Raw genomic sequence first — 144,179 nt, forward strand, 5'->3', positions numbered from 1 at the left:
CATAGTCACAAAACTATGTACTGAAACAGTAATACTAATTATTACTTATTTTTAATTGATTGATTTATTGAGCTAAATATTTTATCTAGGAACATGAAATTCATTCTGTTTGTCAGCATGAAATTATTGGTAGGAACTTCGAAAACCAAATACCACTTTAAAATTATGCTGTTTATTGATTAATTATTATTACTGTATTATTTATTAAATATGTTCAAATTTCAAAGAACACACTCTAATAACTTTTGTTTAATGAATGTTGGCAGCTTCTTCGTAGGCAAATGATGCTGCCAACATAACAGTTTGAAAGTAACTGTCGGTTGTAGTATTTGTCAGTACCGAAATTCGAAACAAAGTTGGCAAAAGAAACTTCAACCTGGTAACTAGAAAATCGCTAGAATTCACTAGCATATATAGTAATATGGGGAAAATGGTTAGGTTTACTCATCAAGGATAATGTAAGAAGAAAGAATCCCAGAATCCTTTAGAAATCGAAGAAGAGTGATGAAAAAAGTGATATTACAAAGAAAAGAATAAGAAATCTTGTCATGTGTTTTGCGTTGTTTTATTTTTTTAGTGTGTTGTTACATGCGAAAAATTGAGGGTCGACTGTGCGCATTATTTTGTGAGTTGTGTTGATAATTAGTGTGTGTTTTGATGGGTATAATTCTCATAAGTGAGCTCGAGAGCTGAAGACTTGGCTGCCAGAGATCGTAACTAGTACGCTCCCACAGCAGTACTTCCAATCATACTTGTACAGTTTCTCAATTTACCTCGACTTAAATTGTCTCTGTGTTATTTATCATATTTCTTATATACCTCATTGTTGTGTGTTGTCCCATGTTGGATGTATATACAGTGTAATCTGTTGATAGTTGTAGTACTATACATATCTGTGTGATGTCTGAGTCACACAACTTACGAATTTCTAACAGTTAATCGTGTACAGACTCCTTTTGATGCCTTCAAGAAACGGATTTCATGCACATAATACATGTATACAGTGATATGAAAAACAGTCCAGAACTTTGTGTAACATACTCTTGAGTAATATGTTGAGTCCTTCATAGATGTCTCTGTAAGGACAACATTGGTGTAAAGCATAACTATCCCAAATCAGTGTGCAAAAATTATTTTGTAAACAGTGTGAGAATGTTTAAAGCATAACTATATTTTTTAATGGACACTTTTTAATAGATGAGATTTTTAAATGAATTACTTTAATTGTGTTCCAAATGTAGTTAAGCAATTTCTTTGCCTTCAAAGGGACAATTGTTTTAAGGATGCATCTCAAAATAGAGAACTGCAAGGCTGCCTGGGAATTGTTGCTTTACTATTGTTTTTTTTTTTGTTAATATCATATAGGCTAGGTAACTCACGTGCTATTGTGGAAAAAGTATACTGTGTGTTTTTCTGGGTATAGGACATTGCCGCAAGAAACCTATGTATAAAAACAATGAAGAAATAACTTAATCAGTTTAGAAATTGGCAGACTTTGACAATCTGTAAAAAAGGAGAACATCGGACTTTGACATAGGAACCAGCGTATAGGTAATTAAGTATGGACACTTCGCGTCGGTACCTTTGATGTAGCCGGACTGATTCCAATGAACTTCAAGCCAGCTAGAGCGTGAGATTCTGCCTTTCTCCCTAGAGTTGGCGCTGACATCACACCAGCTAGCAGTTGACACAGCGGAAATATAACATATAATTAATACATCTAGGTACATTATGTACTCAAATAAAATAAATTGGATCCATAAAATAATAAATCCGTCATTAACTGTAATGTGTAGACTCTAGAGTTCCTTTATAATGAGAGTTGAGACGTTGACCCCAACAACAATTAAAATATGTAATGATTTGATAGCGCTGAAAATGGAAAAACAAAACTCTTACGAGAAGTAAAACCATATACCTATATTATATTATATACAAATATTAAACGAATTTGATACATAATTTTATAATGTATTATATTATTTTATAATATAATTTATTTTATCTGAAATATAAAAAAAAATTATTATTACAACTAGTTTGCCACTGAGAAATAAGGAAAAGCTGTTAACTTGAATTTATTTGAAGCAAAGCGTTACTGGATTATGCAATAAGGTAGGCGATGTTTGGATCCTGTGTCTCAATTCTGTACTCAATTATTATCTTAGCCTATGCTCGATTACACTAACCTCTAGCGCTTGAAAGTGGAACTATACGCCGGCGCACAGAGAAACAAAACACTGGAAAATTCGCTCAGTGTCCATTCTTTATAATCCCTATTCACTGTAGCAACCATAAATAATGATGTTCTCTTGTTTTAAAAATTTCTAAACATGGTCCATTGATTAAGTTATTTCTTCATTGTTTTTATATAGGCTTATAGGTTTCTTATAGAAACACTAAATCCCTATGTGTTATACCCAGAAGAATACGATGTATACGTATAAAATCTGCTGTATGAATTTAAGTTTTCTGGCCTCTCCTCATCTTCAATAGAACTCGTAGGTACTCTTCTCCAGCCAGAGAATGTCATACATCTTGATGTCTTCTAGATTTATTATTTAGTATTATTTTGAAAGAATGTCATTAAATTCTTAAAATATGTGTATAGCAACACTAGTCTTCTATCTGATTTTCTTTTATCTCCCAATTCTATCTATTTCTTGCATAAGTTGTATCTTAGCATGAGACACAAAATCCTCACACCTGCTAACTTTTTTATTTTATACTTTTGATTCAGAGTCCACTTACCACTTGCATAAAATTGTGTTTTTATATAATAAAATTATATACACGCTGTGTTCAATTCTTAATGGGAGCTTCTAATACTTGTATCTGTATATCTACGAGGTTATCATCATGAAACGAATTTCATCCTCAAGGCATAGCTGAACGATGTAGGCCATGTCTGTTGTTGGCATTGGGTATTGTTCTTTTGTTTTGTCAACAAATGAATGCATCCATATATTAAAAACAAGAAATAAATGTCATCCATGTTATTGTTACAACCGAACTTCGTTTTTTTACTTTCTTCAGGGCGAAATGAATGTTACCGTACAACAGAGCATTACAAATTTAATTGAAACTTACTCCAGCACAGCTGTTTTAGTTGGAGGTCAGTATTGTTGTGATGTTGATCATTGTCTGAATGAATTTCTGGCCAACTGGCCACAATTTCAACAACTTCCTCAACGAAATCTTCTTAGAATTTTTAACAGGTAAATTTTAATATTTTATTGTTCGTGTGACAAACTAATACATGTCTTTAAAACTGACTAGTTCTTAAAAAAAAATACTAAGTGCGAAACTCAGATATTCTGAAGTACACAAATTATTATTAAATCAGTAAAATTGTCTTCTTTTGGTTAGGCTTATCAAACAAACGAATGACGACTTGAATGTGAAATCAAGTGCTGGAAGCTCCTATTGAAAATTGTACATGGGGTGTAGCCTATATAAATATATACATACGAGTAGGGATTTCTAAATCGAGAGAATTATCTTGGCTCTATCACTGTTAGTTCACATAGCAGAGGATGATTTCAGAGGGTATTCTAATGTATTTTTCTGGATTTAACGGGATGTTTAGCTTGAAGACAGTGCTTTCCTCTCATTAGTAAGCAATTACGTAGTTTTTGTTGTCGAGGAATTTCTTATGAGCATTTTTTACTTCCTTATTTATAGTATTTTATGGGCGTTATTCCTTAAAAAGGAAAATCCTGTATGGTACAAATATTTTTTTGGCTGCTGCAAAATGTAAAGGGAGTCATATTGATTGATCTTTCATTTGCATAGATTGTCAGCCATTGAATTTAATATATTTACTGGTGTGATAAAAATGCACAAAAAATTGTTGCATTGTAATGAAATACAGTTTCACTGAAGGATTGAAGCACGTAATAATTTTTTAGTGCCAAAAAGAATGATTTTGTGGATTGGTTGTTTTTGCATGCCGTATTTTGCTTCATTAACAGTGAAGTGACAGGTCAGGGTTTCGGCCTTGCAGACCTCTGAGCTGGGGACATTTCATTGAGAGTGTGAGCTGCTCACGTAATGAATCTATTAAGAGCATCACGCCCTGAGGGCAATAAAATATGACAACAACAAGCAGTCTAACCAAGATTGACGTTTATCACTTCAGTTATGTGGATTAGCTCATGCTGTCAGAGTTACTTAGTTATTTGCAATAAACTTATCAACGAAAGACTTGATGTTTCTCTTGTTTTGTGAGGGCATATTGAAGACAGCTGTTGTCTGAGTTAACCTATTCCGTCCAGTTCTACATGCCAAGAATCACAGAGAATCCAGAAAATCTCTTGAAAACAGATGTGCTTTATCAAGGACACGACGAGTCATACCAAAGTGTATTATTTAAGTGTGTTTATATTGTATGTCTGTGTGCATGTGCGACATCATGTATGAAAGCAAATAAAAGATTTAATCACCAAATTAGTTGATTTTATTGCTGTACTGAGAAATTACCGTAATGCTTTACTGGGCTTCCTCAATGATATGGCAAAGATATTGGTAGAATATCCTCTCCCAAATTGATGTCTGATTTAATAATAATAATAAGTAAAAATGCGCTCGAAAGAGCATTGATAATACACATTATTGTTTTATCAAGTCGTTCAACGACCCCGTCCATCTTCTACACTGTTTGAAGTGATATCTGCCGCACTTTTGTCCACATAACTTGCATTCACACGAGTCACTCGGTTGGTGGAACTTCACTGTCTTGCACAATTTATGGTGGAAACCGTGCGTGGCCAAACCTATAATAGCATGTCTTTGTGGTTGGTTGCTGCTGGTCCACTCCCTGTTCGTCATGGCATCTGTTGCGAAGAATTCTTTTTCTATCTCTCTTTCCTTCTGTTTTCTTCTCTCTGCGACATCCTTGTATGGTTCCGTTGCTGGCAGCATCATCCTGATTCGCAGGTCCTCCAGGAATGGTGTTTCTCTGGCCAACATGTAGACCATTCTGCTCGGTGTATGTTTGCTTGCACCTAGTGCCTTCTTCATGAATCTAGTTTTTACTTTCTCCAGCCTCTCCATGTCGCTCGCCGAAAGCTTCTCCCATACTAGTTCTAGCCCGTAGCTAGCGATTGGGGTGATCACTGTCTCGAATAGTTGCATGGCTGTCTCTAGCTTTAGTCTTGTAATGTCCTTGATATTACAGATTGATGTCTGATTTCTAACCTGCTTGAAACTATGTTTACATAAACTTAATAGTAAACAGATTCAACAGTGTGACGCAAAATTATCTTTTCTTTACCCTTTATTTCTGTTTAATAACTACACTGAAATTATGTAAGGAATTTAGACATCTGTAAGTTTCGTTCATAACAGCCTTCACTGTCTTAGAATTATTTTATGGATGAACATCAAAGACAAGTGAAGTATAATTTAGTTATTTTCTGTGACTGACGGTACATTTTTTCGAATTTGGTCGGTTTTGTCGTCTTATTTTTCCTTAATACAGTCTGTTCATTGATATTTATATTTTATTAATGCAATTGATGTGTTGTCAGTGAAGACTTTTATGTATACTGGTATATATTAATTCATTATCTATTTATTTAAATTTATATTATTATACCGGTACTTACCATTTTATGGTAGGCTTATGTATTCTTGGGTAAACTTCAGAGCATTGGTATAGTTGACAGGGAGTGACTGAAGTTTGTTTGTTTTGATGTTCCAGGTAAACTATATAATAACAGACCGAGGATTGTGACAAGGTTTCAGTGGGTTAGATGAAGGGATAGCTAAGTGACAGAAGGCCGAGGATTGACAAGGTTAGAGTGGATTAGATAGGGGATAGATAAGTGATTGGAGACCGATGATTGACAAGGTTAGAGTGAGTTAGACGAGAGGATAACTAACAAGGAGAGGACACGTTCTGTATATCACCGAATTAAATCAGATTTTGTGACATGAAAGTACAAGACGTACTGTTTAAAGTCATACCAGGTATGGGTGGCCAATGACCCCTCGTTTTGGAAATATTGGCTATTGTTTATGACATACTTCCGTTAGGTGCCTAACAGGGAAGCATTAGACTGTGTAAGGGCGTAGGTCATGTGGTTGGATGCTGAGTTGTCATCCAGGCACCCCGAGTTCGAATCCTAATGCCTTCTCATTTTTTAAAACTTGTTGTTATTATTATTATTATTATTATTATTATTATTATTATTATTATTATTATTATTATTATTATTATTATTATTATTATTATATTTAATTCACTTTCAGTTGTCATTTCCTATATCAAAGCCATGTTGAAATATGCGTGGTATGTATCAAAATTGATAAACGAAAGAGAAGTGTTTGTGAATGTGAAGGATATCTGTTTTGCAGCAGAAGTGCGGAAAAATGTGTGTGACTGTGGACAACCTTCTTTCATTTGCTGTGCAGAAATATGTGTGTTTTGTGTGTTTTTATGACATCATAATGAATCGGGTACAAAATGAAATGGAATAACTACTACAGAAATAGAACAGACACCAGTGACACATCTTACCTTCCTACGTGAGCAGTATTTCATTGTTTATCCTTTACAATACAACGTTAGTTAATTAGTAATTTGTTTAAAACATGATGAAGCGTTCAATACATTGAGAAATGTGATATAGGTATGTAAATAGATAACTGTGATAACAGTATTAATCATTATTAAAAGAAAAATATATAGAACCAGTTAAGATTCGAACTCAGGTTGCCTGGATAACAACTCAGCATCCAACCATATGGGCTACGCTGTTACACAGGCTAATGCTTCCCTATTAAGCACCTAACGGAAGTATGTCACAAATAATAGCCAATATTTCCAAAACGAGGGGTCATTGGCCACCCATACCAGGTATGACTTTAAACAGTACGTCTTGTACTTTCATCTCACACAATCGTATTTAATTCGGTGATATACAGAGCGTGTCCTCTCCTTGTAAGTGATAGAATGCTGAGGACTGACAAGGTTAGAGTGGGTTAGATGAGAGTAGGCTGAGGACTATGACAAGGTTATAATGGGGTTTGGTCTTAGATAAGGGAATAGCTATGTGTTATAAAGGCTATATTGCATCGTCACTTTTTCGTATTTTAGTAAGTAAAACAAACGTATCTCTCTATTCTGTAAATGCTGAAATTTTAAATAGCTATTTAAAATCATGTTTTTTAGGAAATTTTTTCATCCACAACACCATTCATGTGCACACGTCTCATACAGAATCCCTTATGTTTTTTGTGATGTACGATATTAATAAGCTAATCTGTCAGATTGACTTTTATTTTGCCTTGCGCCATCATGGAGGCAGATGTATCCTGTGAAACTAAGTCGTGTGACAGTTGCAGAAGCAGAGAGGTAGAGTTTATAACCATTTGCATGGTTTTTGGGAATTTGGAGAATTATTTAGTTCGTCATGGAGTTCTGTTTGAAACATGTAAATGTTAGAATTGTGATGGGATAATTAGATACAATTGGAATTCAAAGTTGTTTTTGTTGTAAATTAATTATTAGTGCGAGAAGAACAGAAGAAAGAAGAATGTTGTTTCATTGCACATTACAGTATCTGACAGAATTCATGTTTAAGAGGGCGCTTTCTTTTAAAATTCTTTATAGTCTTTAAATGGAATAGAGTAATAAGAGCAAAATTACATAGAAACTGAACAGTAAATGGCTGGAAGTAGATACTTTTTTGTTTTCTGATGAATCTCATTTTGAGGTTCATGTCCACCATGTTACATCTGTAAAGGATTCAAAGCATTTTATCAGTTCATCTTCACCATGCACCGAAACACCCTCCAGAAGTAATATTATTGGGTTGTTTTACACACGAAGGATCTGGATCATCAAGTTCTATAAAGAGAATGATGAATAGTGAGAAGTAGCTTATATTTGCATTTGGAAACTAGAGTCTTACTGCAGCTGCAGAAATCATTTCCGAATGGCAATGGTGTGTTTTAACAAGAACTGGCAATATGCCATACATCTCGAAACCAGAATAATATCCAGATACTCCCCTGGCCAAGAAACTCTCTGATATCAACCTGATTGAGAAGTTGTGGTCAATTTGAAAACGGAGAATAGCAAAACTAGATACTCGTAGATTGTAGTACAAAAGAAAAAATGATTTGTTTTCTCATTCAAGTTTGGTTTCGCAATGAAAAAATTAAGATGATTTGTAGAAATGTAATGGAATCCATGCTAGATCGTGTCAATTGTGTAATTACAAACAAGGGAGACCATATAAATTACTGAGGTATGTTGAACATCCATTTTATCCTGTACTTGTTTAATATACTGCGTATGACTTGTTCGGATTAAGTTTCATGCTATTGTACGAGTTTAAATCCTGGTTGGTACAAGGTATCCACTTCGGTTTTTTTTTTTCGAAGTTTTCCCTCAACCAATTGAAACAATTGCTGGGTAACTTTTAGCGTTGGACTCCAGATTCGTTTCGCTATAATTCATACGTCATTATCGTCATCATATTCTTTATCATAGCCTGTGCACATTTTGGCGTGTTATTTTTGTACAAGAGTAGGACCATTTAGTAACAAATGTCATTCACAAAATAGGAGTGGAAAGCACAATAAGAGTAAAGCAGCAGCAATATCCTTCGTGCTCGCTCCTCAATATAGAGGGGGAGGGGGAGAGAAATAGGTTTTAAAAAAATAATTAGAAAGTGGGGGAGCAAAATGAATAAAAATAGCAAAATAAATTATGTTGGAAATTGAGAGGCTTTTTATTACCATTTAATTATTTGTTCGTTCATTTCTTTATTTATATATTTATTTATTTAGGGCACCCTCGCTTTGCGAAGGCTCTTGCCGAGACTCCCTGAAAGAACGGTGCGCATCCTTGTTTTAGTTTTGCGTTCGTCAGAGTTTGCACGAACTCTGTAGCAGATGTTGGCAACTCTGATTCGAAGACAATTTGTAATGTTTGTGCCTCTGCCCCACTGCCCTCTTGATTTCGTGATAGATCGAGAAAGCTTTCGTGAATCGTGATCGAGGAGACAGTGTTTGTGTGCTTCGTTGTTGGAGTTGAAGTGATGTGTTTTTCATGTAATTAGTGATTGCTTTTTTAAAAATTCGGGCGAGGTGTCTTACTAAGGATGGGTGACGGTATGTAAAATTCATTTTACGTTAGCGTGAAGCTGAAATAAACATTATACTGCAGAATTTCAAATGACGAATTGAGATGAATGTACCGGTAACGAATAAATTTGGAATAGGTTAAATGAAGTTATATTTCTTTACAATTGCGTTACCACTTTAAGGTACAAATCTATTGACGTACTTGGCTTCTGGTCGAGTCGCAAGTACCATAAACAAAATACAAATTAGTATTTGTTTACAAATGCGTTACCACAATGACCTATAAGTACCTACTGCTAAATTTATGCTCGTACTACTACAACAAAAACAACTACTACTCAACTGCATATCTTGCTTAGGAATCTAGAACAAATTTTACAACTTTACATTGACCTTTTAAAAAGTGTTAATGTACTCTGTTTTTTCCTCAGTAATCTGGTAATCCTATTCAATGTGTTGTTGAGTTTTGTAAATATTATTTATAATTTAATTATATTTTGTTTTCATTTTAGAGGACGTTATAAGACGACGTCTTTTAATTGACGGAGATGGAACTGGAGATGACAGACGGCTTAATGTGTTGTTGAAATCCTTCATTAAATGGTGTAATGCTACAAATGAACCTCCAGGGGAGAGGTAAGCATACCGATAACCATGGTGTTGGTCTTGTTTTTATTTATCTTCATCCCATACTGCTCACAGCTGTCATTTAGCTCCAGTAGCATATCTCTTAGTATCGTCTCCTCTTCTGCTAACAATGCTATATCATCAGCAAATCTGATACACTTTACTCTTCTTCCTTCTACTATCACTCCTCCCATGTTCTGAAAACATTCCTTCACTAAATCCTCTAAGTAGATGTGAAACAATGTAGGTTGTACTCGTAAAAGGCATTCTTTAGCCTTAAGTTTTTAATATTGACACTTCATTTTAAAATTACTTCATTGTTTAAGTGGAAATATTGAATTTTATATTTACTGTTTTTACTTGCGAGATGATATAAATATAAAGTGGGCACAAATTAAAGTATGGTTTGTCCCTCTATCCTTGTGGATGAGAGGCAACTCTTAAGTTGAAATATTAGCTTAATTTAATTTATTGGTCTGACCCAATATTTTGGATTTGCCCTGCGACACAGAATAGCTCACAATAAAATTTAAAATGAAAAATTATATAAACAGGTTTCAGAAAAAATTGATGGAGACATAAGAAAAAAAAATTGAACCAAATATAATCTAAATTGAATGCACACTATAAAGATGCTGACGAAATATCGCTACAGAAAATTTTAAATCCTGCCAAAAATGGTATACCACACAAAGCAAGATTAGAAATACATAAATGGTGGTGACGATGGCATCTTGAAGACCTCGTCAGCTTGTATTTTTCCCTCCACTTTACAAAGGCTTTCGGGATGGTGCCTCTCGCTCCGAAGAAGAGACCGGTAACTGTGATTTTTTCTATGTTGTATTTCGCTGATAGGTACTGAGTCGTGGGCTCGTAGATTTTCTTTTTCTCTTCGTTCACTTCAGATGGATGAGTGGCTGAGATTTCAAGTCTGATTGTAGGATCAATTATTTCGGCTGTCTGTTTATTTCTATTTATAGCTATGATATCGATCCTATGATTGCTTCCACCATCAGCAATACAATGAACTTCCTCGTGAACGTTTAGATAAAAATCATCTCCCTAGTTATAATGTGACATTGTCTGCATAACAAATGTAGTTGATGCTATTTTTCTCAGTGTGTAATCTGTCATTGGTATAATAGGAATTTGTCTGGAAAAATACATCAATATTTTCTTGGTAGTGAGATAGCAGATTCCTTAGCAAAAAAAAAGAAAAAAAAAAAAAGGGCACAATGATCCTACAAATTACAAATTCATGTTTATCGTTTCAGTCCTCAAAACTAGTAATTGAGAAAATTATCCAACAAGAAATACATGAGAGTGTAAATAAGCAATGGAATATTTTATTAAACAATAAAAATTTAATTCCAGAATGTCCACCAATGAAAGCTGTCGCACTTTTGTGATTACATACGGAACATGACTGTTTGACTGCCCATCTATATAAAATAAATATTTTCCTACCCCAAATTGTTTCGTAAAGAAGATAATACTGTAATGGATATGACACACCTCAAGAAATGTAAACGTTTAACAGCTACAGATGTCATTACGATACTGGGAAGTAAAGAGGCAAATGGAAGAACTCCAATATGCTGAGCATTAGCAAACAACCAACCAAGATCAATGTTTTCTCTGTTATGACGTGCAGCCAGGTGGTGCACGATCGTATGCTGGCCCAGCTGGCGCAGTGCGAGTTCGCAGTGACCAAGTCGCGGCTAGCGGCCTGCATGAGCGCCGCAGAACTGCAGAACTATGAGAACCTGTCGCGCCAGATCGAGACCGGCATAGAGGCGGCCAAGCGTGACATCGAGAGCACCAAGCTGGAGTTCCAGGACGCAAAGACTGTGAGGAAGAACCGCATCGAGTACGATGTGCTGGCCAAGGTGATCAACGAGCAGCCCGACCGTAAGGAGACCGACGAGAAGCTGTGCCAGCTCAGGAAGGAACTGGGCAGCCTGGAGGTGAGATGTGTGCGGAAGCTTGCTCACAAACTGTTTTGGTGGTAGGCCTATTCTCTCCCTCTCAAATTTATGTTCCCGAACACTTGATATCTGTTGAGGTTTAATTATTCGTTTTATAGATTATATGCTAGGTATACTCTTCCTTTAACCCTGTAATGCAGAACTCCCACTTGTCCTACTTTCATGTAAATTGCCCTAATTTGTCCTATGTTTTAGTAATTTGTCTAAATGTTCCTACTTTTTACTGGGTTTTAATTTTTCGATGGATGGAATGTTTTGTTTGTTGAGGCAGCCCGACAAATGAAAATGAGCTTAGTCATTACCAGGCTTCGAGACTTCGGACCCCACAGAGCAGTTCAGTGGGAACTCCGCATAACGGCGTACTGAGTACAGTGGTAAAGCGTACAGTGGGTGGGAGTACTGTAGAAAGAATGCCAACAAATACGCAAAGAAAAACGCTCTGGATTTGAAGGTTCTGGCGAATAATTTGGTTTTCATACAAACCTATTTTCAAACTGTGTCTGGAACTATTACACGGTTAGAAAAGTCAGAGCAAGAGATGCCGGAAGCCCTCAAATTTGTTGAGGAAATGACACAGAGAATTAATGAGACACCAAGTACACCGGTTACTGAACGTGTAAAACAGAAGTGGAAATCAATTTTATGTAAAAATAAGTGATATGGATGACTGTGTAATATAACAGCAAATTAGTGGACAAGAGTTTACCCGAGAATAAAGGACTGTCTCTTAGAGACTGCAATAATGTTAGGTTTTTTCGTTTTGCTCCTATCACGTCATGCGACGTAGAGCGCAGCTTTCTACAGTACAAACTGTGTTTGGCAGATAACCGAAAAAGATTTACGTTTGAGACACTGAGAATGTATCTTGTAGTACATTGCAATTCGGTACTGTAACTGCACTTCCTAAAGACGACCAATAGGATAAATGAAAAAATTAAAATTGCTACATGTTTATTTCCACCACTAACACTGTGTATAATTAAAAACAAATGCTTATAAAAGACAGGAGGATAAATGCTTTTCACATTCTTTTGACATTGTCATTGTGTAATGTATATTTACTTTCAGAATGGACATATGTGTGTTTCCCCATATACCGTACTCTATTCTAAATAGCAACGCTGTTACCTCAACACATCTCTATCTACCTGCAGTGAGTCAACAACCTATAGTGCATGCACAGTAAACTTACTGTATCGGGTCCCAAGTCTCGAAGCCTGGTCATTACTGACCACAGCAGCATCGCCTGGAATATTTTGCAATATGGTCTACAAGCATCTTGGCAATTGAGCCAATCACGTTGCCGAAGTTCCTGAATCACCATAACTTTGTAGGGATGGAACTTGAGGTCTAGGTGTGAGATTCGTCTGACACTCTGATCAGATATTCCCAATACCACAGCATGTTAAAGGGCTGAACGTCGTGGAGATGTGGTAACAGCATGCCTCACTGCTGCAATATTCTTGGGAGCGACATCTACTGGACGATTTCTGTTTGAAAGTTGAACCTTTCGTCTGACATTTCTCACCCATATCAGAAGGGTTTTCTTATCAGGAATTCTTTCGTGTCGACCTACTCTAAAATGGGTACGAAATTTCCACTGCGTTGCAATCAGTCACCTTTTTTTAAAAATACTCATCAAAATGCATGATGTTCACCTGTCCATGCCATGATACCATGGTAACTCAAATGACATGGCTTGAGCTGCTCAAAGATATATGCCACTCAAACTCAACTATCGAGGAACCTGTATGACAGCCAATTCAAACTGGGGAGATCATTCTATCGGACCCTGTATTTAAGAATTAACATTTTTTAGAATTAATCTGAACATTATTCACTAAATTAACTTCAATATTGGTACTTGCATAGTAAAAAGTAAATAACTTTCACTTTTGTATTAAACAAAGTGTGGGGACACACATGCAATTCATTCCCATGACTGTATTAACAAGTAAATAAACTTAAATCATTCCATATTAGTAATGACTAAGCTGCGGATTTATGCCTATATGCCTATTTTAATCCTTAACCTGAAGGCGGAAGATTTTAGGTTACATATCCATTTTAAGACATTGTGAGTATTATATGCGAATTCTATAGTGCCTATAATTGCCTATTTCACTAGTAAATGCCTATTTGCTTATAAATGCTTAAAAGTTGCCTAAACATCTGTATTATATATATTATACTTGAATTTACTGACCATTCTATCGATATTTTTTTAATCTGTAATTTGTTTCTTTTTTATCTAGCAGAGGGAAGTGATATAGAACTATCGATAATTCTGTGTGTTACGTTTTACTGCCACCAGAGCGAGGAGAAATCGAATAATTTAAAATCAATCAATAAGAAAAAATGTATTTCGAAAGCCGCATGAATCATTGTGGTAGTTGACTAGGGTAGTTGTTTTAAACTGTGTATCCGTTTTGTGAGTTTGTGAATTGAGTATGGAGTTGAGTTTTCTGCTGTAGTACGTGAAGTATACCGTGGAGATATGTCAAAGCAAAAGTCATCAGAAGCACTGACTGGAAAATACATTGACATTACTGCGTTCCCACTGGTTTGGTCCCCAGCTGGGATTGGATCCCTGAAGTTTTGCCCCATACTTCATGTGAGTTTCTCCCAATTTAAGAACATTCTTACAGACAATAGACATCAGTCCTCATTACAACATTTGGACGAATATTTAGTTATTCACTGCCATAATGACATTCCTATAGAAAGTAGTGTATAATGCTACGCTATGGTCGTGTTAGCCATTGAGATTTAGAAATTTGTTAGTGCCTTTTTAAATGCCTATTTTGCCTGCCTATTTCAACTGTTTTAGTGCCTAAAAATCCGCAGCTTGGTAATGACATTAAAGTCATTGTACAGTAGCTTCTTTTAGTGCTGATTAAGGGGAGAGGATGGTATTTTTTGGTGAAAAATGAGTAAATTAAAAAAAAAAACCTTTAAAATGCTCTGTGATATGTGTGGAATCCATAGCATAATATTTTGTGGGTATTTGTGCCCTTATCAGATGTTGAGACGCCATTTTTTAACTTCCTGGGTTATGGATTTTTAAATCACTCGACCCCTTTTATTGTTGTTTCCGGTAAATTGAATTTTCAAAAAAATTTTTTTTCTTTAAAATACTCTTTGATATGTGTGGAATGCATTGTATAACATTTCGCGGGTATTTGTGCCCTTATCGGATGTTGAGACGCCATTTTTAAACTTCCTGCGCTATGGATTTTTAAATCACTCGCCCCCTTTTATCGGTTTACGGTAACTTAATTTTTTTGCTACATTGCCAGACAAAAATGGATATAATTTCTGAACTATTAAAGATACATGCATGAGATTTAGAACACACATTCTTTAGACTGTTAGGAAACTTTTCTCTGTAACAGAATTTTGTTAATTGATTTCATTTTAAAACTACGTCCGTTTGTTTGCAAGAAAGTAATTCAGAAAAGTGTTATTAAATTTTAATTGTTTATTTTATAAATGTAGGGACTAATATAAAAATTCTGTTACAGACAGTTTGTAGAACATACTTTTGCAAGTACATTGCAAAAAACGGGATGAATCTACATTCAAAATGGTTTAGATATATCGGTGTTAGTAAAATCCTGCATTGGGTATATTTTTTTCAAATCTGGGCCCCCAAATACTTTTTTTTTTTTTCAAAATATTTATTTTTGGTTGAGTTGCTACAGGTATGAGCTCTCTACATACAAAAAATTAATATTTTACACCAAATAGGAAAGAAGTTTTAAAAAATATCATCCTCTCCCCTTAAATCGCGTGTGTGCATTATGTGGGGAGTCCCCATGAGGTTTTAAATAAAGATAATGAAATACTGTCCATATTGTTTTGCTAAATGTCCTGCGTTTTCTTCTTGAATCGGTGGCAGCCCTGCTGTAATGTCAAGCTTGACCACTGGTGCCAGTTGCCCACATTCAGCATTAAGTCTCGAGTCAAGACATTTTGCGTTCTGATCTGCCAACAGGAAACGCGAGAGCAGCTGGAGAGGAAGCTGGACATGCGCAGAAAGCAGTTCCACGTGCTGGTGGCGTCCATACATCAGCTGCAGGCCATGCTGGACGACAGCGAGACTGAGGAGATCATGGACGTGTCGCTGGAGGCATTTGAGGACGACTCCAGCGATGCCCAGCAGGCAGGGTCAGCGCAGCCCGAACCCATGGTTGAGTAGCGAGGCTTGTGGTGCTTTATGACATGAACAGAAAAGTAAGGAAATGTTCAGCAGAAAATTGTCTTTCTTTCCACTTTAGAAGAAACACGACACATCGTTGTATTACACTGTTTTAAAAATGCATTTTGACATCTCCAGTTTCTTTATTTGGTATTAGATTGAGGGGATGGTTTCTTGTATGGATTATTTATTATTATTATTATTATTAAGTTCCTGCAATACACAACGTGTCACGCACAATGTATTTTATCTCATCATTTCTGAACATCCTTGCCCTCTAGGAATTATTCCATTAGTGCTCCTTCAGAAGTTGCTATAAGTTTATAGGTGGTTGGACGAAAAATAGTGACACATTGCATTGTGGTCAGAAGAATCCCTCTTTCACGGACATCTGTCTACTGGTGAGTAAAAGTAGCAGAGCATGAGTTTTCCGAAGTATGATGTAAGGGATGTTTCGTCACTTTCGGTGTAGAGCAGTGATCAGCAACCTGTGCTCTTTGTGTAAGAGCGCTCTCCGCTATAATATTGCTGTATCCCTCCTTCAAACTGGCTTCAAGTTGTCGCATGACAAGTGTCTCCTTCTATCCCTCCAATAACTTCAGAATCTTGCACATGGCTTGCTTGCAGACACACTTACAGCCTCGAAAGAGCATCTGAGTTGATGACCACTGGTGTGGAGACACATTTACAATTGTTGTTGACAGTACTTACTTACGTAATGGCTTTTAAGGAACCCGGAGGTTCATTGCCGCCCTCACATAAGCCTGCCATTGGTCCCTATCCTGAGCAAGATTAATCCATTCTCTAACATCATATCCCACCTCCCTCAAATCCATTTTAATATTAACCTCCCATCTACGTCTCGGTCTCCCTAAAGGTTTTTTTCCCTCCAGCCTCCCAACTAACACTCTATATGCATTTCTGGATTCGCCCATACATCCTACATACCCTGCCCATCTCAAACTTCTGAACTTAATGTTCCTAATTATGTCAGGTGAAGAATACAATGCGTGCAGTTCTGTGTTGTGTAACTTTCTCCATTCTCCTGTAACTTCATCCCTCTTAGCCCCAAATATTTTCCTAAGCACCTTATTCTCAAACACCCTTAACCCATGTTCCTCTCTCAAAGTCAGAGTCCAAATTTCATAACCATAAAGAACAACCGGTAATATAACTGTTTTATAAATTCTAACTTTCAGATTTTTTGACAGCAGATTGGATGATAAAAGCTTCTCAACTGAATAATAAGACGCATTTCCCATATTTATTCTGTGTTTAATTTTCTCCCGATTAGCATTTATATTTGTTACTGTTGCTCGAAGATATTTGAACTTCTCCACCTCTTCAAAAGATAAATTTCCAATTTTTATATTTCCATTTCGTACAATATTCTCGTCACGAGACATAATCATATACTTTGTCTTTTCGGGATTTACTTCCAAACCTATCTCTTTACTTGCTTCCAGTAAAATTCCCGCATTTTTCCTAATCGTTTGTGGATTTTCTCCTAAATATTCACGTCATCCGCATAGACAAGCAGCTGATGTAACCCGTTCAATTCCAAACCCTCTCTGTTATCCTGGACTTTCCTAATGGTATACTCTAGAGCAAAGTTAAAAAGTAAAGGTGATAGTGCATCTCCTTGCTTTAGCCCACAGTGAATTGGAAACGCATCTGACAGAAACTGGCCTATACGAACTCTGCTGTACGTTTCACCGAGACACATTTTAATTAATCGAACTAGTTTCTTGGGAATACCAAATTCAATAAGGATATCATATAAAACTTCTCTCTTAACCGAGTCATATGCCTTTTTGAAATCTATGAATAACTGATGTACTGTACCCTTATACTCCCATTTTTTCTCCATTATGTCAAATAGAAAATATCTGGTCAATAGTTGATCTATTACGCCTAAAATTGTTGCTGACAGTATTTTTAACAATTTAATTTGAAAATTTACTAAAATATGACATGTAGGTAATTAAAACGAACCAAAACAGACCAGTCATTTCTTACGAAATGGAATGGAAAGGTTCCTAAAATTTCCGAACCAGAACGCTATTCTGGTCTGTTTCAGTACAGTCCATTTTGAACCCTGAATAAAATCCAATACTGGGTAAATACGGAAATTTTGAAATCTTGTTCAGATTTTTTTTTTTTTTTTTTCGGGAAATTAATGTTGCTCTGTGCCTAATAAAATAATTAATTTTACTTGTACAAAACAAAAGCCAATATTTTATGAAGTCACTTTTTGTCTTCTGTTATCTATCTCAGCTGATGATCTGCCATATTGGGCCCATAACCCCCTTCTCCTTAGTGGGAGCCATGACTCTTGTTTATAATTCTTGGAGGAGGTGGAAGAAGCATCCTTACATCACAGGTGAATGGCGAAGTAGAGGAGAGTGGAGTTCGCTGTGGTGAGGTACGCATTGTCCAGAATTTGTACAGGCTAGAAATTTCAATGCTGGGCTATGACCTTATTGATAGACGGATGTCGTGATGCTACTGAAACTATTTGATATCATAGCTACAGCTTATATCTGGAGAAATTATTATATCTTGTTTAAATACAAATAATGGAAGTGTCATATTGATCTTATGGTACTGCCACACAGAATACGAGGCCTGTCTAAAAAGTATCCGACCTTAATTTTTCCCGCGTAAAGTTGTGATTCTAAGGCGGCGCCACTGTGCATGGTGGAAGGAGGAACTGTAATGCGCATGCTTGAATTTTTTCACCGCATTCGCTTGTGCCAGTCACTGGCTGGTGGTCGCCAAGAAGGTGCTGTTCTAGGTGTTTGTCGGATTTAGTTTTCTCGCAAGATGACTGAACGAATTGAGCAAAGATACTGCATCAAATTTTGTCAAAAGCTTGGTGATTCTCAAAGTCAAACAATTCGTAAGATTCAGCAGGTGTTTGGGGAAGATGCGATGGGTGTAACACAAATTAAGGAGTGGTTCAACCGATTCAAAGATGGCCGCACATCAGCGGAGAGTGAGCAGCGTTGTGGCAGGCCCCAAACTGCTCGGAGTGCAGCTGTTGTTGAGAGGGTGCGAAATTTGGTGATGGCAGATCGTCGTTTGACCGTGCGGGAGATTGCCGAAGAGGTTGGAGTGAGTAAAGATTCTGCACATGCAATTTTGTGTGATGATTTGAACATGAACCGAGTGGCTGCGAAATTCGTGCCGAAGTTGTTGTCCCCGGAACAAAAAGACCTCCGTCATGACGTTGCACAGGACCTTCTGGACACCGCCAACACTGATCCTGGGTTTCTGAACACCGTGATAACTGGAGATGAGTCATGGGTGTACGGGTACGACCCAGGAACAAAAAGACAGTCGTCGCAATGGAAGCATCCCGAGTCTCCAAGGCCGAAGAAAGCGCGGCAGGTGCGAAGCAAAATCAAGGTGATGCTGACTGTTTTCTTTGATGTCCGTGGAATTGTGCATCACGAATACGCACCGGAAGGACAAATGGTGACAAAGGAGTACTATCACGATGTTCTCTGGCGACTCCGTGATGCAGTTTGGCGCAAAAGACCAGACATGTGGACGGCGAACAACTGGCACTTGCATCACGACAACGCCCCCGCACATTCATCCCAATTGATACACACTTTCTTGGCCAAACATGGAATTACAACCGTTCACCAACCTCCCTACTCTCCAGACCTGGCTCCTTGCGACTTCTGGTTGTTTCCAAAATTGAAGACACCACTGAAAGGATCCCATTTTGAGAGTAGAGAAGAGATAATGCGGAATGCGACGACGGAGCTGAACACCATTCCAAAAGAAGACTTCCAGAGGTGTTTCCGGCAGTGGAAGGATCGGTGGGCTAAGTGTGTGCAAGCACAAGGGGCCTACTTTGAAGGGGATTAGGGTCCCAACCCCGTCAGGTATTTGAAATATTTTTTCTGGCTAAAGGTCGGATACTTTTTAGACAGACCTCGTACATACAACAGAACAATCCCTTAAATGTGTTATTTACATGAAAATGAGTGCTTAAATAAGAGCATATGAAGCTCTTCAATGTGGGTATTATTTCTACTGTGTTATGTTAGGAACCTTAAAGAATATACAATTTTTATTCTTTCATACTGTTAAATACACGATTCTTCGTAAAAACAATAGAACAGCTAAGTAAACAACAATTTAAGAGTTGCTTAGTAACACAACTATTCAACATGTTGTTGTTTGTTTGTTGTTTTCTAATGCCAGGCGTTTGACAATAAAGTCATTTGACCTCTTGCACTCCAATATTTTTCAAAGATTGTTATACCGCCAGCATTCCATTCTAAGATGTTTAGTTGATTCTGTACCATTAAAGTAGTCCCCGCCTGGAGATCTGATTGGAGGGCTATTTTACCTCTGGAGAATTTTACCTTAATGGTACTCATTTCATATTGGAGTGAAAATGGCAAGTTGTAGCTGATTTTGGTGGCTACTTCATTCACACACAACCCCCAGAATGTCTGGAGGACCACACCTGCTGTTGGTTGACGGGTCCATTGGACCTAGCTGGGAGATCTTGTTGATCACCAGCTTTCCCTCCTTAAGCCACTGGAGGACGATTTTAGTGCCATAGCAGGTCAGCACTAGGAACAGAAAAGTAGAAAGAGGAGGAAGGAAAGTGAAATGAACCCCTAGGCCTCGAATGCTCTAATGCCGTCGGGGTCGAAGAAAGTAAGAGTTCAGTCAGAGGACTGGATAGGAAAGGGTAAAGAGGGAATTAGTTATTGGATAGAGGAAAATTATACCAAATTCAGTCATTAATTCATCAAGCTGACCAGTGCTAATTGATGAGTAGCCCCTCCCTTTAGTTCAGCTCGTAAAATTATGCTTACTAACAGCTGCACCACGGGAAGGTAGGGATGGGACATTGGGTATTTGTCCAGGTTGGTTCCTTAAAGCCTTCAATGGGAAGGATTAATGGCTCTCCCCCCTGTATCCGACAGATACCCTTTTGCATCCACTATTCAACATGTTGGGCATCCCCTTTATGGGATCATCCCACAAACACAGGAATGTGGTCCAATATCTTATTGTTTTTTTGTTCTTCTTTTCTGTCAGCATACAAAACTAGTATTACATCCCAAAGTTAACAAATATACATAATAATTAGAGACAGGATTTCCATGCAAATGCATGTTTTTTTTTTATATATACAGTAGCGGGCAAAAGTTTAGAGCACCCACTTTTAAAATTGAATAATTTGTTGCTACTTCAACAGATTTTTCTGGAGTTAATTGTTGCTTCTATATTTATCAAATACTACTGAAATTATGACTTAGATGCAATTTTGAACTTATTGTTAGCTTTTGTTTAGGAAATATGTTTATTTTTATGTTTTTTGAAATTTCGCAATTTTTAATATATCCTCTGCCATTTCACCCACAAAAAATTGTTCTAGATATGGACACATGGGTTTTTAGACGACATGAATTTATATAGAAAAAATACTAAAATTAGCATATTTCGCGAAATATACAAGCCAGACACAAAAAACAATGAATTCAGGGCTGAAAAAACACACGTATTTATTAAAAAACTAAAGATCTAGCTCACATTTTACAAAACACAGGTCACTTTAGTACTTGGTTGCACCACTTTGGCTTTGTAACACTCTCACAACCTGTTAGGCATTGATTGCACAAGTTTTCACAATAATCTGATTCTCCAAGTTGTCTCCATGCAGCTGCCAGTTCCAGCTTGAGGTTTTGTAGGCTTGGCATGGTCTTACATTGCAGGATCCTTTCCATTTCATTCCAGGCGTTTACTATTACATTCAAGTCCGGAGATCTAGCAGGCCAGGGCAACAGCGGTATATTCTTCTCCGAAAACCAGGACATACAATATCTGGACTTGCGACTTGTGACCTTAAAAAACATCATTTTCAATTGATGGCTTGCACATTTTTGATCTAATAAAGTTTTGAATATTTTTTTTATTAAAATGTGTTTATTGGTGCACCTTGAAACCAATAAACGAACATTAAGACACACATTTTAATGTCTTGAAAAATCGGAATTGGATTAAAAATGTAGAAATGTAAAGAAACATAAAATTGTCATAACTCAAGAAAAAAAAGCTAACAAGTCCCAAGAACTCTTAAAATGCTTGTATGGCTATCCTCTACAACTACACAATCTCACAATTGCCCATAAAAATTGTGGTGCAATAATGTTAAATAATATGTTTTTAAACAGGGGTGCTCTAAACTTTTGCCCGCTACTGTATATATATATATGCTTGCTTCACTTCTCAAACTTTGTAAATATTCGTTTCATGGCTTAGTGGGTCGAAATATACTTTCTTCCATGCATATTTGCATGTTTTGTCTTCTTTAGGGATAAATTCTTGCATAATGCATGCTTTAAGATATGAGCAGGGGTGTATATCAGATCTGGTAGCACCAGGGCACTATTTTTTTTAGGCCAGGTGGTGCCAAGGTATAGTCTGGATCAGCCTACTTAATACCCCAAGGGTGAAACGTAACCATTTTACCCCTATTACTACATATGCTAGTGGATTATAGCGAATTTCGGGTATTCCTTAGACCATTTCCCATTACTGCAGTTACGCCATTTTTGTACACAATTGTATATAATCAATGTCGCCAACATAAACAACTCGTCAAAAGTAATGCTAATACGTAATAATCCTCTAAATACTAAATTCAGTAGGAAACGTTGGTTAATATGACAAAGATTAGGTTTGGTTTGTTAAGGCTTTTAGAGCTTGTTTTCATTCGAATAATCTGATAACAAATAATGATAGGTGAAGTACAGGAATTTTTTCCACGGCCTACATTAATTTGAAATTGACATGGTATAGTTGCTTCTGTTGGTAACACAAGAAAAGGCAACATGGCGGATATCAGTGGGAAATGGTCTAAAGTTTCTCCATGTTCTTTTATCAATTTTATTTCGAATTTCGAGTACTGACAAATACGACAACTGACAGTTATTTTATAACTGTTAAGTTGGCAGCAATAATTTTGGTTTGCAGTAAAGGTAATGAAATGGAAGTCTCTAAGCTTGTGAAATTTGAACGTAATTAATAATTAATTAGTAATACCGGTTTTAATATCAATACCAGTACATAATTCAGTTGTGTTGCGTTGTGATTCCAATTCAACACTATTCAGGTAAGTGTAATTAAATAAGATATAACTTATAATATACTTTATATGAAACATGATAGAAATATATTTATTAGTGTTCAAATGTTTATTAAAATAGCTACGAGAAGAAATACATGGTAGAATGTATGTATTTTAAGTAGGTACTGTATACATTTCAGAATTGTATTCTGTTTTCGGAATTCGTACTATCATTTCACGTGATCAAACAAAATACATTTTTAGGTTATGTCTCATAAATCGTAAACTGTTTAGTCAAAGCAATCGCATATTAAAGGTACAGTTCGCATATATTTTTTTCTTTACTGCAGTAGTACTATTGGATTATTTTTTTTAATCGTAATTTCGGGGGGGGGCAGTTGCCCTGCCCTGTCTCCACCACATGACGCCCCTGTTCACCATGTATAAGCATGTCACATTTCAGTGAGTTCAGAGAGGTGAATAGCAAATGTCTGAACTACAGAAATTAGGTCGTTTTGGGGAAAATTACAATAGTTGAATTCTCGCCTATATGTGTACGTTTGTGGACTCTGACAGCAAGCTGTGTTGGAAGAGTCTTCCCACAAATGATGCATTCGAAGATCTTCTGCCCCGTGTGTACTATACGCTTGTGTTTTTTGAGAGTCCCAGGCGTGGAGAAGCTCTTCTCACAAACTTCACATTTGAACGGTCTGTCACCCATGTGTATTCGAATGTGGGCCTTCAGGGTGTAATTAGAAGACAGTAATCTTCCACATATGTTACATTTTGGTTTCTTACCTGTATGTATACGTAAGTGCATTTTGAATGATCTTGAATTTGTGAAATCTTTGCCGCAAATGTCGCATTTACACTTTTTCTCCTCTGTATCGGCCACCAGACTTTTCGTCGGACTGTCCAGCGACTTCTTAACATTATGAAGCAGTAAGTGTTTCTTTCCAGATTGCGGTGACTGGAAAATCTCCCCACACACATTGCATTTCCAAGATCTGGCACGTTTGTGATTGCACACGTGGCTTTTGGCATTGCCTACCTTTGCTAAGTCTTTACCACAAGATTTGCAGTTTTTATCTATGTGGCAGCGAAAGTGTAGCTTCATGTCAGCTTTGGTTGTGAAACATTTACTGCATGTATCACACTGAAAAGTCTTTCTGGACTTCGGTTTTTCTAGCTGAACACAATCTTCAGTACGGTGCTGAATGGCTGGTCTCTCTTGCAGTTGCATCCTATGGTGTTGTATTCTCCTACCAGATACTTCATTGGTGTGGATGTCTCGAACAGGGTGACAGAACTGCTCCTTGTCTCTGCACAAAAATAAATGTTACTTTCATGGGTGCGTCTGAAGAAACGAAGAACAATACATTCACTGTCTCTTCTGTTTGGAATCATGCATACTTCTACTCCGAATTATCTGTTATCGCGCTTTCAATTTCTTACAACTCTTCGAAACCGACATCAAGCACTTCTTTCTATCCCTCATCATAGAACGTCTTTATACTCATCTTCCTATACTGTAGAAATACCTCGCCTCTGGAATTCGTTACCTAATGACGTCAGGGACTGCCGGACTTTATCACAATTCAAAATTAAATTGGAAAATTTTGTCTTAGTTAATGTGTTTAGGTATTGCTAGAAGTATTGATTTGTGTTTTTTTTTTCTTTTTCTTTTTTAATCTAGATTAAAATTGCAAGTTTCTTGTTTATGTTAATTAGTTAGGATACAGTTAATTATGATACTTAATCACTCATTTAAAGTTTGTGTGACTGCAACCTGTGTATATTTTTGTGTGTCTTTACTTTGTTTATAGTGTTTTTTTTCTCTCTCTTTATTTTTTGTGTAGTTGTATTTTGTATATAATGTATTTTTTTCTGTTTATTTCTATTATTGCATTTGTATTCCTGGTGTTGTGGAAGAGAAGGCCTGATGGCCGTAACTACACCAGAATGAATAAATAAATAAATGTTCTGAGGTCACATTATTTTATAAAAAGTCTGTAAACATGACATTTCATTCCAAAAGAAATGTACAGAGAATCTCTAAAGTAGCGCAACAACTAACAAATGTGCACTGTCTTGGCTTAAGTGGGCACTCGGTCCTGTAACCAAAGAAGAAAAAAATTTTGATAGTGTCTGGCAATCCCTGATGTCACTGGGTAGAGAATTCCAAAGACAAGATAATGATACTGTATAGGAGGATGGATATAATGACGTTCTGTGATGAGGGATAGAAAGAAATGTTTGATTCTGATTCTGTACTGTTGTGAAACTGAAAACATGCCACTAAGTAAGTAGGTGTAGAGATATGCAAGAGTTTAAATAGCAGTGTCATTGAATGCATGATTCTTCGTTCCCATGATAGAAGTTCGAGGGATGGTGTTACACAATCAAATTTGCGCATATTGCAGATGAATCTTATATACACATTATGAGCACACTGCAATCTCCCAGCTAGGTTAAGGGTTACATTTGTCAGCAAGGAATTGTAATAATCAAAATAGGACATCACAAGTGTCTGACTAAGAATGTTTTAATAAGAATCTTTTGGGATTTGGTTAATCTTTTAGGAGATCCATAGTGGTGATACAGTGGATTCATCATTATTTTACTATACCGATTTCCTTCCATATGTATATCGTGCTGATGATGGTTATGTTTAATCTACTCATCAATGGATTTACAAGTTTACATAACTGTTAATGATTCATAAAATTTTGGACCGAGTGAAATGAAATTTTATACAGAGGCTATTTATATGCAGCATGATATAGAAAATTAAACACAGAATAAATATGGGAAATGCGTGTTATTATTCTGTTGAGAAGCTTTTGTCATCTAGTCTGTTGTCAAAAAATCTGAAAGTTAGAATTTATAAAACAGTTATATTACTGGTTGTTCTGTATGTTTGTGAAACTTGGACTCTCACTTTGAGAGAGGAACAGAGAGTGAGGGTTTTTGAGAATAAGGTTCTTAGGAAAATATTTGGGGCTAAGAGGGATGAAGTTACAGGAGAATGGAGAAAGTTACACAACACAGAACTGCACGCATTGTATTCTTCACCTGACATAATTAGGAACATTAAATCCAGACGTTTGAGATGGGCAGGACATGTAGCATGTATGGGCGAATCCAGAAATGCATATAAAGTGTTAGTTGGGAGGCTGGAGGGAAAAAGACCTTTAGGGAGGCCGAGACGTAGATGGGAGGATAATATTTGAGGGAGGTGGGATATGATGGTAGGGAACAGATTAATCTTGCACAGGATAGGGACCGATGGCGGGCTTATGTGAGGGTGGCAATGAACCTTCGGGTTCCTTAAAAGCCATTTGTAAGTATGATATAGACACAAAGTTTTCAAAGATCTAGCTCAAATGGTTAAGAAAATTCAAATTTCACTTGAGTATATCCTTTAAAGGGCTTGTTAATTGGTTTATTATAAGTAATCAAAAGAAATATACATTCGTTGATTATATCCTCAGTTCTGCCCTCTTGCACAGTTCACAGTTATACTTTCGTAATGCTTAAACTGAAGCATTAAAAAGAAAAAAAACTGAAATGAAAATTCCTTCATGACGATTACCTGTCAGGTAAGACTTCATCCTCTTCTGTTGTTATTTCTAGCTCCAGATCCTCTTTCACTCTGTTCATGTCGCACGAATCTTCCTAGAAAAGAAGAATAAATGAAACAGAGCCAATAAATACTTGAAAACAAAAGAGAGGAACAGTCTTCAAACATTGGACATTTTTTTAAGTTCGATTTTTTTTGTGCAGTAACCTCTTGTTAGTATTAATGCTTCCAAATTTCATTAGCATCAGTTTAATAGTTCTTCAGTTAGAATATTATTATTATTATTATTATTATTATTATTATTATTATATATATTTTTTTAAATTTTGACTTTTTTCAAAATATATCTACTCCCACAGAATATAAGTTACAGGCATTGTAATTTGAATTTTCAATGAATGAGTGACCTGAAAAAAGTTAATCCAGTCCGTTTAAAAAATTTAATTTTTTTTAGTGTCTCCATAGTATATTTTATTCTTTAATTTTTAAAATACTTACTTTATTAAAAGAAGAAGAAGAAAAAGAAGAAGGTTCTGTAGTTTCGTTAACCATACTTCTCAGAACATGCAGGAAAAATTTCAACTTCTTAGTATGAAATTTGTTCGAATGTGAGTAGTGAGACAAGTGGCCAACAGCTTCGAGCTCACATATTCAGTTTTTCACAGCTCGCAACTTGTTTTATAATACCGTAAAGAATTTGCAGTTTGAAATGTTGGCAAAAAAACAAATACTAGGGAAGTGATAAACTTCTAGTGAGATTACTGTTGATAAATTTCGACCATCATATTAATAAAATGTCACTGGTTATTTTTTACAGAAGAAGAAGAAGAAAAAAAGAGAAAATGGGTTTCTTATCGACAAATGTCTACAATTTCACCCATCTCCTCCCTTAAAGCTTTTATCATGCACTACTGTAACATTATAAGAGAAATTCTGTACAGTTGAAGCCTATAATAAACTGAAACTGAATACTAGGGAAGAAGAAGAATCAATCAATAAATGCCACTCACCTCAGGTTCAAGTTTCAGAGAATTACATGAAATCATCTCTGGCGTCTCAGGCTTCACGTCCCATGCGAGATCATAGCTGGAGTCCATACATTCCACTTTTATACCAGCTGTATGCGACTTGAAGAAGTTCACTTCCTGTAAGACGTAAATGTAGAAACCTTATGTTCGTGATTTACTGTAGTTGTTTACAGGTTCATTTCATGTGTTACAGTCTGCATCCTGTGTATTTACAGTGCAGGCAAGAAACTACAGTAAAACCAGTCTGACAAAACATGATGGTTCTGTAGAAAATTTCCATCTTGGTAGGTTTCCTTCTTATAAAAGGTTGCTTAATTTTCATGTAATTTAAGGAACCTGCAAAAACAACTTAAGCACATATAAATAAGAATTTTTATGGCTAATACCTATTCAGAAGACCTAACAGAACTCATCTCATTCTACTAATGGTTAATGATGCTGCAAATGGATCACCTTGCTCTACTTTCTTAGTAAATTTTATTTAAAATAAAATTAACACACTGCACACTTAAAATCAGCACCTGTACGCAATTTACACAAAATTATACTGATGTACTGACTACATAGGAAAAATGTGTAGGCCTACTCTGCAATGCCTTCTTTGTAATTGCGTCATTAACTTAAAAATAAATTTCCGTTTTATTCAAGAAATAACCAACCAATGATTGTTTAAAACCATTTCTTTTCCGCATTACGGAAGTTTCTGGCCTATCGAAATCGTTTTCATGTATAAAATCAATCTATTCTTAGATGTTGTTTCCATAACAACAGGTTTCCTTCTTAAAAAGGTTCCACCATAGACAGATTTTTACTGTAGTTTAAAAAATGAAAGGTGAAATGTGACCAATCATTAGAAGAGACAGGCAAAATATGGATTTCATATTGTAAACCATTCCTGCTAGTGGTATGAGAACAAGAGTTTTGACAGGCTAATTCAGGGTGTATAGAACACAATTCTGTCGCATAGATAAAAAGTTATGATACTGCAAATCTTGTGGCAAAGACTTAGCAAAGATAGGCAATGCCAGAAGGCATGTGCTGCATCCTTTGATTGCTCTATTTGCTAGCCTACATCGTCAACTCTTTCAGGTGTGAGATTTGGCCTACTGACAGCAGAAAATTTAGGAATTTACCACACTGTAGAACGCAGCATGTTTATTGAGGTCCAGTTATTACGCAGGAATTGCGAAGAAATTAGAGTAATGGTGAACTCAATGAGAGCACAAGAGTAGGTATAGCGGAAGATGACGTTGGGTTAGTGATTATAGCATCTTCAGCCAACAGATTCTGTGCCCTGAACTTTAAAGTTAGGCTTAATGTACAGTATATGCATCTCATTAGGAAACTTATGTAAGAGACACAATTACAAACCTGTAGTACCTATACAAATCAAGCTTTCAGGTATAACTCCCTGTAAAGTTGATTTGAATAATTTCGAGGGAAAAATTGTTCCGGGGCCAGGTATCGAACCCGGGACCTTTGGTTTAACGTACCAACGCTCTACCAACTGAGCTACCCGGGAACTCTACCCGACACCGATCCAGACCTCAAAGTGGGCTGACAACCGTCAAGCAACCATCGTTGAGTGCACACTAACTCTGTGTAACTTAAATTGTGGTTTTCTGTTAACGAACAGTGACGTGTATTATGCAAATCAAGCTTTCAGGTATAGCTCCCTGTAAAGTTGATTTGAATAATTTCGAGGGAAAAATTGTTCCGGGGCCAGGTATCGAACCCGGGACCTTTGGTTTAACTTACCAACGCTCTACCAACTGAGCTACCCGGGAACTCTACCCGACACCGATCCAATTTTTCCCTCTATATCCACAGACCTCAAAGTGGGCTGACAACCGTCAAGTAACCAATGTTGTGTGCACACTAACTCTGTGTGACTTAAATTGTGGTTCTCTGTTAACGAACAGTGACGTGTATTATGCAAATCAAGCCTTCAGGTATAACTCCCTGTAAACTTGAGTTGAATAATTTCGAGGGAAAAATTGTTCCGGGGCCAGGTATCGAACCCGGGACTTTTGGTTTAACGTACCTACTTTACGATCCATTGGCACTGAACTTACGGGCATTTAATTAGTAGGCCCAGATAGAAAAATAAATACTGTTGAATGGTTTCTGATTTACCTCTAGTAAAGGATTTTTCTCTTCTATACCGGTATCGTCTCTCGTTTCAATAGCCAAGGGATCGGTGTCCGGTTCTGTCTTGATCGGATCCATCTTTACTGAAGACAGAAATTTACGTCTATTTGAGATGTTGAAGTATTTGTTAAGAACTTTTACACCGACAACTCTGAAAATTATCTGTATCGCACTATTGGCGTAGAGTGATGTCTTTTTTGTGATTGATGGCCTCTGGGAGTAAAATATGCGTATGCTTTTTCGAACCAACAGTCTTTAAATTTTTTTTATATGGTAACTTATTATGCCTATTACATCTAACGCCTGGCATTAGAAAATAACATCTAACTAATGTAGCAACAACTCTAAGCACTAAATACGCAGTGTTTCATAAGATAAATATGTAACTGTCAGCATTCCCTTAGTCAGGCTGTATAACATGAGAAACAACAAAATTATTTGTAAAAAAATAAGAGACGATAAAATTATACGTATTTTCACTACGGTTATTCACTAGCTATTGTATACACGACACACGGCATATTTGATCTTGTAATCACCCAAACTGTATGCTCTGCTCTGCAATCAATGAGGATATGGACCGTCATCACCTGGGAAAGTGTCTAGCCCTCTAGTCCTGCACTCCTTCGAGTTTGACCGTTATTGGGATGTCAGGATGAAGATGCATCTGTAAATTTTCCTATTTCTGTTTTTGTTGTTTGTAGTCAATAACTCCATTGGTCATGTACCAACCATTTGCCAAATAAATAAATATTTGATCCTGTTTACTGTAAACGATGTAAATAAAACTTGTTAGAAATTTTTACCAGCCGTAAATATTGCGTAAGTTTTGTTTCAGATCTCATACTACAACAGATTGCTCAGTCTTGTAGGCTTTGATAGCAACCACTTTTATCAGTTTCATTATGCTGTCATCTAGCTACTGCATAAGAATTCACGTTATAATTCTCATTTAAATTGCATGGAGCAACTGTATATCTATCTAGCGGTCGTTTTCAATCGATAGTGGCGATCCTGGTGGTTGTTCTCTTTCACATGTTACCGGTTTTAATATGGGGATGGTTTATCTGTTATATATGTGATCAGGGGTTTTGTGTACTGTGAGCTATATTGTGGTTTGAAGGAAGTTCTTTTTATCCTCTCAGGAATGAAGTGAAGTGTGGGGGATAGACATTATGAGAAACTCGAAAGAAGAAGTAAAATATACCATTGCCAACTGCTGAAAACGAAATGCGTTGGAATAAAAACTGAAATAAAATTAACATGTATTCATTTAGATGAAACTAGCGCTGAGATAGTTCCCTTGATTTCGGAAATGAAGATCATTGACTTTAGATGGGATTTTTTTTTTTTGTGGTGATGCAGTTGATCGTGTGTTATGCATAGCATAACAAAAGCCTAAACTAACCAAATGTAACCTGTCACAGATTCATATGTGTATGCGCGTTGTACGAAGGTAACTACCTCAGCATTAGTTTAACCTTGGTTTTGTAATTTATTATTATTATTATTATTATTATTATTATTATTATTATTATTATTATTATTATTACTGTATTATTATTATTTTCATCATCATTTTAAAAGGTACGCGGGGTATTCAAGAGAATGCGTTTTTTTTTTTTCGTTCATTGTTGGGATCAATGATTAGACAGCTGTCTCGCTCCGTAGACACAAACATACGTAGTTAGAAAGCTCTCTTCTAACTCACTACATACGCATGCGCGATGTCTCTGAATGTTCGATTGTTAACTCCAAACTATGGTTCAGAATAAATTCAACGCCTTACACAGCAGGGAGTTACAATAAATTTAAAGTAATGCGACGAAAAATGGGTCCCGTCATCATAAAAAAAAAGGTTGAGAAACACTGGTTTAGGGTTTCTGAGTCAAATTATGTTCCTTCTTGCTTCTACGTATTTTGTCTTTGCCACGGAACATTATGGACAAAGCAGCCAACAAAGGACAAAGTTTTGGCGTATTGGCGTGATCAGTAAATTGAAAATTTACTCATCACGGCCTTCTTGATTTCGATCCAATTTATAATGTCATTAATTTAATTGAAAGCCCACATTTCAGGTTTCAGGTGTTTCATTTCGGCTTATGACCGTGGTCACGCTCGTGACTACCTTCCGTCATGAGTGAAATATCGCGTGCAGCAGTGTTGCCAACTGGACGGAAATTCCGTCAAAACTGACGGAATTTGAACTTAGCGGACGGGAAAAGAATAGGTTTGACGGGCGACGGGTTTTATGACGGAAATTACGATTTACATCGTCTTTTGACTTTTTTTAGCTGCTGTCATTTTTAATCGCTTAATTTTTGGGGGAACGTAGACCAACCCAGCATATCAACTGCAAAAATAGAGGCAGATGATGTGGATGAATTAATATTTCAATCAAGATTGGTAAGTAAGGTGTGTTAAAATTTGCTTTTTATTTGTATATAGATATGAGTGGATATTTGTTTTTTATTTTGACGGATTCTGACGGATTTTCAGGTGTCAGACTGACGGGAATACAATTTATGTGTTGGCAACACTGGCGTGCAGTTTCTGACATATAGTCAGTGATACTGGGTACCGCAGTGTTATGTTTGCGTTTGAAAACGCTTTCTAGCAAAACATTCAGACTGTAAAGGTATCTATAGAAGCTACTTTACAAAAATAACGGCTAATGTAGAATAGTTTTAAGACGAGCAAAGTTAGGTCTTACTTCACACACAATTAGTGCAATATGCGTATATACTTTTATTTTTTAAGCCCAAACTATACATAAGATTGATAAACTTTTCGCTTCATATCATTAAGAGAGCATTTAGTTAGTGCTTACATGATTTTGTATTAGGTTAGATTAGGCGTAAAGTAATTAAATTTGTGACAAAGCCTAAAATTATGTAATTTGGTGAATGTAGAGTATCCAACGCCCACTGAACGAATATTTCACTTTTATAACTGCCAATGTTGCACTATAATCGTATATGCAATGTAGGCTATAACAAAAACCTAAACTAACCAAACCTAACCTGTCAAAGAAGCAACAAGTTATACTAAATATTTGTAAAATTGGCCTATGTCTCTATAGTGGGCGGGACATAAGTAACATTGACCTGTAATTTTTATGGTGAATAAATCTATTCGTACTTCGCTTACACATATTGCATGTACGAATCTGTGACAAGTTAGGTTTGTTTAGTTTAGACTTTTATTATGCTTTGCATAGCCTATACGATCAACTGCATCTCTACAAAAAAATCCTTATAAATTCAAACGATTTTCACTTCGAAATCTCTGGAACTAACTCAGCTCTAGTTGCACCAGCCACATCACGAAGTTACGACACAAGTGTAAACTCCTGTCCTTACTTTTCAGCTATGATGGATATGATCAAGGCAGAACCCGGGGTTGACCCATTGGCTGATGACGCTGATACAGAAGAGAAGAAGCCCGTGTTTGCGGTAAAGTTGATGCATGCCAGTATTTTTCCATCTGTGTGTGTTTAAAGCAAACGTGTGTGCATCTCCTTTTGTTTAATTTCTTGACCAGTAAATACAAATTTGTGTAACGATGATGTAACCAATCACCGATACTGAATGCTCTGACAGAGGTCAGCAATAACCTCTTACGTGGAGGAGTTATGTCAGTGCCATAGCAAACTAGTACAAGTAAAATTTTCTGTGACGTTGAACACTCACAATGAGCTGTACCATAGCCAGATTAGTTTATTTTTTATGGGCAAGCTAGAGCCTGTGAGACAGAAAGCTAAGCTGGGACATGTATCTTCTTTTTTTTTCGATTTACTTTCACCAAAAGCTCACAAATTACAAAAAAAAAAAAAAAAAAGAGGGTTAGCATAGGAGAGACAAAACACTGTAATAAGCAAATTTTTGCTATAACTCTCTACTGACATTACTAGACTTCAGCAAAGCTTTCGACACAGTTGACACAGATCTCCTTTTATGCAAACTAAAAAACTACAATCTTTCTAACAGTGCCGTTGCTTGGTTCGATTCCTACCTTCGCGAACGCCAACAATGTGTATCAGCCGGTGGTCATTCTTCCAATTGGCGTACCGTCAAGGCCGGAATCCCTCAGGGCTCGGTTCTTGGGCCATTACTTTTTACGCTTTATATAAACGACGTAACAAAGATCTTAAAATATTCAAAACACCACCTATACGCTGACGACTTACAACTTTACATTCATTCCCGAATTTGTACAATCAATGACTCTGTGACCAGAATTAATGAAGATCTAGCATCTGTAGCTCAATGGGCGCAAAAATTTGGACTTAGACTAAACCCAGACAAATCACAAGCTATAATAATGGGCCACCAACGAGCATTAAACAAAACAGATCTAGCCACTGTATCAAATACAAAAATAAATAATACTACAATTACATATAGTAAGACAGTAAAAAATTTAGGGGTATATTTAGATTCAAATTTAAATTTTCAAAGTCAAGTGACCTACATATGTAAGAAAACTTTTTCCATAATTCATTCCCTCAAACACTTAACCAATGTTTTACCTCTCAGCCTTAAAAAGAACCTGATCCAAACTTTAGTGATGCCCCACTTCGATTATTGCGATTCTTTATTCACGAACCTAAATACTGATCTTGCCCATAGACTACAGCGTGTTCACAATATCTGCGTTCGTTTCGTTTGTAACATTAGAAAATTCGATCATGTAACACCGTCACTAGAATTGTTGTCTTGGAGTCCACTTAAAGAAAGAAGATTCTTCAACTCTCTCTTATTACTATTTAAAATCATCCACACCTCCACACCCTCTTACCTAGCATCTCGTTTTGTTTACCTTTCACTACCTCGAACCCGGAACATGTACCTTCTCTCTATTCCTCTGCACAGAACATCCTTCTACTCATCATCTTTCAGCATATCTATTGCACGCCTCTGGAATTCTCTCCCTGACCACGTCAGAGACTGTCGGACAATATCAAAATTCAAATTTAAATTAAAAAATCACATTCTAGTTCGTGGAATTGTTTGTTGAACACATGTCAGGTTGCGCAACTTCACCTTAACCCGTGACATATAGTAAATATTGTAACTATGCTGTTGTAAAATTGAAAATTAATATGTAATGTATTTATTATTATTATTATTATTATTATTATTATTATTATTATTATTGTCAGTTATCAATATCATCATTGCTATCTCTGTTTTCTTTCTTTTCGTTGTATTAGCTCGATGAGAGCACTATAATGTACTTTTGACTCTGTTGACCCTCTATAGGGCTTTAACTTAAGTTGTATCATTTTCATCAGTGTTTGTATTTCTTTTTTGTATTTATATGTGCTATCTGGTAGGATGGAAGAGAAGGCCTTATGGCCTTAATCCTGTCAGATTAAATAAATTATTATTATTATTATCATTTAGCAGAAAGTAAGTTTTGAAAAAACGATCACATTTTGACACACTACAATGAAGAAAAATATTCAATTTTACTAAGACGCCTTTAACATCATGTAGAGGCCTGCCTTATGTTAACGAATCCATGAGAATCTCAATTTTGCAAATTTTTCAGTTAGCAAGTTTTGAAAAAATGGTCCTCAATTATAGCACAGTCTTATATAGGCTATACAGTCGCGAAGCTCAATACGTAGTAAATATGCAAACATTAGATAGTTGCTCACCTCTAGGATCGCTAATATCGCCTCATTACAGGCAATGCAAAATAGTACCGTCACAGTCTTTTGTTTCTAGCACCCTCAAAACTCAAGCTTCGTGACTGTGATTATAGATATTAATTTAATACATTGTGTTCTCGATGGAAACTCTCTTAATCTCATAAACCAATTTCTACATGATTACTGTTACAGCTGGACGTGGATGGAATGAAACTGGAATCTGACGACCTTGGATTCACCATCAAATGTGAAGAAAATCCTGAATTAATTCCAACAGTGAAAAGTGAGGAGCAGGTGAGTTGACTTAGTCACCATCTTGAGCCAAATAAGAAGTAAAGCTGACAAGAGTCAATCACTAGCATAGCTCAGAGTTGGAGTCAAAATCACAGTGAGCACAACTCTCTACCTTAGGGTGAACGCTGGCCTTCTATGCCCAAGGTTGCGGATTCGATCCCGAGTCAGGTCGATGTCAGTAGATTTACTGGTGGGACAAAATGCCGGCACATCCAGCAACGCTGATATAACCTCTGCAGTTACGAGCGTCGTTAAATAAAACATAACATTTAACATTTAGAGTGACCAGATTTCCAAAATAAAAAAACGGGACACTTATTAAAGTTGACATGAACCAACATTTTATCTAAACATTCATTATTGCTTGTGTTTATAAATGTCAGTGAGCATTAAGGTTCAGTTTTATTTGTTTTAAAGTAATAAATACTACACTGTTTACAATAACTGGGCTATAATAATTATGCAAGTACATAATAGAGTAGCATTGATACTTGGCTTAAGTCATTGTTGACAGTTTTTTATATTGTAACTAGTCTGGATTAATTAGGTTAACTTATCTGCTTAAAAATACTTCAGGTTAATTGGACCTTACATTATACCCATGTCACTATATTCTGAACTTATTTTATAACAAAATTTTTTTGCCTCATATTACTTTTTAACTATTTTAACATTCTCCATGAAGATGGACTGTACAATCAGCATCATATTTCTTTGATGAGTGAATTTGCTCTAGAAGTGTTGGCCTTTCCTTCAGGAAACTATAGAAGTCCATACTTACTTACTTACTGGCTTTTAAGGAACCCGGAGGTTCATTGCCGCCCTCACATAAGCCCACCGTTGGTCCCTATCTTGAGCAAGATTAATCCAGTCTCTATCATCATATCCCACCTCCCTCAAATCCATTTTAATATTATCTTCCCACCTACGTCTCGGCCTCCCCAAAGGTCTTTTTCCCTCCGGCCTCCCAACTAACACTTTATATGCATTTATGGATTCCCCCATATGTGCTACATGCCCTGCCCATCTCAAACGTCTGGATTTAATGTTCCTAATTATGTCAGGTGAAGAATACAATGTGTGCAGTTCTGTGTTGTGTAACTTTCTCCATTCTCCTGTAACGTCATCCCTCTTAGCCCCAAATATTTTCCTAAGCACCTTATTCTCTAACACCCTTAACCTATGTTCCTCTCTCAAAGTGAGAGTCCAAGTTTCACAACCATAAAGAACAACCAGTAATATAACTGTTTTATAAATTCTAACTTTCAGATTTTTTGACAGCAGACTGGATGATAAAAGCTTCTCAACCGAATAATAACAGGCATTTCCCATATTTATTCTGTGTTTAATTTCCTCCCGTGTATCATTTATATTTGTTACTGTTGCTCCAAGATATTTGAATTTTTCCACCTCTTCAAAAGATAAATTTCCATTTTTTATATTTCCATTTTGTACAATATTCCCGTCACAAGTCATAATCATATACTTTCTTTTCGGGATTTACTTCCAAACCTATCTCTTTACGTGGTTCAAGTAAAATTCCCGTGTTTTCCCTAATCGTTTGTGGATTTTCTCCTAACATATTCACGTCATCTGCATAGACAAGCAGCTGATGTAACCCGTTCAATTCCAAACCCTCTCTGTTATCCTGAACTTTCCTAATGGCATACCCTAGAGCAAAGTTAAAAAGTAAAGGTGATAGTGCATCTCCTTGCTTTAGCCCACAGTGAATTGAAACTATAGAAGTCCATGCAAGACATATTTTTAAAGGACATTTTGTGATTAACATGGTTTATGGTTTTAACTGAAAACTGATTCCTTTCGTCAGATCAAATTGAATTCATCAATGAAAACACTCTTTCTGATGATGCATTGGTGCCAGATATTTCTAACACAAAACTTACAATGTGAATTATGTTTGTAAAACTAATGACTTTGTCTTTCATAATTTGTAATGTTCAGTCCACCTCTCTGTAATTTTAACATCACACTCCTTCTAAGTTCAATTTTTGCTCCATAAATGGCCTTCACATGATTCACTTCACTGAATATGCCTTCTTCATCTATCACTTTTAAAATATCAGTGTAAATTTTGGCAATAACTTGAAGACAGTTTTGAATTACAGACCAAAAAACCTTTTGATTATCGATCTAAGCTCTGAGGTATCGATTATTGAATTGAATTCATTACGGTGACATCTGATGGAAACAGTATAGAATTAATCAATGTTTTACGTTGCTATTAAATAAAATAAAAGAAAAAGAAATATTTTAACAATCATTTTGGGAAATAGGACGCCATTTAAAAAAAAACGGGACATCTGGTCATCCTAGCCTCACATTCAAGTGGTTGATATTCATAAACAGTGTTGGCCCTCCACTTAGAGTTCAATCTATATTCTTATGTATAATCGTGGTTGCGAGATGGTGGATGAAACAGCATGTAGGGAATGACAGTCAGTGAAAGAATGCAATCTGTGGTCTTCTGTAGTAGGCTTTAAGGTGAGTTCCAATTCTTATTTTTTTTTTTTCAAACTGCAGCACTGCTCATTGGTACAATTCTCTTGCAGCATCAGAAGTGCTGAAGAGTGTAGCAGTTTTTTCTTTATATTTCATTAAAAGGAAGAAATGCAAAATTATGTTGTTGTTGTTTTCTAATGCCAGGCGTTTGACAATAAAGTCATTTGACCTCTTGCACTCCAATATTTTTCAAAGATATTATCATGGTCAGCCACTGAAGCACAGATTTTGAGGTGTTCCGAATCCATTTCTTGGTTTGAGTTGCACAATGGGCAGTTAGGGGACTGATATATTCCTATTCTATGCAGGTGTTTGGCCAAACAATCATGGCCTGTTGCCAATCTAAATGCAGCTACAGACGATTTTCGTGGTAAATCGGGAATTAACTGTGGATTATGATGCAGAGAGTTCCATTTTTTCCCTTGAGATTGTGTTATCAAATTTTGTTTGTTGAAGTCTAAGTATGTAGATTTAATAAATCTCTTCACAGAGTAATACGTAGATTTAGTAACAGGTCTGTAAGTAGCAGTGCTGCCCTTCTTTGCTAAAGCATCCGCATTCTCGTTTCCCAGGATTCCACAATGGGATGGTATCCATTGGAATACAATTCGTTTATTGAGTGATATTAAAATGGAAAATTATACTTGAGATCAAAAGTGAAGCAAAGTTAGTTGCTTTCACTGCTTGCTTTGCCCTCAGGAAGAGAGATATGACTGGCACATGGGAGAGGAGGAAGAGGAGGTGAAGTCGGAGACAATGGTGGAGATTGACGAAGCCTTCACTGACGGGTGAGATTTTATTCCTTAGAAGCATTCCGCTGATTTCATATCTACCAACAAATGAAAGCTTTACCATATTTGCGTACGAAATATTCCGGCTATTTGTTGTTTATATTTGAAATCGTCTTTATCATTATTATTACTATTACCATTGTTATTATTATTATTATTATTATTATTATTATTATTATTATTATTATTATTATTGTCTTCATTATGACTTGCCATTATTTTTATTACTATTGCGTCTGTTATTATTATTATTATTATTATTATTATTATTATTATTATTATTATTATTATTGAAGAGGTGGAAAACTTCAAATATCTTGGAGCAACAGTAACAAATATAAATGATACTTGGGAGGAAATTAAACGTAGAATAAATATGGGAAATGCCTGTTATTATTCGGTAGAGAAATTTTGTCATCTAGTCTGCTGTTAAAAAATCTGAAAGTTAGAATTTATAAAACAGTTATATTACCGGTTGTTCTGAATGGTTGTGAAACTTGGACTCTCACTTTGAGAGAGGAACAGAGATTAAGGGTATTTGAGAATAAGGTTCTTAGGAAAATATTTGGGGCCAAGAGGGATGAAGTTACAGGAGAATGGAGAAAGTTACACAACGCAGAACTGCACGCATTGTATTCTTCACCTGACATAATTAGGAACATTAAATCCAGACGTTTGAGATGGGCAGGGCATGTAGCACGTATGGGCGAATCCAGAAATTCATATAGAGTGTTAGTTGGGAGGCCGGAGGGAAAAAGACATTTGGGGAGGCCGAGACGTAGGTGGGAAGATAATATTAAAATGGATTTGAGGGAGGTGGGATATGATGATAGAGACTGGATTAATCTTGCTCAGGATAGGGACCAATGGCGGGCTTATGTGAGGGCGGCACTGAACCTCTTGGTTCCTTAAAAGCCAGTAAGTAAGTAATTATTATTATTATTATCATCATCATCGTCTTCATTATGACTTACCATTGTTTTTATTACTATTGCGCCTATTATTATTATTATTATTATTATTATTATTATTATTATTATTATATTATTATTAGTACTTACTTACTTATTGGCCTTTAAGCAACTTGGAGGTTCATTGCCGCCCTCACATAAGCCCGCCATTGGTCCCTATCCTGAGCAAGATTAATCCATTCTCTACCATCATATCCCACCTCCCTCAAATCCATTTTAATATTTTCCTATCTACGTCTCGGCCTCCCCAAAGATCTTTTTCCCGCCGGTCTCCCAACTAACACTCTATATGCATTTCTGGATTCGCCCATACGTGCTACATGTCCTGCCCATCTCAAACGTCTGGATTTAATGTTCCTAATTATGTCAGGTGAAGAATACAATGCGTGCAGTTCTGTGTTGTGTAACTTTCTCCATTCTCCTGTAACGTCATCCCTCTTAGCCCCAAATATTTTCCTAAGCACCTTATTCTCAAACACCCTCAATCTCTGTTCCTCTCTCAGAGTGAGAGTCCAAGTTTCACAACCATTGAGAACAACCGGTAATATAACTGTTTTATAAATTCTAACTTTCAGATTTTTTGACAGCAGACTGGATGATAAAAGCTTCTCAACCGAATAATAACAGGCATTTCCCATATTTATTCATTATTATTATTATTATTATTATTATTATTATTATTATTATCTCCATTATGTCTTTATTTTTATTACTATTATTATTATTATTATTATTATTATTATCATTATCATTATCATCACTGCCGCCATTCTTACTACTACTATTACTACTATTTTTATTAAGACTACCGCTTTTAATAGTTTTATTACTACCAATATCTTCATTACGACTTGCTACTGCCACCATTATTAATATACGGTGAAAGCTATTCTGCGCCGTCTCTGCCGCGCAGGTCATTTGCAGCGGAGTGCGCAGGCGCGACGAGTTGTCACAAGTGTGGCGTGTGCGGCAGGCGCTTCCGTTGGAAGGGCGACCTCACCATTCACCTCCGCAAGCACACGGGGGAGAAGCCGTTCAAGTGTGACATTTGCGGCAAGGCGTACGTGCGCAAGCTGATCCTCACGATCCACATGCGCACCCACACCGGGGAGAAGCCGTACGCGTGCAAGGAGTGCGGCAGGTGCTTCGGCAGCTCCGGCATCTTGTTCAACCACGCGCGCATGCACACCAGGGAGCGGCCGTACGCGTGCCAGGTCTGCAGCAGCCGCTTCAGCCGCAAGTCCCACTTCGAGCGCCACAGCCTGACGCACACGGCGGCCTTCAGGTGCGACATCTGCAAGAGGAATTTCGTCTCGCAGGCCAAGCTTGCTTTCCACACCAACCTGCACACCAGGAAGCGGCCCTTTAAATGCAACATTTGTAATAAATGCTACTTCACCATCGGGTACTTGAACAATCATCTGCGTACTCATATGGAGCTGCAGCCCTACGGATCAGATGTACGGGAACCTCCGACTTGACAACTGACAAGCCTTGCAACTTGATAACTCTGCACATTTGGGCTGCTTATGTTCGCAACAAAGGTCTTCTTCGGTTGGATTTATTCAGGTAAGGTGACGGCCCAGCCACGCCTGTACCTGATCAGATATCCAGGTACCTGAACCTGTCCGAATTCCATCCAACACCAGATTTCAGATCCGACTCATACAATGCTGCATTATATTAATTTAATATTATTTCTTCCAAATGTTATAAATGCAGCGTACAAGGCAAAAACAATGAACGCCACATTTCTGTTAAAGGTGAGGTAATGGTCTAATTCAGTATATTGCTGCAAAATGAATCCTGTTCCTATTGAAGATGGAGGAAAGGATGACTGTACCTTTGGTTTTTTTTAGTACTCCCATCACCGTAAAAAACAGCTTGTTATGAAATCTTCAAATAAGCCTCGCAATGGAAAATTCGGAGGCCAGAGGGAAAAAGACCTTTGGGGGGGATCGAGACGTGGAATGGAGAAAAGGATGACTGTAACTTTGGTTTTTTTTTTAATACGCCCATCACCGTAAAAAATAGCTTGTTATGAAACTTTCAAATAAACCTCGGAATGGAAAATTGGAAGGCCGGAGGGAAAAAGACCTTTGGGGGAACCGAGACGTGGATGGGAAGATAATATTAAAATGGATTTGAGGGAGGTGGGATATGATGATAGACAATGGATTAATCTTGCTCAGGATAGGGACCGATGGCGGGCTTATGTGAGAGTGGCAATGAACCTTCAGGTTCCTTAAAAGCCAGTAAGTAAGGAAGGTTATTTTACGACGCTTTATCAACAGCTTAGGTTATTTAGCGGTGGCCGAGTAGCTCAGTTGGTAGAGGAGCTGGCTACGGACTGGAAGGTCCGGGGTTCGATCCCAGGTGGTGACACGAGTTTTCCTCGTTGCCAAACTTTCAGAACTGCCCCAAGGTTCACTCAGCCTCCTATAAAATTGAGTACCGGGTCTTTCCCGGGGGTAAAAGGCGGTCAGGGTGTGGTGCCGACCACACCACCTCATTCTAGTGCCGAGGTCATGGAAAGCATGGGGCTCTACCTCCATGCCCCCAAGTGCCTTCATGGCATGTTACGGGGATACCTTTACCTTTTTCTAGGTTATTTAGTATCTGAATGAGATGGTGATAATGCCGGTGAAATGAGTCCGGGGTCCAACACTGGAAGTTACCCAGCATGTGCTCATATTGGGTTGACGGAAAACCCCGGAAAAAACCTCAACCAGGTAACTTGCCCCGACCAGGAATCGAACCCGGGCCACCTAATTTCGCGGCCAGACGCGCTAACCGTTACTCCACAGGTGTGGACTGTACCTTTGGTGATGGTTTTGCTTTGTACCAACAACACTAAAGGCTGTAGTAATTTATTGAATTAGATAATGACATCACCATTAACACAATTTATTGTGACATTAATCTTTTTGCCCTGTACTCTTCAAATGTTTTATTAACAATTCCTGAAAATAAAAACTTTAAATATCATAGAATTCTCTCAGGATTACAGAACAAATTTGAGGGAAGTGAATTCGGGAGACGAATACGACAAGGATGCCCTTTATCACCTACCCTGTTTAATGCAAAGAAGAAGACCATGGTTATCGGAAGAAAAATGAATAAAGTAAAACGTGAGAATTCAAAATTCAGTAGAACGAGTGGACAGCTTCAAATACTTGGGGTGTACTATAAGCAGTAACATGAGCTGCTGCCAGGAAGTCAAAAGGAGGATAGCAATGGCAAAGGAAGCTTTTAATAGAAAAAGGAGCATCTTCTGCAGACCTCTGGAATAAGAATTTAGGAAGAGACTAGTGAAGTGCTTTGTGTGGATTGTAGCATTGTATGGAATAAAAAGATGGATATTACTATGAAGCGACTAGAAGCATTTGAAATGTGGATATGGAGAAGGATGGAATGTGTGAAATGCACAGACAGAATAAGAAATGAAGCTGTGTTGGGAAAAGTAGGTGACAAAAGAATAATGCAAATTGATCAGGAAGAGAAGAAAGAAATGACTTGCTAACTGACTAAGAAGAAATTGCTTACTGAAGGATGCACTGGAAGGAATAGTGAACAAGAGAAAAGTTCGGGACAGTAGAAGATATCAGATGATAGACAACATTAAGAGACTAAGAGGAAGATTGGAGAACACGACCTGCCCTTGGATAGTAAACTATGAATGAATCCATGTAATTTTAATACAGCAATGCAAAATAACGAACTTCACCCCAGTTTACGATAATATTTGAGATTATTTTCCAGTCTTTCCTGAGAAAAAATATTGACTACGGATCCCTTTAAATTACAAATTTGTATTTCCCCAACTTGATGTTATAATGCAGTACATGCATACATTAACACTGAGCGAATCCTGTTACAACAGTTTGCCTTTGTCTGCTTTCTTTTTTCTTACTTACTGGCTTTTAAGGAACCCGGAGGTTCATTGCCGCCCTCACATAAGCCCACCATTGGTCCCTATCCTGAGCAAGATTAATCCATTCTCTATCATCATATCCCACCTCCCTCAAATCCATTTTAATATTATCTTCCCATCTACGTCTCGGCCTCCCTAAAGGTCTTTTTCCCTCCGGCCTCCCAACTAACACTCTATATGCATTTCTGGATTCGCCCATACGTGCTACGTGCCCTGCCGATCTCAAACGTCTGGATTTAATGTTCCTAATTATGTCAGGTGAAGAATACAATGCGTGCAGTTCTGTGTTGTGTAACTTTCACCATTCTCCTGTAACTTCATCCCTCTTACCCCCAAATATTTTCCTAAGCACTTTATTCTCAAATACCCTTAATCTCTGCTCCTCTCTCAAAGTGAGAGCCCAAGTTTCACGACCATACAGAACAACCAGTAATATAACTGTTTTATAAATTCTAACTTTCAGATTTTTTGACAGCAGACTGGATGATAAAAGCTTCTCAACCTAATAATAACAGGCATTTCCCATATTTATTCTGTGTTTAATTTCGTCCCGAGTGCCATTTATATTCGTTACTGTTGCTCCAAGATATTTGAATTTTTCCACCTCTTCGAAGGATAAATCTCCAATTTTTATATTTCCATTTAGTGCAATATTCTGGTCACGAGACATAATCATATACTCTGTCTTTTCGGGATTTACTTCCAAACCTATCTCTTTACTTGCTTCAACTAGAATTTCCGTGTTTTCCCTAATCGTTTGTGGATTTTCTCCTAACATATTCACGTCATCCGCATAGACAAGCAGCTGATGTAACCCGTTCAGTACCAAACCCTCTCTATTATCCTGGACTTTCCTAATGGCATACTCTAGAACAAAGTTAAAAAGTAAATTGCCTTTGCTAAAACATAAAATTGATTCAAAATTTGCCTTTTACACGTGAGCTGGGGTTGGGTATGCCCCGTGCTTTTTTTCTCGCAGAATGCGGTGGAACAGTATTTCGGTACCTTTCTGTTGTTTTATCATCATGGAACCGTGACGAAGAATAGTTTAAAAGCGACACAATTCCCATGCACTGGACAGTAATTTAATAATCTTTCTGTTCGCTATATATATGGTATTGTAGACAGAATTCCACCACCTTTTTCCTCCAGTAGAAAAGCATTGGGTATGCTAATTGTTCACTTAACCATTACAGTAGGTACCTGTTTAAAAGATTGACGTGTTTTACTTAAGAGCATGTTGAAAATGAATGCTTCAGTTGCATAAATCACTAATAAGATTATTTAATGATACAGCAAGAGACTGAACAAATTATTTTTAATAGCTACATTTCATTATTATAAGCATTCTTTTTAGTAACCAATATGTGATGTACAACTTTGTAAAACAGCTGTAAAAATAAAAAAAAATAATAATAGTACTTCTGTTTTCGTATTATAATTTTCACAAAATACCTCACAAACTTTTATCCACATCCCTCACTTTTTATTGACATCATAGCGTATTCCCAGACTTCCAAGAAAGGATATATAATTGATCCTACCATAAGGATTGAAACGGGGAGTAGCCAGCCGGAGGATGTCAATCAAGAAAAGATCAACATTTATCTGCCAACATTTGATTACTTCAAAGTAAGTGAGGTGATTGGTCTTCTTATTGGAGCTCGTGGTGTGATTCCCAAGTTCTTTGAAAGCTTCAGGAAGACTTTTGAACTACCACCGACACTTACTGCTGACATCATAACTTCAGTTTTGAAACGCTCTTGCCAAATTCTGAGTCATCATATTCACTCTGTTTATTTTTTTTTTCCTTCACTTTATAATTCATATATGTTTATTTCAATTTTCTTTCAACAAATTTATGTAAGCATTTAATATTGTAAAATTCATGTAGGAGAATATACTGAGTCCTTCTGGGCTACCTCCAATGGGAGGCAGTTATCAATTGAGGAGTGTTTTTGCAAAAGTCGATAGATGCAGAAATTTTATAAAGTGAATTACATATGGATATCGTATGTTTTCTACCTCCGGAATCGATCTATGAAATCAGATTTACTAAAACTTGATTCATACCGTATGTAGAGACTACCAAACCTTCCAGGTTTTTTCAAAACTCGATAGATCCTGTCACTTAGTGTAATTTCTGTAAAATCTTGATTTCTGCATTTATCGACTTTTGCAAAAACGCTTTATTTGTTATATTCCATATTTCAGGATATTGTCCCCTAACTGCCCATTGTGCAACTCAGACCAAGAAATGGATTCGGAACACCTCAAAATCTGTGCTTCAGTGGCTGACCATGATAATATCTTTGAAAAATACTGGAGTGCAAGAGGTCAAATGACTTTATTGTCAAACGCCTGGCATTAGAACACAACAACATATTTTATTATCGAGACAATTTTACTTTGTATTGGGTATTTCCCACAGAAATGGAACTCTCTACATCATAATCCACAGTTAATTCCCGATTTACCACGAAAATCGTCTGTAGCTGCATTTAGATTGGCAACAGGCCATGATTGTTTGGCCAAACACCTGCATAGAATTGGAATATATCAGTCCCCTAACTGCCCATTGTGCAACTCAGACCAAGAAATGGATTCGGAACACCTCAAAATCTGTGCTTCAGTGGCTGACCATGATAATATCTTTGAAAAATACTGGAGTGTAAGAGGTCAAATGACTTTATTGTCAAACGCCTGGCATTAGAACACAACAACATATTTTATTATCGAGACAATTTTACTTTGTATTGGGTATTTCCCACAGAAATGGAACTCTCTACATCATAATCCACAGTTAATTCCCGATTTACCACGAAAATCGTCTGTAGCTGCATTTAGATTGGCAACAGGCCATGATTGTTTGGCCAAACACCTGCATAGAATTGGAATATATCAGTCCCCTAACTGCCCATTGTGCAACTCAGACCAAGAAATGGATTCGGAACACCTCAAAATCTGTGCTTCAGTGGCTGACCATGATAATATCTTTGAAAAATACTGGAGTGCAAGAGGTCAAATGACTTTATTGTCAAACGCCTGGCATTAGAACACAACAACATATTTTATTATCGAGACAATTTTACTTTGTATTGGGTATTTCCCACAGAAATGGAACTCTCTACATCATAATCCACAGTTAATTCCCGATTTACCACGAAAATCGTCTGTAGCTGCATTTAGATTGGCAACAGGCCATGATTGTTTGGCCAAACACCTGCATAGAATTGGAATATATCAGTCCCCTAACTGCCCATTGTGCAACTCAAACCAAGAAATGGATTCGGAACACCTCAAAATCTGTGCTTCAGTGGCTGACCATGATAATATCTTTGAAAAATACTGGAGTGCAAGAGGTCAAATGACTTTATTGTCAAACGCCTGGCATTAGAACACAACAACATATTTTATTATCGAGACAATTTTACTTTGTATTGGGTATTTCCCACAGAAATGGAACTCTCTACATCATAATCCACAGTTAATTCCCGATTTACCACGAAAATCGTCTGTAGCTGCATTTAGATTGGCAACAGGCCATGATTGTTTGGCCAAACACCTGCATAGAATTGGAATATATCAGTCCCCTAACTGCCCATTGTGCAACTCAAACCAAGAAATGGATTCGGAACACCTCAAAATCTGTGCTTCAGTGGCTGACCATGATAATATCTTTGAAAAATATTGGAGTGCAAGAGGTCAAATGACTTTATTGTCAAACGCCTGGCATTAGAAAACAACACAACATATTCCAGGATATTCCTGTACTTCATATATAAATAAATTCTACATCAGATTCTTTGCTTTCCATCCCTGTTGGTACTCGCATCTCCACTACTAATACAATGTTAAAATTGAAATATACAGACGGTATATTTCAATTTTAACATTGTATTACAACTTGCTTATCAGATAAATCATACAACATGAAATCCACTACTAATGCTTAGATGAAACACAAACCTCTGAGGACACTGCAAGTAGCAGTATCTGCAATCAACTTGTCACTCGCTGTGGGTTCGCATAATCACTTCTGTGTCCACATGTGAATTGATTCATACAAGCTTTGTACACGCTATTGCTGTTCGTCTTTATACCCGTCTGCACTGGGCCTAATCTGAAATATCAGATCCCATTCATCCCAGAGTGTGCATGTGTTAGGGTGACCAGACACCCTCTTTTATCCGGATACGTCCTCCTTTTTAGGCCTTTGTCCGAGGTCCAGGCGGATTTAAAACAAAATAAAGAAATGTCCTCCTTTTCGTAACTTGTATGCCTGATATTTTGAAATTATCTGATTTGACGCCTTTTTCAAGTAATTTGCCTGTACGTGGCAGTAGCATTGACGGAATGTACTCTTTGCCAACGATCATAAATCTCTTTGCTTACAAAATAGTATTAAATTCACACTTTGTGCGGCCTTTTATGTATTTTGACAACAATTATAGTTTGCTTGGCTTTAATATGTAGTTAATTGTAAACCCATTTTGTATTACTAAGTTTTATCATATGTAATGCTGTAATAAAACATTTACATAGAGATAAAAAATTTTACAGGAGAAAAAGTTCTTCCAAAGGGCTGGACTCGGGAAGAGTTCCCAAAACGCTCATTGCATTTCCGCGTTGAATAGCAATACTTAGGCGTTGACGCAAATAAGTAGTGCAACGGCGATCACCAGTAATGGAGATCAAAATTTGGCCGATTTGAGATACCAAAACTTTAGCGTCATGACTCCAAGGACCGAAGGTATCCACAGCAAAGAGGACAAAGATATAATTGTCTAAAAGATGAGCATATTTATTGACTTTCTTTTTCACGGCTAATTCAGCAGCAGATGCTGCGTGTCTGGAGGTATTCGGCAAGTGAGATGGAGCTAGAGTGTCAACGCAAGTGGAGTCCCAAATTAAAGATTTTCCTCCAGACCATGGAATTAAGGTGAGACCATCGGGTCGTTTACCATCCGCGCGACTAATACCTGGTGGTTCCAAAAGAGACGGGATGCCACAAGAAGTCAGAGATCTTTTAATGATATCATTGAGTGATGTATGTCTGGGAATGAGACCCTTGCTCCTCGCACAGCTGAGTGCATGATGGGCGTAAATATCAGCAATTCCCCCGCAAATACATTGGTGTGGCTGGCAGAGTTTACAACCAAGGCGTAAAGCTATTGCGATTTTAAAGGATGTACTATCTATTAGGGTGCCGATGTGAGGAGAAGGTAATGCGTGTAACCAAGCTCCAGACTCACTCTCTTGGAGAGCTAGGAGACGTGCAATGTCTTGTTCGGATGTGAAAGAAGAAAGGAGTGTATCTAAAATTTTTTGGGAAAAGATAACGTCCCACTGTTTTTGAAATTCAGGATGGGCAGGAGGATGAGTGGTTTGTGAGGAAGTATACCAACTTGTCAGAGCATCACGCACATGGCAGATTTCAGCTGTATCACTGTATAAAGGAAAGATATTGACATAATTTTAAGTATAATATATACCTGAGCCTAAATCTAAATATATATTACCTGGTTGAGTTTTTCCGAGGTTTCCCCCACCGAAAAGGCAAATGCCGGATAATATTTTGGCGAATCCTCGGACCTCATCTCATCTCACTACATCTCGCCAAAATGTAAAAAAATGTAAAAAAATTGTACAAAATTGTAAAAATTGTAGAAAATTACTAAATTGTAAAACTATAAAAATTTGTAAAAATTGTAATTGTAATATTGTAAAATGTTGACATGTTCCACATCTTAAAGCTTCATTGCTCATGTAAGATCTATGGAATAAAATAAATGAATGAATGAATGAATTATTATTATTATTATTATTATTATTATTATTATTATTATTATTATTATTATTATTATTATTTCTGTCCTCTTTAATAATTATAGGGTTCCTTGATTTTCGTATGTACCTATCTGTAAAATCATTATTATTATTATTATTATTATTATTATTATTATTATTATTATTATTATTAGTATTAGTATTAGTATTATTATTAAGTTTTATCATAATTATTTTGTAATATTAACATACCTTTAAGTATGATATAAGCCTAAATCTGTACTGTAAATATTTTGTAATAAAATAGATATTGACGTAATTTAAAGTATAGTATAGGTCTAAGCCTAAATCTAAGTACATATTTTCTATCTCCTTTTTTTTTTTTCGAACGATGTCCTCCATTTTGAAGCTTTGTGTCCTCTTTTTTTTTATCGATGTGAATCTCGTCACCCTAGCATGTGTAAGTATTTTATTATTTAATATTGGTAATATCTTGTGCGTAATTTAATCAATTAGCTTGTAAATGAAAATAACTTATTACAGGATTCAATACCGTCTGCTGTACGTCTTAGAACATATGTGGAGTGTCGTTTCAAATCGTATTAAATGCAGAAAAACAAATTTTACAGGAAACGTAAAAAACGTTTCACGGCTAAGATAATGGAACAATTTTAAATATCTTAATGTCAATTTTTAGGCATTGTGAAATGACACCAAATGTAATAAACACTGACACTGATTGTTTAATCTATTGCATGATATTGTCAATTGAAGTTTGCACTTAATACGTTTTGCACCGACGCAGTGTATTTAATACGTTTTGAAGCGATTTTGTCACATAATACGATTTGCATCTATAAACCACGCTGAATTGTGCCCTGTCATTTGTCAGTTTTTCTGCGGTCCTTACAGCAGCATAGTACGTAGGACGATATATCAATAGTTTTTATTGCTTTCTGCTGGAAAATAGTGATAAGGAATGGCGAGTTTCTTACCTGCAACCCTTCGAACGGAGCTGCCTAAAGAGACATACTTTGGATCGTGCGGCCACCCGGGTCGATCTCTAACTCACATTGAATATAAATTTTAAATAATTATGGCATTTACAGGATGAGCACAAAGTTCCGTTATCCCCTTAAATATCTGAAATACCTCAAATATGCACACTATTGATGTAATTCTGGTCATAATTCAAACATACAAACAAAATAACCTTTGTACACTAACTGTGTATACCTAAGTATCTAAAGAGTCAGTATGTTCCCCATTATTCTCACGACACAAAATAATATGGACTAATGGGACTTTTTGCCCACCCTGTATATTTTATTCTTCAATCCTTATATATATCATTCATCGGCGAACAGCCTAATACATTTGATGAACTGTCGAAATTAAATTCACTGATAAATGTAGTGACACAAGATGCCACTTCAATAGCGCCCGCCCAGCCTGTGCTTCATTTCATGTAAAGAAATTTGTCTTCTGTGAAGCTTTATCAGTTACACAGAGAGTATAGAAAGCTAATTGTCTTGAATAATACACTTCACCTATGTTGAGTTTCGAGAGCAGTTGCAGTTGCTGTAAGTCGAAACAAAATGACTGTGTCTCATTAGTAGACATCGGATTTTTAGGCACTAAAAATTGCAGTTTTAGGCGCCTAAAATAAGCTCAAAATTTGTAAAATTAGGCTCCATTTTAATGAAAATAGGCATTTTAGGCACATCAAGGTATCGTACTTATTTCTTTCACTGAAATTTTTAGTTATACACTAAAATACGCACAAAAAAGTATGTTTAAACATTAAAAAAGAATACTATATTATATTTATAAACAGAGCTGCACAAATTTAATATATTGAAACTAATGAAATAATGATTATTGATATCAAGATTACTCATTTTAAGTTATTGAAATTCAGTTCCATGCTCAGACTTTATTATAATTATCTGCACAGTACACCACCAGAATTTTTTCTAAATTCTCCACAGTTAACCTTTGCCTTTTGTCACTGAGAATCATTTTGAAAGCAGAAAAACTTCTTTCAACCGAAACTGATGTGAGAGGCGCAAATTTTAAATTAGGTACAATAGAAACATTAATACTTACTGGAACATTTACACTTTCCCCCGATATCACTCTTGATACTTTTTCCAACAATGAAAATCCTACATTGTTATTTAATACGTTGTCCCACTTATTATATCTCTGAATCGGTAGCAGCACATGTTGTGATTGTTGCCTGCTTCAAAACTAAGGTTGGTTCTTTGTCGGCATTTATGCCTCCAAACATGTTAAATTCGGTGAAATCTATTGCGAGTGTCGTGAGATTCAAAACATTTTGTTTCCTTTATCAATGGTTTCATGACCGGTGTGAAGCAAACTTTCCACTTTTTAAATGCCTTAAATTTCGCAGTGAATGCATGTATAAATTATAAAAAGTAAGAGTAAAATGCAAAACTTTACAGTGAGTTAGGCATTTTTAGGCGAATATTAACAAATTAGGCTCTAATAACCGTTTTAGAGCATTTTAGGGCACTATAAAACTCTTTGAATACCTTTCAATTTCCATGAAACACAAATATTAATAATTATTTTTACTTTTCTCCTAAAGAAACAAAATAGGCATTTGCCCTAGAATCCGATGTATGCTCATTAGGTTCTGTTCTCATAATTTTATGCAACGTATTGGCACGAAGCTTATGTGCGCCTAAATCGACTAAGAGCCTAGTCTTTTTCAGTGTATCATCGCAGTTTCTTATTGGGAACAGCATGTGTGCGCAATAACTGCATTCATCATTGGCCGGTGTACAAAATCCTATAGCCTATTGAATTCTATCCGAGAAATATTTGGGGGGGGGGGGGGAGAAAAAAAAATTTTTACTCTTAAGTCGGGTATTAACACTTTCATTGTACATTTTGAAGAACTTTGTAATATTTAAGTCGGAAGCCAAATAAAGTCTCTGACTTTTACTTCTATTGGAATATGATTCCCTTGCTCTTTCTTATAGTAGGTTATTTTACGATGCTCTATCAACATCTGAGGTTATTTAGTGCCTGAATGAAGTAAATGTGATAATACCGGTGAAATGAGTCCAGGGTCCAGCACCGATAGTTATCCAGAATTTGCTCATATAGGGTTGAGGGAAAACCCCGGAAAAAAACTCAACTATGTAACTTGCCCCGAACGGGAATCAAACCTGGGCCACCTGGTTTCTCGACCAGACGTGCTCACCGTTACTCCACAGGTGTGGACCACTTGCTCTTAATTTAGAGCTAAATTACAATACTTCCCTCTCCTTAGCGACATATAGTGCTCTCTTTCGGGCACCACCTCTCCTCTCTCTAGTTCCCTTACTGCTCTTAATAGATTTTGCTACTGTACATACCTTGATAATCACAATGTTGTAAAACAGCGGGAAACTCAATAATGGCGGGAAGATACAACACGCTGGCCAACGCTGTCCATTTAAGATTTTAACTAATGGAAGTTGCACATAATACGATTTGATCCGACCATCATGGGAGTTGTAGATAATACGATTTGATCCGACACATCATGGGAGTTGTAGATAATACGATTTGATCCGACACATCATGGGAGTTGTAGATAATACGATTTGATCCGACACATCATGGGAGTTGTAGATAATACGATTTGATCCGACACATCATGGGAGTTGTAGATAATACGATTTGATCCGACCATCATGGGAGTTGTAGATAATACGATTTGATCCGACACATCATGGGAGTTGTAGATAATACGATTTGATCCGACACATCATGGGAGTTGTAGATAATACGATTTGATCCGACACATCATGGAAGTTGTAGATAATACGATTTGATCCGACACATCATGGGAGTTGTAGATAATACGATTTGATCCGACACATCATGGAAGTTGTAGATAATACGATTTGATCCGACACATCATGGGAGTTGTAGATAATACGATTTGATCCGACACATCATGGAAGTTGTAGATAATACGATTTGATCCGACACATCATGGGAGTTGTAGATAATACGATTTGATCCGACACATCATGGAAGTTGTAGATAATACGATTTGATCCGACACATCATGGGAGTTGTAGATAATACGATTTGATCCGACACATCATGGGAGTTGTAGATAATACGATTTGATCCGACCATCATGGGAGTTGTAGATAATACGATTTGATCCGACACATCATGGGAGTTGTAGATAATACGATTTGATCCGACACATCATGGGAGTTGTAGATAATACGATTTGATCCGACCATCATGGGAGTTGTAGATAATACGATTTGATCCGACACATCATGGGAGTTGTAGATAATACGATTTGATCCGACCATCATGGAAGTTGTAGATAATACGATTTGATCCGACACATCATGGGAGTTGTAGATAATACGATTTGATCCGACACATCATGGGAGTTGTAGATAATACGATTTGATCCGACACATCATGGAAGTTGTAGATAATACGATTTGATCCGACACATCATGGGAGTTGTAGATAATACGATTTGATCCAACACATAATTTTCATCATAGAAAAAAGGCGGGAAAGAATGCGAATTGCTCCGATATGAGATCACAGTCTTAAAGAATACCGTCTCAGCTATGCGAAATCGCTTCAAACTAAATTTCGACCGAGGATGTATTTAATATGTTTTGAAACGACACTCCACATATCACACTCATGGATATTGGAAGATTGTTGTATATGTCTATATTTTTACATCCCACAAAACCAAAATATCCAGGAATCGCCACTGCTTTATATACTACCAGTGGCATGAATGCAGATATTTTTTAACATGATAACACATGTGTTGCACTTTATTTTGCAGCGTCACTTTGCCCCGTTCTGTTCTACACACTGATAAACTGCACTCTTATTCCTTAAAAGTTATACAGATACTTCAGATGAGCGATATTTATGGTGATTAATTTTATCATTTGTGTTTTTAAATATCCGAGTGAATAGACATTGTTTCATACCCATGAAGGAGATTCATGGGAAAGTGAGATTCTTCACAAATGGACTAGATAAATTACTGACTTGTTTGCTGCAAGGAAAGTTTGTATATCATTAGCATTTTTATTGTCTCTGCATAGCTTACTTCGTTTTATATATTGTGTCCGAAACTGAAGTATGACATGATTTAATTAATGTTTTCAAATATTATTTTGTTTCACACTGATTGTCTTCTTCTTCTTCTGCAGGCTCTACAACTCTCAGATGAACGTTTTGGCCTTCTCAACAACTTTCTTCCATTTCTTACGGCTTCCAACTATCTTTGTCCAGTTTTCCACCTTCATCAATTTCAAATCATTCAGGACATCATCCTCCCATCTATTTTTTGATCTACCCTTCTTTCTGTTAACTATTGGTTTCCATTTATATATTTGTTTGACCAGTCTATTATTCTGCATTCTATTTATATGACCAAACCATCCTAATCTTAGCGATTTTATGATTCATTATGTTCCTATTCTTTATCAGCTCATTCAGTTCACTGTTATTTTCAATTCTCCATGTACCATCATTCATTTTAGTTGGACCTCTGTGAAAAGATTTATTAAATCTACATACTTAGACTTTAACAAACAAAATTTGATAACACAATCTCAAGGGAAAAAATGGAACTCTCTGCATCATAATCCACAGTTAATTTCCGATTTACCACGAAAATCGTCTGTAGCTGCATTTAGATTGGCAACAGGCCATGACTGTCTGGCCAAACACCTGCATAGAATTGGAATATAATCAGTCCCCTAACTGCCCATTGCGCAACTCAAACCAAGAAATGGATTCGGAACACCTGAAAATCTGTGCTTCAGTGGCTGGGCATGATAATATCTTTGAAAAATATTGGAGTGCAAGAGGTCAAATGACTTTATTGTCAAACGCCTGGCATTAGAAAACAACAAACAACAACAACATTTTAGTTGGACCAAAAATTTTTCTTAATATTGCTCTTTCAAAAATTAGCAGTTTATGTTTTATGGAGTTTTTAAGGACCCATGTTTCGCTGGCATAAGTTACTACAGGTCTTATTGTAGTACAGTATAGCTTAAATTTAGACTGCTTAGATATCAATTTACTTCTAATAACTGCAGGCATGGTATGTTTGTTTCCCATTACAATTCTTTCTCTTATTTCTTCCTCAGTGTTGTTGTTGTTATTAACAGTTGATCCAAGATATTTGAAACTTGGTACTTGTTGAATCATTATATAATTTATTTTAAGATCTCCTAAAGTTTCTCTTTTTGTGCTACATTTTAAGAATTTTGTTTTCTTCTCAAGGGAGATGCACTATCACCTTTACTTTTTAACTTCGCGCTACAATATTCCATTAGGAAAGTTCAGGATAACAGGCAGGGTTTGGAATTGAACGGGTTACATTAGCTTCTTGTCTATGCGGATGACGTGAATATGTTAGGAGAAAATACACAAACGATTAGGGAAAACACGGGAATTTTACTTGAAGCAAGTAGAGCAATCGGTTTGGAAGTAAATCCCGAAAAGACAAAGTATATGATTATGTCTCGTGACGGGAATATTGTACGAAATGGAAATATAAAAATTGGAGATTTATCCTTCGAAGAGGTGGAAAAATTCAAATATCTTGGAGCAACAGTAACAAATATAAATGACACTCGGGAGGAAATTAAACGCAAAATGAATATGGGAAATGCGTGTTATTATTCGGTTGAGAAACTCTTATCATCCAGTCTGCTGTCCAAAAATCTGAAAGTTAGAATTTATAAAACAGTTATATTACCGGTTCTTCTGTATGGTTGTGAAACTTGGACTCTCACTCTGAGAGAGGAACATAGGTTCAGGGTGTTTGAGAATAAGGTGCTTAGGAAAATATTTGGGGCCAAGAGGGATGAAGTTACAGGAGAATGGAGAAAGTTACACAACACAGAACTGCACGCATTGTATTCTTCACCTGACATAATTAGGAACATTAAATCCAGACGTTTGAGATGGACAGGGCATGTAGCACGTATGGGCGAATCCAGAAATGCATATAGAGTGTTAGTTGGGAGACCGGAGGGAAAAAGACCTTTAGGGAGGCCGAGACGTAGATGGGAGGATAATATTAAAATGGATTTGAGGGAGGTGGGGTATGATGATAGAGACTGGATTAATCTTGCTCAGGATAGGGACCGCTGGCGGGCTTATGTGAGGGCGGCAATGAACCTTCGGGTTTCTTAAAAGCCATTTGTAAGTAAGTAAGTAAGTAATTATCAATCCAAATTTCATTGCCTGTTCTTTTAAATTGTTAAATGTTTCTATCAAAGCCGGTTTTGTTCCTGCAGTTATTATTATGTCATCAGCATTAGCTATACATGGCCTTAATTTTGTTGTAATGTTCCCCTCATCTCCAGTTTCTTCAATATAAAGTCTATAACCAAACTAAATAACGTAGCTGAAAGCGGATCACCTTGTTTGACACAGTTTCGTATACTGAACTTCATACTGCTTGTATTGTTTGCAATAATGTAACAAAATACAAACAGAAGTTTATTGCACTTTTATGCAGTAATTTCATTAATGAGAATCTATACTAATAATAAATCTGTAGCCGAAATTTTTCTGGTAATTTTCGATTTTCCTAAAATAATTGGTCCTAACATATATAATTAACCACCCTGAAACCGAAAATCGCTTTTTTGACATTTTTGTTTGTATGTCTGTCTGTATGTTTGTTACCTTTTCACGCGATAATGGCTGAACGGATTTCGATGAAAATTGGAATATAAATTAAGTTCGTTGTAACTTAGATTTTAGGCTATATGGCATTCAAAATACATTATTTAAAAGGAGGGTTATAAGGGGGCCTGAATTAAATAAATCGAAATATCTCGCTTATTATTGATTTTTGTGAAAAATGTTACATAACAAAAATTTCTTTAAAAATAATTTGCGGTAAGTTTTATTGCTTGAAAAATTTAATAGGACTGATATTTAATGAGATAAATGAGTTTTAAAATTAAAATAACTGCCATCTAAGGCCGTGTAATGAATTAAAAAACAAATGACTTGGTCTATAAGGGGCGTTGGACAGCAACAATCGAAAGCTATGAAAGATAGCCTACAGAGAATGTTTCTGTGTTTGTATGAAGTAATATCGGAAGCTAAATTAACCGATTTGTATAATTAATTATTATTTCACCATTGGAAAGTGTAGTTTCTCTAAATGGACATAATGCTATAATGTTATTACAGTAACTTCTGATATAATATAATATGTACTGTAATGTAATATTATATAATATAATTTAAGTTATTTGAAGGGTTCAGTACCATACTGGGCCAAGCGCCATTTACTGAATACGTAGAAAACAAGGGTTAAAATTAAGTTATTACCATAAATCAATGGAAACCTATAAGAAGTAAAATAAAATATACACATTAAATCTAAATGATGTCGATATTCATTAAACTATGGTTGCATGTAATAAAAATTAAGAAACATGTTAAAGGAATTGTCATTGCACCAAATGAGTGTCTCTGGACCAAAATGATCGCATTTTAAGTATTTGGATGCAATTTAAATTAAGTAACATAATAAACGATTTATCCTTCTATCAAACACGAATGTTCCCTGGATCAAACGTCCTATTTTAATTATGTAATTACTTTATATTTATTTCTAACGGGTGCAGCGGAGCACACGGGTACGGCTAGTTTGTAAATAAATAAGCAATACCGTATTATACCTTTGTTTATATTAGTATTGCAAAACCAAAATATTATAAAATCATGAATTTTAATAATATATACGATAGCTCCTTCACATAAGATTAATTATTATAAAATGTAAACAGTGACGTCGCCAGGATCAGAGCAAGGGGGGTGCGGATGGGGTGCAAACTGTAAAACGTGGTATATAAAAAATCCAAAATGTTCTCTCGTGCAGTTGCGTGCGTCCTATACATATATGCTTATTAATATTACTATGTATCTCTTATTTTCATGCGTCGGTATTCTTCTCATGCAGCACAACATTTATGTGATTCAACATTTTCATTTTTATATCTCTGCATCGGCGGACAATGCTTTTTTCCAATTTTTTTTTCCGCCCTTCGTTGTTAGAGATGAACAACAACCACTCTCAGTCGAAAAAAACGGCACGCGAAACAAAATGCAGCATGTTGAGAAACACTGTTTTCCAGTCAGGGGAAAGTTTCAAATCATTCAGATTGGAAACTTCTATTCTCCTCCTTCCCAGATGTTCTTTTCGAGTATTCATTTAACACGAACTGTTGAGGACCGTCTGATACTGATTCAGCTATATCAAGAGGTAAGCGTCCACGCCTGTGGAGTAACGGTCAGCACGTCTGGCCGCGAAACCAGGTGGCCCGGGTTCGATTCCCGGTCGAGGCAAGTTACCTGGTTGAGGTTTTTTCCGGGGTTTTCCCTCAACCCAATATGAGCAAATATGCTGGACCCCGGAATCATTTCACCGGCATTATCACCTTGATCTCATTCAGACCCTAAATTACCAAAGATGTTGATAAAGCGTCGTAAAATAACCTACTAAAATAAAAAGAAAAAATCAAGAGGGAAGCCCTTTTCACTCTCATTAAGCGCGAGTACATCATACTCTAGCCCATTCACTTTCAAATTCGATCGTAACATCCTCATCTTCACTTACTTTTCTTTGTTTCTGCGTAATTAAAAAAAAAAGTCCGAAATATTACTTTTTTGTCCGGTAGATATTATAACAGACTGTAGAATTTGCCTTTTTACAACCAAATCACTCATTATCGTATAATTATGAACAAAATATTATCTAAACTAGTAACTCGTAAGAACACACTATGTCAGAAGTCAACTATATAATGCATTGTCGCACTGATGAAAGATTTCCTTATAGGTACATTATTGTCGTGATACACGCTCAGTTCGTAACACAGCTAATATGACGTCTAATGAAAATTCAAATTCATTCAATCTTCCTGAAACTTCACTAGTCTTGTTGTTCTACGTAGATTATACTTACTTACTTACAAATGGCTTTTAAGGAACCCGAAGGTTCATTGCCGCCCTCACATAAGCCCGCCATCAGTCCCTATCCTGTGCAAGATTAATCCAGTCTCTATCATCATTTCCCACCTCCCTCAAATCCATTTTAATATTATCTTCCCATCTACGTCTGGCCTCCCTAAAGGTCTTTTTCCCTCCGGTCTCCCAACTAACACTCTATATGCATTTCTGGATTCGCCCATACATGCTACATGCCCTGCCCATCTCAAACGTCTGGATTTAATGTTCCTAATTATGTCAGGTGAAGAATACAATGCGTGCAGTTCTGTGTTGTGTAACTTTCTCCATTCTCCTGTAACTTCATCCCTCTTAGCCCCAAATATTTTCCTAAGCACCTTATTCTCAAACACCCTTAACCTATGTTCCTCTCTCAGAGTGAGAGTCCAAGTTTCACAACCATACAGAAGAACTGGTATTATAACTGTTTTATAAATTCTAACTTTCAGATTTTTGGACAGCAGACTGGATGATAAAAAGCTTCTCAACAGAATAATAACAGGCATTTCCCATATTTATTCTGCGTTTAATTTCCTCCCGAGTGTCATTTATATTTGTTACTGTTGCTCCAAGATATTTGAATTTTTCCACCTCTTCGAAGGATAAATCTCCAATTTTTATATTTCCATTTCGTACAATATTCTGGTCACGAGACATAATCATATACTTTGTCTTTTCGGGATTTACTTCCAAACCGATCGCTTTACTTGCTTCAAGTAAAATTTCCGTGTTTTCCCTAATCGTTTGTGTATTTTCTCCTAACATATTCACGTCATCCGCATACACAAGAAGCTGATGTAACCCGTTCAATTCCAAACCCTGCCTGTTATCCTGAACTTTCCTAATGGCATATTCTAAAGCGAAGTTAAAAAGTAAAGGTGATAGTGCATCTCCTTGCTTTAGCCAGCAGTGAATTGGAAAAGCATAAGATAGAAACTGACCTATACGGACTCTGCTGTATGTTTCACTGAGACACATTTTAATTAATCGAACTAATTTCTTGGGAATACCAAATTCAATAAGAATATCATATAATACTTCCCTCTTAACCGAGTCATATGCCTTTTTGAAGTCTATGAATAACTGATGTACTGTACCCTTATACTCCCATTTTTTCTCCATTATCTGTCGAATAGAAAAAATCTGATCAATAGTCGATCTATTACGCCGAAAACCACACTGATGATTCCCAATAATTTCATCTACATACAGAGTTAATCTTCTCAAAAGGATATTGGACAAAATTTTGTACGACGTCAACAAAAGTGATATTCCTCCAAAGTTTCCACAGTTGGTTTTGTCTTCCTCTACGTAGATAATAGTCATATTAATTTCATTTAATAAAATTTTTAAATATGTTGAAAAATAATAATTAAGAGTGAAGTGGGACTCTGTGTAAAATGTTTTGAAAAATGATATGTAAAATCTTAGGAAGTGCAACTAAACCAAGGAGCATTGAGGTGCGAACCCTTGCTATTTCTAAAAGCTAGCTCCACCCTGTTATTATCATACAAGAAATAAAATAATAAAAGATAATGAATGATATAGTGAAGTTTTTCTGTCATTCCAATAAATAACGACTTAAAATGATGAAATCTGAAGACAAGAAATCTTGCACCTGTATCTGCCTAGAGGTACCGTATGATACCACCCCTTATCTTTAAAAGTAGATGATTTTAAACAAAACCGAGTTTAATTCCATATTAAGGACGTAAGTTTGAACAAATGTTGAAGAAATTACAAAAATCGCCACATGTCAGAAAACCAGGCAGATTAGGGTTAATATATCTAGGCTCACCAATAATGAATCCGACATCCGGGAATGTTCATTGTCGAGTCGACAGCATTGCACCGATACATATTAATACTAATGACGTTCAAGCAGGTGTAACGCTATTTAATGATGGAATAAAAACAAGGGCGGCTTTCGAAGAGGGGCTGCGGAGCTGCAGCACCCCCAGACATTTGTGGCTCTTGTCTCGTTTTATGTTGTGAAATACATTTATTATACAGTCTCTATTTAGCGGCTCGAATTATTTAAAATTTCGCTCTCATGCACGCAATCGTTAGTGAAGTCACTTCCTCCCCTGGTGCTGCGAGAGCGAAGCTATAATCTTTTCGCTGTAAGAAAAATCCTAATGTAAACAATAGCACGTGATTGAAGTGAGGCTTCATTGGCCGCTGTTTGGCGCCATAGATTCTCAGTACGTGTTCCCGCCTACTGTTGTACATTCTGTTTCATGTTAAATATTTCCCGTTACTCATCAAGTAGGCCTAACCTCACTACTATGCATTCGTTTGCTGAGGAAACATTTACTTTATAATTACTACAATTAAATTATTTTCAATTCTTATGTCTTCACAATGGACAGTTGAGGATACAGAAGCCATACTTCAGTACTACGTGCTTACGTCAGCATCAAGAGGAGTAGAAATATATTTCTACTCCTCTTGGTCAGCATCTACGAGCTCAAGTGACGCCAGCTTGTTACAAGAACAGACTACCTCGGTATTACTGTTGGTATTCATCCGCGTTCATAGTACATAACAAAATATAAAAGTAGCTTTTCTTTTACACAGCGTTTTACACATGAGTGAAGTTAAATGTTTCATCATATTTAACAAGTAGAATTCAATTTTTTATTTCCAAATAATACAAGATTATGGTTTCCAAATACGAACTATATTTTCCTGCGTCATGTAAGTGTTTCGACTGGGAGCCAATCACGGGTATGACAGCAACGTGCTTATGTTTACATTAGGATTTTTCTTACAGCGAAAACAGTATAGAGACAAGGACTATGGGTGAAGCCACTTCCTCCCCTGGAGCTGCCAGTCTCGTCTCGGATGCTTTGCGCGTTAGTTTTACCCCTCCCCCTGCTGCCCCTTGCCATGAATCCAGAGTTTCCAGGCGCTGCAGAATTTGCAGCAGTTTGTCAGTAGCGCGCAGTTTTAAATACATTTTCTTTAATGTTGTGAGTATAACAAGTGCGACAATGTTTAATTCTGTGCAATATTTACAGTCTATTCAGTTCAGAACCTTAACAATTCAGGAGAAATGTGAAATTAAGTGCCCATCAGTTGAATCTCATAATGGAAAGAGCCGCTAAACAAAATACAAAGGCTCGCATATTTTTTGCTGATTTATCCAGTATCCCTGCTTTCTTCTCTTGATGTCCACTCATCTGTATTCGATTAATGTGTTTCAAAGACAATTTCATCAGCTGGGGCAACAAGATGGAGTTTTAAAATAAGAACCGTGTTATTCATGAGAAGAAGGAGCCATTGCTAGAATGTTTTCAAACCATAATGGAATCTGAAACATCTAACAACATCACACTAAATGAGGCAAGCGCCCTGGTGCGCACTCTTGAATATCCTGAATTCAATTTCTGGCTGTTTTTTTTCTCCATTTATTGATATATCATGTAGATAATTATATCATACAACCAACTACAACATCGCCAGTTAGATATTTCTAAGGTCCAAATCTGCATATAAAAAATTAAATTATTGTTTATTTAACGACACTCGCAACTGCAGGGGTTATATCAGCGTTGCCGATGTGCCGGAATTTTGTTCCGCAGGATTCTTTTAAATGCCAGTAAATCTACTGACATGAGCCTGTCTCATTTAAACACACTTAAATGCCATCGACCTGGGCCGGGATCGAACCCCCAACCGACTATGCTACCCAGGCCGACTCTGCATATCAAGCTTTGTTAATTCCATACAGACAATACGGAACAGTGCACAATTGAGCAGCGAGATCTGTGAAAATGAAAATCCTAAAAAGCGTCATAAGATCGAAGGGATTCAGACAAGGGTTGCGGCAGCCAAGGAAGTGTGTGACCTCATTATCACACAAGCTAACACCCGATTCCAGTTCATAGATCATCTGATATTATCTTCTCTTCTGTGTCAAGAAAAATTTGAATACTACAAAAGCTCATTTCCAGAAAATCACCTAAATGTATGTGTGAAGCTTTTTCTGATGTTCAATCAAGGCAAACTAAAAACGTAACTCACTGTGTTGTATCAGAGACAAGAATTCAGAAATATCAGTGACGCAGTCAAGCTCTTGCAGTTTCTTCTGTCTGAGAACTTGCAGGCCTCATTTTCAGAAGTTGTGGAACTACTACGCATAGCTATCACCATAACAATGACAACTTCTGAACCAGGACGTTGCTTTTCGTGTTTGAAAAGAGTGAAATCCTATCTTAGAAATACGATGAGAGAAGAGAGACTGACCGCATTAGCTATGTTTTCCATTGTAAAGACTATGCTAAACGACATATCGGATTTTAATAAGAAGATGATTCTAAAGTTTGCAACCTACAAGAGAAGGCTCATGGAACTAATCTTTCAATAAGATAAGTTGCACGGTTTATTTTTGTATGCAGCCCCCCTGAATTCAATACCCACGAGCCGCCACTGAATAAAAACAACATTAACGTTGATTTGCGTTTAACTGTGAATCGTGTAGAATGCCAAATGTTATGTAGGCTTACAGTTTGAATAATGGCTTGTTTTTATTTCTGGCGTTTAATGAATTTTGTTTTACACTCTTGCAGGAATAGGTATGTTTGTTTTCGTTCTTCAAAATAACTTATGCCTAGTTTTTTTTTAAATAAATTGCCCAAATCAGGGCTTTAAATGCCTTTGGAGTGCGGAAAGGGGTGCTCCGATTATTTATGGGGTGCTTGCGCACCCTTTTGCACCCCCCCCCCCCTAGCGACGTCCCTGAATGTAAAGACTTCGTTCCTAATACTTTTAAGCTTTCTATCTAATTTTCCTGAATTGCGCTTTTTTACTGTAAGGCTGTTATTCCACCCTGCTCCCAAAAAAGGTATCAATATTTGCGGATGTTCATTATACATGTGATATGGAATTTATAAGATTAGTCTGCTGTTTTGGTCGCCATTGGTTACTTATATTTTCCTTTTATGCCATATCTATCTAGAGAATTAATTTTTTTGTTATTAAATATAGACGTTTAATTATGTAATGGCAGATCTCCTGTGTCCTTGTTACTGTGAAGTGTTTGTTTCTCAAAATCAGTTGAGACCATTGGTGATATTCAGTTGGTTCAGACGAACCGGTTGTTAATTTTTTTTCCAGGTAATATTTGCAATTACCATGGACATATACCGTATGTGTTTAACATAGGTACACATGAAAGAACTGGTTGTTAAACTTCTTGAATATCACCACTGGTTGAGACAAGAGGTGAGGAGGCCTATACATTACATACTCGATAATCGTGAAGCGAAAAGAGTTTACTTTCACATGTCTTATAATCTTACAATACCGAGAAAGGGTATCTTCTGTGTAAATAGGATTTTTATCGTTTACGGTGCATGTGTCACATTGTTCCCTGCGCTGCCACGGATCGTTCAAAGCCTTCAAAATACCTCTTCACATCTAGCTGAATGAAGTACGCATGTTGCCGCTAGATGGCAGTGTCAGCTTTATTTATATTACTATAGGAGATTTACACCAAATACTTTCGATCTCTACGTAAATTATGACAGTATGAATAATTTTTATGAATATCTTCAAATAATATTACTTCATACATGAGTTTAAAGAGATATTTATAAACGTTGTTTATATGAAATTTAATTGTGATTAGTATAACCCGTGAGTAGTACCACGGAAAACAGACATATAAGGGGACAGAACATTAACCTCGGCATACTTACCTGGCGTAGTGGTTACCGTGATCATGAAGGCGGTTCCCCCAGGGTGAGACCCTTCCATTGCACTGCGGTTGGGTTGACCCCTGCGATTGCTCCAAATGTGAGTAACTCGGGCGCGTAATTTTTGGTAGTCGGGACTGCGTTCGCGCTGTCCCGGAATAAATAGAGTGCAAATTACCTAAATACTAATTAGTTTGTTGATTAATCGAGTAGAGTAGACGACTGTCTGTTGAGATGGGATAATAATGACAATCATGCAAATTATGCATGAGCTAGAATCAGTCACTGCAAAATCGTGTCAGAGTGACTGATCTTCGTGTGCGTCACATAGCTTGATATCTATTAGAGTTGGGCAACACGATTCTTTTTCAGAAGTCGGTTCCAACGATTCAATTACACATTACGAATTGATTCTAACGATTCGTTCACGATTCTTCTCAGTCTGCGATTCCAACTATTCTTTTGAATCGTCAACGAGTTCACGATTCTTCCCTGTCTGCGATTCCAACTATTCTTTTGAATCGTCGCAAGACAGTTTCCTTTGCAAACCACGCGTAGAACAAAAACGTTCTACATCGCTCGCATAGATGGCATAAGAGGCGAGACATTGGATTGTCTCTTTCTCATTGGCTGGACAAGCCGGGGCCATACGTCGGCAACACTGTAATTATCTGTCACCCGGAGGCTGACCATACAGTACATGTGTTTGTGCTAATGCCGATTTTCAATATAAATTTATGTTACAATATAAGTGTGTGTCGATAGAATTATGTTTGCGGTCGTACCAAACGTTAATTGTTTATGTATTATAAACTAAATGCGTGTTGGTGATAAAAAACAAGACAATAAATTAAAATAAAATAGTTTTGCAGTCATGGGAATTTTTACGGTTATGGATGCCAAAGTAATTGACTATTCTATTAAATATTGTATAACCACATTTTTATATTCTTATTTGTGGTTTGTGTGTATCAGAATTCTAGTCAAATTGTTGGGTCTCGCCTGCTATATCAATAAAGTTACGCCGTTGATTTTCAAAGTCACTGTAAACAGCTGTTTTGTGATCCCATAAATGTTGCAGTTTTGTTGAAGATTCGGAATGCCTGCTATACTTCAGAACTATCTATAAATTGTAGATGCATTTAATCACTTTGTTGGTTTGGTCAATGTTACTTATGTCCCGCCCACTATAGAGACATAGGCCAATTTTACACATATTTAGTGTAACTTGTTGCTTCTTTGACAGGTTGGGTTTGGTTACTTTAGGTTTTTGTTATAGCCTACCTTGCATATACGATTATAGCGCAACATTGGCAGTGATAAAAGTGAAATATTCGTTCAGTGGGCGTTGGATACTCTACATTCACCCTGTAGTTATATTTATTTAAAATTATATTTTAAAAAGTCTATAACAAATAATTTAGGATAACAATATTGTTATGGTGACTGGCCAGGTTCAAACTAAAACTGGCTTCCTGGACATCTGAAATATTTATAGAAAAGCACGACATAATCACATGAAATTAAAATGCATATGATATCCTACACCTTTCATGTCGTAGGTGAAACAACATTAAGCGGCAAAACATTGTCAATTTACTAGCCACATAATGGTTAATTGATTGGAATAGGGTACTGCGAAAGTACGTCATTATTTTATTTATTTTTGGTACAAGTAACATTTCTTTAAGTATTTATTTATTTTCCCTTGTACCATCAATAAAAAAACAAGTATGTTTTTATTTTTTTTTAATTATAAGTGTAGTTGCTACGACACATAGGCACACAGCACTTTCTAGACATCCGAAATATTTGTAGAAAAACACGATAGATAATCGCATAAGATAATATTAAAATATATCCTAAACTTTTCACAGATGAAACACCATTAAATCGCAAAACATTGACAATTTGCTAGCCACAAATTTGTTAACTGAATGGAACTTAAGAATACTGCGTAGGAACTTACGTCTTTATTGCATTATTGATTTTATTATTTTCGGTGCAAGGAATATCTTTTTTATTTATTTATTTATTTACCTTCGTACTATCAATAAAAACATGTTTTTTGTAATTATTTTAAGTGGCATCCTTTGTATGTAAGTAGCCTACTTACGCCGTATTCTGGAGTATAGCTAAGTGATTGCAATAAAACACTATTTTCGAACCCGTAATAATTTACATCACTACTCTGAATCTTGATCTTACTTTTGTGCATGAAGTAATATTGAAAAAATACGCGTTACGTATAACGAAAGCAATGAGCAAACACAATATCACTCTAAAATCTCCCGCCTCCACTCTGCGTTGCCAAACCTACCCATGCCCCGGCTTGTAACTAAAGAAGGCTCTGCAAATACCCATCTTTTCACAGTTCTAATAGTCCTTTATTATTCTGGATCAGATAATTCTAAGGTTTTCTTTAATGTCGCTTGCATAATGTGAGCATTTATTGTTCCTTCACAAGTTTACAGCCTCAGTTTCACTACGACATTGCTTTCTCTAAAGTCGCCATAGCAACAGATAATGTAAACAGCTAGGAGGAACGAAACACGAGACAATCGATGTGTGATGCAACTCTTTACCCAATCATCTCCCTGCCGCCGCCGCCGCTAGATGGTAGGTACGTATAATATGCGCCTGTAGCAATAAAATGTATTGCGTTTTATCATTAATTACATTTTATATCCAAATACAAGCTTTCTGCGCACTTTGTATGCGCAGGGAACGTAAGTAGAACCGCTACGCATGTCTTGCATGAGGATATCTATGTAAATCGTAATTATTTAAGCCCAAGGGACTGTGTAGGTTACCCGCATGTGAAAAGCGTCGGTTTTTCTTGAAAAGCGTCTCGACGGTGGGATGAGGTTACATTAAAAGAATCAACTTTTTATCATGTGACGGGTTGGGGCTTGCTCCATCTCTGTCACGGATCGGCCCACTTAGTAGTTTTTATTATTGATTATTAGAGATTGGTTGAACTGTTGTCTTTAAGAAACAGTTTTCAGTGTACTGAGTAGATGATAAAGACATTGTCTAAGTGGTTACAGCGACATATAACATTTCATATCAGATGTTTATCTCAAAATTTTCATATTTTGAATTTTGTATAGAATTAGTTATGTTAATTCACTTAAATACATAAGTAAAAATTATATATATAGGTTATGCATAATTGTATAATATAATAACATGGCGCATAATCTTCAATACAATAATATTAACAAAGCATTTTATACTACAACCTCTGATTACGTATATTGTGAACAGGGCTGCAAATAATACAATGATATCAAATTTACAAAAATGTATATAGAATAGAAACAAAGAGATTGTCACGTGTACAGATTCAGGCAAAACAAATGACGAAATATAAACTAAAAGTAGCATTAATTGTATAGTCCATCTGAAACCATAAGAAATTCCAATTTAATTAAGTAGGATAACTCACAATATGCAAATTTCAATATTGCTAAGTCATATAGTCACCTCGAAATTTAGGAAACATTTTTTCGGAATATGTATTCTGAAGGTTCTGAAGAAGGTCGATAACAGATCGAAACATGTTAACCAGGTACGATAGAATTTAACACGAGAAAGATATACTGTATAATACATATTCCGAAGTGATATAGTGTTAAAAGTTGTGTAATCAAGATGTAGAAACATTTTTGCTATGTTGGTGACACTATATATGTTGTATCTACCTTCGAACATAAAATGCTCGAAGATATCTACAATATGGCAACTCTGACTCAGTGTTGCCAAAGTCAGCGGTTTGCCACCTAATCTGTTTTTTTTTTAACGTTCATCTGATGGGGATTTTTAAATTTTCATTATTGTTGGTATAGGAATTTAACAAATCGTTTACTCAATAGAGAGGCAAATATACTTTCTTTTGATTTAATTCAGCCTTTTTGGTATTGCTTCTTGGTGACTTTTCAATCTTTCCATGAATTGGTGTTGGCGACACTGCCCATACCTGATCATTTTCTAGACGTATTGGCGCGTATCAATATTGGCTGTTGAGTTACTAATAATTTGGTATTATTATCGATAGTTTGTTTTGTGACTTTGTGCTTGATTTGTGTCTTCGTGCTGATGGTGCCTTTACGGGATGAAGTAGTGTCTATTATGATAGATGAACATTCTCCAGTACTTTTTGTAGATGAAACATTTAGGTCATTGCATTTTGTTATCAAGCCATGTTCGCAGAAGAGGTTAATTAGAGATATGATAACGGTTAGTTCGTTTACATCATATGTTCGCATATATTCATGTGTGTTAAATATTAATTCTTAAAAACATTACACTTTGAAGATGAAAATTTTTTTTTGTGTTTTTACTTCATAGTTGTAGTATTTGTACCCAACTGTAATAATTGGAGTTGTCATTGAATACAATGTAAATACTTCGGAAAGTTGTCATATAGCTTTCATTTTCATTCTAAAGTTGACAAAGACTACGTGCATACGGAAGACACAGTTACGAAAATGTTAAATTGTTTAAAGAAGTAATATTGTTGTTTCAGGCCGGCGGAGGTGAAGTTGTTTCGAATCCTGGTGATTATGGAATTACATTAATTCCTCCAAATGTGGCTCTCATTGGCAATGATGAAGTTTTTTCAATCGATTTTATTAAAGACTGCTGTGCGGCAAATAAACTTCTCGACCTTAAACCGTACAGGTATGAATCTGTTATGTTGTAAACTACAGCCCAGAGATCGAACTTCAGTCATTGTTTTAATATTTGCAATTAGTAGAATGCATGAGTGTGGGCCATTCCATAGTTCTAGTTTGGTACAGTTGAGTTTCGTTGAAATATTTAGGCATAGGCTTATAACTGTAGCTTTAAGTATAGTTACAAAACTTTTGTAATGCTACTTGAAACCTTTTTGGTGGGGACATACAGTGGAATTATTAATTATTTTGTCCGTGATACAAAATAAGCTATGTTCGTTTTGTAGAGTGTATGATTTTATGTAAATTTACGCATTGCGTTATAGGTTAGGGAGAAACTTCGGTATTCCCGGCACACTACACAAAATAATCCCCACAACTAACCCACTAACCTTGTGTGGTGTGGGGCGATGTCGAAGATTGGCCCAGATTAGCATTATTAGCCAAATAAATATATAAAAAAAATATTGTTTAAAAATGGAGTCTTATTTGACTTTGAATAAAAAAAAAAGGTATGTAATTATGGAGTTTGACTACGTTTGGACAATTTTTTTGGTAATTTGCTAGGAGACGTCGTTGCATATAGACCATGGTTAAACAAAGTATTTTCCCTGGACCAAAAATACAAGATGCGTTGCTCGTTTCACCTTATTATGAATAAGTGACGGGGAAAGTGTCTTATTTTAGGTTATAATTCCAACTTGTTCAATATTTAATAAGATGTTTAGGATTAGTGTAAAACTGGCCTATGTGCAACGACGTCTCCTAGCAAATTACCTTTTATTCAAACTTCCATTCTTACTGTATTTTACCGTCGTAAAAACGATAGAAATATTTTTGTCGGAAATCAACTATAACCAAACCTAAGAATGTTAGGTTAGGTTATGTTATTATAGTTTATTTCCGAAATTGAAAGTATTTCTATCGCCTTTACGACGGTAAAATACGGCGAAAATGAAAGTTTGAAAAAAATAGTCCAAAATCCATAAATTACCGGGGAATATAATAAGCTCTACAACTTACCAATTAGATGTGAAGTAACGAGTACAGTGAAACCTCTCCTTAACTGACACCCCCATGATACGGACACTCCTCATATACGGACAGATTTTTATGTCCCAACTGAAATAATATAGAAATAATGATAAATTTAAATCTCTTTTACGGACACTCTCAGACATGGACATGGACGACAGCTGTTTCACAGCCCTAAAGCTTGCTTCACCTCCTGACTGCGTACAGAACTTGGAATTCAAGACTTAATGTGTTAGAAAAATGAAAAATTTAGTTTTGAGAACTGTACAGAAATTCCTTAACATGAAAGACGACAGTAAGGGTCTAGTAGGCTACCACTAGCCTAGCCGGCTACCCCTTGTTAGCTGGAAGTGGGTGGATAAACAAACTCATAAAATTTGACCTGTCTGATGGGTCCAAGGTTTCCGCGATCTTGAAATTGTATTCGACACATGATAGGGTTAGTAGGATTATTCTCTGCACTTCAATCAGTTGTTCTGTTTCGAGAGACATGGCACCTGAACGTAAAGGCTAAGTTGAAAACTGTAAATTACAGTACTGCATAACTGTAGACCTAGAATAGAATTGCATGACACAGTACTGTATTTTCCTTTTTCGGTCTTATTTACTCCAGTTCAAAGTTGCAAAGAATTTACTGTAGTATACTGTATTTACAATAAACTATAGTAATGCATTTCATTTGACCCTTTCACTACCCGCAAGGTGTTCAAGCTTCACTGTTGGGACAAAATTCATTTGTGACAGTGTAGAACTCTGTCCCACTGGTTATACCCAGCTTTTCTAGTTACAGAATTTCCACAAGTTTCCAATATTTGGCTCTGGACTTCAGTTTTAGAGGTTCTAACCTCTGAACAGGAGAGAATCATATACACTTCTATATTTTCCCTCGAAATTACGGAATGTGCATTATTTTCTTTGTTTAGTTGTGAGTGCATTTGCCTCTAGTGATGATAGACATACGTTTTATGCATTTTACACCATTTTATGTCTGGTACGAAGCATGTAATATAGTTTTATTTTTCAGTGGGACACATATAACCCATTGGTGTTATTCTTTGGGACATATTGTCCCAGCGGTATTTGATAACCTGTTGTTCAGTATATATTATGTTTATTTTAGCTGAGCTGGACACAGAATGGCGCCGAAATGAGAATGTCTTTCTCCAGGAGTATGTTTACAAGGGATTGCTAGCAAGCAGAATGCCTTTCTTAGCGATAAACAACTGATAGGCCTACCTTATTTGGAGAAAACTGTAGACGACCCAGTGTCAGATTGTGACTTCAGTTCTGATGATGAAGTTCAGGATGCAGATTACACGCCTAGTGATAAAGATTCAGGGAGTTCAGTTGGTGAAGACTCTACTTCAGAAGTAGAAGAGAAAAACAATTGCAATGGAGATAATGTAGAAGCTTCTAATGATGATTGTGACTATGAAAAATGATAATGATGATAACGGAGATAATATTGATAACAGTGATAAAAATTCTAATACTATGTCCTCTTCAGGCACCACAAAATTTTGGTCACCTATGAGTGCACAATACCAACCTAGACTAAAAGTTAGTGCTGATAGGACTCCATTAATACTAAATCAAAGTATAAACAGATCATTTGATTATCTGGATGTCTGGTTACAGATTTTTCCTCGCAATCTTCTTATGCATTTTGTTCAGGGTACAAATATAAGGTTAGACATTCTGAAACGTGAGAAGAAAATAAATATAGCAGACACTGACCACTCAGAAGTGTGTGTGTGTGTGTGTGTGTGTGTGTGTGTGTGCGTGCGTGCGTGCGTGCGTGCGTGCGTGCGTGCGTGCGCGTGTGGCTTACATGTGTATTTTGGAAAGGATTCGAAAGAAAAAATGATCAAAGAAGAACTCTTGGAGAATGAGTAGTGCTAAAACTTGTGGAATTGGTAAGGAAGAGTGACGTCACGGTCACATTTGATAGTTTTTTTACGTCTGTCAGACTTATGGACACTACAGACGTGGACAAATTATTAGCAAAATTGAACATTTTTATTATATATTTTTACAAAATATGATTCTTCAATTTAGACTACAGTTGACATTTTTGTGTATTTCCAAATTATTAGCAAAATTGAAGATTTGTGTTGCATATTTTTCAAAATTTAACTCCTCAATTTGGACTACATTTGATATTTTCGCATATTTACAAATTATTAGCAGAACTGAAGGTTTTTATTGTATATTTTTTACAAAATTCGATTCTTCAATTTGGACTACAGCTGACATTTTGGATATTTCCAAATTATTAGCAAAACTGAAGATTTTTGTTTTATATTTTTACAAAATTTGACTCTTCAGTGCAGTTGACATTTTTGCTAATTTACAAATTATTAGCAAAATTGAACATTTTTATTCTATATTTTTACAAAATATGATTCTTCAATTTAGACTACAGTTGACATTTTTGTGTATTTCCAAATTATTAGCAAAATTGAAGATTTGTGTTGCATATTTTTCAAAATTTAACTCCTCAATTTGGACTACATTTGATATTTTCGCATATTTACAAATTATTAGCAGAACTGAAGGTTTTTATTGTATATTTTTTACAAAATTCGATTCTTCAATTTGGACTACAGCTGACATTTTGGATATTTCCAAATTATTAGCAAAACTGAAGATTTTTGTTTTATATTTTTACAAAATTTGACTCTTCAGTGCAGTTGACATTTTTGCTAATTTAAAAATTATTAGCAAAATTGAAGATTTTTTTTATATATTTTTACAAAACTTGACTCCTCAATTTAAACTACAGTTGACATTTTTGCATATTTCTCTCTACTGTAATGATGTAAATATCCAAAATTGTCAACTGTAGTCTAAATTGAAAAGTCAAATTTTGTAAACAAAATATCATAAAAATCGTCTATTTTGTTAATAATTTGTCCACGTCTGTATACAGTACGCTGCAGTTGAGACATGCATATCTAACAGAAGAAACATGTCAAAATTTGATCAAAAGTTGGAAAGAGCTCAATATCAGCACATGGCAAACACTGCTGGAACTATTGCTGCAAGATTGAAAGATTCAAAAGAAGTAATACTCAGCAACTGCCATAGAGCTAATGACATCCAAGTACTACCAAAGAAGAAAGGTGGAAGTACAGATGACTTACCCTGTCCAGAATCAATTGGATTCTATAATGAAATTATGGGAAGTGTTGATCTCTCAGATCAGAGAGTTGGCACATACGATTTCAACAGGACATCGCAAAAATGGTGGAGAAAAGTCTTCTTCAAGATTCTTATGTCTGTTGTCAATTTTTGGATCTTGTATCAAGAGATCAAACAAAAACGATTCAGTTGCTGGAATACCTTATTCTTCTTGCTGTTAGCAGCAGTGAAAAGGAAGAGGACATTTGATCATCCATCATCGGCTTCAGAACTGATGCTGAATGTAGGAAGATCATTTACCGGTGGAAGGCAACATGAGAAGGCGATGCGTGAGATGCAAGCACAAAAAACAAACTGGAACAAAAATTTTATGTACAATGCGCAATCTTCCCCTATGTAAAATTGTTTTGCTCGTTATCACTCATTATCTGACTGTGAGATATCTTTGAAAAAAATACGCTAGTTCTAGTATAAATGCCATTTACTACTTTTGATTAGTTTAGCCATATTATTGCAATCAGTGTACTAGAATTTGTAATAAATACTTGAGTGAATGAGAGCTAACTTCCTTCAGAACCTACCACTGGGACACATACGTCCCACGAAGAAACACCAATAGGACAAAAATGTCCCAGATTCCTCAAGGCCACTCCGTGCAAGATATCATCTGGAAATTGAAACTACATGCTAATTAGAGGCTTAGCAAGTAGTAAATGCTAATAAATAAAATATTTTCTTTACAATTAAAATTGGTAGTGAAAGGGTTAAAGCGTGAAGAGCTACATAATGCATATTATAAATTTATTGTTAGATTGGGGAGCCTCCCTCCCAATAAAGAACATCTCCCAGTTGCGGACAGATTGTTACATCCCTTTGATGTCCGTAAATGAGAGGTTTCACTGTGTAGGGTTTCCCAATCTGCTTTCAAAATACCTCCACAACTGTCTCACGCACAACTATCGGTAAGGAGCGGATTCCTATGTAATTAGCCTAAATATTCTTTTTGCGTGTGATAAAACATAAGTTAATTAACGAAGTTAAAAATTTCAAATATGAAGTTTTAAGTTTAAAACCCGAATTTTATTTCACATAAAAACACATATTTTCACAAAAAAGTTATGTAGATACACATTTTCAGAAAATCTATTATAAACACATAAATCTTGGAGTTTTTTTTATTTAAATAATTTTTTTACAAGAGCTTGTAAACATTTTAAAACTAAATCAATTATATCACTCAGAAGTACATATGTTATCTTTTTTAAGAATTCTTGGTTGCTTCGTGTTTCTAAGCGCTGTGTGGTGTATCCGTGATCCATTTTCGTAATAGTATCGCCTCAAGTTCTGAGAACTGCTAGGCAGCATATCAGTGTTATAATTAGAGAATAAATTAACATGCACAAGAAGGAGAGATCTTGCATCACATAATTAGGAAAGTTTATTGTTGCTGAAGATGATTTCATTCCACGCTTTGTATGTGAAACACAACAGATAAGAGCTCGGGTATGAACATTACTTAATTTAAACAAATCTCTCGCCTCTTGCTCATGTCTATCAAGTAAGGAAATATATCTTGTTGTGATTCCCTGTTATCGGGCTTCGTCAACCGATATCCTTCAAGATATACTGAAAGATGGTTACTTAAAAAACGATTTTGCTTTCCTATTAGCAAATCTAAACTTTTTGTGTGACACCATAAAAAAACTCGAAACATCCAAAAACCTGTTGTCTGAAACAGGGAGGTGCGTGCCGTGGAAATTAAACTAGACTCGCTACCAGATTCAGAAGTACAAGTACTAAGGGACAAATTCCAGAATGTGTTTGGGAAAAACAGTGGATATAAAAAAATGTGTAAAGATCTCAAGTATTGGAGGGTGTGCCTGTAGGTGAAATTGACGGTGTTTGTGTTTGTGACATTCCTCTCTTTAAATATGCGTCCTGTGATGTGGAAAGATCGTTTTCACAGTATAAGTCGTTGCTCAGAGATGATTGGCATGCATTTGTGATGGAGAATTTGGAGATGACCTTTGTTGTTCACTGCAATTCTTGGCCAACAACTAGCACTCAAGTATGGTTGGTGAGTACCTAGTAACATTTTTTTTTCAAGTCAAGTAAGGTATTTTTGTCATATTTAAAAAAAAAATGTATTTTTAGCAAATATTTTCGTACTTTTTAGCACATAAAAAATAAATATATTTAAATTTTTAGCACATAAAAATCCGCTCCCTATATATCAGATAACGACCATGATTAATTAAGAACTCTCAATTCTTCTTCCATCAAGCTAATAAATTCTACCTCACTCCTTCTACGCTCTGTGCACAACACACATACACACGTGCGCCTCGCGACAGATCATCTTGGCTCTGAGATAACTATGCAGACACGGAATGTGCGGACTTTGTTAATGAAAACCTAAACTAAACAAACTTAACCTTCGTATATGCAAGGTATGTAAATGGAGCACGAAGGGAACTTCTTGATTTGATCTTGATTTCATCTGGAATGTGCATGCGAAAATAAATCCAGGTAGCAATAACGCTGGCACTGTATGAGAGTTGCGAGCCTCTCCTCCATCCACTCCCATCGAAGTCATAAAGACAAAAGATATACCCTTGAATACTGCACTCGATCGACCAATCAAACTCCTCTACCCAGCAACCAATCACAACAACCCCCACTGGAACCGAACCACCAATCATAACAATGCCCGGCGAATTTAACTGTATAAATCGTAATAAATTACTAATATAAAAAGCATGTTCCCGTCATTTCCAAAAAATAAAAACCAAAACACTTTTCACCTTATATAACTACCCTACCACATTTTTGGTTATTTGGAAGGTACAGCATAGTTACCATGACTTTTGAAATGACCCTTGTATAAATTCATTTTATTGCTATTTTGTCTAAGAAGTATTAGTATTTATTTAACCTGGTAGAGATAAGGCCGTGAGGCCTTCTCTGCCCATCTACCAGGGGATTACAACTATAATATGAAGGATAAAATTACAATTAATATTAAATTTACAATTACAGTGAAAATCAAAGTACGACAAGATTACCTGTTTATTGAAAGCTAGACAATTTATCATAGAAGTTGAGAACAAAGAATATTTTTGTATTTACTGAATTACAAATTAAACCTAGAATAACAAAATTCCATAGTGATGAAATTACCGGATATTGAGACATTTTGTGATAGATTAAGAGAACTATTTACAAGAAGCCATGTCTGAACGAGTCTCAATTACTGACCAAGTGCCTTGTAAGTTTGTGTTTGAATTCAGTTTTATTTCGACAGTCCCTGATGCTAGCAGGTAACGAATTCCAGAGTCTTGGCAGGGCTATTGTGAAAGAGGATGAGTATGAGGAGGTGCGATGGGATGGTATTGTTAATATTGTTTCATGACGAGAGCGTGTGTTCAGATTGTGGTGGGAAGAAAGGTAAGTGAAGCGAGACGACAGGTACGAAGGAATAGAAGAGTTCAAGATTTCGAAGAGAAGGAGAAGTGAATGTAAATTTCTTTTCTTATCTAGTTTAAGCCAACCTATTGCTTCCAGGGATGGGGTAATGTGATCATATTTACGAACATTGCTTACAAAACGTACACACAAATTATGAGCACGTTGAAGTTTCGTTTTGTTGTCGCTGGAGAGGTCAGTTAGTAAAATATCAGCATAGTCAAAATAGGGAAATACAAGCGTCTGCACAAGGGACTTTTTTAAGCAAGAGGGAAGATGAACATTTATCCTTTTTAGCACATGGATAATAGAATATACTTTTCTGCAGGTTTCTGTGAAGTACCTTTCATTGTCCTTAAAAATATCATACATTTAGATTGATAATTACAAATTGCATTTTTTTTATTTCATTCTTCTTGGATATCGTGAACTAAGCCTAATAAAAAATCCAAAGGTATTTTCGGAATAAGCACATGGATTTCCATAAGAATCTGCTATTTTTACTCCAGAGGTATGACAAAAAATTTTTTGTTCCCTAGTGTAATGAATAATGAGAAATATAGGATGCATATTTGTATGAGAGCTGTATGTCTTGTATATTTTTCTAAATTATAGACATCAGTGCAAAGAATTCGAGTGACCACAAGTGTCCTGAATACAATAAACATGTACAATATAATGTGATGTGATACATTAAAGAAAAAAGAAAGTTAATTGTTGAAGGCAAATATAAATGGATTAATTGAAATAGAGATGATGATGTAATATTTGAAGAGAATCCTTGATAATATTTATAAGGACAGATATCAAGTTGCAGAAACCTGCAAAAAAGTGTTCTCATTAATCCACTCGTTTAGGCGATTGAAGAATTTTCTACCCTTTTCCATGAAAAAAATGTTAGTGCAAACACTCATGATGCCCCACTTCGATTACTGTGATATTCTGCTTACTGACCTAAGCGTTACTTCAGCGTAGAGACTACAACGTGTTCATAATATGTGCGTGCGTTTCGTCTGCAATATTCGCCGGGCTGATCACGTAACACCATCCCTCGAAATGTTGTCCTGGAAGACTGGAAGATCGTAGGAAAATCCACTGTTTTTCCCTTCTCTTTCACATATTGCATTTCTCCACTCCTGTCTATCTTGCGTCTCGTTTTCAAAATTTATCCACCCATCATAACCTAGACACACGATCACAACACTCCTCAATATTATCCATTCCCTGCCACCGAACATCCTCATATTCATCTTCTTTCACTGTGGCTGTTCCTTGGCTTTGGAATTCCCTACCGAGTAATGTCAGGGACTGTCAGACATCAAACCCATTTTTCAGAATAGACTAACGAATTATTTTTCTAACAATTCTTGTTAACAATAATAGCTGTTTCAGGTTTCTCAATGTCTAATGGTTGTATATATCACAGAATAAATATTTAAATTATCTCATTATTATTATTATTATTATTATTATTATTACTACTACTACTACTACTACTACTACTGCTACTACTACTACTACTACTACTGCTACTGCTACTGCTACTGCTGCTGCTGCTGCTGCTGCTGCTGCTGCTGCTGCTGCTGCTTTATTATTATTATTTCTTACCAATGTTTATTATTGTCACACTAACATTACTTATCCAACTTTCATTATTTACTTTCATGTTGTTTTATGGTCTAGATATTAATGTAATAACTATGTAACCAATTGTATTCAATTAGAATTAGAGTCTGGCTGGGCGGAAGAGAAGGCCTACTGGCCTTAGCTCTGCCAGATTAAATAAATAAATTATTATTAAATTATTACATAATCAAAAGGAATGTGCAGTTCCTTAAGCTAATTCCGTGTGAATTTTATAATTGAACCTCTACTGCCAAACAGCAAACCAATGACAGACCATTGTTTAAGAGGGACGTTGTACTTTTGAGAAAGATACGGCAGACAAGGTTCATATATGGACTTCTTCTCAATATCAACTTCGGTGGCCTGATTTAGGTTTCTTTCGAAACGGATAGTAGGGTCAAGAACAAGAGCCCGTTTTAAGCGTCTGTTGATAGCAATAATGTCTGCCCGTCTAAAAGAGCCATCTGATGATACACAATGTACTTCCTCATGAATCTCCCAATTTAAAGTTTTTAACGATGTCGCCAAAGCATGTCGTACACGATGATGTCTAGCATTGATCAGCAGCTCATCTTTAGGGCATTGTCCAAGTAATTACGTTTCATGTTTAATTAAGATGATTGAGGCCTGATTATTCATGTATATATGTGCTTATTTTCAATGTTTGTGCATATTGTAGAGTTTTTAATGCATATCAAAGACTGACATCTGTCGTCTCCATAGTTTTGATCTAGAGGCAATTTTTTAATTCACAGTGTTCTTTGTAATATTTAACACAATTTATTTTACGATGAAAGAGTGATGGAACGGAGAAAAATTCTCTCCGGCGCCGGGATTTGAACCCGGGTTTTCAGCTGTACGTGCTGATGCTTTATCCACTAAGCCACACCGGATACCACCCTGGCGCCGGACAGAATCGTCTCAGATTAAGCTCCAACTCTTGGGTTCCCTCTAGTGGCCGCCCTCTGCACTACGTCATAGATGTCTATGAACGTAGGACTGAAATCCACACATGTGCTGAGGTGCACTCGTTATGAGTGACTAGTTGGCCGGGATCCGACGGAATAAGCGCCGTCTTAAATCACAAAGTGATTTACGCATATCATATATAGTGGATAAAGCATCAGCACGTAGAGCTGAAAACCCGGGTTCAAATCCCGGCGCCGGAGATAATTTTTCTCCGTTCCATTACTCTTTCATCGTATGATGACGCAGAATATCTGCATGGAAATATCATATGTACTTCGCTACATTAAAATAATATATACAATTTATTTTATAAATGTAGTGTTAGAGTTTGCATATGGTTTCACTATAACTGGAAAGAGCATGAAAAATTGTATAAAAAACCACAGCTATCTAAATTTTGATTGAGGTCAGATGTCCGTCTTTGATATTAAGCTACTCGTGTAATTCTCAACGCCACTCAGTATCTTGTGCTTACTTTTCAGATTGAATGACGAATCCCGTTTTTCAGACGACTTCGATCCGATGGCCGTTTTACTCAAGTTGCAGACATGGGAGGAAGCTCGAAATGGTGTAACATTGTAAGAAACCTTCACTACTTAATTGGTGGAAATCTGTGTTTAGGAATTTCGGTTGAGGGTGACTGTTTCAGCTGCAGCCAGTTTATTTTTTGTCCTCTCGTTGTGTGAACTATTACCAGAAGTATTGTGAGGCTGCTGGCAATGGTTTTCCAGATTCTAGGATGCTAGAATGTTACATTGAGGTTGTCTGTTTGTTGGTTATATTGAAATAACTTTAATAATCTGAACACTTTTCATACAAACTGTATTCCATATCATAATTTTAACAATCATCAAAATACATAGCAGCCAGACATTCTTGTTGCTATATCTACATTACAACAGCTATAGTCCCGTCGCTCTAATTTCCAGCAGCCAATCGCGTTGCAGGTCGGCTACATTTAAACGTGTGCGTCTTGTGATTCGCTTATGAAGACGTTATTCATTTCTTAAGGCTCGATAAATGCTTAATATAATCGCCCGCCATTTTGGCTCTTTCGTTGGCGTTCGCAGAAAGCACACGAAGATGTTATTTGCCGCTCAATTATTTGCTGAATTACAGTGCGTTTGATTTATTATCATAGGAGCTACGACATGATAATGTTTAACGGTGTGGCAAATAGATTCTTCGTATGGTAGCTAGGCAACGAAAGGACAAAAATGGCGAACGATACTACCTACGTAGACTTTATAGAGCCTTCACTTCCTAAGATGTAAGCAAAGAGGAGGAGTCACGCCGGGAATAACAGTGTCGCGACTATAAGTACTACACTGCTGTTTGCCATCAAACGGTGTTAGAGGCCAGTTATAAGACTGACTTATTCAAACAAAGGTTTATATGTAAGAAACCTTACCTTATTTACAGCAGATGTTGAAAATTACTTTCTTGGGCGTGCAACTTCAAGTGATCACAATATCTCAAGACAGAAATTCAATCTAGTGCCTTTACCTCTAGCAATAAACTGGTATACTGAGGTTGTTTCATCATCATCATCATCATCATCATCATCATCATCATATACCTTGTTGTTTTTGGGTATAAGACATAGAGATTTAACATTGCCATAAGAAATGTATGTATAAAAACAATGAAGAAATAACTGAATAACAATTTATAAAACAAGAGAACATCATTTATGGTTGGTAAGTCAAAGCCAAGAAATGTATGTATAAAAACAATGAAGAAATAACTAAATAACAATTTATAAAACAAGAGAACATCATTTATGGTTGGTAAGTCAAAGCCAAGAAATGTATGTATAAAAACAATGAAGAAATAACTAAATAACAATTTATAAAACAAGAGAACATCATTTATGGTTGGTAAGTCAAAGCCAAGAAATGTATGTATAAAAACAATGAAGAAATAACTAAATAACAATTTATAAAACAAGAGAACATTTATGGTTGTTAAGTCAAAGTCTGGCTTTCTCTTGTTTTACAATTTGTCATAAGCCTGTCAATTTCTAAACATGGCCCTCTGATTAAATTATTTCTTCTTTGTTTTTATACAAAGATTTGATATGGGGGATATTAAATCCGTATGTCCAATACCCTGAAAAACATATAGTATACGCAATAAATTCAGTTTTAAAAAGAAGTGAGAGAAAATCTTGTATAGCAACCAAACTAAACAACTTTTGTTTGAAATTCTAAAGACAATGAAAGCCCTATCATCTAGTTTCATTTTGAGATTACATTGAAACAATATTTTATTGTATTGTATTGTATTTATTAACATTCCATGGTATTCATACATGCTTACAGCTAGAATATGGAACAAGTCAAAAAACTTAATACTATTATAAAATCTTAATTTATAGTCACAGTCTAGATGAAATATATACAGACGAGATTTACAATATAGTCTACTAGTACAACACATAGTTTTAGTATCAATTTCATGAAGTGTTATTGAATGTCATGAATTCACCTACAGAATAGAAGGCGTGAGAAATTAGGTACTTCTTTAATTTGGCCCTAAATAATTTTATGTTTTGAGTTTCATTTTTTATATCGATAATGAGGCTATTACAAATTTTTACTGCCATATAACGCACTCCATTTTGATAGCATGATAGACTTGCCGATGGAGTATGAAAGTAATTTTTTTGACGTGTATTTATGCTATGAACTGTTGAATTAGTTACAAAGTTTTCACGATTACATACGAGGAAGACTATTAATGAAAAGATATACTGACAAGCCATGGGCATTATTTGTAGTTTTTTGAAAATAGTCCTACACGATTCCCTAGATTTGGCACCTACTATTATTCTAATTACTCTTTTTTGTAATAGAAATATATTGTTACTATCTGTGGAATTTCCCCAGAATATTATTCCAAAACTCATTACTGAGTGGAAGTATGCAAAGTATATTGTTTTTAAGGTATTGATATTTACTATCTTTTGCATAGATCTAATAGCAAAACAAGCTGAATTTAGTTTGGGGGTAATTTCTTTAATATGATTTTTCCAATTTAACGCATTATCGATTTTTAAGCCAAGAAATTTGGTTGTTGTTGTTTCTAATAGGGATCTGTTGTTAATTATTGCGCTAGAAATTTGCGACGTTGAATTTGGACAGGATTTAAATTGAATTATGTTAGTTTTGTTACAATTTAATACTAATTTATTGACTGAGAACCAGTCACATATTTTGAAGAGAATTTCCTCTGTTGAAGATTGGAATGTTTTGGAGTTATTGGCTGTAATTACTATATACTTGTGTCATCTGCAAATAATATGGGATGACCTACATCTTTTATAAGGGGGGCAAAATCATTTATAAACACTAGGAAAAGTAGGGGACCTAATATTGATCCTTGAGGAATTCCATTATTGATAGTTCCCCATGTCGATGCAGATTTCATAGTTGTATTGATTTCAACTTTCTGTTCCCTATCTATGAGATATGAGTGAAACCATTGGTGTGCAACACCTTTAATTCCATAATAATCTAATTTATCTAGCAGCATTTTATGATTTATACAGTCAAATGCTTTGGATAAATCACAGAAAATCCCTCCAACTTGTAATTTTTTAATTACTGCCTCCAGAATTTTGTCAGTTAAACTAAATGTTGCATTTTCTGTGCCTTTATTTTTCCTAAATCCAAATTGTTCTGGGACTAAAATGTTGTATTTTTCTAGATGATGATATAATCTTTTATACATTACTTTTTCAAAGATTTTGGAGAAGACTGGTAGAAGTGATATGGGTCTGTAATTTTCTGGAGACGTTGTTTCTCCCTTTTTGAAGATAGGAATAACCACTGAATATTTTAATCTCTCGGGAAATACACCATTGAACATTGAATAGTTACATAAATAACTTAATGGCCCAGCTATAATATGTGAACTCGCTTTTAATATTTTGCTTGTTATTTCATCATACCCTGAGGAGTTTTTTGACTTTAGATTTTTAATAATTGCAATTATTTCTTGTTTGTTTGTTGGAAATATTTGAATATTTGGGAATTTTGTCGGAAAATATTGTGTTAAAGAATCTAAACTGTTAGTAACATTATCTTGGGGGATGTTGAGGTTATCAGTTATTGTAAGAAAATATTTGTTAAATATGTTTGCAATTTCATTTGGGTCTGACGTTTTTGTATTGTTAGATATAAGGGTATAGTTTGTTACTTTACTTTTTGATCGTCCACTTTCTTTTTTAATTATGTTCCAAGTTGTTTTGATTTTATTATCAGAGTTTTGTATTGTTGTATTATAGTGTAATTCTTTAGCTTTTTGAATTACTTTGTGTAATAGTTTTGAATAATTTTTATAGTGTTGTTTTAAGTTTGTATCATTACTATTTCTGCTCTGTATGTATAATGATCTCTTGGTTTTGCATGAGATTTTAATACCTTGTGTAATCCATCTATTGTTACATATTGTTTCATTTTTATACTTGACAGGAAAACTGGATTCAAAAATATTTAGAAATGTTTTATGAAACTCGTTGAATTTACAGTTCATATCACTTTGACTGTATACTGATTCCCTTGTTTCAGTTTTAAGATTTATTTCAAAATCATTTAATGATTCCCTGTTTATATTTCTGAATCTCACTTTAGTTGGTTTTTTTGATGCTGTGTTAATATTTATACTTAGGAGTTGAGCATCGTGATCCGAAAGACCATTAATTATTGGGGTTGTTTGAGATATACCTATTTTTTCTTTTCCGATGAATATGTTGTCTATTGCAGTAGCTGAATCCCCTTGTATTCTGGTCGGAAAGTTTACTGTGTAAATTAAATTGAAAGATGCTAGCAATGAATTTAGTTGATCTTTCCTATTGCTTCCTGTTAGATAATCGACATTGATGTCTCCGCAAATAATGCATTCACGTTTCAGTTTCTGTAAGTATTCTAGTGCCTTTTCCAATAAATTAATAAAATTTTCGTAGTCTCCAGATGGTGCTCTATATAGACATATTATAATGAAATTATATGTTTCATTTTCTAATTCAATTCTAATTGTTCTAATTGTTAGATTATTCTAAAACTTCACAGATTGACAAATAATGAGACAAGCAAATATATAGTAACAACATTTCACCTGACTATGAGATGCTGCAAAGTGACAATTCTGAGCTTAGTTTGGATGATTGTTCAGTGAAGGCGTTACAGCTTCGGTGAACATTGTCTTTTGTCACAAATGAAGAAATACTTTCCAAATGGAAACACACATCAGTGATGACCTGATTATGTTGTATTGCTTCCCTTATTGACATTTTTTCTTATACTGGGTTTTTTTTTTGTCATGGAAAAATCTCAGGAGAGTGTTGGTGACAGAAAACTCACCCCCAAACAGCGGTGATGAGAATGGTGAAGCAGTGAATCAGAATGGAGCCTTGAGCAGAAATGGGAATAGTGACGTAGCAATTCAGAATGGAGCCCTGAGCGAAAATGAGAATTCAGAGTAAGGCAATATTACGCATTCATTGTGCTGAGAATGTCTGTTCCAGATTGCAGTCAAACTTCTGTTTGCTTTTGTTTCATTCATTCATTCATTCATTCATTATTTTATTCCATAAATCTTACATGAGCAATGAAGCTTTAAGATGTGGAACAAGTCAAAATTTTACAATATTACAATTACAATTTTTACAAATTTTTATAGTTTTACAATTTAGTAATTTTCTACAATTTGAATAATTTTCTTAGATAAATAGTTTATTTTATATCTCTGTGGACAAAATATGAAATACGAGGTCTGTCTAAAAAGTATCCGACCTTTAGCCAGAAAAAATATTTCAAATACCTGACGGGGTTGGGACCCTAATCCCCTTCAAAGTAGGCCCCTTGTGCTTGCACACACTTAGCCCACCAATCCTTCCACTGCCGGAAACACCTCTGGAAGTCTTCTTTTGGAATGGTGTTCAGCTCCGTCGTCGCATTCCGCATTATCTCTTCTCTACTCTCAAAATGGGATCCTTTCAGTGGTGTCTTCAATTTTGGAAACAACCAGAAGTCGCAAGGAGCCAGGTCTGGAGAGTAGGGAGGTTGGTGAACGGTTGTAATTCCATGTTTGGCCAAGAAAGTGTGTATCAATTGGGATGAATGTGCGGGGGCGTTGTCGTGATGCAAGTGCCAGTTGTTCGCCGTCCACATGTCTGGTCTTTTGCGCCGAACTGCATCACGGAGTCGCCGGAGAACATCGTGATAGTACTCCTTTGTCACCATTTGTCCTTCCGGTGCGTATTCGTGATGCACAATTCCACGGACATCAAAGAAAACAGTCAGCATCACCTTGATTTTGCTTCGCACCTGCCGCACTTTCTTCGGCCTTGGAGACTCGGGATGCTTCCATTGCGACGACTGTCTTTTTGTTCCTGGGTCGTACCCGTACACCCATGACTCATCTCCAGTTATCACGGTGTTCAGAAACCCAGGATCAGTGTTGGCGGTGTCCAGAAGGTCCTGTGCAACGTCACGACGGAGGTCCTTTTGTTCCGGGGACAACAACTTGGGCAAGAATTTCGCAGCCACTCGGTTCATGTTCAAATCATCACGCAAAATTGCATGTGCAGAATCTTTACTCACTCCAACCTCTTCGGCAATCTCCCGCACGGTCAAACGACGATCTGCCATCACCAAATTTCGCACCCTCTCAACAACAGCTGCACTCCGAGCAGTTTGGGGCCTGCCACAACGCTGCTCACTCTCCGCTGATGTGCGGCCATCTTTGAATCGGTTGAACCACTCCTTAATTTGTGTTACACCCATCGCATCTTCCCCAAACACCTGCTGAATCTTACGAATTGTTTGACTTTGAGAATCACCAAGCTTTTGACAAAATTTGATGCAGTATCTTTGCTCAATTCGTTCAGTGATCTTGCGAGAAAACTAAATCCGACAAACACCTAGAACAGCACCTTACTTGGCGACCACCAGCCAGTGACTGGCACAAGCGAATGCGGTGAAAAAATTCAAGCATGCGCATTACAGTTCCTCCTTCCACCATGCACAGTGGCGCCGCCTTAGAATCACAACTTTACGCGGGAAAAATTAAGGTCGGATACTTTTTAGACAGGCCTCGTATTATTCTAACTTCCAATTTTTAGTCTTACCATAAAATGTTAAATGCTGAAGTTGTTTGGAATAAATCTAGTACTAGTAATGTACCATTGCTTTAGAAAACTATGTTAATATTTAGCTATACTTACTTACTTACTGGCTTTTAAGGAACCCGGAGGTTCATTGCCGCCCTCACATAAGCCCGCCATTGGTCCCTATCCTGAGCAAAATCAATCCATTCTCTATCATCATATCCCACCTCCCTCAAATCCATTTTAATATTATCTTCCCAGCTACTTCTCGGCCTCCCTAAAGATCTTTTTCCCTCCGGTCTCCCAACTAACACTCTATATGCATTTCTGGATTCACCCATACGTGCTACATGCCCTGCCCATCTCATAGTCTGGATTTAATGTTCCTAATTATGTCAGGTGAAGAATACAATGCGTGCAGTTCTGTGTTGTGTAACTTTCTCCGTTCTCCTGTAACTTCATCCCTCTTAGCCCCAAATATTTTCCTAAGAATCTTATTCTCAAACACGTAGTCTCTGTTCCTCTCTCAAAGTGAGAGTCCAAGTTTCACAACCATACAGAACAACCGGTAATATAACTGTTTTATAAATTCAAACTTTCAGATTTTTTGACAGCAGACTGGATGATAAAAGCTTCTCAACCGAATAATAACACGCATTTCCCATATTTGTTCTGTGTTTAATTTCGTCCCGAGTATCATTTATATTTGTTACTGTTGCTCCCAGGTATTTGAACTTCTCCACCTCTTCAAAAGATAAATATTTAGCTATACAGTAGACAAAATACTTTTTTTTTTTTTAATTATGCGTGGTATAAATTTTTTACTTGAAATTTTTAGGAGTTGTGTATTTAGATGTTTTACATGTACTGAAACAATATTTTTTTTTAGATTTGCTAAATTTTGAATATGTTACAGGTGGCAAGGTACTGAAAATCATCTTCTATCACAAATGGGGCGCAATATTGAAACAAAAGCACATTCAGTGTTTACCTGAATACTCATAATACTATGGCATTCCTTGTTTAATATTTATGGCTCTTGTACTTTTTGTTGTTACAGCAATGACCTGAATTCGTCCCTGACAACCAGTTTGTCCACCTTGTCCCCCTACAACAACATTACGAATGACGAAGTATCAGAAGGCCGTGAAACACCGGACCAGTATAGAAGCGCCCCTATCCCAAGGTAAGGTAGTCTTACACACTATGGTACTTTTACAAAGCTTCCAATTCCCAGTTATAAGCCTTTCATTTATTATCCTAAATTTCTTCTTTCCCCTTTTCTGCTTCGTCTGCCTTTTTTTCTCTTCTTACAAGCAGCAAGGTACTGAAAATAGTTAAAAAAAAAATATATGAATGGGAAAAAATACCTCTTTAAGGAAAAACTATTGTTTCAGCAATTTATGTGTACATGAACTGTAAAAAAAAAAAATAGTTGTCTGGTTTGAACAGTTTTCGAGAAAAAGTTCCTTATGTAAGACATAATTTAACATTGTCGAGATAGGCAATTCCGATTCCCCTTAAATAAGTCACATACTTTTTCTTGACATGTCCAAAAAAAAAAAAAAACATGTTAAAGGTACTGTCCATCCAATTGGTTAAGCCACATCCAGGTTTCCCCCACCCATTTCTGCTGGCCCCTCTAAAGGCTAGTGACTGAGCTGTATTTCCTGTATAGAACTGGAAGTCGATGTACTATTGTTCAACTGTTAAAATAATTTAAAGAAATGGGTCCCATTAAGTGTCACGTGATTTTTCCTGTTTCGACAATCTTGTGACAGAACCACTCAGATGGACAGTATTTTATGCATATAGTCAAAACACAGTTCATGGAAAACTATAAAAGGTTTTGAGGGTGAAATGATTAAACATTGTAAAACTTGAAATGAAAAAATATGTCCCCAGATACAACTTTCTTCCATGCTTATTCATCTTCCATGGAAATTGAAACTTTAGCACACGTCTTGGGATTCTGTGAACAGGGATTGCTCTTGAGGAACTCTAGACATCATCTTGTAAGATCCAAAATTGCTGCCGCATTAAGAACTAAGGGCTGGATAGTAGAAGAAGAAATTTCCTGTCTAGCTGAAATGGGGGTCAACGAGACAAGTAGATATGTTAGCGTACAATGCTGACACTAAACAGGGCATCATTGTGGACCCCACGATACGTTTTGAAGTAGAATGTCATCAGTCAGCTGAGGTCCACTTGAGAAGAAGTCGATCTATGAGCCTACAGTCAACTATTTCAAGCTGAAATATGCCTTAATTCACGTTGAGGTATTCGGCTTGCTCATAGGTGCTCGAGGGACTATACCAGCTTTTTTCGAAGAATTTCGACGGCAGTTTGCTCTGCCAACATCTCTGAGGGATGAGATTGTGATAAATGTGTTAAAAAATCCTGCCAAATCCTAATTAATCACATGGTACCACATTAATAGCGATTGTAATTTTTCACGCACTTTTCTTTGTTTCCCTTCTTTAAAATTTAATATCTATGTTTACATAATATGTATAATAATTTTTTTTGAGGATATACTGAGTCCGTAAGGGCTACCTTCAATGGGGGGCAGTTTACTATTATTATTATTAAAATTTTTCAACTTCAAACATTATCTAGAGATCCTAAATATAATAAAATGGTCACATGTCTGTTGTGTTATATTGATGGGACATTTGACAAATCAATAAAGAAAGATGCATAAATGAAATGAAGTGAGAGATTAAATGCGAGACAAGAGTTGACTTGTTATACACATATGCACTGAGTTTCAATGGGATGGTTGTTCAGTGAAACCATAGCAACTTTGTTAATGTTGTCTTCTATCACAAATGGGGCGCAATATTGAAACAAAAGCACATTCAGTGCTTATCTGAATACTCATAATACTACTGCATTCCTTGTTAAATATTTATTTCTCTTATACTTTTTATTGTTCCAGTAATGACATGAATTCGTCTCTGGCGATGTCCACTTCTTTCCCCTGCTGTAAAACACCGGATCAGAATAGAAGCTCCCCTATCCCAAGGTAAGGTAGTCTTACACACTATGGAGCTTTTACGAGCCTTCAATTCCCAGTTATATAACTTTCATTTATTATCCTAAGTTTCTTCTTTCCCCTTTTCTGCTTCGTCTGCCTTTTTTTTTCTCCTCTTACTTCTTATGATAGTGTTGTGAGGTTGCAAAAAGAGTTAATATCTAGTTTTTCATGAAGATATATGTTCATAGTAACTATTACACTGAAAAAGTGAATTTGGGCCTACTAGTCTGTCTGTGTACAGCGATTTCTACTAAACTATTGGATGGATTTTGTTCATATTCAGTATCTACGAGTCAATGATGTACATGAAATATAATAATTTTAGTACTAGTCTGTCTGTGTACAGCGATTTCTACTAAACTATTGGATGGATTTTGTTCATATTCACTATCTACGAGTCAATGATGTACATGAAATATAATAATTTTAGTACTAGTCTGTCTGTGTACGGCGATTTCTACTAAACTATTGGACGGATTTTGTTCATATTCAGTATCTACGAGTCAATTTACCAGGGAATGATGTACATGAAATATAATAATTTTAGCACTAGTCTGTCTGTGTACAGCAATTTCTACTAAACTATTGGATGGATTTTGTTCATATTCAGTATCTACGAGTCAATTTATCAGGGAATGATGTACATGAAATATAATCATTTTAGTACTAGTCTGTCTGTGTACTGCGATTTCTACTAAACTATTGGACGGATTTTGTTCATATTCAGTATCTACGAGTCAATTTACCAGGGAATGATGTACATGAAATATAATCATTTTAGTACTAGTCTGTCTGTGTACGGCGATTTCTACTAAACTATTGGATGGATTTTGTTCATATTCAGTATCTACGAGTCAATTTATCAGGGAATGATGTACATGAAATATAATAATTTTAGTACTAGTCTGTCTGTGTACAGCGATTTCTACTAAACTAATGGACGGATTTTGTTCATTTTCAGTATCTACTAGTCAATTTATCAGGGAATGATGTACATGAAATATAATAATTTTAGTACTAGTCTGTCTGTGTACAGCGATTTCTACTAAACTATTGGACGGATTTTGTTCATATTCAGTATCTACGAGTCAATTTATCAGGGAATGATGTACATGAAATATAATAATTTTAGTACTAGTCTGTCTGTGTACGGCGATTTCTACTAAACTATTGGACGGATTTTGTTCATATTCAGTATCTACGAGTCAATTTATCAGGGAATGATGTACATGAAATATAATAATTTTAGTACTAGTCTGTCTGTGTACAGCGATTTCTAGTAAACTATTGGACGGATTTTGTTCATATTCAGTATCTACGAGTCAATTTATCAGGGAATGATGTACATGAAATATAATAATTTTAGTACTAGTCTGTCTGTGTACAGCGATTTCTAGTAAACTATTGGACGGATTTTGTTCATATTCAGTAACTACGAGTCAATTTATCTTGGAGAAGGAACCCGAAGGCTTACACTGCAGTCTGAGGCATATTGTACTTACCAATCCTGTTCTGTGAATGATATTTTTAGCCAAACAGCTGTGCTCTTGTACAAGTACAGCACATCATACAGTGATCTTAACTCAGACTATAGTATGGATGATGATATGTGAATTAATGATAGTGATATGAATCCAAGGTCCAACTGCAATTCTTCATCAGTTGGTTGAGGGAAAACCCCAATGAAGTAACTTTCCCAACCAGGTTTTGAATGCAGGCCTGCTTGTTTCACAGTCAGTTGTGCTGTTATTCCACAGCAGTGAACCTTTAATAAACTTAGATCCATTCATTTTGGAAAGTACCTTATGCTGCATTTCAGTGGAACTTTAAATTGCTGCTTTTATGGAACCAGCAGTTCACACTTAAAAAAATTGCTCTCTGCTCATTTATTTTATGCTCGACCATGCCGAAATGTAGTAATTATACACCTGGTAGCAGTCCTTTAATGCATGTCATTAAAGTACACCTACTCATTAAAGTACAGGTGTTCAGTCAATGACAAGTTAGCTTTGTACCATTATAAAACCTCAGAATGACAATTCAGCTTTGTACCGTTATAAAACCGCAAGTATCGATTATTCTCGGATATGCAGTCGAAAGAGAATTAGCGAAAAGTCACGGAGGCTGGAAATCCAATACTGCCGCAGAAGGTTATTTCCTGTTACTATAATAATTAGCGTTAATTGTAAATAATACTTAAATAAATTCAATTTGTCATCTCGTTTTTCAATTCTAAATCAATTTTCACATTATACCAGAGTAATCTTCATCTTATTCTGTGCCAAGGTCAATGAAATTCGGCCTCGGAAAAAATCAATACTTTCGCATCTGCGCACATCTCACAATTCAGGTCAGTTCGCACATAACCATAATTTTGAATACTTTCAAGTTAGAAATATGGTCGAGCATAAAAAGTCGTATGAAACTTGCCTATAATGGTAATTAAGATGCTCGTATGAAAATTATGAAACTCGCTTGCGCTCGTTTCATAAACAATCATACTTGCGTCTTAATTACTACCATTATAGGCACATTGCATAATGTACTATTATCTAACTTTGAATGTGACCTACTATTAAAAAACTAAAGGACTTTATTTGAGATTCTGAAGAAAATGAAATGGTCACAAATCTGTTGATTCATTTTGAGGTTATATTCAAACAATGAATGTAAAATGTTTGAAATTGATTAATACTGATGTTCTTGTTTATGTTAGTTAATTAGTTAGGATACAATTAATTATGATACTTAATCACTCATTTAAAGTTTGTGTGACTGCAACCTGTGTATATTTTTGTGTGGCTTTACTTCGTTTATAGTGTTTTTTTTTCTCTCTCTCTTTATTTCTTGTGTAGCTTTACTTTGTATATAGTGTATTTTTTTTTCTGTTTATTTCTATTATTGTATTTGTATTCCTGGTGTTGTGGAAGAGAAGGCCTGATGGCCTTAACTACACCAGAATAAATAAATAAATAAATAAATAAGTAAATAAATAAATAAGTAAATAAGTAAATAAATAAGTAAATAAATAAATAAGTAAATAAGTAAATAAATAAATAAGTAAATAAGTAAATAAGTAAGAAAGTATGTAAGTAACTAAGTAAATAAGTAAATAAGTAAGTAACTAAGTAAATAAATAAATAAATAAAATTAAATAAATAATTAAATAAATTAATTAAATTAAATAATTAAATTAAATAAATAAATTAAATTAAATTAATTAAATAAATAAATTAATTAATTAAATAAGTAAGTAAAGTAAGTAAAATAAATAAATTAAATTAAATAAATTAAATTAAATTTAAATAAATAAGTAAATAAGTAAGTAAGTAAATAAGTAAGTAAATAAGTAAGTTAATAAGTAAGTAAATAAGTAAGTAAGTAAATAAGTAAGTAAGTAAATAAGTAAGTAAGCAAATAAGTAAGTAAATAAGTAAGTAAGTAAATAAGTAAGTAAATAAGTAAGTAAATAAATAAGTAAATAAATAAATAAGTAAATAAATAAATAAATAAGTAAGTAAGTAAGTAAATAAGGCAAGAAAGAAAGAAAGAAATAAAGAAAGGAATGAATGAATCAATGAATGAATGAATCAATGAATTAATGAATGAATGAATAATGGGTGAAGGTTTATATTGGGTGTGGGTTGACGTAGAATCTCTAACAGGCCATCCGATGATCCTGAAGTTTGTTCATTGAAAACGGCATGATTTTATTAATGTTTTTTTCATCATGAATGGGAAGTATACCGAGTTGCAAAGACATTCAGTGCTTACTTCAATACTTGTACATCCTTGTTTAACGTTTTGAAGTAACATTTTTCTTACACTTTTTATTGTTATGACAGTGACACGAGTCAGTTTGTATCGGTGTCCTCTGGCAACAGCAGTGGGAATGATGAAGCATCAGATGGCCATGAAACACTGCATCAGAACAGAAACTCTCCTGCCACGAAGTAAGGAAGTGTTACATACTGTCTTTCATTGCAGAGTAGATTTCCATTTTGAGTAGAAAGGATTTAAATGTTGTTGTTGTTGTTTTCTAATGCCAGGCGTTTGACAATAAAGTCATTTGACCTCTTGCACTCCAATATTTTTCAAAGATATTATCATGGCCAGCCACTGAAGCACAGATTTTGAGGTGTTCCGAATCCATTTCTTGGCTTGAGTTGCACAATGGGCAGTTAGGGGACTGATATATTCCAATTCTATGCAGGTGTTTGGCCAAACAATCATGGCCTGTTGCCAATCTGAATGCAGCTACAGATGATTTTCGTGGTAAATCGGGAATTAACTGTGGATTATGATGCAGAGAGTTCCATTTTTTTCCTTTAGATTGTGTTATCAAATTTTGTTTGTTGAAGTCTAAGTATGTAGATTTAATAAGTGTGTCATAAAAACAGGCAAATCTTTTACACATATTACAAATAATAATGGTCACATTAAATGTTGTGCTTAGTACAAGGACACTGTGAGTGACAATCTTGAAGAACTCTAGATGTACAAGCCTTTCTATAGCATTGTGTTTGATTCTGCAAGTAAGGATTATTACACTAGCAATAGGAAGTCGTAATATCGAAGTGTGTTTTAGTGAAATTCGTACCGTATTGTGGGGTTTGAAGAAAAGTCATAGATAGGCTGTCATTTTTGTAGGAAAATGCCTTTTAACTCTAGACAGGTTGTTTAGTAACTGTCCGACACAGGTCTAAACCTCACAAGTGATACCAACAAGGAAAGTGGTCAGTTATGTTGTTGTTGTTGTTTTCTAATGCCAGGCGTTTGACAATAAAGTCATTTGACCTCTTGCACTCCAATATTTTTCAAAGATATTGTCATGGCCAGCCACTGAAGCACAGATTTTGAGGTGTTGCGAATCCATTTCTTGGTTTGAGTTGCACAATGGGCAGTGAAAATGGCAAGTTGTAGGCCCCCTTATAATCCCCTTTTAAATAACGTATTTTGAATGCCATATAGCCTAAAATCTAAGTTACAACGAGCTTAATTTATATTCTAATTTTCATCGAAATCCGTTCAGCCATTATCGCGTGAAAAGGTAACAAACATCCACACAGACAGACATACAAACAAAAATAAAAAAAAAGCGATTTTCGGTTTCAGGGTGGTTAATTATATATGTTAGGACCAATTATTTTTGGAAAATCGAAAATTACCAGAATAATTTCGGCTACAGATTTATTATTAGTATAGATTATGTACACTATTTCTTGCAGAAAAAGTCTGCAATTAGCATTCGTTTCGTGCACATTTTACGCCTGAACTCTATAGTGAATTTCTGATATGAACAGTACTGAAGTAAACAGAAAGATTGAGTTTTTCCACCTCCCTACACCTTCGTATCAAGTCATGCGTGTGGTGAGGATGACATACTCACTAGGAATTAGTATGCTATTCCTTACAAGATAGATGTAGGTCGTTACTGATAATTTAGACAGCTGTGAAGTATGTGAAAATCATAAACCTAGATTCGTGATATGTTCAGAATGCAGATATGTATTATCACAAATCCATTCCCATAAAATTAATACTACTGTTTAAAGCAGGCGGTCTTCCATTAGCCCATACTGTTGTATTCTTGTGCGGAAAAATATGATTAATTAATGTTACTATAAAATTGCATTTAATTTTAGAATCTAATACCTGTCTTCATAGCACAGGTCACACATGTAACTAATTTCCGCATTAACAGGCTATGCCAAACGCACGTGTAGAGTTCGCGCGCTGCACTAAGATGTCGAATCACGCCACATCTCTCTGCGAAGTTTGACACAGTCTGCAGATCACAAAGTTCTACATTCTCTTGCTTCAAAGATAATAATGGAAACCAAAAAGTTCGCTCTTTCAAAGTAAAAGAAAACTACGGTACCCATGCAGGAAAATATGGTATCGGGACTGTGATTTCTCAACGATCAATGCGATAAAACGATAGTTCGAGGAACGATGGAACAGGGGAAAAATAACGTTATTTACATGGGACTATTTCCGGGACCAAAAAAAAAAAAGCGGACGAAAAATGCGGGAAAACGACAGTACTGTGAATGATGCATCGAGGTTCCACTGTAAATTATTATCAAAGACATATCTTTTTCGAAAAATTAAACCTGTATTGTGGCTTAGGTTATCTGTAGAATCAAGCCAAATTCATTGAAGCATATGTATCTAGTATATGTCTCACTTGTACAACATGCAGGAGGTAATAACCAGGATGATTTGATTTTCCAGGAAGAAAAATACTCCTTGCAAAGAAGACACAGGTACAGTCATTGACTGCAATGTCGATACAGTCATTGGCTCCAATGAGAATGCAGTTATTGGCTCCAATGAGGATACAGTCATTGGCTCCAATGAGAATGCAGTCATTGACTGCAGTGAGAACCGTGAAATCTTGCACATTGGCAGTGGAAGTGACGGCAGCTACAAGTCCGGTGCCTCACCGAAGGTCGTCAATAAAATTGTGTCCAGTGATTCAGAAAAAGGAACTGGGACAATGTCTAAAGGAGGAGCAACGTCATCACAGCTGCGGTAGGTCGTGTCAGATGTTTCTGAAATGTTTTCCCCTTCACCCTCAAGACACTTGCTTATCCCTGAATTAAGAAGTTCATGTGAAAGTGAATCTTATCCCTTGTGTAACAGTAAGTAGGCTGGGACTGTAGTACTTAAGATGAGTCACTCTTAAGACCGCTTGCACTTAGTGGAATTGAACTAAATTGAATCGAAACATCTGCCGCCACTCACTCCAGTGCAGCGTTTCTCAAACTATGGTCCACGGACCACCTGTGGTCCTCGAGTTCTGTCCTTGTGGTCCTTCAAAAAAGACAGAAGAAAAAATAAAATTCAAACGAATTGTGTATCACACTGTAGCTGAAAATCTCAGAGTTTAGAAATGAGACATGGCAATCGTCTTTCACTTTTTCTCGCAGTACTAATGTTTTATGAAATTTCTTACCCTACCCGTCTACCCACTTCCCATTCCACTTTCAACAACAAAAGAGGGATTTAAAGCACTATGAACGTGGCGTTTCTCGCCATCTTTTCCCGGCATATCTGGTGCCGAGCCTGTAACCCAGCCAGGGACCACCCGAATTCATAACAGAGGACCAAATTACCGAAACTTTCTTAATAGTTTTGCTGACACTCAGTCTGCATATTGAAATGGGCACGTTCTGTACATCGTACACCAATAACAGAACGTGCCAAATTGCATCTTTACTTGTTGAAAATCGGGCATGTTTCTGCATTCATTTTTTTTTTATTTGTTTTTCTAGATGACGATATAAGAAATTTTATACTCCTTCTATTTTAAAATCCCACAGGTTTACTTTTTACACTTACGTGTTTCGTCTCTAAGTGCCGTTTCAATTTTGCGGGTTTCATACACTCGTTTGAAAGCACTTCGTAACAAACAACGCACCGAGGTTTTGGTTCACTCTCATTGCCACACCAAGCAAATCCAATTTCCAAATAACTCTTGTCATACTACCACTAGGACTAGATATTTCTTTAATGACATTGTAATTAATATATTTCTTCACATACAGCTTCTGAACTATTGGCACTGCCTAAATGAAGCGTATCATTATGTTTCTTTCTTTTCAAAGATCTGGATCAAAGCCAGTTTTCTGTTATTTATAATGGGCACTATTTAACAGAGACATGGACAACTACTAGCGTGTACCACAAAAGAAGGATTTTAAACAACTAACTGCTAACAGGCAACGAGGACGGACACTGGAAAGTTTTCTTTTCTCAATCGTACTATGAGGGACTGGAATGCTTTACCTGCAGACTTACTAAAGGCTTTACCAACGACCAAAAATGTATTTTAAAACAGGCTTAAGGACTTTAATAATATACGGTAATTATACACAGTATTTAAAGGGTATAAATGATATTTTGTAATTGAAGTGTTGTATCAGTGAAGAATTATGTTGTGTCTGTGAAGAATTATGTTGTGTCAGTGAAGTGTGTTGTGTCAGTGAAACGTGTTCCTGTCAGTGAAACTTTATAGTTTATAGTGGCAGTGCAAAGTATTTGAACAGTGAAATGTTTTTGAAGTGTTAGTGAAATCAGGATAGAATCAGTGAAATGTGTCGTAGTTCCAGTGCAGTGAGTGAGTTGACAGCGAAATGAGTGTAATGCTGAAAGGTACTTGTGCAGGTATGAATATATCGTACTCGTGGGTTTTAGTTCGAACTTAGGTTTAAGATACAAATTAGATTTATTTTAAATGTTATTTTAAGTGATCGTGCTTCATTTAATTTAGGATATTCCCTGTTATTATTATTATTATTATTATTATTATTATTATTGTTGTATTAATTATTAGTATTATTATTAAGTGTATTTTTAATTAATAAGTTTATTATTGTCATTGAGTGTAATTAGTTACCACTGCCACCAGGTATATACCCATTGCAGTGTGAATAAATACATACATGAATCAACAATGCACAGAATTTGTTGTTATAAGTTACTTCTGATTGGCTACAAAAAATATAATTACAAAAGTATTATAATTAATTAATTCTATTTTAAAATATAAGTATACAGGTATTAAAATATGCTACAAAAATGAAGGGCACAAGAGTAAGGTGGTCCGTGGAACTGTTCTGACTTAAAAGAGTGGTCCCCACTTCAAAAAAGTTTGAGAAACACTGCTCTAGTGGAATCGATTCGAACTGAACCATGTTACGGATTAAAATGGATTGCATAATGACTTGGCGTGGAAAAATGTTATAGTGGAAATAATGAATTTCGTGTTACAGGACAAGGAGCGCTAGACGCAGAGTGGTCGTGATGGATTCCAGTGACAGTGATGAGTCATCTGTAGGACGAAATGTGAAAATTGCTAAAGTATTGAGATTGGAGAGGAGTGTTGACGATGAAAGAGAAGCATCACGGCAGGACAACAGTAGACCGTCCACTTCACGAGGCATTCAGTCTAGAAAGAAGACAACAAGTCCAAAGTACGTACATGTCGAGGGATTCCTTCATGGGTTAACCCTTTGTATTCCTCATCCTCCAACTCAAGTATTTGGTGTTTAGTTATTTATTTACTTATTTACTAGCCATACCCATGCGCTTCGCTGCACTTCATTCTTTTCTCGAAATGGATCAGTAACTTATGGTATGAAAGGGATTAAGCATTTTTAATGACAACTTATAATTAACTGTCATTAGAATATAAAGTTTTATCAGATTCTCGGTGTTTTAAGAAATATTTAAGGAAAAACGTTTTTGGCAAGATTATTTACAGTAAACCCTCGATAAGATGCGCCCGCTTATTACGCTATCCCGTGTAATACGCTTTTTTTTGTCCGGTCCCTGCACATTTCATATATAACGCCTTTATAAAATACCCCGTTTGTTGTGCTCAAGTCCCGCATAATACGCTGTTTTTGTGGAATATTTTCGATGTAATTTTCAGCAATGTACTGTAACAGCAGTGAAACATCTTGGTGACTGAACTCACTGGTGCCATTAACCTGAAAAGTATTGGTATTCGAATCTTTACCTGCACATTTAAACCTTCATACTTCAACCTTAGTATACCCCACCTTCTTGTTACGCTCTCTTATTCGACTCCTTACCTGCGTGGTTAAAGCCTACATACAGTTACAGTACCTCACCCTCTTGCTAACCCTCTCTCTCAAACAGCATTCTCACTCAGCCGTAATAAAATTCTGGAAATTTTTGCTGGGCAGTTTGTTATCCTTTAGTGTATTGAAGTGTCTGTGAATGTGATTACAATGAGTGTTAAACGAAAAGCCCTTTCTGTGTCGGAAAAATTGGAAATCTTACGAAAGTACGATGAGAACAGTACTCTTACTCAGAAACAACTCTCTGATGCATTAGGAATCCCATCATCGATATTAAGAACGATAATAAAAAATCGCGGCTCAATCACTACAGCTGCGACGTCGGGAGGATGTAATCGCAGAAACTGAAGTGTGGTAAACATGAGGACTTGGAGAACACGCACACGGCAAACAACTATAAATTACTTTTTTTTTTCCGAAAGAATTAAGTACAGTACGTATTGTAAATGTCTTTGACGTACAGTACAGTAATTACATAATGGAGTAATACTGTATTACCTTTCATGAATCATTCATTTCAATAAAGGAAAATGCTAATAGATACTGTATATAAGTCAAAATTAGTACACCCGCCTAATACGCGGTTTACACCCGGTCCCTTGAACAGTGTCTTAACGGGGTTTTACTGTATTTTAATTCTTGGTTCATTTGTTTATTTGATGGTTTCAAACTTTTTCTTCTTTCTTCCTAAAACTTCAGTGATACCTTACTGTTCTTATTTAATTTCTTTCTTTAATTCTTGTCATGTTACATGTTTTTCACAGACTGTAGCTTATGAACTTTTTTCATCAGAATGATGCCAGAAATCACATCTTATTAGAGTACTGCACAATCTTCGTGAATCACCTTGTATACTGGGTGGACCATTTAAGTTGATACTGTACAATATCTCCAAAACTAAGCGTTGTAGAAATAAATGTCTTGAATAAAAGTTGCTTGATATTATGGGGGAAAGTAAATGCCATTTGTCGTGTTTTATTTGGAGGACGTTGTGATGGTTATTTTAGGGTGAACTAAATTTTTTAAAATAGGAACCTACATTTTTTACGTTGTTTTCTCATTCCTCATAGAAAACTAAACAACTTTTGTATGAAGCGCTTTGCGATTGTTCTTACACCAGTGAAAGAACCATGTGCTACAAAATGGTTTTACAAAATCTGTTTATTTTGTGATGAGGAATAAGAAAACAAAATAAAAAATATTGGTTCCCATTTAAAAAACGTACCTTGACCCTCAAATGACCATCCAAACGTTCTCCAAATAAAACACGACAAATGGCATTTACTTTCCCCCATAATATCAAGCAACTTTTATTCAAGATATTTCTTTCTACAACGCTTAGTTTTGAAGATATTGGACAGTATCAACTTAAATGGTCCACAAATGGTTACAAAACAACAGACACAATGTCTCATTGCCTCCTCGCCTACTGTGATGCTGGACTGTTTTGAATGGGTCCAACCATTCATTGCGCTCTTCGTACACAGCCATTCATAATTTTTGTTGTTATTTACGTTGTTGTAAGAACAATTGCAAAGTGCTTCATACAAAAGTTGTTTAGTTTTTTATGAGGAATGAGAAAATAACATAAAAAATGTAGGTTCCTATTTAAAAAAATTAAATTGAACCTAAAATAACCATCACAACGTCCTCCAAATAAAACACGAAAATGACATTTACTTTCCCCTATAATATCAAGCAACTTTTATGCAAGACATTTATTTCTACAACGCTTAGTTTTGGAGATATTGTACAGTATCAACTTAAATGGTCCACCCTGTGCATATAAAACTATTAAAATTTGACATCTGCGGAAAAAGAAAAAAAAATAATATAGCTAATACATTTGCAATGGATTATGGGCAGTCTGTTCCCCGATGTCCCCTGCATAGTGCAGTCACTTTTCACTGCCTTTTTTTCTTTATCATTTAACAGAAATTCTAAATTAGAAACATTTTCTCTTAATTTAAAAACCTTTAGAGTAAACATTTTGAATATTTAATTACTTTGGCCGTATTGTTAATATAAATCAACAATAAGAATGGGCCAAATTTTGAACCTTGAGGCACTCTGGAATTAACACGTGAAATTTTAATGATTATTATGCTGTCTATTTCTTAAATATTTTAAAAATTTCCTAGATACTCTATTCCCCATGATGTAAAAATTTTTTTTTTGTGCGAACATATATTTTCATCATCATCATCATCATCATCATCATCATCATCATCATCATCATCATCATCATCATTCTGTCAGGTATAGTCCCAAAAGAACTGTTACGGTCTGAAAAAGCGATTTTCTTGCCATCTTTTCATAGGTCGACCAAGTGACCGTTTTCCATTTGGGCGATACTTCATTATTGCCTTAGGGATCCTGGATGAAACCATTCTTGAGACGTGTTCCTTCCAGTTTAACTGATATCTGGAGATATAGTCCAGTATTGATGACACATTAAGTTCTTGAAGGATATCTTCATTTTTCTTTCGATCCCATTTAGTGTAGCCAGCTGTTCGGCGCATGAATCTCATCTCGCAAGCTGTTAGTCTGCTTTCATCTTTTGTCCTTATAGTCCACGCTTCACTCCTATAACATAAGACTGGTTGAGCTATTATTTGATAAAGACGAGTACGGGTTGATTTTTGTACTAATGCATTTTTAAAACTCTATTAATGATGCCCATTGATTTCTTGAATTTTACAATTTTCTCTGATAAATCCAAATTTTCAAGAAAAGAAAGTTTATATCCTAAATAATTAAATTCATTAACTCTTTCCAAAATTGTGTTATTTAAACAAATTTTGCTTGGTATTGGGTATTTACCACAAAAGGCCATTATTTTTGTTTTGTTAATGGATATTTCCATTGAATATTTTTGAGCTATTAAATTTAAATTGTGTACTGACCATTGCAAATCATCTTCAGATGTTGCTAGTAAAACAAGATCGTCTGGAAACGTTATTACATCTAATTTTACATTTCTGTTAATAGTGATATATTCGTGATAACATATATTTTCAAAGTAGGAAATGAGCATTTTTATGGTATTTGAGTTAAATGTAAGGACAGCTTCCTTATGCAACAGATCCAGTTCAATATCCTTATCTGGAAGTGATGACGAACTATGGAAGACATCTGTTGCCAGGACAAAGAAGAGTCATGCAAGAGCAGGGTATGTATTGAGGTGGACTTCTTCACCATCACACGACTTATTATGCTTTGAATTGCTGAAGGAGAAACACACGACTGCAGTCTAAATAGTGGCTTAGAAATGCAAGGAGAATCCATATAAATAGACTTAACTAGCCTGTTTATGAGTAAAATTACTGAGCTACAGGTGCAAAGTTATCAATTTCAACCCAAAATTGTTCTGAAGGTTTTTTTTTTTTTTTTTTTTTAATCTTTCCTTTTAAAAGCAAATTTTACTCTCGTGCCCCAGTATTTCTTTTGTTACGAGGCGCATCCAGAAAGTAAGTTTCCCGATTTTTTCCCCTTGAAAGTAAACTTAATTAGCCGTGTCAATTGCGCATGCGTAACAGATCTATGACGTATCAATCATATGCCAGCCAGACAGGTCCCGCCTGGTGCCAGTAGCGTGGCAGCAGTGGTCCGAAATGGAAGTTCTTATTCCTTCTCCTGCTGCCTGCGAGGTTCGGTCGGTGATAAAGTTATTTAATGCACAAAGCATTGCGCCAATTGAAATTCATCGGCAGCTCTGTCAGGTCTATGGGCCAAACATCATGAGTAAGCAGATGATGCGTCGCTGGTGTAGGCAGTTTTCCGAAGTTCGTCAAAGTGTCCATGATGAAGAGCGCAGTGGGCGACCGTCCCTCATCAATGATGATCGTGTTGAGCTGATGCGGCAGTGCATCATGGAGAACCGTTGCTTCACGATTACGGAGCTGAGCAGCCATTTTCCGCAGATATCGCGATCCTTGTTGCATGAGATTGTCACTAAGCACCTGCTGTTCAAAAGTGTGTGCCAGGTGGGTGCCGAAAAACCTGACACCCGAACACAAAATGCAACGTTTAGGAGCAGCACTGACATTTCTGCAGTGGTATCACTATGACGGCGACGAGTTCCTCGACAAGATCGTCACGGGCGATGAGACTTGGATTTCGCACTTCACCCCGGAAACCAAGCAGCAGTCAATGCATTGGCGGCATAGTGGATCTCCGGTCAGGACGAAATTCAAACAGACGCTGTCGGTACGGAAAGTGATGTGCACGGTGTTCTGGGACAGGAAGGGCATTCTGCTCATTGACTTCCTTCCAAGAGGTGAAACAGTGAACGCTGACCGTTACTGTGAAACACTCCGAACATTGCGACGTGCCATTCAAAACAAGAGGCGTGGAATGCTTACTGCAGGTGTTGTGCTCCTCCATGACAATGCTCGTCCACATACGGCTCGGTGCACAGCAGCTGTTTTGATGGAATTTGGCTGGGAGTTGTTTCATCACCCACCCTACAGTCCTGATCTTGCTCCCAGCGATTTTCACGTTTTCTTGCACCTCAAGAAATTCCTGTCCTCCTGTGAGCGTTTTGGCAACGACGAAGAGCTGAAGACGTCTGTCACACGCTGGTTCCATTCACAGGCGGCAGAGTTCTACGACAGAGGGATACAAAAGTTGATCTCACGATATGACAAGTGTCTCAATTCTGATGGTGGCTATGTTGAAAAATAGCTGAAACATTGCAGTACCTGTTGCCAATAAATGTTTTCCTGAAAGTGTGTGTTCTTTTTTTTTTTTTTAAATAGGGAAACTTACTTTCCGGATGCGCCTCATACATTGTGTAAGTTCGGTTTTTGTCATTTGGTCAATTGATGGAATGCTGAAACTGGAACTTATTGTTTCAGGAGGAGAGATTATACGAATGAAGAAAGGGTAGCCATTATCCAATTCTTAAAGAAGAAGAAATGGCAAAAGTACGTAAAGGGACGAGAAATGTGGCAAAAAATGGAAATGGCAAGGGTAAGTTGGAACGAACCTGAACATCTTTATGAATCTATTCTGTTAAGACTTGCCTAATACAAAGTTCAGTGCCCTCACAACTGATCTTTTGAATGTGATTCATCTATTGATCCATCCATCCACAGACTCTGCTGATATATTTTCACTATTGCATAGGGACCGAATTTTTTGATAATAGCAATATCTGCAAAAATTTCTACATTTACTTTCTTTGTTACATTTACCCTTTTAGATATCAAAAAAAAAAAAAAAAAGGCATGGAATTGCTTATCTTCACAATGTTAAATTATGGCTTATATAAGAAACTTTCTCTCATAAACTTTTAAAGCTAGATAGCGGACTTTTTACAGCTCATGTACATATAACTTCACTTTATGCTGAAACAGTAGTTTTTATTTAATTTATTTCCTTATTCAATTTTTTTTTTTTTTTTTCGCATTTATATATTTATTTTTAACGATCTTGGATACATTACCGCCTATAGCATCTCCAAAATTTAATAAATTTCAAAAGCATTGTCTCGGTGCATGTAAACCATCTAGATAAACAATTTTTGAAAACTGCAGCTTTCTGGATTAAATAGAAGTTGAGAAAAAGTATATTTTGTATGGAAAAACCAAAATTACAGAAGATAAGTATGTAATTAAGACTTATATATATATATACTATGCCACCTCCCCAGAAAAACGCGAAGTTAACACTATATAATCACAGTCTACTATATATAGTCACGAAGCTTAAGTTGTGAGGGTGCTAGGAAGGATAGACTGTGTCGGTACTATTTCGCATTGTCTGTAATGAGGCGATATTAGCGATCCTAGTGGTTAGCAACTATCTATGGATGCATATTTACTACGTATTGAGCTTCGTGACTGTATATACTAGACTGTGGTATAATCATATGTGTTACACTGTTTTAAAGAAGAAGAATAAAAAAAATTTCCGTCCAAAATCCGTAAATTTATGAAGAATGAGCATTTTATAACCCTTCTCAGAAAATCGAAAAATTGAAATGGATTCAATTTGAGTGAAGTTGTATGTGATACACCATTTAAAGAGGGAAAACCAAATAATATACTGTATTGGAGAAATACAGAATAAATAAAAATTGTCGCCCAAAATCCAATTCTCTTTTATTTTAAGCAAAACAAACTCCCGAAATAAAGCGGAATTTGGATTATTGTGCGAAATAAGTAAAAAGTTACAAAATATTCTCTCTCCATCGCAAAAATTACGATATATGCACCAGAATTTTAAAGAATTTTGTAAAAACGTTTGTGACTTTTGTTTCAGTTAATTTGTTTAAGTCCACATCTGTGGAGTAATGGTCAGTGCATCTGGCTGCGAAACCAGGTGGCCCAGGTTTGATTCCTGGTCGGGGCAAGTTACCTGGTTGAGGTTTTTTCCGGGGGTTTCCCTCAACCCAATACGAGCAAATGCTGGGTAACTTTCGGTGCTGGACCCCGGACTCATTTCACCGGCATTATCACCTTCATCTCATTCAGATGCTAAATAACCTGAGATGTTGATAAAGGGTCGTAAAATAACCTATTAAAAAAAATTGTTCATTGCTTGGTAATGCCAGTATTTATATATTTTCGTTACGTACGAGGCCTGTCTAAAAAGTATCCGACCTTTAGCCAGAAAAAATATTTCAAATACCTGACGGGGTTGGGACCCTAATCCCCTTCAAAGTAGGCCCCTTGTGCTTGCACACACTTAGCCCACCGATCCTTCCACTGCCGGAAACACCTCTGAAAGTCTTCTTTTGGAATGGTGTTCAGCTCCGTCGTCGCATTCCGCATTATCTCTTCTCTACTCTCAAAACGGGATCCTTTCAGTGGTGTCTTCAATTTTGGAAACAACCAGAAGTCGCAAGGAGCCAGGTCTGGAGAGTAGGGAGGTTGGCGAACGGTTGTAATTCCATGTTTGGCCAAGAAAGTGTGGATCAATTGGGATGAATGTGCGGGGGCGTTGTCGTGATGCAAGTGCCAGTTATTCGCCGTCCACATGTCTGGTCTTTTGCGCCAAACTGCATCACGGAGTCGCCGGAGAACATCGTGATAGTACTCCTTTGTCACCGTTTGTCCTTCCGGTGCGTATTCGTGATGCACAATTCCACGGACATCAAAGAAAACAGTCAGCATCACCTTGATTTTGCTTCGCACCTGCCGCGCTTTCTTCGGCCTTGGAGACTCGGGATGCTTCCATTGCGACGACTGTCTTTTTGTTCCTGGGTCGTACCCGTACACCCATGACTCATGTCCAGTTATCACGGTGTTCAGAAACCAGGATCAGTGTTGGCGGTGTCCAGAAGGTCCTGTGCAACATCACGACGGAGGTCTTTTTGTTCCGGGGACAACTTGGGCACGAATTTCGCAGCCACTCGGTTCATGTTCAAATCATCACGCAAAATTGCATGTGCAGAATCTTTACTCACTCCAACCTCTTCGGCAATCTCCCGCACGGTCAAACGACGATCTGCCATCACCAAATTTCGCACCCTCTCAACAACAGTTGCACTCCGAGCAGTTTGGGGCCTGCCACAACGTTGCTCACTCTCCGCTGATGTGCAGCCATCTTTGAATCGGTTGAACCACTCCTTAATTTGTGTTACACCCATCGCATCTTCCCCAAACACCTGCTGAATCTTACGAATTGTTTGACTTTGAGAATCACCAAGCTTTTGACAAAATTTGATGTAGTATCTTTGCTCAATTCGTTCAGTCATCTTGCGAGAAAACTAAATCCGACAAACACTTAGAACAGCACCTTACTTGGCGACCACCAGCTAGTGACTGACACAAGCGAATGCGGTGAAAAAATTCAAGCATGCACATTAAGGTTCCTCCTTCCACCGTGCACAGTGGCGCCGCCTTAGAATCACTACTTTGCGCGGGAAAATTTAAGGTCGGATACTTTTTAGACAGACCTCGTATATCTGTATAGCTATCAAAAATAGATAGATTTCTGTAGTCAACTGCAAGAAAGATTGTTACATTACATATGACATTTGCAATATCTTTTGCACTGGAAGCTCTATTTTGATGCAGAAAAGTTTTGGGGGAGATATTAGAGGACCACAGTGAATTGTCTGCAGGCAGTGTCATTACCTACATCCAGTGGCGGCTCGTGATAAAATATTATGTGTGTTCACAATTTTGTGGTTCCAAAATCGAAGAGAATTTGAAATTGTACGTTTAGTCTAATATGAAATATCATGAATAATTTCGAGGGAAAAATTGTTCCGGAGCCGGGTATCGAACCCGGGACCTTTGGTTTAACGTACCAATGCTCTACCACTGAGCTACTCAGGAACTCTAACCGACACCGATCCAATTTTTCCCTCTATATCCACAGACCTCAAAGTGGGCTGACAACCGTCAAGCAACCAACTTCGAGTGCACACTAACTCCGTGTGACTTAAATTGTGGTTTTCTGTTAACGAACAGTGACGTGTATTATGCAAATCAAGATTTCAGGTATAACTCCCTGTAAAGTTGATTTGAATAATCGATACCCGGCTCCGGAACAATTTTTCCCTCGAAATTATTGAAATCAGGGAGTTATACCTGAAATCTTGATTTGCATAATACACATCACTGTTCATTAACAGAAAACCACAATTTAAGTCACACGGAGTTAGTGTGCACTCGAAGTTGGTTGCTTGACGGTTGTCAGCCCACTTTGAGGTCTGTGGATATAGAGGGAAAAATTGGATCGGTGTCGGTTAGAGTTCCCGAGTAGCTCAGTGGTAGAGCGTTGGTACGTTAAACCAAAGGTCCCGGGTTCGATACCCGGCTCCGGAACAATTTTTCCCTCGAAATTATTCAAATCAACTTTACAGGGACTTATACCTGAAAATCTTGATTTGCATGAAATATCATGATTCCAATGTTTCACTATCGAAAAAACCGTATATAAATTCAAAACGACATTAATAATAATAATAATAATAATAATAATAATAATAATAGTAATAATAGTAATAATAATGAAACTCAGTCTTTATATTTCCAATTTTTCCTGGTAAGCCAGTTTACCCAGTTCTTTACTGTTCCAAATTTCATTGAACAGAGTTCATTGTTTACGTTTGTTAATAATGAATACATACCACAGTCCCGTTATTTACAAACGCGTGTGTTCAGTATTATATTTTGATCCACAACACACTGATACACTATAGCCTATACCAGTACTGTAATCCCACTCGCATAGATTGATTGCTATAAATACATGCCAGTAAATATTATTCTTGAATATTATACACTGCCATACAGATACTTAAATTCATACCACCGCCACAGTCAGACAGCACGTGTTTGAAATCCAAACATGCTATTATGCCGACACTGAAGTATAGTAATTCACAAACTACACTCTCGTAGCAGCACTGTACACACCTCTACGTAAAGTAAACGTTCCTACAGTCAGATGCTGACATCTACAGGCTTTTAAATTTCCTCCTCAAGATATAGCACGTGAACGATAGGCACCGATGCACCTGACATCTGTAGGATAGATACTCATCATGTTCACTTAACGCTTTGTGCTCTTGACGAGTCATAAGCGGCCAGCTAAAGACAATTTTCTCCCGCGCATGTGTGAAATTCCTGTAACCATCTTGAAAGAGCATGGCTTGTACGTGAACGGATGTTGCCAATTTATAATTATATATAAGTTTTCAGTCAAATACACTTTTCATTTTGTGAGGTCAGATAATCTGTTACATCATAATATTTAATACGAAGTCACTAATATTTTCGACTTTAAAAAGTCATCTTCAGGTGCATGAGATGCAAACAATTTTAAAAATAGGTGATAAATTGATCTAACAATTAATAATATAGTAAAGAATGCACGTGCTGGCATTTACAATTATATAAGTTTCGTGCCTCTTGAGGTAAACTGTACATGGTAAAGCTGAACATAGATGCTAGATTCTCGTATATATATAAAACAAAGAAAGACACGGCATGATATTAATCTTATACAATTAAAGGCTAAATATTCTTATTAGATCATGTCATTAAAATTAAATTTGTACAGTTTGATATTAACTATGTTAAAATGTTTAAGTTTAAAAAAGATGGAAAAAGCTGTGATGCAAATGCTGTTGGTAGGAGAGCACGCAGTCTAATTCGTCCTGGTGAATGCCATAGTTGTCTGAAAATATTTAAGTTAATAGCTTATTAATTTTGAAAAGGGTGTGAGAGCTGATATCATCGTTTTTTTAAAAAAGGTTTATTATATTTATACTTACATAGTTGTTCAGTTGTTTGCGTCCAGACAAGGAGGCATGTTTCACCCGACGTTACATGTTTTAGACTGAGTGATGATGTATGAACAGATAACTGAGAGGGAATGCCAGGAGTGACTATTCTATAACATTTTATTTCATTAAATGATATAGGGGATTACGTAAATTTGGTATTTGCTCATTTAGTAATGGTCTTGATTTTTTACAATAAATAACTCTTCTGCAGTGTTGATAAGGTGTGAATTATTTATTACTTTTAAGATTTTTAAGGTGTTTTGTATACTATTGTGAACTTTATTAGTAACAACAATGTAATTTATTCGTCACAACAATAATTCCTTTCTACAATTCACCTTAAAGGCTCTCGTCAACAATTGAATCTTCACTCAACACAGTATTCGTTATAGCACTCCACCGACGACAATGACAATTTACTTGGACTATTACGCACAACAATGAACTGTTAATCTTAACTAATATTTACAAAGCACTATTTACAAATCAGAACTACCAGTTCTCAGTTCACAGTTCTTCTATCTCAGTCACTCGAGTTCACAGTATCTCCAACCACAGACTTTCATAGACAGTTCACTGTACTCGAACTCGGGTCCCTCCAACTGCGGTCCACTGCACTCGAACTCAGGTCCCTCCAACTGCGGTCCACTGCACTCGAACTCAGGCCTTCGGATGCTGACGCAGATGCGGACGCACACTCGAGTCGAACTCCGCACACAAGTCTGGCTTGCTTGCTCTGGCTTACTCACTGACTGAATAACTGAAAACTGCTGTCGTTCCTTCGCGACCGTAATTTATAACCACAGCGACGTAGCCTCGAAAATTCGCGAGTCTTCCACTTCGACGGATTTCTGGAATAGTCGGGAAGGTCGTTCCACATTCACTGCGTTAAGTAGCAGCTGCGCGCGCAGCCTCCCCTCGCGTGTAGGCCCCTTTCCCCTTTCCCCTTTCCCCGTGAAGCCCGCGCGATATGCTCTCTCGCGGGACGCTGGTCGTGAGTTCGAATCTCACGTCGCTGTCACACTATTAATTTCGTGGCCTGAATCAATAAGATGAGTAGCATATTTAGATCTATTCCTGTTATTATGGAAATCTGATTTATGCTCTTTAAATCTAATGTGGAAATTTCGTTTGGTTTGTCCTATGCACTTTCTATTGCAATTTTTACATTTTAATTGATAAATACCACTTTGTGAGAATTTATTCGTTTTGCGCAATTTGTTGGGAATGTTGCCAAGTTTACATAAGAAGTTTATGCAAGATGCGGGAAGTTTAAAATACTCGATTCTGATATTATACATCCCCACTACGTCAATACGGTATCAAATAATAAAACTAGTCGTGCATTAATGGAAACAAGGTGTTCACGTGCTCTTGTGCTCTTATTGACGCGCCGCCACTGCCAACATCTAATGTGGACGGCAAGAGGGGCTTTTCTGCATACACGAAAATACTCACTGTCTGGTGCAGAAATCTTCGTGTGGACAGTGTAGGAATCATACTTAGTTTATATTTGGTGATGCTGATATGTGTGAAAAAAAAAAAAAAAAAGACGTAGCATGTTTTATACTAAACATTACATGAATACATTTAATTAACAACTTAATTCACGAAATGTCCACCGAAATAGTGGCAGGTTTGACACCGAAAAAACCCAATTTATTTCTCTGCCGATGCACCCATTTTGTTATTTTGACTGTATGTAGTGTTACTCACTTTTTGGTAGGTTTGCCCAGGCAGGACGTGGCAGTCTTTGAAAGAGCATTACATCAAGAAGATCATACCCAACATAGAGACGTACGGTCTGACCAAAGAAGAGGCGAAGAAGTTCCGTGAACCGTAAGTTGCTTTACATTACTGAGCGGGCTGTAGTTTGGATGGCAGGCATGTCTTTGCTTTATCAGTAGAGGAAGTATTGTGTTGCTTTAAAAACTACCATATTTACTCGAATATAATATGCACCTCAATTTTTTATCCTAAAATCCAGAAAAAAAAAACTGGCTATTATAATATGCATCTGTACAAAAAACCACTCAAGATTAAAATTATATTATGTTTGCTCTAGAGTATGCCATTAGGAAAGTCTAGGATAACAGAGAGGGTTTGGAATTGAACGGGTTACATCAGCTGCTTGTCTGTGCGGATGACGTGAATATGTTAGGAGAAAATCCACAAACGATTAGGGAAGACACGGGAATTTTACTGGAAGCAAGTAAAGAGATAGGTTTCGAAGTAAATCCCGAAAAGACAAAGTATGTGATTATGTCTCGTGACGAGAATATTGTACGAAATGGAAATATAAAAATTGGAAATTTATCTTTTGAAGAGGTGGAAAAATTCAAATATCTTGGAGCAACAGTAACAAATTTAAATGACATTCGGGAGGAAATTAAACACAGAATAAATATGGGAAATGCCTGTTGTTATTCGGTTGAGAAGCTTTTGTCATCCAGTCTGCTGTCAAAAAATCTGAAAGTTAGAATTTATAAAACAGTTATATTACCGGTTGTTCTGTATGGTTGTGAAACTTGGACTCTCACTTTGAGAGAGGAACATAGGTTAAGGGTGTTTGAGAATAAGGTGCTTAGGAAAATATTTGGGGCTAAGAGGGATGAAGTTACAGGAGAATGGAGAAAGTTCCACAAAACAGAACTCCACGCCTTGTATTCTTCACCTGACATAATTAGGAACATTAAATCCAGACGTTTGAGATGGGCAGGGCATGTAGCACGTATGGACGAATCCAGAAATGCATATAGAGTGTTAGTTGGGAGGCCAGAGGGAAAAAGACCTTTAGGGAGGCTGAGACGTAGATGGGAAGATAATATTAAAATAGATTTGAGGGAGGTGGGATATGATGATAGAGACTGGATTAATCTTGCTCAGGATAGGGACCGATGGCGGGCTTATGTGAGGGTGGCAATGAACCTCCGGGTTCCTTAAAAGCCAGTAAGTAAGTAAGACAGGTTATAAAGGTGCCCTTACGAACAATACTTCACTTTTTGTTGAGAATTTTATAACTCCAGAACCAGCTAAGCACTAAACTCTCATAACTTGACTTAGTGGCTGTGAACGTGTAGAGTGAAGAATGACACAAGTAACTGCCAACTTATTCTAAAAGGCTAGCCAGTATAACAGTATGATTGAGTGGCTCAGTGCCAAACTACAATTGCACCGAAAAGAGTCATTGATTGCCTGGGTAACCTAGAGTCTGGCATCCACTCAACATGGCCCAACATCTAAGCCTTCCTCTTTTAATATAGGATATTATGTTTGGTCTCCAAACATCTCCATCAGCTCCATGTTTGTTCTATTCACAAACTGTCCATTTATAATTTCAAGGGAAAAATTGTTCCGGGGCCAGGTATCGATCCCGGGACCTCTGGTTGAATGTACCAGCGGACTTACCAACTGAGCTACCTGGGAACTCCACCCGACACTGTCTCAACTTTTCCCTTTATATCCACACAACTCGTGTGGGCTGACGAAACGCCAGAGACCCACATCGAGTGCACACAATCTCTGTGTGACTTGGAATTTTCCCTTGAAATTATTCAAATCTGCTTTACAGGGAGCTTTATCTGAAAGACTAGATTTCTCCATTTATAGTTCTACGTCCGTGTATCTTTCTAAGAATCTTTCTTTCCCATATTGCCAGAATATTTTCATTCTCTTTTGTTAACATCCAGGTTTCTCTTGCGTACACTACCACTGGTCGTATTATGTATACGTGGACAAATTAATAGCAAAACTGACAATTTTTATGGTATAATTTTACAAAATTTGATTTTTTAATTTTGACTGCAGTTGACATTTTTAATATTATAGTACTCAGAAATATGTAAAAATGTCAACTGCAGTCAAAATTGAAAAGTCAAATTTTGTTGTTGTTGTTGTTTTCTAATGCCAGGCATTTGACAGTAAAGTCATTTGACCTCCTGCACTCCAATATTTTTTCAAAGATATTATCATGGCCAGCCACTGAATTACAGATTTTGAGGTGTTCCGAATCCATTTCTTGGTTTGAGTTGCACAATGGGCAGTTAGGGGACTGATATATTCCAGTTCTATGCAGGTGTTTGGCCAAACAATCATGGCCTGTTGCCAATCTAAATGCAGCTACAGACGATTTTCGTGGTAAATCGGGAATTAACTGTGGATTTTGATGCAGAGAGTTCCATTTTTTCCCTCGAGATTAGTCAAATTTTGTAAAATTACACCATAAAAATCGTCAGTTTTGCTAATAATTTGACCACGTCTGTAGTTTTATGAACTATTTTTTTTGGCATGCCTAAATAAGGCATTGAATTTTATGACATTTTCAAAGGAATAGAAACATCAATTGCCAGCCATTATGCGGCTTTCATATCCAGTGATATACCATTATTAATATTTACCATCACATCCAGATACCACATTCATGTTGCTAAAACTGAACTCTTCACTATCTCTCCATTGACTTTCAGGAGGATTTCATATATTTTCTTTTGGACTCGTTTATTTCCAACCCAGATTTTTTTGCTGCCTCTTCAAATTCCTGTTCTTGCTATGATTGCTATATCATCAGCATATGCTAGGTGTTGTGTAAGACGATTATAGATCGTGCCACCAGGGTTTGTTTTACTTACTTACTTACTGGCTTTTAAGGAACCCGGAGGTTCATTGCTGCCCTCACATAAGCCCGCCATTGGTCCCTATCCTGAGCAAGATTAATCCATTCCCTATCATCATATCCCACCTCCCTCAAATCCATTTTAATATTAACTTCCCATCTATGTCTCGGCCTCCCTAAAGGTCTTTTTCCTTCCGGCCTCCCAGCTAACACTCTATATCCATTTCTGGATTCGCCCATACGTGCTACATGCCCTGCCCATCTCAAATGTCTGGATTTAATGTTCCTAATTATGTCAGGTGAAGAATACAATGCGTGCAGTTCTGCGTTGTGTAACTTTCTCCATTCTCCTGTAACTTCATCCCTCTTAGCCCCAAATATTTTCCTAAGCACCTTATTCTCAAACACCCTTAACCTTTGTTCCTTTCTCAAAGTGAGAGTCCTAGTTTCACAACCATACAGAACAACTGGTAATATAACTGTTTTATAAATTTTAACTTTCACATTTTTTGACAGCAGACTGGATGATAAAAGCTTCTCAACCGAATAATAACAGGCATTTCCCATATTTATTCTGTGTTTAATTTCCTCCCGTGTATCATTTATATTTGTTACTGTTGCTCCAAGATACTTGAATTTTTCCACCTCTTCAAAAGATAAATTTCCAATTTTTATATTTCCATTTCGTACAATATTCTTGTCACGAGACATAATCATATACTTTGTCTTTTCGGGATTTACTTCCAAACCTATCTCTTTACTTGGTTCCAGTAAAATTCTCGTGTTTTTCCTAATCGTTTGTGGATTTTGATTTGAACATTCTTAGCATAAGTTAATTAAAAAAGTGAAGTATACGTTAATTAGAGAAATTTCTGAAATATATGATACGCGTCCTTTTTGTAATATGTGGTGGCAGCCCCACTGACACACCACTGTTAATAATGGAGGCAAAAATTTTACTAGTCATACTGAAAGTCTTCTGGAGTTGAAGTCAGATGAGAGGTAAAGTGTCGGTACACCGTGTGATGATGTCTTTTGTTTCTGTGCAGCTTCCTTTGATGTGGAGATGGCATCGCCTGGGAGAGACTCGCTGTGACAGAGGAATTGTTACACAGTTCATATTTTTATACTCAATTATTTTCCTCATTTATCCCTCTTCTGAAGAGATTTTTACGTTTTGTAATAAAAGACATTTCGAATAAACCTGTGATTGCACTAACAGTGCTTGCCATACTTACCCGTGTAATGGACGCCCCCACATAATAGACGCACCCCAATTTTTCGCGTTGAAATTTAAGAAAAAATTCCCCTCATAATAGACGCATAGAGGAATGTGAATCTGTGACAAATGACAACAGTGATGCTGAACCTGAAAGTGAATGAGGTAAGGCTAGTGTTAATAATAACAATAAAGTGTCTTGTCTTATTGTCGCTGTATTCATTGTTACAAGTTATCATCTGTTTATACAACTGCTGCTATCGATTGTCTTAAATGCGATGCAATCGATATATGAATTAGTCGCGGCCCATATATCATTCATCTATCGATTATTTCAGCATTCAAGCTGCCGCACCTTTAATAAGTGTTTTTTTTTTTCACTAAATTTTTTCCTCACATAAAGAACACACTCTAGTTTTTTGTTATAAAAAATCGAAAAAAAAAAGTGCTTCTATTACGCGGGTAAAAACGGTACTTGAACCCCTTGGAATAGCATTCTCTAATGCAGTAAAATGCCAGTATAACGAACTCGAGACGGTACTGTAATTATTTTCGTTGTAGTGATATTTTGTTAAACTGAAAATTGATTAAATTTGCCTACAAATTGTGCCCCATATTGTGGAATAACATATACTGTACCTGAGTTAGGTTATACTGTATATTCATATTATATTGCAACTTTAATAAGAATCAGTACCATAATGATAATTATATGTATTCAGCAACTGAATAATTATTTTTGCATATTTTACAATATTTTTTATTCGCCACGGCCTTGTTAGGACCAAAAATTAAGTTTTACAGAGCAAAAATTACGTTGAACAGAGTTACGTAGGTTAGGTGTTATATTTGCAGCCATCTCGTTGAATCAATTTCTCAAAATATTACGATCTACAAGATTGGGTTCTTAATCGATCACTCAGAATATTAGCTTTGAGACTGATACAGTTTGACTTACTCTGTGTAGTAAAGAAGTCTGTAATTTTCTTCTGTGTTAATTGCTGGATTATTGTCTTTTCAGTATATTTCTGTAGAATTTCACAGTTTTTGAGCATTCGGTCCGGTAAATCTTTCTTGCTCATGATGATGTGTCGAAGCTTTCATGTCATGTTTGCCACTTCTTTCAAAGTTATTTTTTTCAATTTCTTCTTCACTTTCCTCATCATCACCCGGGTGAATATTCTGAAATGGGTAAATGTATGTCCCGGCTGATTTAAGGAGTTTCTTGAAAATGTAAACTGATTACTTTTGCGTTTAATTAACTAACTCTCACATGTTTTAGTTGGAAACAAAGCATAGAAGGATTAATTTTAAAATTTATAATTAAAAAATATCGTCCAAACGTCAAAATGTAACTACGGTCCCTATGTCCCCAACTACATTTTACTCTGTTTTACTAAGTTTTTCTCGGAATGTTTCGATCTGATTATATTTCCTCGGCCAAGATTATAAAAATAAATAGTTAAAGTACTTATGAAAGACAGGAATTGTTGTTTGCTTAATTCTGAAAGGACACAACTTTAACGTAAAGTTTGTCCCCAAAAATTTCGTTACGCTGGTCCCTCGAAATAAAAGAGCTACACAAAAGACAATTTTGCTTCATGTGGTAAATTTTAACGGTTGGTAGTGATGAGATGTCAACATGGCGCCAGTTGAAAAACTTTTCGTCCATTATCGTAATTTATTTTATTGGAAAATACAAAAATCATCACTGATGACTGAATGTTATGTTTTCTATTCTTAACACTGGTCCCAGGTGGCATTAAATATAGTTTGTATATACTAAACTTTCGTAGTACATGCAAAACATCACAGTGTTTGTCGACTAAAAAATCTAACCTCGATGATATTTTTAACGATTTATTTTGTCAGAACTATTGCGGAAATTATACTAATTTGTAACAACGGTCCCTGTAACATCCGTCCCTTTATTGTGGGATGAGGTTTCATTTAACATGCAATTATTAAATACTGGAGGATAAAGTAACTTCGAATATTATTTCATGTGATTGTTTATAGGAAAGAAAAAAAAGTCTGATGATGAAAGTAGGAAATATGAAAGGGAGAAGATACGTAGGCAGAGGGCAAATATGACTGAAGAAGAGTTGCAGAAAAAAAGGGACTATGGCAAAGAATATAAAAAAAAAGAAAGAAAATAGCAGATATGACTGATCGTGAAAAAAGAAATGTTCGAAGACAAGTGAAATCTGAAGTGCAGAAGTTCAGAAGATACCTTAAACAATGGGCTGTAAGAGAAAGATAACAACAATCCCTTGGCTTGTTTTTTTAAATTAGAAAATCTCACATAAAAATTTTTTTAAGCTCAACTGATACCAGAATCTTCAATAATAGGAGCAAATGTAACCAATGTGAGAAAAAAGTACACAATTTAATATAATATATTTTTCCAGTTTTGTTTTTCATATTTGCCCATTTCAGAATATTCACCCCCCTTTCTTCGTCAGTAGACTCACTGTTTTCGGCTTCCACTATTTCTTACACAATATCGTCATCTGTAATACCTTGTATGACACTAGTTTCTTTATCTGAATTAACAAAATCGTCAACTTCAACTTCTACATTAAGTTTTAAACATAACTTCCGACAGTTTCTTGTCATATCAGGGTCTGCAGCTTCACATTCCACTTCTGGTGCAACCACACAATCTTCCTTCACAATACCTGCTTTACGGAAACAATTCACAATTGCTGCTGAGTTTTATGTCTTCCATGAACATCCGAATGACCCATAAAATGTTTACAGCCAGATCACAGCCTATTGAAATCGATAGCATTCGTCTTGCTAGTCGCAACCTATAAGCTACCTTTTTAGTTTGAATTATGCCTTGATCTAGGGGTTGTAAAATCAAAGTACGGTTTGGAAGGAGAAATGTTACTTCAGTTTTTTCTAAATGTCTGACACATTGTTATGTGGTGAACAGTTGTTAATGAGTAACAAAACTCTTCTTTTTTTCTGCCTTCATTCTACGTTCAAGAGCTAAAACCCATTCTTGAAATAATTCACTTGTCATCCAAGCCTTTGTATTGTTTTTATATTCACATGGCAAGTTCTGTATGTTTTTGAAACAGCGTGGATTCTTGTATTTTCCAATCACAAGTGGTCTTAATTTACTAGTTCCCGTGGAATTTGCACGCAACAATACAGTAATTCTTTCCTTTGTTCATCTTTGATGAATAGCGGTTTGTTCGACATTAATTTAATAAAATAAGGCACTCTCATCTGTGTTACACACATTGTCAGGAGAATAATGTTCAATTACTTTCTGCAATTGCTGCTCTTTCCACGAATAGGAGTATTCTGTTCTTCACCACAAATAGTTTTGTACCTAATACCATATCTCTCACGAAATCTTCATAGTCAACCAATGCTTTCTTTAAATTCTGTTAGTCCGAATGATCTTGCATAAGAGGGAGCCACTAACTGGTACATTCTTGGATCTTGCACTGTTAAACCACTTATACACAGCACTGTCCATTTCTTCATTGGTGGCACTTCTCATCTTCTTTCTTTGAGGTTCAATGGCGTCAGATTCAATACTTTCTCAATTTTAACTCTGTCTTTGAGAAACGTTGAAAGTGTCGATGCACTTATGCCATATTTTCTTGCGACTTCACTTTTCTTCTCTCCTCTATCTACTTCTTCAGTGATTTTTCTCTTCTTGTCTAGCGAAAACTGTTTTCATGTCTTTTTTTCTGCCATATCTGCTTCTTTACTTCCTCCCTCAACAACGTTTAGAAACAAACTGCCTTCGAAAGTTCGATTTTATTAAACCGTTTCATTTAAATATAAATTCAAACTACAACAATGGCATCTACAGAAGTACATTCAGAAAACTCACTGAAACCAAGGGTAACCGATGCCTAGCGATAACTCGTTTATTTTATTTTCTTTAGAATTTATTTTAAGTAATTTTTAACTGCTTATTAGGCCTAATTTCGTTAAAATAACATTTTTTTGTAGCAGGATGAATTATTATGTTAAACTGAATAGTTCATTACTTATGCATTCTTTGAACTGAACATTTTTAACATATAAATTAATAGTAAAATGGCTGAGACTAAAAAAATTATTTTGTTATTCTGAAAAATTCGTAATAGCGGCATTTCAATGTACAGATGTAACATTAAAAATGGTTACCATATGTAGTGTATATATTATGTATGTATTTCCCTGCCTCTGAGATTTTATTTTTATACGTTTTGTAATAAAGGAATTAACAAATCAGTCTGCCCTCTTTTATTTTTGTAATCTACAAGTACAGATTCTGGCAAGTGACTGTGAGGTTTAGAAATGTCAAAATAACCCAGGATATGGCTTGAACAATGCAATTTATTGGAGTGTTATTATTTTTTCGAGTGATCCCCATGTAACAAGAAGTAAATTGCTCCAACATATGAAAACAAAAATACACATAAAATTGCATCTTCTTTCAGAAAATTAAAATACAATATTACATACAGAATACAAAACACACTACGAAAACATTTCAATACACAAACATGACAAACAAACAAACTAACATAAGTGGGATGGTTGATGTGTTGGCTGAGAAAAATGAAACCAGTTTTTTAGATTTACTGTAAGGTTTTCAGTGGGATGGTTGGCATTGCTTGGGAAGTCTGGCTCAGTTATTGGTACAAGTTGTCGCAAGTCTGCCTCAACATTAAGCTTACTTCTACAGGGTGTAACAGGACCTAACTGACAAACTTTGAGGAATGATAGGTCACAGAGAGGAGAATGTTTTAAGGAACATACACTCAAAGACAAGCCCTTAAGTTATATGTACACCCACAAAACTAAAAAAATGATGAAAAATTAGAATTTTCAAAATATAACTATTTTAATAGAGAATTTTCTCCTCTTTAATTTGATATAAGAATTTTCGATTTATGCCTTATTGTTTTTCAGATAAGTCCCATTTTCCAAAATGCTGCATCATCAGCCACGGTCACTTACTTTTGGAGTGCATTACTTTTGGAGTGATCCTCGTAGCAGTCAATCCCCTCGTCCAGCATTGCTTGTAAAATAAACTTCTTTCTAGTCCCGAAATAGATGCATAGATATCTGGGCATGATCATTAGATTGAAAAAACTTTTTTACATAATGAAGTAATTTATAATCTTTTACTGTTAGTCATAAAACTGTAAATTTGTGTGTCAGTGATGTTGTATGCCATTTTAATAAGAGTCCAAAAGTAGAAATTACAATTCTGAGAAGGGTGGGCATAAACCCTGGGACAAGCACCATCGCAGGATTTGTTGCATCAATGGAAATAGGGACAGAAATGCCAAAAAAAAAAAAAAAATTCAACACGTGAAGTTAAAACAAGGCGGAGGTATTTGAGAGGCAGAAAGAAGCTGAAACTGGACCGACATGAAGCTGCTTAAGGGGTGACATATGATGATGGAGTCTTCTAGGCTCTGAAAGTTTGTGGTTCATTTCCTGTAAATAGTAATTTTAGAATATTTAATTCTTTCAAACATGATAGCTCAGTCAAATATGGTGATACCAAGAAGATGTTGGTGTCATTTTGAAGCTTGAAATGTCCCCCAGTGCCTGACAATGAGTAAAATAACATTAATATAATTAATTATTATCTATGGAATTTTTACATGATTTATGCAACATAAAATATTATTGTAAGTTACATATATGGTAATATTTAATTAATGTAAATGAAAATAAAAAATAACTCTATGACAGGTACTAAAGAATAGTTTTAGCTATAAAACAGTGAAAAAAATGTGGCTCTGTCTTAAAAACTGCATGAGCTATCATGTTTCAAGTTGCATGTCAAAATGATGAACAAAATAATTTTTATAAACAATTTAGACATAATTTCAAGGGATCTGTTCACTTCATTCTCTTTCTGGTATCATTCTCAATTGTATAAAAATTTTATAGAGCAAAATTATACAAAACAAAATTTTTTGTATGTAAAGGTGTACATATACCTTAAGGAGCTAGTATTCGAAAAGTCAGATCTCCAGTAATTTTTTTTTACAGAAATGAAATTTAATTTTCTATGCACGTTTTGATAACTTACAACTGTTGTTAAAATTACATGTCCAAAATGGTATCAGTACCTCATTACATTTTTGACACCTCAGAATTCATCATCCAACTCTGTTGAGCATGGCAGGTTGTATTGGATTTGTTGGATGATAGACGGACTGAAGATGCATCACACAGATCAATTCCCTCTTCTAAAAAGGACGGGTAACTCATGAAGGAAGCGTCATCGAGCTTATGTTTCTTAACAAAAAATTACCCTCTCTATGTTTACAAATTTACAAATTTATTTTATTTATTTACAATTTACATTTGAATTGAATACATATGAATAGATACCCGAAATGAGCATAATGCTCGTGCTCGGGTACAGTCCAGTAGTCTACATAAATTTTACAGGGTTCAAATAATAATGCTGATGATATAAATAATAGTAATAATAATAATAATAATAATAATAATAATAATAATATAATAATCGTGATGGAGATGATACGAAGATAGTAATACAAAATAATTCATTAATAATAATAATAATATTAGTGATAAAACAAAAAATATTTACAGTAATAAAATAAATACTAAGACGGATAAAATAAAATATAAAACCACTAGCGAGAGTTAACTCAACTTAAATAAGCATATAATAACCGGAAAAAATGACGAACTCGAAAATCAACAGAAAAGTCTGTTGTATCGCAGACGACAGCAACCGCTGTATTGACATTGTGTTGTGCATTATTGGTAGTAGGGGGGAGCCGAAAGTCTACGTAACTGCCGTTCTCTTCTAATCTTCTCGTACAATCATGGGAAGTTAATGCTGCAAAAACAAAATGTCTATGAATCAAACTGTTCATTATTACCAGGATAAATACAAATAACACTGAAATATATTAATCTAGTTTCAGTTATAGATCTCTCCTTTTGTGCAAGAGGCATCATATCAAAATATTTTATGAATGGCGGGGAAAATATAAATTTCAAGAACTCTCTAGTGACAAGAGATAGTGACAAGTACAATCAAGTGTATCTGTGGCGATGCTAAGAAATCACTTATTGGAGATATAAACTGTTATTAATTAAGAAAATGGTCTATTTATATTTATTACAATGTTTTATCTTATAGGGTACATGCATCAGATAAATACAATAAAAATTAATACCATATAATGCTGGTAACACTTAAAATAATAATGAAATTTATCAAATATCATACAAACATTTTCACTTTATTTTTAAACTTAAGAATGTGTAGATTGCTTAGGTCTGGATTAGTTTTCAATACTGAATTGTATAGTCTTGGTCCATAATTCCTACTGTGTCTTAATCCAGCTGTAGTGTGGCATTTAGGTTCTGCCAAATGTGACCTATCATTCCTGAAAGTTTGTCGGTGAGGTCTTGTTACACCCTGTATATTTGTTTTTCAAGAAGACTAAAGCAGAAAATGAACTCTCACAAGGATGCTGATGCAAATGGCATTAAGTGTTGCATCGAGATATGTGGGTGGTGCATGCAACCAAGATATTGCAACACAGATGTGGAAGAAAATACGGTTTTGAATTTCGAATCAAAAGATAATTCTAACAATCACTCTTCTTTTTTAATGGACAAACTATTATTTTTTTTCAGCAAAAAGAGATTTTTCGTACAATTACGTTTTTTTTTTTTTTTTTTTTGGAGAAAGGATAAAACTCCCTTAATTTTAATGCCTATCAATGAAGATGTTTTATTATACTTCCAAAGTTATCGGACGAGAATTCGACATTATGTGTTGCTAGAAAGTTACAGAGAGTGGGAAATAAATTCTGGATTGAAAACTCAGTGAGGCCACAGTTTCTTTACCTTTGATTCAGTTTTATCCTGAAGTTGGACCATTGAACCCTGAAAATTATGATTTAAAAACTAAATATGGGATATGTACTCAAGACTTGCAAGCCAAGAGAAGTCCCTTTGGCAAACTCATTGCTGTTAAACTCTGTGTCTGAAAAGTCTGAGATCAAGAGTATTCCAGCAAGCTGATAAAAATCACAGTGTGATGAAGTTAAACTTAGTTATTGTTTGTAAACTTCTTTCGAATCCCCAGGGGTCCTCGGACCACAGGTTAGGAACTGCTCCTTTACACTCTTCGATGGTGAATTAGAAGCTACTGGTATTGGTATTAATTTACAGAATAAATTCATTTACCAAAGTACCCATATTTTGTGACTCAAAATCTGCAATGCAGGCTAATGTTTCATTAACATTAGGAGATAAAAGAGTGATAGAAATCTATATCAAAATGGAGTTTCTACAAAAACAGACAAAAATAGTTGCTTTGCAATGGATGGCATCTCATTGTGGATTAGAAGGAAATGAGTGTGCAGATTTTTTGGCAAAGAAAAGAACCCAGTCCAACAAAGATATCATTCTGAGATTTCTTATTATTCAGCAAAACTATTAATAAAGAGAAATTATAAACAGACAATGTTAAATAATAATAAAAAAAAGTTGGTGAAAATAAATCGTACGAAATTTAAAATTATAAAATTCTGATTCGTAATAAGATTCTCCAAGAAGTCCACACCTGTGGAGTAACAGCTAGCACGTCTGGCTGCGAAACCAGGGGCCCGGGTTCGATTCCCGGTCGGGGCAAGTTACCTGGTTGAGGTTTTTTCCGGGGTTTTCCCTCAACCCAATATGAGCAAATGCTGGGTAACTTTCGGTGCTGGACCCCGGACTCATTTCACCGGCATTATCACCTTCATCTCATTCAGACGCTAAATAACCTAAGCTGTTGATAAAGCGTTGTAAAATAACCTAGTAAAAAAAATTCTTCAAGAAGAATAGTAGTGGCTATCTTCAGACCAGTAACTGGATATGACTGGCGGAGCAGAAGTTTCAACTATGAACTGCGAAGCTATCAGTGTTTCAAATAAAAGTGTTAACATCACAAATGTTTACTGGCATATTAGAAAACAAGTGGAGAAAATCTAATGTGAGCATTTCATTAATTAATACGAGGCGTGTTCTTAAAGTAAGTTCCGTTTTCAATTATAGCCGTCGCATCGGTGCAATCGTTATTTTGCGCATGCGTGTTTTCTTCTTCTCAGGCAAGCTGTGCATGCAGTTTCAGAGCTTCAGTCCGTGTGTGTGGTTAGTTGTGATCAGTTGAAATGTTTAAAGTGATCGAGCACCCCGCCAACTGTGAGATGCGGTCTGTTATCCGTTTCTTGAATGCGAGAAAGATCAAACCAGCTGACATTCATCGTCAACTTTGTGAGGTGTATGGTGATGGAATGGTCAGGAGATGGGTTAGGAAGTTCGAGGGCCGCGTCTCTGTGCGTGACGAGCAGCGTACCGGTCGGCCATCTTTGATCAATGACGATTTGGTGCATGCTGTCGATGAAAAAATTCATGAGCACAGGAACAAATTGACCATCCCCCCCCCTACAGCCCGGATTTGGCTTCGAGTGACTTCCATCTCTTCTTGCACCTCGAGAAGTTCCTCGGTGGTCAACATTTTGATGGCGACGATGAAGTAAAAACAGCAGTGCGAGAGTGGTTCGCATCGCAATTCTACAATGAGGGGATAGAAAGACTTGTGCCACGACTCGATAAATGCCTCAGTAATGGTGGAGATTATGTTGAGAAGTAATTGAAGTGTGGGGAATACAATGCAACAAAAATGGTTTGTAAATATCTTCCCATTTACTTACTACACCCTTTTGGAACTTGCTTTAAGAACACGCCTCGTAGTAATAATAATAATAATAATAATAATATACAAACTACATTGATGCCCAAATAGTGCTAAAGTACTACGAGATCAATTAAAAAATATCCGTCCTTGGCCGGAAAAAATATAACAATCTCCCTGTGAAGGCAGACTTCAATAATTTCAAGGGAAAAATTGTTCTGGGGCCGGGTATCGATCCCGGGACCTTTGGCTTAGCGCACCAAGGCTCTACTGACTGAGCTACCCAGGAACTACATCCGACACAGTCTCAATTTTCCCCTTTATATCCACATACTTCAAGTGGGCTGACAAGATGCCAGAGCTATACCTGAAAGCCAGATTTGCATAATATACAGTATACGTTACTGTAGGTACATTAACAGAAAACCACAATTTAAGTCACACAGAGTTTGTGTGCACCCAAAGTTCGGTTCCTGGTGTTTTGTCAGCCCATTTGAGGTGTGTGGATATAAAAAGAAAAATTGAGACGGTGTCAGGTATAGTTCCTGGGTAGCTCAGTTGGTTAGAGCATTGGTGTGCTAAGCCAAAGGTCTCGGGATCGATACCCGGCCCCGGAACAATTTTTCCCATGAAATTATCCATTCTGACCTTAGTTGGGGTTTACTTGTTCAGTGTGATTTTTTCAGTTTAATATGCTGTAGAAATTTGGTTATTGATCATTATTAAAGAAAGAAAACAAAATAAGAACAAATAGTAAGATAACATAAAGTTTTGGGCAGAAAGAAGACAAAATTTGAATCCATGAAATGAATAAATCAATTGAGAATTAAAATAAATCTTTCCAAAAACGTATTTTTAAACAATCCTTAAAACACCGGCAATTTGGTAAAATTCTATATTCTAAAGGAAGTTGGTTAAAAGTTATTTAAAAATGCTTCATTCCTTTCATTCCATAAGTTACTGAGCTATGCTGAAAAAGAAATATATTTTCTTTTTGCCTTGTTAAATAAATATGTAGCTATATCTTTATTAAACTGAAATATAATATTACTATGTATTAAATTGTTAATAACTTTGTACATGAAAATAGGAGCACCTAATTTCTTTGTTGTATGTATAATATTTTGCAATTTTGCATTTCAATGACTAATTGTCCCGTTTTTGAAGCACAAAATGCAGACTGGAAGCTTAATGTCACATAAAAATGAATAAAACCCCGTGGGTAAAATCAATTATTTAAAAAAATGTTCAATAGGTGGACATTTTCAGAAAAAAAAAAAATTCTATCAGTAGAAAAAATTATTCAAATCAACTTTACAGGGAGTTATACTGAAAGCTTGATTTGCATAATACACGTCACTGTTCGTTAACAGAAAACCACAATTTAAGTCGCACAGAGTTAGTGTGGACTCAATGTTGGTTACTTGACGGTTGTCAGCCCACTTTGAGGTCTGTGGATATAGAGGGAAAAATTGTATCGGTGTCTGGTAGAGTTCCTCGGTAGCTCAGTTGGTAGAGTATTGGTACGTTTAACCAACGGTCCTGGGTTCGATACGCGGCCACGAAGCAATTTTTTCCTCGAAATTATTAAAATCAACTTTACCGGTACTTTAATTTACTTTACTTGAAAGCTTGATTTGCAGAAAAAAAACATTCACTAACAGACTTTTGATTGGTACTGATTTAAGGCTGTCAGGATTACCAGCTTTTAGCAATGCATGAAATAGAGGGAGAAAGGAACTGGCCACCATATCCCCGTATCTCCTGGCTTAGTTGCCTCATGATTGATACTTTATTGGTGTCACTTATGAGGTTCAGACCTGTCTTCGGACCAAAGAACGACTACCTCTGGATCTAGATCTTAAACAGTTACTTTACAAATTATTAATCTGTGAATAATAAGTCACAGATTTCTACAAACATAAAAATCTTGATACTGATTGTGTTTTAGTATGATATAATTTTTTAATGTTTTATTATTATTATTATTATTATTATTATTATTATTATTATTATTATTTATATGCCTTTGATATGTGTTTATGCAGGAGTGGACACATTTATTTATAAATACAATAGTACCAACTTAACAAAATATATTTTTTTCTCTCTGCAGGAGGTATCATAATTCTAATAATTATACAGAAATCTGTGTTCTCATTTTACCAGCGTTTGGTTTAATTTCACATATTTTTTGATCTGAAAGAGGCAGAAGAGAGCATTTGGAAACTTAGGACTTTTTATTGTTGCATATTATTAATTTATTGCAAACTTACGAAGAAATTTGCAATACTTTTTTTAAATACGAACAAAAATTTGCATATTCGTAAGTTTGCAGTGAAATAATGTGCAACAATTTCTTTGCTTGTTGTATTAACCAATATTTGTTATTCTCGTCGGTTTATCAAAAAGATTAAGTTTTTATTAAGATGTAAATAATTTATGTAAGCTAGCATTCAGTTAAGAAGATCATTGCTTCTTATTAAAGATTGAAATCAAAACGAATTTTGTTTGTCGATTTAAAATCTAGAAGTGAAGTTAGTGATTCAGTGCAGTAAAAATCCAAATAGAATCTTTTATGAAGAGCTGGAAACGCTCCAGCATTGTAAACAACTGCCCACTCCATTCATTCTCTACAGCTCGACTTGTGGCTCCATCTGTTACGCGTAAAATATCTGCGCATGCGCATTGTCACTGCCAGAGTCACAGCTATAGTGATACCAGAGAGGCAGGACGGGCTTTCCAAGACTGCAGAGGTAAGCAACAATAGTGGGCAGTGACCACAACAATGCCTCCATTTTCTGATTCTGCACGAGACTTCTACATGTTACTTCCAGTTTGTGATTGATGTTTTCTGTGTATCTAATTTTATTTTATCTTTTAATAGGTTATATTTTGTACTTGATATATTTGTTTTACCTAACAGCGTCGTCAATATTCTGAGCCCGATGTTTTACGCCGTGCTTCTTGTTTGGGTGTGAGCCAGCTTCGTCTAATTTTATAAATAGCTCGGCGCCAGACTAGAATGTTGCAATAGCAGATTTCCAGCTGACTGTACGTAGGGGCGTGTGACGTATTTTTGAGAATTTTGATGGACACGAAACTGTGAAATGCACTGGCATGTTTAGACTCACTTGATACAGTAAGTACGTATTGTAGTATCACTTCCTAGATCTGAAAAGTGGTGTGGTGTGCATATAGGCTTTACAATGTTGTATTCCTTAGAAGCGTTGTAGCTACTTGTGGCCTATTTTAAGTTCCGAGTGATAACTTTTATTAATTAAAATTAATTTTCATTGCATGTTATCGTATTTCATAATTAGAAAATATATTAATCTCAGATGCTTGAACTTCTCCGTACAAAAATCCTTGATAGAATAGCACGTGTTAAATGACAGGCAAAATCGCTATTGTGATCTTCGAACTACATGATGCTTACTTAATATCTCGATGTCCTGCAATTAATATTTAAATCGATATGAAGAAGCAGACGAACTGGCTGTCACTTGTAAGTTTGGACCTATTCAAAATGCATCTACATAACTGTGTTGGCTATATGTAATATACAGTATATCGAGCTAATATTTTCTGAACCTGAAGTAAATACAAACAGTTCACCTAGGTTGTTATGTCTCAAAAAGTACGTACCGTTAAGCTAATTTTCATAACTTGGCTATGAAGAATGCCACACTGTAATGTAGTCCAAAGTTAATACACTGTGTCCCAAAAGTTATGGTGGGGTTTCAGAGGTTTATATTTTTTGAATGAATAGAGATAAAAATTATATATTGGTGCCAGATGAAAATAAAACTCTCAAAGTTTTTCGTCTATAAGTTTGAGACACTGAAGGAAATAAAAGACGGTAACAATCGAACAAATGCAATCACTTTCATTGTTACAAATAATTATACAAGATGGGTGTCCAAAGAAAAGTGCAATGTGTTTTGTGGCTGGCATAATATTTGCATGTCTTTGCAAATTTAATGTTTTATACATCTTGATTACGCAACTTTTAACACTGTATCACTTCGGAATATGTATGATATGAACTTTCTTGTGTTAAATTTTAACGTACCTTGTTAACATGTTTCGACCTATTTTCGATCATATTCGGAACTGGTCGTTGTTGGACTTGGCGCCTCTTGTTTCCTGTGTGGGTGCGTTCGTTGTGTAGAGTCAAAGAGTGTATGTGTTTTGAAATTGAGTTGTGTGTTGAGAATATCGTTGGGGTGTGTTTTCGTTTAATGTTTTAATTTAATTTAATGTTTTGTGGCACATCATACACTTACTATACAGTTTACATCTTTTAAAGGTACATATCTTCCCATTCTGTAAAAAAATAAATAAATAAGAGCGGTCATCATTTATGCAAGAGCTTTATGTTCGCTTTGATTATTCAGTTTTCGTATTCCCCACCCTTCCAGCATGCGCGAACACTTTCCTCATACACACGAATAGCTCGGAAGATTTATATCCGAACCAACTTCCATACTCTTCACGCTATTTGAATACCCGTATGTTTAGAGTACGGAAAATACCGTGAGTGCCAGAAATGTCTAAAAACATGACTTCGGATCATAGCGAAACCCACTCTGGCATTATACCGCGTTGATTTCAAAATACAGTAAGCCTGCTTGGCTGGGTTTTATGTGAGTTGGGCTGGAACGGATCTGTACACCAGGGTTGCCAACCCTTCCGTATTCCCCGGGAATTTCCCGTATTTGCCCCTAATTTTTAACAGATTCCCGGGCCCCGTATTTTTCTTCTCTTCGAGCTGTTTTCTTCCTTATTTTTGCGTAATGTAAAAATCTTTATGCTCGACCATGCCGAAATGTAGTAATTATACACCTGGTAGCAGCCCTTTAATGCACCTCATTAAAGTACACCTATTCATTATAATTCAGTTATTCAGCCAATGAGAAATCACCATTGTACCATTATAAAACCGCAAGTATCGATTATTCTCGGATATGCAATTGAAAGACAATTAGCGAAAAGTCACGGAGGCTGGAAATCCAATACTGTCGCAGAAGGTTATGTTCTGTTACTATAATAATTAGGGTTAATTGTAAATAATATTCAAATAAATTCAATTTGTCATCTCGTTTTTCAATTCTAAATCAATTTCCAGGTTATATCAAGACTAATGTTCATGTTATTCTCTATATTATATCAAGGTCAATGACATGCGTGCCTCGGAAAAAATCAATACTTTCGCGTCTGCGCACATCTCACAATTCAGATCAGTTCCGCTCCTCACTTACATAACTATAACATGAATACTTATGAATATTTTCAAGTTATAAATATGGTCGAGCATAAAAAGTCGTATGAAACTTACCTATAATGGTAATTAAGACGCTCGTATGAAAATTATGAAACTCGCGCTCGTTTCATAAACCAACATACTCGCGTCTTAATTACTACCATTATAGGCTCGTTTCATAATGTACTATTATTCTAAACATTTGATTTTGTCGTGAATTATGATAATTTATATGATGAATTTTGTTATTCAAAAGATACATTAAAATGTGCAGTTCTTTTTAGAAGATAATGCTTGCCAGAAAGAGTTTTAGTGCTCACTCGTTTAAAATGAAACCGTGTTAATGTTATACATTTGGAAAAACTGGCTTGTTTTGTTCTAAGCGTACCTAGTAGTAATGCTCATACAAAGAGGGTGTTTCATCTCATGAACAATAACTGGACAGACGTTCGAAACAGGAGCACAACACATCTAATCAAATCAGGGCTGCAAACTGCAGTCGACTTCAACTATTACGTGAGACAAAGTCTGTCTCAAAATACTCTTAATTTAAGCCTAGCTGCCGAGTGTAGAATAAAGTTGCTTTTTAGTAACTGAACCGAATAATTTGTCTATTTTCTATGTGAAATTTTGTCGATTCCTTAGTCTCCATATTTTCTTCAAAAACGTTGGCAACCCTACCGTACACTTAGGCACGGTTTGGCCATTTATGCGATCTTACTGCTATGATTGTCTAAGTCCGACAGGTGGTCTGAATGACATTCGTGAATCCGACGCTGACATGTGAGCCACCCTGCCTCAGCCCTTATAAAGTCAGGTCCCGCTTCGCTGACGAATAGCCTAATAAGTCCCAAGGGCTCGGAGCCCCAAGCCCTTTCTGATCAGCCGACGCTGACAGGTAGACCATCCTGCGTTAGCTCCTGATAGAGTCAGGTCCCGTCCCTTATAAGCCCTAGGGGCCCGGAGCCCCAAGCCCTTTTTACATCAATATCGGAAACCTGTACTACCCCCAAAACTTCACCCCAGTCTATTTTTTTTTACTGTGAATGAATTGGGGAAGGTGGAGAATGTTGGTGGAATCATAGAGGGAAACGGGAGTACCCCGAGAAAAACTGCATAAATTCCAGCACGACCTGGCTGGGGCTCGAACCCGGGCCGCCTGGATGGAAGACTTAAACATTTGCGGTTTTATCATCATTGTAATCATCATCCTAAAGGGAGAGGGTGAACTCTAGCGTTTCTGGCAATATAAAATATTATTATTTCTGGCAATAAACGTTCATGTGAGAGAACATTATATCCTGACCCTCAAACTAGTCTCATTCTCAAACCTCAGCTAACTATGCTGAGTTTCGCAGGGTATCCAGGTTTCAAGCAGGCAACCCCACTTGAGCCAGTCAGACCTCCTGCCGACAGCTGGCGAATGATAACCAATTGGAACCAGTGGCGTACGCAGAATGTTGTCAAAGGGGGGGAGGTCACTATTAAAATTGTTTGCCGGGTAGCTCAGTTGGTAGAGCAACTGGCTACGGACTGGAAGGTCCGGGGTTCGATCCCAGGTGGTGACAGGATTTTTCCTCGTTGCCAAACTTTCAGAACGGTCCCGAGGTTCACTCAGCCTCCTATAAAATTGAGTACCGGGTCTTTCCCGGGGGTAAAAGGCGATCAGAGCGTGGTGCCGACCACACCACGTCATTCTAGTGCCGAGGTCATGGAAAGCATGGGGCTCTATCTCCATGCCCCCCAAGTGCCTTCATGGCATGTTACGGGGATACCTTTTTTACCTTTTTACAATTCACATTATCGGTATTTTAAATTTGGTTTATTATTATTATTATTATTATTATTATTATTATTATTATTATTATTATTATTACCTCCGTGGCCTGTTGGTCAGCATGCTGACTTCCAGATCAGGAGGTCCCGGGTTCGATTCCCGGGCTCGACTCTCGGTGAATTTTTCTTGAAGAAGAAGAAGAATTCCCTGGGTGTCCTGAGTCTGGAAATTTGTGTGAATGTGAGTGTGATTGTAATTGTGAGTGTGCCGGGTTAATATTAATTAACCAATCATCACAAATATAAAAATACATCAGGACTGTCGCTGGGCAGTAACCTGAACACACGTTTTAGCGTCACATTGTTGACAAGTAACTCCATATGTTAGCACAACCATAAAGCATCTAACGAAAAAAAAAATATATATTATTATGTTACGGTATATTTATTAATACGTAATTAGATCATATTCATGAATATCCTTATAAAATCTTTGAAAACGTAATTTTTTACAGTCATCCAATTTTTAACATAGAACAAGTTAAATTTCATATTGTGTCAGCTTCATTTTGTTACAAGGTCGGTACTACGCAGTAGGTCTCTCTATAATAAAGATAGCATTGTTGTAATTGGATCGTACCGCAGCTCCAAGCACAGGGATTATATTGAAGGAGGGATAAGAGGACTATGCCTTATGTCGATGTAGATTTTGTTACTCTGACAGTGAAAAATTAGAGAAGGGAAAACGATTATGGATAAAAAATACTTAAATCTATATGCTTTTAGGGAATCTTTGTTTATGGAATTTGAGTGTATTCCATCTTAAGTTTCTTGCCTTTAAAATGTAACTCCCGTTATTGTTTAGTATAATTTCAAATGGTAAAAGTCACTGGCGTGCATACGGTTTGGAGATTTTATGCCATAACATGGAAGTTTGAATCTATAGATCATGGGTTCCGTATCTTAAGTTCCTTGTTTAGAACCGGAACCCTTTCTACTATACATATTGCCAATGAAAGGGTTAATGAGGGAGGTAGTAAAAAAAAATCCTATATTGTTATTCCAGCACACACAAATAATGATGCCTTAAATAATGCACGAGGTAATAAACGGGGAGAGGGGGAACACAAACATAGAAAAACCTACAGATGGAATTATACTCAATGGAAATATTTCGGTATTGTTCATTAACACCCTGTATATGCGATGATTGTTCAAGTCCGACAAGTCGGTTGGGTGGGATTCGTGAATCCGAAGCTGACAGACGGGTCATCCTACCTCAGCCCTGACAGAACGAAGTTCTATCTTCAGACGAGTACCACATAAATCCAGGGTCCGGAGCTCCAAGCTCAAGACGCTAAGTATTTTAAACTATTTCAGACGGTAATTGAACTGAGTGTTGGTGGAATTGTAGAGGGAAACGGGAGTACCCGAGAAAAAAATCCTCTGCAATGTCCGATTTGTCCACCACCAATTTTGTCACGACCTGCCCGAGGATGTAAGACCAGCGCACTAGCGTTTGAGCCACAGAGACGGCTCTTGGCAATGGTAGTGCAAGAACCAAGTCCTGATGAAGCTTTACCTCTCATCCACCAAAGACAGTGACCACCCGCAGACTTTTCCTTCTGGCTGGATGGTACACATACGTCGACATGTAATGTGCACTAGAATCGTGCACAACTTGTTACGAAATGTAGAAATTAAATATTGCTATTGAACGCCTGGCACTATAGTTAGTATGCAAAGCTCACCCATCTCGCGGAGTGTCTCAGGTTCGGTTTAACGAATATTCTTGTTGTTTCATACTCTCTGTGGGTGGACGGCAAAGACAGACCACATTGACAGACTGATTCAGTGATTCACTGATTGGTTCATTCATTAATTTATTAATGGATCAATCAATCAATCCATCGACTCATTCATTCATTCATTCATTCATTCATTCATTCATTCATTCATTCATTCATTCATTCATTCACTGATTCAGTGATTCACAGATTGGTTCATTCATTCATTGACTGATTCAGTGATTCACTGATTGGTTCATTCATTAATTGATTACTGGATCAATCAATCCATCGACTCATTTATTCATTCATTCATTGACTGATTCAGTGATTCACTGATTGGTTCATTCATTAATTGATTACTGGATCAATCAATCCATCGACTCATTTATTCATTCATTCATTGACTGATTCAGTGATTCACTGATTGGTTCATTCATTCATTGACTGATTCACTGATTGGTTCATTCATTAATTGATTAATGGATCAATCAACCAATCAATCCATAGACTCATTTATTCATTCATTCATTCATTCATTGACTGATTCAGTGATTCACTTATTGATCCATTCATTCATTGATTAATGGATCAATCAATCAAACAACCAACCAACCAACCAACCAACCAACCAACCAACCAGTCAATCAATCCATCGACTCATTTATTCATTCATTCATGGATTCATTGATTGATTCATTGACTGATTCAGTGATTCACTGATTGGTTCATTCATTCATTGATTAATGGATTGATTAATTGATTGATTCATTCATTCATTCATTCATTTAGGTATTACAGTTGGTATCGTCAAAATCAAAACATATCTTCTTAAAAATGCATCTCCTTAGAGTAATTAAAGGGTTTTAACGACAACAACTGTTTTAGACGTATGCATTTTGAGTTTAAAGTGTAAATGTTACAATAGGGTGTATGGTCCACACCTGTGAAGTAACGGTCAGCGCGTCTGGCCGTGGAACCAGGTGGCCCAGGTTCGAATCCCGGTCGGGGCAAGTTACCTGGTTGAGGTTTTTTCCGGGGTTTTCCCACAACTCAATACGAGCAAATGCTGGGTAACTTTCGGTGCTGGACCCCGGACTCATTTCACCGGCATTATCACCTTCATATCATTCAGACGCTAAATAATCTAAGATGTTGATAAAGCGTCGTAAAATAACCTACTAAAATAAAAAATGGAGTGTATGTACTTATTTTCTCTTCTATTTAGTACATAATCGTAATTTATTCTATTCTTGTATTTCTTTACACACCAGATTTCATATTATGCATTACTCTTATTTCCTTTGTTGTTATCAGTGTCCATTTGTTCATCTATATATGTTATGTTATGATTATTAAGATAAGTGCAATAAAGTATGCAATCATTTCTAGGCTTACATTAAGAAAATATATTTTTTAAATTACGCATGGTAAATTTCCTTCAATTGTTATTCCGTTTGTGTACGATATTCGGAAAATGTCAGTGTCCTGTCTGTTCTGCAAAGGATCAGGGGCAACTGGTTGAAATTCGAACATTCGGTTGGATGCTCTACCTTGACAGATGCTCTCTGACCGGACGAATGAAAACCGGTTGTAAGCCCTATTCTGCAACCCTCTAATGAGCACTACGAACAGCATTATTAACGGAATAAGGGTATAAGTGACTGCCGACCAATGATAAAGGCTAACCTACATGACAGACTAACAATGAGAACTGAACGCGAGATTCTGTGGATTGGAGGAGGACTTTTTCTTCTCTTGCCCATTTCTTTAACCTGAATGTGAAGGTACAGACAATCTCAGAAACGTGTTTTGTATACCTCATCATCATCATCATCATCATCATCATCATCATCATCATCATCATCATCATCATCATCATCATCATCATCATCAAAAAAAGTCTAGTCTGAATATTGGATGTCTTGTCTTCAGTGAACTACCATTACTTCACAACTACTTTAAAATGTATTAATACAGCCTTTTCATTCCTGCAGGTGCCGAAGCAGGACTGCCAACTGATGCGTCATAGTTATGGCTCCCCTGTTGCTGATTTTACTGGTGGCATCAGTAGCTGGTCTTCCAGATACCATAAAGATCGGTAGGTTGATGACGTCAGCACAGTACAGGTTTCTACTTCACCAGTTAGCAACACTGATGTCTGTAATTTTATTTATAATTATGTAACATGTTATGTTGTTAGTGTGTGAAGAGGGGTTTGTGATTACTTTTCAATGGCCAGATGTTGTCTTAAGCCAGTTGGCAGTCCTATGTTATCATCACAGTTTGCAGGTTTTTATAGGGCAGGTATCCCGATTAACCAGAATACCATAATTTTAGGTATCTATAGGTACTTTCTATGACTTGAGCAGTGACTTTGCGATATTTCAAGAGTACTATACACTTGAAATCAATTTATATTTTTTTAAATATGAATAAACTAATATTTACTAAAATCATTCATTGATCTATACAACTTATAATCGTTACTATATGATTTACGTATAATTATTCTAAATTACTTTTTCCTGACTTATAAAACTCTAATGGTACCAGCACTCTGCAAAGAGCTGTTTCTCCAAAATTATATCCATATTGTAAATGTGAGTGTAAGAGAGCATGATATGCTATGACTAATCTATTATTACTTACACAAGATTTCAGTTTTCATAGTAGAAAAATCATTCTGGACAATTTTAGACATAGATTGTTTATGTGAGCCTTCCAATTTAACTTATTATTTCATTAAATTCCTTATAGTTTAATTGATTTGGGGTTTTTTTCCCATGTGTCGCAAGATAAAATTTAAAGTATCTTTTCAGTTTTTTCCTTATTTATTTTAAGATTATTAATTTCAAACCAGTTGATTGTTTTTCTAGAGCTATTTTTCAATTGAGCTTCAACAAGTTTACAGAAAATTTTGTTATAAAAAAAGTTGTATCATCAGTGTAAAAAAACCGATTTACTTGGGATGGCTTGTTGTAAATCATTCATTACTACAATGAAAATTAAAGGGCCTAGAATAGATCCTTGCGGTACTCCTGATAAGACAAAATTTTAGTGATTATTTTCTGTGACTACCATCTAGTGCCGAGGTCATGGAAAGCATGGGGCTCTACCTCCATGCCCCCCAAGTGCCTTCATGGCATGTTACAGGGATACCTTTACCATCTGTTTTTTATTATTGAAATATGATCTCATCAAACTCAATTCTTTAATTTTTACTTCATAATAAGGAAACTTCTGAATATCTATCATGTGGAGTAACGGTCAGCGCGTCTGGCCGCGAAACCAGGTGGCCCGGGTTCGATTCCCGGTCGGGGCAGGTTACCTGGTTGAGGTTTTTTCCGGGGTTTTCCCTCAACCCAATATGAGCAAATGCTGGGTAACTTTCGGTGCTGGACCCCGGACTCATTTCACTGGCATTATCACCTTCATCTCATTCAGACGCTAAATAACCTAGATGTTGATACAGCATCGTAAAATAACCCAATAAAATAAAATAAATAAAATATCTATCATGACAGATGGTCCTTACTTAGGTCCTCTAAGGTAGCTCCCACAATGGCGTTGTCTTCAAAACTGTTTAAAACAGTATTTATTACCACTTGAATTGCTTAGGTTGTGGGTAGACCAGGTATAAATACAAATCGTGAGTAAAATAATACACTATTATATGAGAGATATTCAGACAGTTCATGTAATATGCATGATTCTACTATTTGTGTATTACGAGGATCAGTAATAGACCAATGGGTCTATAACTAGAAGCAAAAGCTTTACTCCTTTTAGAGCCTTTGAGAAATTACTGACTGAATTTCATTCTAGTGCGTCAAATATTTATAAAATGTCTACTGCCAATGCTTCTCCCGTCTGTAGTATTAGTTGGAGTATAATCACTACATTTTGTCATTCTGCTTGGAGTATTCCATGTCCTTGGTTAGGTATCTGATATTGTGAGAAATGTAAGTTTGGAATAGTTGACGAATAATTTGTACTAATATTTATAGCTCATTGTATGAATTCGGCCTCCTGCCTCTAGATTCTGGCACGGTCCCAACACAACAGTTCACTTCACTGCCGAAGTGAACGTCACGGAATTTTTTATGCAATAAACAAAAGAAAATAAAATCATAGTTGTGGTATAAGTGGAAATGAGAGAGCCGACATTCTAGCAAAGAAAGACATTAAAATTGAACAAAAACAAAACCATAACTTTTCACATTATTCTTTAAAACAGGTTATTAAAAATAAAATTAAAAATAATTGTGTTGTCCAAATATTAAATAGCACAGAAAATTCTGGCTTACGCTGACGACTTAGATATCATAGGAAGAAGTCAGGCAGCTATGAAAGAGGCCTTTATTAAGCTGGAAAAGCAGCAAGAAGGATGCATTTACAAATTAATGAAGAAAAAACAGAGTATATGCCAGTCACGAGAGCTAATATAAATGGATCCCCTTACATGGAAATAGGCTCTTTTAAATTTGAAACTGTCCATAGTTTTATCTATCTAGGCTCTGAAATTAACAACAAAAATAATGTTAGTTCTGAAATAAAAAAAAAAACGAATATTATCTGCCAATAGATGCTTTTATGGTCTTAGAAGATATATAAAATCTCAAATTATATTTAGGAGTACAAAAATTATGATGTATAAAACTCTTGTAAGGTCTGTACTATCTTATGCATCTGAGACTTGGCCATTGTCGAAGTCGGATGCGACATTATTATGTACATTTGAAAGAAAGATTCTTAGGCAAATCTTTGGACCAGTTAGAGAAAACGGAGCATGGAGAAGAAGATATAATTTCGAACTGTGCAGATTATATAATGAGCCGGACATTGTTGTTGTTGTTATCTAGTGCCGGGCTTTGGCAACGAAGCCATTAGTGTTCTTGCTCTCCAATATTTCTCTGTGGTGGATCCATCAGGTAGAACTTCACAGGTTATGAGATGATCTTCAGTCATTTCTTCTTCTTTGTTGCATAGAGGGCAATTTTGATTTGTGTAAATTCCTATTTTATTCAAGTGTTTGGCCAAATAATCGTGTTCTGTAAGCAGTCTGAATTTTGCTACTGCAGATTTACGTGGGATTTCTGGAATAATTTCTGTTTTTTTTATTAAAATGCTCCATTTTTTATCTTTGGCTTTGGTACATAGTGCTTGGTTTTGCTTGATTTTATATTTATTTTTAATTAGTCTTTTGATGGATGTAAAAGGTAGGCTTGTATTTGTATTCTGAATTAAATTGGATCCTTTTTTGGCAAGAAAGTCAGCAGTTTCATTTCCAACAATTCTGCAATGTGCAGGTATCCATTGCAATTGCCGGACATTGTTAAATTTATAAAAATAAGAAGATTGGATTGGGCCGAGCATGTTGTGAGAATGCAAGATGATAGAGTTGCGAAGAGAGTTTTTAAATTTATTCCGATGGAAAGAAGGAAGGTTGGTAGACCGAGATTGAGATGGGAAGACTGTGTGATGGATGACATCAAGACTTTGGGTGTTAGAAATTGAAGAAGTTTGGCATTGGATAGGGAGGAATGGCGAAAACTTCTGAAGAAGGCCAGGGCCCATGAAGGGCTGTCGTGCCATTGATGATGATGATGATGATGATGATGATGATGATGATGATGACAGAAAATTCTGATTGCAAACATTTATTAGAAAGACCTGGTTCAATTCCTGACTACCACGTAAATCTGCTGTGGTCATGTTCAGACTCCTTACAGGTCATGATGTCTGGTAAACATTTACATAGGACTGGCATCCTGTCTGCTCCAAACTGTGAAATGTGTTCTCAAGAAGAAGAAATGGATATGAACCATTTATCACACTGTGAGGCACTTCAAAAAAATAATTCTTCTTCTGCCTGACAAGTGTTAGGCCACAAGGCCTGTTACGTTCTCACATAAAATTTTCACGCCATCTCTTAGCAGGACGACCCACAGATCTTTGGCCATGTGGCACATAATTATAAATTGCCTTTGGGAGTCTACTATTATTCATTCTTTCCAAATGATGTTTCCAATTAGACTGATATTGAACAATGTAATCTAAAACTGGTTCAGTTTTTAGTTCCTTTAAAATTTCACAATTTCTTTTCAGATGCCATTTAGTATAGCCCGCTGTTCTTCGCATGAATCGCATTTCATAAGCCGTTATTCTGCTTTTATCTGCTTTCCTCAGTGTCCATGCTTCGCTGCCATAGCCGAGTATCGGTCGTGCCAATGTGTTGTAGAGACGTATGCGGGTGTGTTTCTGAACCAAGGATGGTTTCATCACACTATTTATAATGCCCATCGCTCTTGTGTATTTATTAATTTTCTGTGATATGTCCAATTCTTCAAAAATGGAAAGATTGTAACCTAAATATGGGAAACTATTACATCTTTCTAATATTTTATTATCGAGACAAATTTTACTTTGTATTGGGTATTTCCCACAGAATGCCATAATTTTTGTTTTATCTGTTGAAATTTCCATATTGTATGTGGCTGCTACTTGCTGAAAATTATAATATATTAACCTTTGGAGGTCGTCTTCTGAAAGTGCTAATAATACCAAATCATCTGCAAAGAGAATTGAATGCAATTTTAAGGTGTCTGTTAATTTGTATGTATCCATGGCGAGTTTGCTTCCACTCTTTAATTATTCGGTTTCAAAAAAATACAAGTTTTACATCTAAATACTGGGAAGCAAGAGAAAAAATAACTGGATTGTTAAATCAAAAGCGTTAGATACCGGTACTTACCTATAAAAGCAATCCAAATGCTGGTGTTGCAGGGGGTCTGTTCCTCAACACGGATGACAAGGAGGAGCGCGTGTTCCAGTACTCTGCGCACACCATCAATTCTGACAGCCAGATCCTGCGCAAGACCCTGCTGGCCATCCCAGAGCGAGTCAACCAGGACAACAGCCTGCAGGTGTCTCAGACAGGTGAGACAAGGGAATGAGACCACTAAAATGATACATCAAACATATAGGGCATAAAACTTTGGTGGACATTGTTATTCTCTTATTTATTTACTTATTGATTTATTTATTCACTTTAGAGCTACTTATTTATTTATTTAGTTAATTATCTGTTTACTTACAATAATCATTTATTTAATTCTTTATTTATTTACTCATTTATTTATTTATCTATTCATTTATTTATTTTACATATTCATTTGTTTATTTAAGTTTTCAAATGTTTATTTACTTTTTAATTAATTTATTTGCTTATTCATTTATTTATTGAATTATTTATTTATTAATTTGTGTATTGATTTAATTAATTAATTAATTCCATTCATTCATTCATTAATTCATTCATTTATTTGCTAAATTATTATTTATTTGCTTATTCATCTGTTTATTTATTTATTCAATTATTAGGATGCCGAGATTTTAAATTCAAGATTTGGACGGCTATGATTAGCCTATACTATTTCACTCATTTATTTATTATTTCTTTATTTAATCATTAATTAATTTATGTGATCATTTATTTACATATTCATTTATTTATTTAATTTTTTATTCATTTATTTACTTATTCAGTTATTTATTTATTTAGTCATATATTTATTTATTCATTTGTTTATTTATTTAATTTTTTATTTATTTATTCATTCATTCATTTATTTATTTGATAAATTATTATTTATTTGCTTATTCATCTGTTTATTTATTTATCCAGTTATTAGGATGCCGAGACTTTAAATTCAAGATTTGAGCGGCTATGATTAGCCTATACTACTTCACTCATTTATTTATTATTTGTTTATTTAATCATTAATTAATTTATGTGATCATTTATTTACATATTCATTTATTTATTTATTTAATTCTTTATTCGTTTATTTACTTATTCAGTTATTTATTTATTTACTTATATATTTATTTATTTAAATTTTTATGTATTTATTTACTTATTCAAGTATTTATTTAATTATTCGTTCATTTACTGAGTTATTTATTTTTTATTTTCTTATTTATTTATTTATTTACTTTCATATTTATTTATTTACTTGTTTACTAATTCATTTATTTCATTATATATATATATATATATATATATATATATATATATATATATATATATATATAAATATGTATTGGTTATTCATTGATTTGTTTAATGATGTATTTATATTTTTATTTATTTAATTATTTATTTTTATTTACTGTTTGATTCATTTAATTATTTATTTATTTACTTGTTCATTTATTTATTTATTTATATATATTTTACCTATTTATTTACTTTTTTATACTTATTTGTTTATAGAATTATTTATTTAATTATTTAGCTTACTCATTTACTTCTTACCTAGTTCATTCATTTATTTAGGTACTTTTCCTTTATTTATTTACAAAGTATATGATTATGTCTCGTGACGAGAATATTGTACGAAATGGAAATATACAAATTGGAAATTTATCTTTTGAAGAGGTAGAGAAGTTCAAATACCTGGGAGCAACAGTCACAAATATAAATGATACTCGGGAGGAAATTAAACACAGAATAAATATGGGAAATGCCTGTTATTATTCGGTTGAGAAGCTTTTATCATCCAGTCTGCTATCAAAAAATTTGAAAGTTAGAATTTGTAAAACAGTTATATTACCGGTTGTTCTGTATGGCTGTGAAACTTGGACTCTCACTTTGAGAGAGGTACATAGGTTAAGGGTGTTCGAGAATAAGGTGCTTAGGAAAATATTTGTGGCTAAGAGGGATGAAGTTACAGGAGAATGGAGAAAGTTACACAACACAGAACTGCACGCATTGTATTCTTCACCTGACATAATTAGGAACATTAAATCCAGACGTTTGAGATGGGCAGGGCATGTAGCACGTATGGGCGAATCCAGAAATCCATATAGAGTGTTGGTTGGAAGGCCGGCGGGAAAAAGACCTTTGGGGAGGCCGAGACGTAGATGGGAAGATAATATTAAAATGGATTTGAGGGAGGTGGGATATGATGGTAGGGACTGGATTAATCTTGCTCAGGATAGGGACCGATGGCGGGCTTATGTGAGGGCGGCAATGAACCTCCGGGTTCCTTAAAAGCCAGTAAGTAAGTAAGTAAGTAAGTAAGTAAGTAAGTAAGTAAGTAAGTAAGTAAGTAAGTAAGTAAGTAACTTTTCCTTTATTTACGTACTTATAATTAATCAATTAATTAATTGTATTTATTTATGTGCAAGATTCTCATACGTACTTAATGGCACATGATTTGAGTGCAAATGCTCTGTGACGGTCAGGGCCAGCCCCCACTGAGGGAACAGGCTTGTGGCTGCACCTCTTTCTCTGCTGTTTCATTATCACCACATCACGTTTTCACCACATCATCTAGTATGCTCTGTGTTGTTG

General features: G+C 36.0%; 5 protein-coding genes and 1 non-coding gene across 16 annotated transcripts in view; 5 read left to right on the plus strand and 1 right to left on the minus strand.

Moving 5' to 3' along the window:
• The first annotated feature begins 8,967 nt into the window (after window positions 1–8,967).
• Window positions 8,968–16,159, plus strand: thoc7 (THO complex 7). Its single transcript, XM_069824788.1, has 4 exons — window positions 8,968–9,126; window positions 9,612–9,735; window positions 11,381–11,693; window positions 15,712–16,159. Exons 1-4 carry the CDS (start codon window positions 9,117–9,119, stop codon window positions 15,913–15,915), a joined length of 651 nt encoding a protein of 216 aa, XP_069680889.1. The 5' UTR covers window positions 8,968–9,116; the 3' UTR covers window positions 15,916–16,159.
• Window positions 16,160–22,195: 6,036 nt separating this feature from the next.
• Window positions 22,196–30,275, minus strand: LOC138698650 (zinc finger protein 501-like). The gene is made up of 4 exons (XM_069824784.1): window positions 29,768–30,275; window positions 27,614–27,748; window positions 26,616–26,698; window positions 22,196–24,342 (listed from the first exon to the last, which is right to left on the minus strand). Exons 1-4 carry the CDS (start codon window positions 29,858–29,860, stop codon window positions 23,526–23,528), a joined length of 1,128 nt encoding a protein of 375 aa, XP_069680885.1. The 5' UTR covers window positions 29,861–30,275; the 3' UTR covers window positions 22,196–23,525.
• An 81-nt stretch (window positions 30,276–30,356) lies between these two features.
• Window positions 30,357–45,380, plus strand: LOC138698651 (oocyte zinc finger protein XlCOF6.1-like). 2 transcript variants are annotated; one of them, XM_069824786.1, is made up of 6 exons: window positions 31,889–31,932; window positions 32,325–32,420; window positions 33,152–33,237; window positions 35,634–35,735; window positions 38,955–39,043; window positions 40,931–45,380. In XM_069824786.1, exons 3-6 carry the CDS (start codon window positions 33,154–33,156, stop codon window positions 41,496–41,498), a joined length of 843 nt encoding a protein of 280 aa, XP_069680887.1. In that variant the 5' UTR covers window positions 31,889–31,932; window positions 32,325–32,420; window positions 33,152–33,153; the 3' UTR covers window positions 41,499–45,380. The 2 variants fall into 2 exon arrangements, with proteins under 2 accessions (XP_069680888.1, XP_069680887.1); XM_069824787.1 differs by lacking the exons at window positions 31,889–31,932; window positions 32,325–32,420 and adding an exon at window positions 30,357–30,451.
• Window positions 45,381–65,506: 20,126 nt separating this feature from the next.
• LOC138698991 (U1 spliceosomal RNA) lies at window positions 65,507–65,668 on the plus strand. Its single transcript, XR_011331988.1, has one exon. It is a non-coding gene; the product is annotated as a U1 spliceosomal RNA (small nuclear RNA).
• A 2,376-nt stretch (window positions 65,669–68,044) lies between these two features.
• On the plus strand, window positions 68,045–116,442 carry LOC138698654 (uncharacterized). Of its 8 annotated transcripts, none has more exons than XM_069824800.1 (13): window positions 68,045–68,134; window positions 70,043–70,197; window positions 80,912–81,007; window positions 85,770–85,913; window positions 88,604–88,729; window positions 90,485–90,571; window positions 94,429–94,536; window positions 96,821–97,120; window positions 99,364–99,564; window positions 103,283–103,369; window positions 105,057–105,171; window positions 112,173–112,285; window positions 116,108–116,442. In XM_069824800.1, the coding sequence occupies exons 3-13, from the start codon at window positions 80,952–80,954 to the stop codon at window positions 116,115–116,117; spliced, it is 1,347 nt and encodes a 448-aa protein (XP_069680901.1). In that variant the 5' UTR covers window positions 68,045–68,134; window positions 70,043–70,197; window positions 80,912–80,951; the 3' UTR covers window positions 116,118–116,442. The 8 variants fall into 8 exon arrangements, with proteins under 8 accessions (XP_069680901.1, XP_069680897.1, XP_069680895.1 ...); XM_069824796.1 differs by having other exon boundaries at window positions 68,106–68,130; window positions 80,891–81,007; XM_069824794.1 differs by lacking the exon at window positions 68,045–68,134 and adding an exon at window positions 68,565–69,085 and having other exon boundaries at window positions 80,891–81,007.
• Window positions 116,443–128,619: 12,177 nt separating this feature from the next.
• The window catches only part of LOC138698653 (glutamate receptor ionotropic, kainate 2-like), a 58,275-nt gene continuing 42,715 nt past the window's right edge, over window positions 128,620–144,179 (plus strand). Inside the window, exons 1-3 of one of the 3 annotated variants that reach the window (XM_069824790.1) lie at window positions 128,620–128,742; window positions 136,813–136,916; window positions 141,605–141,757. In XM_069824790.1, coding sequence (XP_069680891.1) covers window positions 136,850–136,916; window positions 141,605–141,757 — 220 coding nt within the window. In that variant the 5' untranslated portion in view covers window positions 128,620–128,742; window positions 136,813–136,849. Of the gene's footprint in view, window positions 128,743–128,893; window positions 129,133–136,812; window positions 136,917–141,604; window positions 141,758–144,179 lie in introns of those variants that run through there. The other 2 variants (XM_069824791.1, XM_069824789.1) reach the window with 2 other exon arrangements.

This window comes from Periplaneta americana, chromosome 4 (assembly GCF_040183065.1).
Source record: "Periplaneta americana isolate PAMFEO1 chromosome 4, P.americana_PAMFEO1_priV1, whole genome shotgun sequence".
NCBI classification, from domain to species: Eukaryota; Metazoa; Arthropoda; class Insecta; order Blattodea; family Blattidae; genus Periplaneta; species Periplaneta americana.

Coding starts and splice junctions, on each gene's coding strand:
- thoc7 (XM_069824788.1), top strand. Junction 9,736..11,380: donor AATGAACCTCCAGGGGAGAG/GTAAGCATACCG, acceptor TATGACGTGCAG/CCAGGTGGTGCACGATCGTA. Junction 11,694..15,711: donor AGGAACTGGGCAGCCTGGAG/GTGAGATGTGTG, acceptor ATCTGCCAACAG/GAAACGCGAGAGCAGCTGGA.
- LOC138698651 (XM_069824787.1), top strand. CDS start 33,154: ATGATGGATATGATCAAGGCAGAACCCGGGGTTGACCCATTGGCTGAT. Junction 35,736..38,954: donor CAGTGAAAAGTGAGGAGCAG/GTGAGTTGACTT, acceptor CTTTGCCCTCAG/GAAGAGAGATATGACTGGCA. Junction 39,044..40,930: donor GACGAAGCCTTCACTGACGG/GTGAGATTTTAT, acceptor TCTGCCGCGCAG/GTCATTTGCAGCGGAGTGCG.
- LOC138698650 (XM_069824784.1), bottom strand. CDS start 29,860: ATGGATCCGATCAAGACAGAACCGGACACCGATCCCTTGGCTATTGAA. Junction 27,749..29,767: donor AGAAAAATCCTTTACTAGAG/GTAAATCAGAAA, acceptor TACGTCTTACAG/GAAGTGAACTTCTTCAAGTC. Junction 24,343..26,615: donor GATGAAGTCTTACCTGACAG/GTAATCGTCATG, acceptor ATTTTTGTGCAG/AGACAAGGAGCAGTTCTGTC.
- LOC138698654 (XM_069824792.1), top strand. CDS start 69,613: ATGGTGCCTTTACGGGATGAAGTAGTGTCTATTATGATAGATGAACAT. Junction 85,914..88,603: donor AGCGAAAATGAGAATTCAGA/GTAAGGCAATAT, acceptor TTGTTGTTACAG/CAATGACCTGAATTCGTCCC. Junction 105,172..112,172: donor AAAAAATGGAAATGGCAAGG/GTAAGTTGGAAC, acceptor ACTTTTTGGTAG/GTTTGCCCAGGCAGGACGTG.